This window comes from Harmonia axyridis, chromosome 6, assembly GCF_914767665.1.
Source record: "Harmonia axyridis chromosome 6, icHarAxyr1.1, whole genome shotgun sequence".
Taxonomy (NCBI): domain Eukaryota; kingdom Metazoa; phylum Arthropoda; class Insecta; order Coleoptera; family Coccinellidae; genus Harmonia; species Harmonia axyridis.
Window position 1 is genome coordinate 14,190,139 of NC_059506.1, and position 144,179 is coordinate 14,334,317.

The window sequence follows — 144,179 nt, forward strand, 5'->3', positions numbered from 1 at the left end:
ACTGCATTGGCTTTCGAGGTTATCCGCGAAAGCTTCAGCCTTTTCTTCTGGACTATATACCATTCCTTGTAAACCGTGAATCGGTGGGGTTGGTTTTCTATCTGAGCGCAGTGCTTTGGCCATCCGCCAAACACTGTTGTCTTCTGTGGAAAGAGAGATTAATTTCTCTTCCCAACGATCATTCCGGACCTTTCTGAGAGCCTCCTTGACTCTAGCGTTGAGCTGATTGAACACTCGACGGTCCTCAGGGCTGAGTGTGTTCTGAGCTCTACGCCTCGCTCTATGCTTCTCCCTGATAAGCTCCTTGATGTCTTCTGGGATCGAGTTCTTCTGACTAGGCAAAGAAGAAATTCGTGTTGAACCGTCCAATGACGTTTTGATGATCTTCGTGAGGGACTCGACGGCTGAGTCCAGTTCCTTGGAGTCATATATGAGTCTAAGTGGACCCATATTCGTCGTCATTTGTTCCTTGAAAACCTGCCAGTCTGTCCATGACTTGGTTTTTGGCGGATCCACGTCGAATTCATCTCCAAGATGAACCAAAAAAGGATTATGATCGGAACTCAGCTCAGATATGGCTGTGATCCGATGAACTAATGGGATGTTCTTAAACATCGCGATGTCCAATACATCCGGGCGACCTATCGGTCCGTAATGAGTTGGCTCATTCGGTGCATCTATAACGATTTCTTGGTTATTGTCCGCAAAATCGTTCAGTGTTCTTCCACTAGCATTTGTGATTCTGCTATGCCATGCTGGATGCTTGGCGTTCAGATCGCCTGCCATCAGTGTCGGAGTTCTGGGATCGAAAACACGCCTCAAGTCCTCATTGAGTAGTTTTCGGCCCGGTCTATTATAAGCGGCAATCAATCTTATGTCACCGGAGTTGGTGTACACAGTTATTGCGTTGGCTTCCAGATGCTGAAGATCGGGTAGATCTATTTCTGAATGAGCAATAGACTTCTTGATCAAGATGGCTGTTCCACCTTTTCTCTCGTCATTCCGGTCCCTACGATAGGTCTGGTAGTTGCGGATTTTCAGAGAGAGGCATGGTTTGAGATGGGTTTCACACACCAGTGCTACATCCACTTCATGCCTGTTCAAGAAGTCTTCGAACTCGTCCTTTTTATTGGTGATGCCGTCTGCATTCCAGACGGCTATCTCCAGAGATTTTGGCTTCCTTCTGTACTCCAGTGCTATTCCAGAAGTTTGATCATCTGGTTCATCATGACCTGGAATGTGGCCATGAGTTTTTCAATTTCTGCCTTTTTCGGAGAAATTTTCTTAGGCGATTTTTTCGCCGTCTTTTTCGTTTTGAACGCTGGATTCTTTTCCTTCGGGGTCTTCTTCTCGGGTTTCTGCTCTACTTTGGCAGGAACCGTCCTTTTTGGTGCCGAAATGGGTTTGGCCTGATCTTTCTGTGAGACGGCCGGCTTTGAAAGGGAAACCGTCGGATTTCCCTTTGAGGGATTGAGGGGGCATCCCTTGTAATTGGCCGGATGAGGGCCATTACATAGAGCGCATTTCGCCGGGCTCTTTTTGTCCTTGGGGCACTTCGTCACCCCATTGTGGTCCTCTGCGCAGGCAACGCATTTCCTTGGTGCGTTGCATCTATTTGCCGCATGCCCAAATTTCTGGCACCGATGGCATTGGCCCAGACCGGGTTTTCTGCGTAATGTTTCCACCTTGACGCAGACATCAGCGGCAGTTCTTATGTCGTAAATACGACTTTCATCTCGCGGCAAGTGGACTAGAACCAGGGGGGTTGGCTTTCTTTCTTTGCCGCTTCTCATCCTAAAGGCTCCCGTTGGGTGGAAGCCTTGTTTCTTCAAGTCCTCTTCGACGGTTGACATCTCAACCGTTTCAGGTATTCCCCTCAATACCACTTTTAGAACTTTCTCCTCAGGAAGGGAGAAAGAGTGATACGGGAGATCTTTCTGGTCGAAGATTTTGGTGATTCTCCGATAATCGTCGGCTCCAGCGGGTTGTATTCTGACCCCATCTTTAATATTCTGACTCCTCAGAATATTTATTCCGCACTGTTTCAGGAACCGTATTATCTGCGACCAATTTTCCTTGGTCCGCAAGATAATAGGCGGAACTCTCGTTTTTTTCGCATCCGCAGCAGCCGGTTTGGGTGATACCGGCGCCTCAGTCCTCCTTTTCTTTTTTCTACTGACGAGTTGGAATTCCTCGTCATCCTCGTCGTTTGAGACTATTTCATCCGCTTTATTCTTCCCCTGAATTTGATGGTCGACTTCCATCTCGGTTATCGCCTCCTTATTGGTCGAAGTTGTTCCTGAGGGGGCGTGGCCTATGCTTGAACATTGCGTGAGCAATGTTTCAAGTTCCGTATTTCTACGGCTGAGGGCAGCTACTGTCTCTCTTAACTCCCGTATTTCAGCCATAAAACCCAGAATATCTTCATTTGTGATTGGTCTGGTCACCTTATTCTCCATTTTTTTTATTTATTATTTTTTTTTTTTTTTTTTCACTGATAACTAGTACTGAAAAGTACTTAAAAACTTCTTGAGCCGTAACGGAACACAACATTCACTTAACGACTCAATTACCACGTGTTTCACCACGTGTTCACTCTCTCACTTTTTGCTACCACGTGTTTCACCACGTGTTCACTCACTCACTCTTTGCGCACCTCGCTGCGCAACCTTCACTCTACTCTAATTCACTCGATCAATCTGACGATAAGTGAAAACTAAAAAATTACCTGAGATCTTTCTTAATTATTAAGTCAGTGCATGGCACTTTTACTCGTTGACTCCTTGTGGTTATCGGTGCGGGTTTAGGGGGGCGTTCACGTTCATACGCCTTGGTTGCCGGTTTCAGGGTTGGTCACCGGCCAGTGATAATGCCAATTTTGGTCTTTTAATTTTTGAATATTCGTCTATGTCATAATTGAGGGCTTCTTCTAACGTGGGGTTAGGGTGATCTTCTATTTTCTGTAGAATTTTTGAATTTCGGAGTCGGATTTTAGTACTTATCCTGCTAATCTGGAGATCACTCCTTATGTTTTTATTCCTGATGAACCAGGGGGCATTGGTTATCTGTCTTAGGATCTTGCTCTGCATCACCTCTAGGGTATTGAGGTGGGTCTTTGCGGTTTGTCCCCAAACCGTGGAGCTGTATAACATCACTGGGAGAATTGTTGATTTATATAGCCTAAGTTTGTTGCTTAGGCTGAGTTTACTGGAGCGAGCTAGTAGGGGGTACATTTGACATTTCCTTGTGATCACTTTTTCCTTAACTTGGTTGATGTGGTCTTTCCAAGTTAGCTTCCTGTCAAATGTAACCCCTAAGTATTTAACTTGGTTTTTCCACGGAATGCTCTCGCCATTCACCTCGATTTCTTCGGTGGGAAGTGTTGCTTTCCTGCTGAAGACTATCGCTTGTGTCTTTTCAGCATTAACTTTAATCTTCCACTTGGCCATCCATTCAAGGATGGTGTCAGTGGCTCGTTGTAAATAGCGCACTCCGAGGTTGACATTCCTGGAATGTGCTAGTACTCCGGTGTCGTCCGCGAAGGTGAACACTTTGGTGTCGTTGGCGAGATCCGTGGGAATGTCTGCCGTGTAGATGTTATACAGTTTTGGAGAAACCACTCCTCCTTGGGGTACTCCAGCTGTGATGTGGGTTCGTGATGATAAGCAAGATCCTATCCTAACTTGAAATGTTCTGTGTTTGAGGTAGTTCCCAATTAATTTGACTATTGATTTGTTAATGCCCAACTGGTTCATCTTGAATGTTAGTCCTTCGTGCCACATTTTATCGAATGCCTTTGAGACATCGAAAAATGCGGCCGTGTTGTAGTGCTTCCTGTTGATGTTCAGGATTAAGTTTTCCGTTAACCTAAGAGCCTGAAGTTCAGTTGAGTGACCAGCCCTGAACCCGTATTGTTCTGGGGGGATAATGTTGTTCTCGTCCAGTTCTTCTTGGAGCCTTATGAGGATGACTTTTTCGACTAGTTTGCCTAGTGTGCACAATAGGCTTATTGGTCGATGGCTCTGGGGAAATAGAGGGTTATCACCTTTCTTCGGGATCATAATAACCGTAGCGTTTTTCCATGTTACTGGAAAGTATTTCTCTCTGAGAATGGCGTTTGTTATATTAACCATTTGAGCTAATATGTTGTCCGGTAGATGCTTGATGTGGTTATTATTGATCCCGTCCTCGCCAGGTGATGACTTCTTCTTTAACCATTTGATGATATCTTTGAGCTCCTCGATGGTGGTGGTTCGGATTGCTTCAGAGGTTTCCTCTCCCATTATCCTCCTGGCGCTACTTTCCACCATACCTTCGAAGGCAACGTCATCCTCAGGGGATTGATTCGGAGAAAACTGGAGTTCAAGTTTCTCCGCGAACACATCAGCTTTTTCTTGATCCGTATAGACCAAACCTTGCGGACCGTGGATGGGGGGTGATCGATTGCCTCTGGTCTTCAGGGTCTTATTGAGGCGCCATAGGGGTTTGTAGTGGGCGTCGTGATCACTACATTCTTCGTTTATGTCTTCTAGAAGTGCTTGCCACTTTTGGTTCCTGTATTTCTGGATCTCTTCCTTGACTTTATTTCCGAGTCTGTTAGCTTCCCTCTTATCATTGGGGTCGAGGGTCCGTTGAGCTGTTCGTCGTGCACGGTTCTTCAGTCTTATCAGCGTCCTTATTTCAAGAGGTAGTTTATTGATTGTTGATGCAGATTGGGGTATAGTAGTTGTAGCTTTTTCTATGGCTTTTTTAATTTCAAGAGTGACCGCTTGAACTTCATCATCTATATCAGAACTGGAACTTAACATTGTGGGTGGTCTCGTGGAATTCATTAGTGTTCGGGTGAAGATTTCCCAGCTAAACTTGTTCGCAAGTCGAGGTTGGGGAATATCGTGCCATTCGTTCAGCTGAAGTATGATAGGGTTGTGATCTGAGGTGAGAACAGTTTCAGTGTGTACACTGTAGTTGTATCGGATGTTCTTAAGTATGAACACGTCCAATATGTCTGGAGTTCCGTGGCCGAAGAAGGTTGGCTGGTCGGGTCCAACTACAGTGTAGTTGTTCTTCAATGCGTTTGAAGAAAGCGTTCGTCCTCTCGGGGTGTTAAGCCGGCTGTTCCATGCTGTACTCTTGGCGTTCAGATCACCTCCTAGAATTACTTCGTTCGGAGTAGCAAGAATTTGGTCCAGGTCATCAGGCAGTAGGGCTTTACATGGGGAGTTGTACACTGCAACGACTGTTAAAGTCCTGTTGTCGGCCATGGTGATGTTAACGGCGGCATTCTCTAGGTTAACCGTGTTGAAGTTACTCGTCCGAACGTGCTCGATAGATTTGTTAACAAGCACGGCAACGCCACCGTTTCTGCCTGTTAGACGGTCACTTCTGTAGATGATGAAGTTCGGGATAACTAGGTGGTCCTGAGGTTTGAGGAAAGTTTCGCTGATAAGCACGACGTCGAATTTTTCTTCGGAAATGTAGTCTCCGAGTTCCAGATTTTTATTAAGCAAGGAGTTGGCATTCCAGGCTAGCACTTTTAGGCAATTTGGTCTCCTAATTTTGAAGACGACTCGCAATCTGGGTAAGAAGTAGTGTCACTTGTGACAGCATTTCTGTTAGTTGTGGCTCTTTTTTCTGTTTTGGCGTAGTTGGTTTGGGTGTGTTGACTTCATTCAACACGACAGAGCGATAGGAAACTCCTTCAGTGGTTTTTCTTGAATTGAAAAACCTTCTTTCTTCTGTTTTTTTCGGCTGTTGGTTATTTCCGGGGTAAGCTTTGCAGCCACGGAAATTTGCCGGGTGACTCAATGCGCAGTTGGCACATTTAGCCGGAGTGGTCCTAGGTTTAGGGCATTCTATTGAGAAGTGGTCTTCTCCGCATTTCACGCATCTTTGTTGCAGCCTACAGGTGGACTGAGTGTGCCCGTAATTTTGGCACCTGTGACACTGTCTGTGGCCTTGTTTGGTTCTCTGAGTCTCGACTTTCACTCTGAAGTAACCCAGAAATTCTAGGTTGTAGATCTTTTTGCTGTCATCATTTTTAGGGAGCTTTACCAGCCAGAGAGGATAAGTAATCTTTTTTCCTTGTTCTTTCCGGTACATCTGTGTCACCTCGAGGACGTCAAATCCTTGTTCTGACAACTTTGATTTTATTGACTCTTCATTGTCGTGTGAGGGAACTCCGCGAATTACTACTCTAAGAATCTTGTCTTCATGGAGTGGGAATGTAAAGAACTGCTGATTGTGTTCTTCCAGTCCTTTCGTCAATTTCCTGTGGTCATCAGGGGTCGCGGTGTATATGTGGAGACCTTTGGAGTTCTCCTTGGCTGACGTTATTTTAACGTTCATCTGCTTTGCCATCTTGTCAATGGACGGGAACGATGCCGTGTTGATCACTTTTATTGGTGGAACACGTATTTTTTTGGGAGTTTCCTGAGAGATTGTCTCGGTTTTCTCTTTCAGAGGGGGAAATTCTATCTTGGTCTTGGGTGGGGGAATAGAATGCATGTTTTCGATTGTACCTCTGAATGACGAACCTTTGGGGGCGTGGTTGTTTTGGGTTTTCCTCTGGGTGGGGGTTGCTGATGTGCTGCCATCTTTACCGGATTCGCTGTTGGGGGCGTGGTCAATTTGGGAGTCTTCATCGTCTGAGACCATGGAGACGTCATCAAGTTTTTCGTTGGATTATTGAGGACAGGTTAGACGTTGTAGAGTGAAGGTTGCGCAGCGAAGTGCGCAAAGAGTGAGTGAGTGAACACGTGGTGAAACACGTGGTAGCAAAAAGTGAGAGAGTGAACACGTGGTGAAACACGTGGTAATTGAGTCGTTAAGTGAATGTTGTGTTCCGTTACGGCTCAAGAAGTTTTTAAGTACTTTTCAGTACTAGTTATCAGTGAAAAAAAAAAAAATAAATAAATAAATAAAAAAAATGGAGAATAAGGTGACCAGACCAATCACAAATGAAGATATTCTGGGTTTTATGGCTGAAATACGGGAGTTAAGAGAGACAGTAGCTGCCCTCAGCCGTAGAAATACGGAACTTGAAACATTGCTCACGCAATGTTCAAGCATAGGCCACGCCCCCTCAGGAACAACTTCGACCAATAAGGAGGCGATAACCGAGATGGAAGTCGACCATCAGATTCAGGGGAAAAATAAAGCGGATGAAATAGTCTCAAACGACGAGGATGACGAGGAATTCCAACTCGTCAGTAGAAAAAAGAAAAGGAGGACTGAGGCGCCGGTATCACCCAAACCGGCTGCTGCAGATGAGAAAAAAACGAGAGTTCCGCCTATTATCTTGCGGACCAAGGAAAATTGGTCGCAGATAATACGGTTCCTGAAACAGTGCGGAATAAATATTCTGAGGAGTCAGAATATTAAAGATGGGGTCAGAATACAACCCGCTGGAGCCGACGATTATCGGAGAATCACCAAAATCTTCGACCAGAAAGATCTCCCATATCACTCTTTCTCCCTTCCTGAGGAGAAAGTTCTAAAAGTGGTATTGAGGGGAATACCGGAAACGGTTGAGATGACAACCGTCGAAGAGGACTTGAAGAAACAAGGCTTCCACCCAACGGGAGCCTTTAGGATGAGAAGCGGCAAAGAAAGAAAGCCAACCCCCCTGGTTCTAGTCCACTTGCCGCGAGATGAAAGTCGTATTTACGACATAAGAACTGCCGCTGATGTCTGCGTTAAGGTGGAAACATTACGCAGAAAACCCGGTCTGGGCCAATGCCATCGGTGCCAGAAATTTGGGCATGCGGCAAATAGATGCAACGCACCAAGGAAATGCGTTGCCTGCGCAGAGGACCACAATGGGGTGACGAAGTGCCCCAAGGACAAAAAGAGCCCGGCGAAATGCGCTCTATGTAATGGCCCTCATCCGGCCAATTACAAGGGATGCCCCCTCAATCCCTCAAAGGGAAATCCGACGGTTTCCCTTTCAAAGCCGGCCGTCTCACAGAAAGATCAGGCCAAACCCATTTCGGCACCAAAAAGGACGGTTCCTGCCAAAGTAGAGCAGAAACCCGAGAAGAAGACCACGAAGGAAAAGAATCCAGCGTTCAAAACGAAAAAGACGGCGAAGAAATCGCCTAAGAAAATTTCTCCGAAAAAGGCAGAAATTGAAAAAACTCATGGCCACATTCCAGGTCATGATGAACCAGATGATCAAACTTCTGGAATAGCACTGGAGTACAGAAGGAAGCCAAAATCTCTGGAGATAGCCGTCTGGAATGCAGACGGCATCACCAATAAAAAGGACGAGTTCGAAGACTTCTTGAACAGGCATGAAGTGGATGTAGCACTGGTGTGTGAAACCCACCTCAAACCATGCCTCTCTCTGAAAATCCGCAACTACCAGACCTATCGTAGGGACCGGAATGACGAGAGAAAAGGTGGAACAGCCATCTTGATCAAGAAGTCTATTGCTCATTCAGAAATAGATCTACCCGATCTTCAGCATCTGGAAGCCAACGCAATAACTGTGTACACCAACTTCGGTGACATAAGATTGATTGCCGCTTATAATAGACCGGGCCGAAAACTACTCAATGAGGACTTGAGGCGTGTTTTCGATCCCAGAACTCCGACACTGATGGCAGGCGATCTGAACGCCAAGCATCCAGCATGGCATAGCAGAATCACAAATGCTAGTGGAAGAACACTGAACGATTTTGCGGACAATAACCAAGAAATCGTTATAGATGCACCGAATGAGCCAACTCATTACGGACCGATAGGTCGCCCGGATGTATTGGACATCGCGATGTTTAAGAACATCCCATTAGTTCATCGGATCACAGCCATATCTGAGCTGAGTTCCGATCATAATCCTTTTTTGGTTCATCTTGGAGATGAATTCGACGTGGATCCGCCAAAAACCAAGTCATGGACAGACTGGCAGGTTTTCAAGGAACAAATGACGACGAATATGGGTCCACTTAGACTCATATATGACTCCAAGGAACTGGACTCAGCCGTCGAGTCCCTCACGAAGATCATCAAAACGTCATTGGACGGTTCAACACGAATTTCTTCTTTGCCTAGTCAGAAGAACTCGATCCCAGAAGACATCAAGGAGCTTATCAGGGAGAAGCATAGAGCGAGGCGTAGAGCTCAGAACACACTCAGCCCTGAGGACCGTCGAGTGTTCAATCAGCTCAACGCTAGAGTCAAGGAGGCTCTCAGAAAGGTCCGGAATGATCGTTGGGAAGAGAAATTAATCTCTCTTTCCACAGAAGACAACAGTGTTTGGCGGATGGCCAAAGCACTGCGCTCAGATAGAAAACCAACCCCACCGATTCACGGTTTACAAGGAATGGTATATAGTCCAGAAGAAAAGGCTGAAGCTTTCGCGGATAACCTCGAAAGCCAATGCAGTTGTACCTACAACTATGCGGATTTGGACCACATCGAGGACGTCAACCGCAAAGTGAGAAGAGACCTGAAAAAGGAATCAACGGAAGCTATTGGTTTCGCAACCGTTCAGGAAATCCAGAACACTATTATGTCGAGCAAAGTGAAAACGGCACCAGGACCAGACGGCATCACTAGTATGACGTTGCGAAACCTCCCTCGAAAAGCCTTAGTTGCATTGACGAATATAGTCAATGCTACGCTACGACTAAGGTACTTTCCGAAGGAATGGAAGAAAGCCAACGTGGTTTCAATCCACAAGGCCGGCAAAGATGCTAAATTCCCGCAGAACTACCGTCCTATCAGTCTTCTCTCGTGCATAGGGAAGATTACGGAAGCGGTCATTCTGAAAAGACTGAAGACAATAACAGAAGAAAAGAAGATTATACAGTTGGAACAGTTCGGTTTTCAAAGCCAACACTCCACTGTGCAACAGGTGCTCCGAGTAGTGGAACAAATCACGGATGGATATAACCGCAAACAAGTCACAGGGGCTGTGTTCTTGGATGTGGCCAAAGCGTTTGATAAAGTATGGCACAAAGGACTGCTATACAAACTGCTTGCGGCCGGATTTCCACTCTCCATGGTCCAACTTCTAGCTTCTTACCTGCATTCTCGCAAGTTTAGAGCCAGAGTTGACGGAGTATTGTCTTCAGAGAGGTCTCTTTCAGCCGGAGTTCCGCAAGGATCTCTGCTGTCTCCAATATTATTCACAATATATGTATCCGACATGCCAAAAACGGTGAAAACCTCCATGGCACTGTACGCTGACGACACCGCCATTCTTGCCAGTTCATGGTGTCCCAAAATGGCAACGAAGTATCTACAGGAAGCCATCTATAGACTTCAATCCTGGTTTGCTCGATGGAGAATCGAAGTAAACCCTGAGAAGAGCGAAGCCGTTCTTTTCAGTCGAAAGAAAAAAGATCCCATAGGACATGTCGTAATGTTCGGCAGGAGGATCGAATGGAAAGACGAGGCCAAGTATCTGGGAGTGATACTTGACAAGAAGCTTACTTGGAAACAACACGTCACATCAGCTGTGACGAAGGGAAAGACAGCAGCGGCAGCGTTGCAACCGCTACTTTGCAAAAGCAGCAAAATGTCTCTTTCCAACAAGCTTCTTCTCTATAAGTCCACCATTCGGCCGGTCATGTCTTACGCATGCCCGGCTTGGGGATACGCCGCAAAGACGCATCTGCAGGGACTTCAAGTCGTGCAGAGTACGATCCTGAGACGGGCCGTAAATGCACCATGGTTTGTCAGCAACGTACGGATACATGAAGACCTGCATATACCATTCTTAGACGACCATTTAACAGATCTGAGCGTGAAGACCTTCAACAAAATGAAAAATCACGCAAACCATCTTATAAGGAAGGCTTGCGACTATGATGAAAAAGCCCCTAGGAAACACAAAAGACCGAAGATGGCACTTCCCTAGGAAGTGTGTATTAGAGCCAAACCCTTACTGGCACAGAGATTGTGTAATAATTAGTTACACAAACCTTCTGAAGTGGCATATTGCCACCTGCTAGAGCAGACCAAATTAGCTCACCAGAGGTAAATCATATTGAGACTGAGCAGTAAGAGGCTAATAGCCTGACTGCAAAAGAGAAAGAAGTTCCAAGTTCCAAGTTCCAAGTTTTTCGTTGACTTCAAGGTCTGAAAGGATTTCAAACCTGTTTTTTGTCTGAATTGGGGAATTCTCATTAGATTTTGGGAGTATTTTCTGCCTTTTCGATTTCCTTGACCTCCTTTCGGGAGTTTCACCCGTTGGGATACCTAATTTTTCGCCTAATCTGATAAATAATGTTCTCAAAATTTTTTCGTCGGAAGCAAAGTAGTCCAAAATGGTCTCTACTTGATCTGCTGTCGGCTTGACCGGGGAACTACTCGTCGTCGCATCCATGACTGTCTCACTCGCGTTAGAGACGGTGTAATAGATCAGGGTTCTGATCGAACCCGCTCCTAAGAGCGTTTTTCAATGGGCCTATTTGCTTTACAACAATCACACTTGAACAACACAGTACACTGAAATTACAACATACACAATCACAAAAAATAACTCACCAGTGGGCTGGGAAATCACTACTCACTGCTGACACGTCTTACTCTGTCGACTAATCTCACTCCCTCTACTAAAAAATTACCTTCTCAGTGTAAACTTTTTATTTGAGATCGTACCACCTAAATTGACTCCACCTATTTAAGTTCGGGTATATACCCGAACCTACAAACTTCAAAAGAAAATAGAAGTTGGTCCCGGGTCATCTCCGACAAAACCATTTAGGAACCATAGCACTGCCTTTCACAACACTGCTGACGCATCACCTGAATAATCAACTGATGGACATTTCATCAAACCCCAAGAATTAAAGCACAGAGTTCGATGGACTCTAGCAATGGCGAGTGTCTGCAAAAACTACCGCCATCTCATCGTCTATGGTATTCCAAACATGTCGCAAGCTAGATTGTTGTACATTAACCCTTACTGGTGATGGGATGTTATTTACAACTTGTATGCTCATTATCCTCTTCAAAATGTTATGAAACAGTCGGTGGAATGCTGATTAGAGAAGAGCGATATTTCACGAACTGTGATTTAATCACTGAGATCAGAATGTCACAGGTAGTCACGGTTCCGAAAAACGAATACAGAGCGTGACGGGATAACAGTTTGAACATTTCACAGATCTTTTCAGGGCATATCATCGTCCGTTGCAATCGTAAATTATGAAGGCAGCCTGATGTTTTTATTGCTTCGGAACCTTTTTCGACTAACATAATTGCATATTTTTATGACAATCCCAGCATCGTATGCAACTTCGCATGCTGTAGGAAGTATTTTTGTAGAACTAGTTAAACAATAAATACTTGCTGCAAACTAATAACTACTGCATTACTGCATAATTGGTGGTGGCAATAAAATTCTAATTTTATGCTTATCTTTGATAAACAACCCCAAAGAAATTCTTTCTATATTGAAGTTGTCGACCGAAGCAATAAATGGTACTCTGTATTATAAAAAATAAACGAAAACACGTCAGCGACATAATAATAATAGGCGAAAGAATAATAACAGGCGAAAGACCAGCAATCTTTGGGCTTTCTTCACAAAAGTTGATGTAAATTATGCTACTTGTAATTTATGCAAGTTGAAATTATCTTTCAAAATCACCTCTTCAAATTTGAGGAAACATTTGAAAAATCGATATCCTTCTGTTACGTTCCTAACTAAATCTGAAATAAGGAAAAGAGTTGAATATGTAAGAAAAATGGATGTTTTCATAACAATTTTGCTTTGAATGAGTGACCAATTCGAGTTGCAAAGATAAACGAACTAAGGTTTGGGTGATTCATATAAATATTATTAACAAGCAATCTAAACAGTGATCACGTCACGCTTTAATTTCACTGATATCATAAAGTAACGTTCACGTTTCACAACGTGATCTAGAAATCACGGTATCGCTTCTCTCTAATGCTGGTCATCAGAATCTTTTGCAGTTGAATGATCGAATTGGAAATAAGACGGCATAATTTGCTTCCAGCTTAAAATAAGCTATTGCGCCAAGATATAGAGGATATCAAAAGACTGATGGAAAATCCATAATCAAAATTGAAATTCGTAACGCATTTTGTTGGAAGAAATTAAGTAAGGTTATATTGCACTATTGATATCGGATCTTTAATTTGGGATACCTTATAAGAAATCAATCAATTGTATAAATGTAAAAAAAAAAGTTGTGGTTCAGAAAAGAACCGATTTTAAACTTTGTGAAAAAGATGCTTAAGCACGTTCGCCACGGATACGTCGAGCAAGTTGAATGTCCTTCGGCATAATGGTTACTCTCTTGGCGTGAATGGCACATAAATTTGTATCTTCGAATAGACCGACCAGATAAGCTTCGCTAGCTTCTTGAAGGGCCATCACGGCGGAGCTCTGGAAACGGAGATCGGTCTTGAAGTCTTGGGCAATTTCGCGCACTAACCTTTGGAAAGGAAGTTTGCGAATCAACAGCTCGGTACTTTTCTGATAACGACGGATCTCACGAAGAGCTACGGTACCTGGACGGTAACGATGAGGTTTTTTTACGCCACCAGTAGCGGGTGCACTTTTACGTGCCGCTTTTGTGGCAAGTTGCTTACGCGGTGCCTTTCCGCCAGTGGATTTTCTTGCGGTTTGCTTCGTACGGGCCATCTCGAGTATGGGTATAAACTAGTTGAGGGAAATCTTAGATTCATCTATTTATAGCGGAATAGGTAGGCGGTTCCACTGCACATTCTCGCAATATCATTGGTTGGTCGTGTAGATCTAGTGGTGGGGAAAACTGTGATGGTATAAAAGCCGTATTTTCCGCTAAAACCTTTAGTTAATTCTTGTTATTGTAGTCGTTAACTGAAAAATGACTGGCAGAGGCAAAGGTGGTAAGGGTCTGGGAAAAGGTGGCGCTAAGCGTCACAGGAAAGTTCTACGAGACAATATCCAAGGAATCACGAAGCCCGCTATCAGAAGATTGGCCCGCCGCGGTGGGGTGAAACGTATCTCTGGTTTGATTTACGAAGAAACTAGAGGTGTACTTAAGGTATTCCTAGAAAACGTTATTAGAGACGCTGTAACTTACACCGAACACGCAAAAAGGAAGACTGTAACAGCAATGGACGTCGTATATGCTTTGAAACGCCAAGGTCGTACGTTGTACGGTTTCGGAGGTTAAATTTCACCATCGAAATATTGCTATCGGTCCTTTTCAGGACCACAAAGTTAACGTTTTCTCGTTTTTTCCATTACACAAATATCATACAATCCGAAAGCAAACAAAATTCCCACAAAGCCTAAGCCTGTCCGTGAGATGGGCAACCAAATTACTATGACGAGATAATTCTTTTGGAATTCAGCGTTAAGGGTAAACAGCTAACATTTTCATTCACCTAACTATAAATATTATTTATTAATTTTTTTTTTACTTTGAATTGCTGTGACCATACGATCGCAAAATGTAAAAATATTCCGAGGACAAACAAAAGTGTTATCTATTCAAGTTTATAAGCATTTGGTTAGTAGTGCACTAGGAGTAACATTTCTCATCCAAATTTTATTGCCACCTTATTTTATCAATTTGAACAAATTAAGAAATGGGCTTATATAAATTATTCCATAAAATATTTTCACAGAATCGATGACGGTAGGCGGCGATAAGATATATAATTATTTCTTCTGCGCGTTCCGTTCATCAACTTTACATCGACAACAGAATGGTAGAGAGTCGAAACAATTTCGTACCTCGGCATGGGATCATTCGAGGGAAATCCGCTGTAGGATTGAAAAGGCAAGAGCAGCTTCCATTAAAATGAAAAAACTTTTCACGATTCACGACCTGAACAAGAAGACCAAAATACGACTTCTGAAGTGCTATGTCTTTCCTGTGCTTCTGTATGGGTGGAGTCATGGACGCTTACTGAAGCTTCGTGTAAGAGGCTTGCAGTATTCGAGATGTGGCTCTACAGAAGAATACTCCGAATCAATTGGACAGAGCACATGACCAATGAGAGGGTTCTAATATTAGTCAACAAGAAAACTGAAATTGTTGACACCGTGAAGAGGAGGAAACTGGAGTACTTGGGCCACATCATGCGGAATGAACAAAGATACAGCCTTCTCCAGCTTATACAGCAGGGCATGGTTGGGGGAAGGAGAGGTCCCGGCAGGAGGAGAATTTCGTGGCTCAGAAATTTGAGGGTCTGGTTCTGGGAAACAACAATTGGACTGTTTCGTGCAACAGTGAATAAGGTCACAATAGCCAGAATAATAATAATAATAATAATAATATATATTCATCGTCAAAGTTTACATATACATAAACATACATATGAGGAACTAATGAATATTCAAAAAATGGAGAAAACCAAGTAAAATGGTTTTCTGTGAGAATGGTCTCCAATATCCGATAACGGATTGGCACTATCAAGAAGAAGAAGTTCCGTTCATCCCACCCGTTTGAGTTGATAATTCTCGCTAAGTTAATCCCCTCCGCGTATAACGAGATCACACATTTTCTAATCGAGAAGCCAATTTTCTCATTCCTATCCCGTATTGCACAATATTTCACACACGGTACAATCCATATTATATTTACAAAGAAAAAACATATATATCAACCGTTGAACTTATCTCTCATAAGGGTGTCAAATATGAACCGATGGGTTCATATATATATATATATATATATATATATATATATATATATATATAGAATGTTTATTTTTTCTCTTTATTGTAACTGATAATTTTTGTTGATATCTTGTAGAAGCCCTGAGGATGGATTGAATAAAATCCGAAAGCTCGGCAAAGAAAACAGAGTATTTTTTTGGTGTTCACACCGATTCCCTGAGAAATCATTCTGTATAAATCACGACCATTATTGCGTCTAAGTTATATATATATATATATATATATATATATATATATCAACAATTTTTAATTCCCAATATACAACAATAGTTATAAGTATGATAAGGGGTGTGGGAAAATTGATAAGTGTTATAATTTCATTCTTCTTTATTTCATTTAGTCGACGTTTCGATCCCGATGGGGACCATCTTCAGGACTACAATAGCAATAGAAAACAGTCAAAAACGTGGCAACCACAAAACATGTAAAAATAGTATATGTCCCACCTATGTGGGACAGACATCTCAATGGTTAAAGAGTCGATTAACGTTACATAAGAGTGATATCCGGACAATGAACCCACGATGTGCTTTAGCTGTACACTCAATGAAAAAGGATCATAAAATTGATTTTGAAAATACAGAAGTATTATGTACGCAAGGTAAATATAATAAAAGACTGATACAAGAAATGATCAACATAAGAAATCAAGAAAATCCAATAAATAAAAAAACTGACGTACAAAGATTAAGCAATGTTTACACGTTCCTGTTAACATATCCAAACCGGGAACGATTCTATGATGGACCACTAGACGAATAAAAATAAGAAGAAAAAGTAAACCAAAGTTGACGCGATGCGATTCTGTGATATGTACCAAAGAAAATAATTAAGTTAGGTTAGACACACTGTTTATACTTCACATCCAATTGACAAAGAAAGATTAATCCAACTGATAGAGTATTTGAGACTAATTTACTTAAAAATTTGCGTTAATTGATGAATTTTAACTTATTAAGGAGACAACCTCAAATTCTGTGACTGTTTTTAAAGATTTGGGATAGTTCTTTTTGTATATGTAATTTTAATTTTAATTGTTAAAATTGTAGTAACCCTGAGGAAGGAACCAACCAGTTCCGAAAGCTTGGTATGAATAAAGAGTAAAACTGAAATCCTTCTTATCAGTCGAATTCCCTTAATAGATTCACGATTTATATATATATAGATATATATATATATATATATATATATATATATATATATATATATAATTACATAATACGACCCCATTCTGATCATACGACATATTTTCGAATCTTCATTTATTACTTTATATTTCATGATAGAATATTGTTAACTCATCAATCTCAAACACGGGATAATGTGGGTGGAATGAATGCCTATTGTAACTATAATACATCCTTTGTTCTCACAATGTAATTTTGCTATTTTAGCTATTCTTTGTGTGACGCTTAGGATCACGCCACATTTTGCATTAGAGATAAGTAATGTTATAAATTCTCAGATGCATTGTTTTTTAGTCAGTCAATAGCCAGTCAATAATAAGTCGTTTTGATTGTACCTTTCGTCTTTTTCTTGTAAATAAAGTTTTTTAAAAACAAGGTTTTCCATCTCAAAAATATAATTGGCGACGAGGATGGGATCTCTTTAAATATTTCGGAAATAATAGCGCGACGAGAAAAACGCGACGTATTATCTGAAATATTGTGCCGGTCGTAGAAGTGACAAAACAAAAACTTCTTTTCGACTATCAGTTTCAACTGTTAAGGTGAGAAGCAACCCTGAGAAGGAAGCCAAGAAGCCCTGATCTTTGGAGTAGCGCCCAAGACGACTTCACTACAAGGAATACGAAACAAAAAAGGTTAGCAATCCTTTCTAATTGACTCCCAGTTTACCTATTCTGGCCCAAAAATAGTCAACCTTTTCCCAAAGTTTTGAGTGTAAAACTTGTAGAACAGTTTTTCCTAGGTTTCTTTAAAAAACCGACATAAGAGTTTTTTCTAGGTTACTCATTTAAAAAACCGATTACCAATTTTAATTCAAGATTACTTCAATAAAACATTTTAAAGGCCGTAAAGCGCAAACAGTAAAAATGGCATTAGAAAATATAAACTTAACATTACCGGAAAAGTTCGGGATGCTTTTGCCAAGATTTTCAGGAGTGGAGAATGAATTACATTCTTTTATAAAAAGTACAGAAGAATATTTAAGGATGTTCACAAATGAACAAAATATAGTAAAAAGTTATTGTTTATCAGTTGTTAAAAGTAAATTAGTAGGAAGAGCGTTAGCTGAGGTAGCAACTTCCGATATTCCTGATGATTGGAATTCTCTAAAGAAATTCTTACAGATTAAATTTGGCGATCAAATCAATTTAGATGTATTGATACACAAATTACAATTTTTGAATAAATCACATAATGAAGATATAATAGATTTTATTGATAAGATAATTTCCTTAAAGATAAGAATAAATTATAGAATTGACGCGGATCCCATGCCAGATCCAGAAAAACAATTATATAAAACTAATATTTTAAAGATTTGTAAAACAGTTCTTATATCAAATGCCCCAATAGAATTGAGGACTTATTTAATAACAAATAATGCTTTGAATTTTGACGGAACAGTAAATGCAGTTAAAGATTATATATCGAATTTAGCTCAATATGATTTACTCGATAAAAGCAGAAGACAAAAATTTCAAACACGCCCTGAAAAAAATAATTTCAGAAATAATCCCAATACGAGAACAAATAATTATAGATCAAATTATATTCCTAATAATTATCATTTTAGATCGAATAATAATTATAATTCGAATTCAAATTCAAATTTCCCCTCACAACCTATTCAGTTTAATCAAAGACCTGTGAATAGATACTATCCCTCAAACAAACAAGTTTTTGGATATACTAATACTAATACTAATGTTTTCAAACCAAATCCCAACCAAAGAATTAATACACCACCAGAAAAAATGTCAGTACAAACAAGAGTTTACCCCCAAAAACGTCCAAATTATTCAACGCAATTCCCAACGAATCCCCAGAAGAAATTTTTTAATGAACCCGTTTCTAATGAACCACATTTTACTTTTGAAGAATTAACTCAAATAGGATCAAATCCCAATAATGAATCCTTTGATAGATTTAATTATAATAATCATGATAGAGATTTTTATTCAAAACCTTCGACTTCCAAACAAAATTTTCGGGACCCTACTTTAGAAAACGAATTGACATGAAGCATACCCTAGATAATACAAATCAAAATCCTATTAAATTACCAGTAGACCTGAATCATCTAGAAACTAAAAAGAAAGATTTATCACAAAAACAGAAACTGCATATTGCAAGTGATTTTAGAAAATTAAATGAAAAAACTATTGACAGTAATAATCCCAAACCGGAAATAAATAGTCAATTGTCGAAATCTATAGAAATGAATAACATTGAATACGTATTTTCCAAATGCGATATAACTAATGATTCCAATAAAAGCGAAACCAATGAAATTGAAAATAATAAAGTCACGGAAGAAAAATCAGATAAACCCTCTGAATTATTAAATACTATTGAACAAAAAGATGATAATGTTTTGATTCATAAATCGATAGAAGATGTAAATGATCATAATTATACGGATATTTCCAGTGATCCAAAACGAAAATACTTAAGGACAAAAATAAATAAAGAATATTCGAATGATATGAATTCCCATAAAATTCCCCATGATATTTGTCGAAAAAGCAAATTTAAACGACCTCCCATACAATTTCAATCAAGTTACGTAGGTCACGAACCGTTCAATTACTCCTATTGTAATACAAACCCAACTGTTATCAAAGCACCGATTATTCGCAACCTTGATCCTATATTCAGAAGAAAGCAAGTATGCAATTCACAATTTTTCTCAACTAATGAAGAATGTGCTTACCCATTAAGTAGAATAGTTATGGAAGATGACCTAACTTACGAAAATTTTATAAAGGCGCAAGAAAATAACGATATCAAAGATTCACCAAACATTAAAGAAAAAGAAGGAAATTTATTCAATTCTCAAAAGAATTTTGCATTAGCACATTGTGTTTCACGAGATTTCCATATGAATAAAGGAATAGCTTTAAGTTTCAAAAATAAATATGGCGAAATTGAAAATTTAAAATCTCAAAATAAATCTATAGGCGAAGTTGCCACGATCCGAAAAAATAATCGGAATATTTACTATTTAATCACAAAAGGATTTTATTATGATAAACCTAAGTATGAAGATGTATTTCAAGCGATTTTGAATCTCGAAAGATTATGTAAACAAAATAATGAAAGATGTTTAGCATTACCGCGCATTGCCAGCGGCTTGGACCGATTAAAATGGTCAACGATATTCAATATGATAAAGTATATTTTTTTCAATTCAAATATGAAAGTGATTGTATATTATTTACCCAGAGAAGATAATAATGATATAAATCAAATTGAAACATTGAATTCCCAAATGAATGATTTTAATGGTATTGAAGATTTAAATGGTATTGAAGATGATTTAGTTTCAGTGATTAATCAAGTTACTGACGAAGAACTTGATGAATGCTTAGAATTATTAAATGCGAGTGAATACGAAAATAATGATAATGATGAATTTACTAATGAAATTGAAGATGATATAATTGACTTCGAAACTCAAAATGTTATTATTCATGACAATATAACTATACATAGCAATATTGAAAATCCAATTTTCGAAATACCTTATACAGAAAGAAGTATTAACTCATCTAATTTACAAATAATATTCAAGACTGCATCTAATTATAATGTTACAAAAATTAAATTATTCGGAGAAAAACTCAGATTTATTGGTATATTGGTTAAGATGGCGTCGGGCGATGATGATCGTAGTGAAGACGAGAGCATAAAAAGTGATAAAAGTAGCAGTGTAATAGACAATTATTATAAATGTTGTTCCAAGAAGGCATGTACTATACAAGTGTGTATAAATTGCGAAGGAATTTTTCACGGTTCCTGCGTGAAAAAGAAAAATATCAAAGTTTTAAGCAAACGTCATATTGAATGCTGTGATAAGATTCCCGATGAAAACAAAAAGTTGAATAAAGAAGAAATACTAGAACTGAAAATTGAATATCTGAGTAAGTTGCTAGCTGAATGTCAAGATAAAAATGATGTTTTAAAAGAAAATAATTCCCTATTGAAAGAAAATAATAGGTTATTAACATTACAATTAAACTCCATTCATAAAAAAAGTGAGACAAAAAGTGAATCTCAATATGCAAACGTTGTCAAGCGCGTAAATAATAATGATGTCAACATTGTCAACAAAATAGTTCCAAACGTTCCACAGATTGTAGTTCAAACATCTGAGAGAAGTGACATGAGACCTAACCCTAAAAAACATAACCTTAGTATTAGCAACTCCAATGTAAACTCTGTCAATAAAAATATAAATAATTCTGGAGACATGGACAACTACAATCAGTTGGAAACAGCACAGAGAAAAAAAATGGAAGAAGTAATAAATCTGGGTCAACACACAGACTCAATTAATAACAGAACACATTTAACGCATGAAAATCAAGAAGAATGGAAAACAATGCATAGCAGAAAGAAGAGAAAATTCAGACCAACTAGATTTGGGACCTGTAAGATGACAGAAGGTATTGCAGAAAACAGCTTCGTTGGGCAAGAAAAAAGAGCATGGTTCTTCATTAGCCGAGTAAAAGCTCATGTCACTGAAGCTATAATTGAGGAATATATAAGAAAGAAACCAGGATTCGCTAAAGAGGTTGTGGAAATTAATCAATTAAATTTTGAAAATAAAAAAAGTGCTCAAAAGAGTTTCCTAGTGAAAGTTCCTTTTACTAAAAAGGATGAATTATACAAACCCGAATTTTGGCCTGAGAATGTAGTTATAAAAAGATTCAACATGCATGTGTATAGAAAAAATAATACTGCGGTTGATTTTTTATAAGAAACAAGTCGCAGAAAGTCAAAACCAGAAATGAAACAGCCAATAGAGAATGTAGTATTATACATCAAAATCTGCAATCTATGGGCAATAGTATCAACGCTTTTCAACATTTTCTCTTGACACAGCCTACCTGCAAGGTTGTTTGTGTAACAGAGCACTGGAAAAGTGAAGATGAATTAGTGCACAAGTTGAATAACTTCAACTTGATATCATATGTGTGCAGAGACAGAGGCAAACACGGTGGATCGGCAATATACATCCATGAAGAAGTCAAATGCAAGCGGAGAAAGAAATTAGAAGAGTTTTCCATAATTGGTCAGTTTGAGTGCGCATCTGCTGAGTTATCACTGGGCAGTCAAAGTTTTATTGTGCTATCAGTGTACAGACCATGCAGTGCGGCAAGTGACATAGAGGTGTTTCTATCACAACTAGAAAAAGTTCTTGCTGTGATTATTGAGGAAAACAAGTTCATCATTGTGGCTGGAGATTTCAATATTGACATTTTGGAGAATACTAGTAAAAGGTCGGATTTCCTTACATTATTGGGTTTATACCAACTTTTTCCCACAATAAATGTTCCTACTAGGGTTACAAGTTGTACAAGTACTTGCTTAGATAATATTTTTGTTAATTTTGATGCTGATTCAGAAGTGCTCATTACTACTGTTTCAGATCATTTCGGACAAAAAATAAATTTTACTGTCATGAGTAAAGAAAATAATAACAATAGGTTAGTCTATCGTAGATTTTATAATGAAGAGGATAAAATGAATTTCCGTGATGGTCTGAAACAGGAGGGCTGGCAAGCAGTATTTTCGATTGAAGAATCTAATATTGATTTACAGTGGGAGTCTTTTATGAAATCCTTTTTTTTAATATTTGAGGAGCATTTTCCATTGAAATTGGTTAAATTGGGTAAAAAGAATTTGAAAAATTATTATGACACAAAGGAGGTGAGGGAGAGTAAGTGTAAATTAGACATTTTGCTCACTTTAAAATCACATGATAGTTCTTATAAAGCTTTATACAATAGTGAAAAACAAAATTATGATAAACTCCTCACAGCAGCTAGGACCAATTTCTATAATGTGAAAATTCAGTCATCAGACAATAAAAATAAAACAATGTGGTCGATTTGTAATGATATTAGAGGTACAGAAAGTAAAAATAAAAATAATTTTTTCAATGAAGGTCCTGATAGTATAGCTGAAAAATATAATAAGTTCTTAGTTGATAAAATTCCCATTATGCTAAGTGATTTGGGTGATGAAGTATTTTCTTGTAATTTACCAGATAACCCCAGATCAATTGATTTACATCCAACTAATCCTAATGAAATAGTCGAAATAATTAAGAAAATAAAGAATAAATACTGTAGTGGCGATGATGGAATACCTGTCAATATTATGAAATATTGTGCAGATGAGATAAAGGGTGTCATTTCATATATAGTCAACAATTCTCTTAAGTTTGGAATTTTTCCCAAGAACTTGAAATTAGCGTTGATAAAACCCATTTATAAAAAAGGAGATGATACTTGTTTTGAAAGTTACAGACCTATCAGTATACTGTCCAGTTTTTCCAAAATATTTGAACATGTAATGTGTGAAAGACTGTTGATATTTATGAAGGAGTGCAATCTGTTTAATGACTCTCAGCATGGCTACTTGGAGGGCCGATCTGTTCAGACTGCATTATATCAGTTTACAGAAAGGGTTATAAGACTTCTGGAGGAGGATAAACTTGGGTTGGGTTTGTTTGTTGATCTGGCGAGTGCTTATGACTGTTTGTTCAGACCTTTTCTTTTAATAAAACTTGAAAAACTGGGTATTAGAGGTAGTGCAAAAGACTGGATAGCTTCATATCTTTCCGAGCGTTCGCAGAGAGTGTCTATTGTTAAAAATGGCAAAGATGTAAAATCAGATATAATTGAATCAAATTATGGGGTACCTCAAGGCAGTGTTATAGGACCCATCCTATTCATAATTTTTATAATAGATATATGTGATGTTATTGAAGACATCCTAAAACTGTTAACTTCTTTTGTTGATGACACAAATTTGATGATTGGTGGAAATGATTTTGATGATATCAAGGCAAAAACACTCTCAATATATAATAAATTAAAATCGTGGTTTACAAAGAATAAATTATTTATGAATGAAAGTAAAACATCAGCTGTGCTATTTAGCACAAGCAGATCGCAGAAAATGAGGGAAAATGTTTTGGATTTAAATGGTTGTAATGTCAAGATTGAAGAGTCAATTAAATTTTTGGGGGTATATTTGGATGGTTTTCTTAAATGGTCATATCACATAGATTACCTGTCAGGGAAGCTATGTAGTGTAGGATTTGGAATCAGAACCTTATCAAAGTATTTGAGTCTAAATAATTTAAAAACAGTTTATTTTGCAAATTTTGAATGCCTCTTAAGATATGGAATTATTTTTTGGGGATCAAGCTCAGAGGTCAATAAATTGTTTGTGTTGCAAAAAAGGGTGATGAGGTATATTTTTAAAATGACTTCAATTCAATCATGTAGGGGATTATTTAAGAGAAATAAACTTTTAACAATTTTTGGTATTTATGTATTAGAATGTTTGCTTTTCTTTTTCAAGAACAAAGATATTTTTTCAGTTCACACAATTAAAAGTAATTACCCTTTAAGATCGCAGAACTTACATTATCCTATACATAGGTTATCTCTATCAGAAAAGCACCCATCTTACATGTGTATTAGATTGTACAATAAACTACCTGATAGGATTAAACTGTTGAATGATTTTAAGAATTTTAAGAAAAATGTCAGAGATTATTTGATTTGTTTGGAACCATATTCTCTTTATGATTATTTAAGTTAATTTTAGTATTTTTGTGGATTTTGGCAATTTGACACTATTTCTTTTATGTATAGTACACTGTACAGACATACTATGAAATAAAGAGTATTATTATTATTTCGACTTTTGCCTATACGCGTAGGATTTTTCCTCGCCGTCGGCTTCTCACTCCTCGCTAAGAGGAACATTCACTCAATCCCAGATATTTAAAATATCAGAAGGGCTGAGCTCGGTCGTGTCCGGTCCTTGTGGTCCCCCTGGTTCTCGTCGAACTTCTGGTCCTCTTACACGCGATCCTTGGACCTGTCCTTCGCTTCCTAGGAATTTTCTCACCGTCCTTGCAGTACCTAAAAGAACAGCTTTTTGCATTATATTACATATATACTCACTAAGTCCTAGTTGCTTGATATTTCTCTTGAGATTTTTGGGTACTATTCCTGTTGTTGAGATGATAATTGGAATAGTTCTCGTTGATATCATTCCCCACTGGCGCTTTATCTGAAATTCGAGGTCCCTATATTTTGAAATTTTTTCGACCTCTTTTTGACGCATGTTGTTGTTATTAGGTATTGCTACGTCGATGAGTATTGCTGCCTTTTGTTGTTTATCAACTAGCAATATATCTGGCCTGTTGTGAGGGACTGTTTTATCAGTCAAAACTGTACGATCCCAGTACAGTTTATAGCGTTCGTTTTCCAGGATGGTTTCCGGTCGGTACTTGTAGTATGGCACTTTTTCAGAATTAATTAGTGTTAATTTAGTTGCCATTTCTTGGTGTAGTATCTTTCCTACTGCATCGTGTCTCTCTTTATATTCATTTCCTGCAAACATTTGACATCCTCCCGTGATATGTTGGATTGTCTCGTTCGTTGGACAACCATAACGGCATCGATCGTCAGTAATAGTTCGATCCTTTATGATATGTTTGCAGTAATTTTTTGTTGAGATCACTTGATCTTGGATGGCTAAAAGAAATCCTTCCGTTTCTGGATACATCGCACCTGATGTGAGCCAATAGTTCGACGCTTCAATGTCGACATGATCCTGGTTCACCTCGTTGAAATGTCGTCCATGTAGGGGCTTTTCTCTCCATCTTTGCAGTTTTTCTTGGATTGTCTGGTGGTTGTATGACAATTGCTCCTTGTGCAGTTGCAAAGGTGTTGATTCGTCTGCTTCACACAGTACTTTGTAGATCTCTGACGTGCCTGATTTGTCTTTGAAGTATGTTCGTAGGCATTCAATTTGACCATGGGCAAGTTCCATGATGTCTAGCAGACCTCTGCCTCCTTTATTCCTCGGCAGTGTCGTCCTCTCAATGCTACTTTTCGGATGGTGCTTGTGTGCTTTCGTCATCAAGGTTCTCATTTTGCGTTGCAGGTTTTCCATATCTGTTTTGGTCCATGGAATGATACCGAAAGAGTATGTAAGAATTGAACATGCATATGTATTGATAGCTCTCGTCATGTTCTTGCTGTTGAGGTTTGTTTTCAAAATTTTGTTGATTCTCCTAATGAACTCAGTTGTTAAGTCTTCCTTCATTCTTTGATGGTTTATTCGTCGGTTTTGTTTCATTCCTAGGTATTTATAAAGATCGTCCGATTTCATTGCTTCTATCTCCTGTCCATTGGAGAGAGCTATCGGTTCATCTTGGATTTTTCCACGCACTACGCTAATAGTACGACACTTGTCTAATCCGAATTTCATCCCCACGTCTTCCGAAAAATTTTCCACCAGTTTGACCATAATTTGCAAGTGGTTTTTGTTGCCTGTTATAAGTTTGAGGTCATCCATGTATAGCAAATGATTGAGTGCAATATTATTTCTGTTTCCTTTCACATTGAAACCTTTTTCAGTAGCATTCAGTTGTTTAGAAAGGGGGTTCAGCGCCAAGCAGAACCATAAGGGACTCAACGAATCTCCTTGGAAAATTCCCCTTTTTATTGGAATATCTTTAGTAGTTATGTTCGCTGTAGAGAGTTCGATATTCGTTCTCCAGTTGCACATTGCATACTTCAGAAAGTTTATTGTAATTGGATCGATCTTGTATATTTCCAAAATTTTTGTCAGCCACCCATGTGGAATAGAGTCGAAGGCCTTCTTATAGTCAAAATATGTCATAAAAAGATTTCTGTGTTTTTTGAAGGCTTGGTTGCATATGATGGAATCTATTATCAGCAGTTCCTTCGATCCTAGTGCATTCTTGGAACATCCTTTCTGCTGTGCTGTCATTATATTATTTGTCTCGCAATGTTTGTAGATACGAGATGCTATACATGATGTGACGATTTTATATATTGTTGGTAGACATGTAATTGGTCTGTATTTTGATGGATCCGCTGTGTGTTGCACATCCTTCGGTAAGAGGTAAGTGGTCCCTGTTGTTAAAAATTTGGGCATTTCCGTTGGATTACTTATAACATCATTTATGGTTTCAACTAGCCTGCCGTGTATACACCAAAATTTTTTCAACCAAAAGTTGTGGATTCCATCTGGGCCGGGTGATTTCCAATTGTGTGTGTTTTTCAATATTTCATGGAATTCTTCTATAGAAACTGCGTTATGCAGCATTTGTTCCATTGTCTCACAGGATTTCTCTTCATTTCTTATCCAATCAGCCTGGGAGTTGTAGGGGGTTGGTGTAGCTAGTTGATCTGTCCAAAAATTCTCAATATCCTCGACAGTTGGATAACTTCCTGGTGTTGCTGACATATTATTGTTTAACATTCTATAGAATTTTCTTTCGGAATTTTCAAAAATCATATTATCCTGTTTTCTTCTATAGCTCTCATTGTATCTTCTGAGTCTTTCGGAGTACACACTAAGTTTTTGTTTCAGTGTGTCTAAAATTTGTTGAGCATTTTCATTGTTTGGATCATACGTTGTATGTTGCCGGTGACGATCCATTATTATATTCACCATTTTTTGTAATCTTCTAGATGGCGAACCTTTTGCAAATTGGGTGAGCCTCCCAATTTCTTGGCGGATGCTATGAACTTTGTCTTCTAGCCTTTTTTGCCAATGTGGTTTATTTTGTTGTTTTTCTCTGGCTGGTTGCTGACTTTTATTATTATTATTATTATTGTTTCCATAAATTCAATCGAAAGCGATTTATACAAATTTATTAAAGAATATATTAAACCAAAAAGTTCCTATACATTATTTTTCAAATCACCAGAATTAAAAAAACCGCTTATACGAATCTTGCAAGAGAAATTTGATTACAAGAGTTTTGATTTAAAAATTTCAAGAATTCTGTTAGAAGATGTGGAAGATATAGATGAAAGACAGCTTAGAATCCGTCAGTATCATGAAACCAAAACGATACATCGAGGATTAAGAGAAAATCTTATTAGTTTGAAACGGAAATTTTATTGGCCGAATATGAATAAAGATGTTCAAAATTATATAAATTCCTGTGAATATTGCCAGAAAAGCAAATATGAAAGAACTCCAATTCAATTACAATATAAACCTAATCCTGTTGGTTCTAAACCCTTTTCTCATCTTTATTGTGATACAATACGATTTGGTCAAACATACTGTTTAAGTATAATAGATTCATTTTCTAGATTGGGACAATGTTATCCCTTACTTCAAAAGAACGGATTAGAAATTGTAGATAAATTAATAATTTATTTCAGCCATTATGGTATACCTAATAGAATAACATGTGACAACGCAATTGAATTTAAAAATAATGTTGTACAAGATCTATGTAAAGTGCATAAAATCGAAATTCATTACATTACAAATTACAACCCAAATTCGAATGCTTTAGTGGAACGATTTCATTCAACACTTATAGAACAATTACGAACTATTGAAGGTAAAAACAGTACTTTTCAAAATAAATTAGCTCAAGCTTTATTAAGCTATAATAATTCAAATCACTCAAGTTTAGAAATGACCCCCATGCAAATTATTAAGGCAGACTTAAATTACTCATTACCTATTGAACGTACGCATAACGAACAAGTTCAAAATTATGTAGAAAATTATATTGAAAATTTGAATGACATCACGAAACAAATAGAAAAACAACGAGATAAACAATTAAATCGCTTAGAAAAAACGAATTATAAGAGACGTGCGAAAGAAGATCACCCTCTCAACAAAAACCCGACCTATATCAAAGCTCCAATTACAAGAAAACATGATCCTGCATTCAAAAAGATAGATGCGAAAGAAATTGATTAACATCGTATACAAGATAATAAGAATAAACATATTTATCATAAAAAAATTCTGAAACAACGGAAAAAGTAAATTTTAATTTTTATTTCAGATTGAAAATGAATTATTTCATCGTGACACTCACACTACTTGAGATTATCATAGAATCATTTGCCTTAGAAATTATTCCTATTGAAAACAATATTTTACCTATACAACTTGGAAGAGCATTTATTACAAATAGAAATTTGCAATTAATATATCATATTGATTTAAGTAAGATTGAAAAAGTAATTAGCGAATATCAGAAAGAAATTGAGAATATTAGAAAAGAACCACTAGGTTTTGCACAAACAGCGAATTTTAAATATTTAAGACATTCCAATGAATTGAATATCAAGGCCCTTGAAGAATTATTAAATGAAAATATAAAAACAAAAAGAGGACTTATTAATCTCGGTGGAAAAATATCAAAGATTTTATTCGGAACTTTAGATTCAGATGATGAGGAATTATTTAAGAATTATTTTGATGGCATAAAGAAAAATGAGAAAATACTGATGAGGAATCAAAAGAATATTGCTACTGTAGTTAATGACTTAAAGAATAAATATTACGATAAATTTCAAAAAATACCTGAAAATTTGAAATTAATACAAATTGTACCTGCACTCCAAGAAGTCGAACAAATGCATCTTATGACATTTCAAATTAAAGATATTAAAAATACTATTGATGAAATTCAAACGGCAGTCAGTTTTGCTAGATTACATCTTTTACACGAATCTATTCTGCCTTACAATCAATTTTCTGAATTAATCAAAAATGTTACGATAATCCCTGTTCATCATTTGAAGGATTATTATCAACTTTGTTATACGAAAGTTATTTTCAAAAACAAGATGTTATTGTTCTTAATATCGATTCCAACTATTTATGAAAAGGAATACGAGTTGTATAAGTTTTACTTCCTATCACAAAATAATGAAACCCTTCCTTACACCGATTCCTATTTGCTATCTCAAGAAGAAATATTACAATGGTCGACAAGTGAATGTCATCCAGTTGAAAAGGACTTCCTATGTAATCAAGAATCCATGAAGAAACCGCCAAGATGCCTCATCAACGTTTTGAAAACCCATAAAGAAAATTGTACCAGAATAACATCAGTTCCCTATTCAGATTTGAAATTATTAGAAGATGGAAATATTTTATCTCTAGACAATAGAAAAGTCATAGAGAAATGCCCTCACCAAATTAAACATTATTTTATTCCGCCAATGGCCCTGTTGCATTCTAAATGTACTATAAGTAATTCACAAAAAGAAATTTTTCCTCTAACCATCATAAATGAAGAAAAATATATTATTCTACCCAAGCAGACCCATTTTATCAAGAATGATTCTCAAGAAGAACTTATCAAGAATGAAGATATTCCAGACATCGTTTTAGAAGAATTAGAGCAGTGGAATCTTCAACCTATTGGAATAACATTTGCATTTATTTTGACAATACTTATAATTATTATTGTTATTGCTTTTGCTTGTAGATATTTCAGAAAAAATGTATCTTTAAAAGCTACACCTCAGCAAGGTGATACCTTTTTCCAAGAAGGGGAGGAATTACATAATACGACCCCATTCTGATCATACGACATATTTTCGAATCTTCATTTATTACTTTATATTTCATGATAGAATATTGTTAACTCATCAATCTCAAACACGGGATAATGTGGGTGGAATGAATGCCTATTGTAACTATAATACATCCTTTGTTCTTACAATGTAATTTTGCTATTTTAGCTATTCTTTGTGTGACGCTTAGGATCACGCCACATTTTGCATTAGAGATAAGTAATGTTATAAATTCTCAGATGCATTGTTTTTTAGTCAGTCAATAGCCAGTCAATAATAAGTCGTTTTGATTGTACCTTTCGTCTTTTTCTTGTAAATAAAGTTTTTTAAAAACAAGGTTTTCCATCTCAAAAACATAATTATATATATATATATATATATATATATATATATATATATATATATATATATATATATATATATATATATATATATATATATATATATATATGTATTTATCTCAAGGAGCTGAATCTGCCTAAGAACACGATCACATGGATGCAGAAGGCTGTGATTTTGGGAACCGTGAATATCTTACGGAAGGTCGTATACCCCCATTGATCAAAAAGAGGGTTATCCTTGATGCCTTGGCGTCCGGATAACTCTACCAAACCCACTAATGAGTGTTCAGATGTTCATTTCTGTTCTATATTGTTAACAAGTGTCGGGGACGTGGCACATCTTTGTATTAATGCTTTTTGAACAATATTCCTTATTCTTCATATAGGGATCTTGTTTTCGCTGTATATTTCATTACTCCGATCAACAATAACATTGCATAAACCTGCAAATATTCTTCATTGCTCACCTCTTTCTTTCATCTTTTCTTCAATAACAGATTTATGGAAAATTACATTACGGCACTATTATGACCGTTAATAACAATAAAAATTAAATCTGCCAGTATGTACTCATCATCATAAACATTTCAGGCTCTCTTCATCGTTCAGCTTAATGACGAGTTGATGGAAATTTATACTTTCGATTCTATGACCATTCAATCTGCCAGTGAGTTATCAGACTCATCATCAAGACATTCCATATCCATTATAATATAATTATAATACAATATTATTATAATATAATAATAATAATGAGTGGCGTGTGAAGCAACTTTACCTAGACATTCTTCCAGTGCCCATTGGACTGTCAATATTATACTTGAGATTTATACTCTCCCGTGTTACTTAAGTTTCACATGTTTGAAGTGCAGAATTAACAATTTACTATTTCACTTGAATTATTAAAAGTAGTTTACTTACTGAATTATTTGATATCTTAATTAAATGAGGTAATATAGTTTTGTTTGCACGATATCGCTGGTTCCCATTTATATCATTCGCTGATTCCTGCTTCCAGTATGGGATTACAAATTGTTTTTTTTTATGGAGATTTTATATTATCCTTTTTTTTTTCAAACTATTAATTTGTATGATTACCTCCTGGTTCGTTCTTCAGGTAATTCATCCGTTAGTGCGTGTCTAACATTAATCGAGTTTTCATATTAGATTGACTACTTTTTCCGAACGCGCTTTTGTATTACGGCATTATTTAGCGGAAAAGCTTTTCTATGAATTTATGAACAATCAGCTACATTTCCAGCCTGCTCCAAAATACGATTATTATCCTTTCCTGTCTGTTATTTCTCACGAGTTGATTTAAAATTGTCTTCATTGAACAGTTAGAAGATTCATCCACACTAGATCACCCTACCGACTCGCCACTTTCAGAACTATAATAACCCTAATTGTAGGAAAGTTATCGATTATATCAAGTATGCTTTGAATTAACGAAAATTCGAACAATTTACGTTCCCTGAATTACAATTGATTATATTTCCTATTAATCAAATTACATGGAGAAAACTGAGGCCAATACTCCGGCTCGAAGGACCACCTTTGTTAACGATAGCGTTTTATACCGGAATTCACATTCCTTCTTTCGAATGTCGTGTATTATCGATTATGGGAAATTTTCCGGGAATATTTCTAGACGAGATGGTGCAGAAATTTTCTATTTTTGATTTTTCCATTCGGAAATTTCAAGGATTGATCAATTGAGCATTTTGCTCGAAATAATCCTCATATTCATACATTTCTAGCCAAAGTTCCGTCGACTTCAGTTTTAATGCATTAATTTTCAGTATTTTTCCCTCAGAAAGTGTATCTAGCGTTTTTGAAATATATACAGTGCAACGATTTCATCAATTATCACGATAATGTCTTCTGCCGATACAGAGGTGCAACAAAGCGGTGCGTCCGTTCCAATCGGTGCGAAAACTGCGAAGAAATCCGAGAAAAAGACTGCGACCGCGAAACAGGCCAAACCCAACCATCCTCCGACTTCAGAGATGGTTAATAACGCCATCAAAGATTTGAAAGAAAGAAGTGGATCGTCATTGCAGGCCATCAAGAAATTTATAGCTTCCAACTATAAAGTAGATTCGGAAAAATTGGCTCCTTTCATTAAGAAATACCTCAAATCAGCTGTGCAATCTGGATCTTTAGTTCAGACAAAAGGAAAAGGCGTATCTGGTTCGTTCAAATTGGCAGCTGGTGGTTCGACATCGGGATCCCAGAAGAAAGTGATTAAAAAAGCCACCTCCAAGTCCAAAGATGATCTTAAAAAATCCACTTCGGCATCAGCTGTGGTGACCGACAAGAAGAAAAAGAAGTCTACTGTTGCCAAAAAACAAGCCGCTGTAACGAAAACGAAGAAAGCAGTTGCAACAACCGAGAAGAAGAGCCCCAAAGCCGCCAAGTCCCCTTCTAAAGCTAAGAAGATTGCGAAATCGCCAACTAAGAAACCGAAAGCTCCAAAACCCAAATCAGTCAAGTCTGTGGCAACTCCGAAAAAAGCAGCACCTTTGAAGAAGAAGAAGTGAATAAATATATAAAAATTACTGTTGTGATGAGAATGGTTCGTCTAACTAATCGGTCCTTCTCAGGACCTTCAAAAATTATCGATCAAATTTGAAATATTCATCTTGTTCTCCAATTTTTCTGATTCCCCATTTCTCTGTCCACCTTGAAACCGAAAGTCCTTACCGTATTGATTGTTGTCCTTCAATTTATTTTAGAATGAGACTACAGAAATTTTTTTTACAAATTTTGCCTTGAAAATGTTCTTCATTTCATTTCAGGGATCTTAGGGCTTGATGTGCTCTGAGGTAGATGAAAGACTCTGGCATTCTTGTATCGTCAGGTTCTGCGTGCCGACCAGATCTGTCCCCTATTAATTGTACTTGACTTCTCTCTTCGCCTGAACCACGGCACATTCATCTTTCCCCGGCTTCATTCCGATAGCCTCAAAGAACGCTACCACATTTCCCAATTGCTCGTCGTTAGCGGAGTAGAGCTTGAGGTCGTCGATGTATCTAACTGGCTTCTCAGTAGGTTTAGCGCCAAACAAAACCAGAAGAGACTCTGCGTGTCCCCCTGAAAAATATCTATCCTGATTTTGATTTCGACAGTTTTAACATAGATCTTGTTCTTATCCAAAAACATGTGGACAAGAGGTGGCGGGTCAGGTTTTTTTACCTTTAAAACAAAGTCAGTACTTGCAATCAATCATTACCGAATACATATAGGTACTTCAAATAAATATATAATTCAAGCGGAATATCGAAAAAATGCCAATATTCACGTAACAATAAATCGGACAAATGCAGGTACCGAATGAATAATATAAGGCTGCTAATTTCACACATACTTTCTGAAGGACTAATTGATACGTAAGTATCTATCACTTTGCAATCACAAATAAACGTTTCAGAAACTATAATTGATCATTTCAAAGAGCGATTAATATTTGTTATTCATATTTAATACCTATATATGTGTGCTCGTTAAATCGCTCTTTGAAATGATCAATTATAGTTTCTGAAAGGTTCTGTGTTTGCAAAATGAAAGGTACCTACGTGTTCATTAGTCCTTTAGGATGTCTGTGTAAAATTAGAAGGTTTTTTCTTATTCCTGCATTTCAAACAGCTGAAAATAGAAAACATGAAATTCGAGCGATTCTTGGGTGTTATTGGTGGTAATAACCTATTGATGGCGGAGCTTATCAGAGAGAAGCACTCTAGCTCAACGATGGGAATCTAAGATTTACCTCAACTAGAGAGAGAGTGGTTAGACGTTGTAGAGTGAAGGTTGCGCAGCGAAGTGCGCAAAGAGTGAGTGAGTGAACACGTGGTGAAACACGTGGTAGCAAAAAGTGAGAGAGTGAACACGTGGTGAAACACGTGGTAATTGAGTCGTTAAGTGAATGTTGTGTTCCGTTACGGCTCAAGAAGTTTTTAAGTACTTTTCAGTACTAGTTATCAGTGAAAAAAAAAAATATAATAAATAAAAAAAAATGGAGAATAAGGTGACCAGACCAATCACAAATGAAGATATTCTGGGTTTTATGGCTGAAATACGGGAGTTAAGAGAGACAGTAGCTGCCCTCAGCCGTAGAAATACGGAACTTGAAACATTGCTCACGCAATGTTCAAGCATAGGCCACGCCCCCTCAGGAACAACTTCGACCAATAAGGAGGCGATAACCGAGATGGAAGTCGACCATCAGATTCAGGGGAAAAATAAAGCGGATGAAATAGTCTCAAACGACGAGGATGACGAGGAATTCCAACTCGTCAGTAGAAAAAAGAAAAGGAGGACTGAGGCGCCGGTATCACCCAAACCGGCTGCTGCAGATGAGAAAAAAACGAGAGTTCCGCCTATTATCTTGCGGACCAAGGAAAATTGGTCGCAGATAATACGGTTCCTGAAACAGTGCGGAATAAATATTCTGAGGAGTCAGAATATTAAAGATGGGGTCAGAATACAACCCGCTGAAGCCGACGATTATCGGAGAATCACCAAAATCTTCGACCAGAAAGATCTCCCGTATCACTCTTTCTCCCTTCCTGGGGAGAAAGTTCTAAAAGTGGTATTGAGGGGAATACCGGAAACGGTTGAGATGACAACCGTCGAAGAGGACTTGAAGAAACAAGGCTTCCACCCAACGGGAGCCTTTAGGATGAGAAGCGGCAAAGAAAGAAAGCCAACCCCCCTGGTTCTAGTCCACTTGCCGCGAGATGAAAGTCGTATTTACGACATAAGAACTGCCGCTGATGTCTGCGTTAAGGTGGAAACATTACGCAGAAAACCCGGTCTGGGCCAATGCCATCGGTGCCAGAAATTTGGGCATGCGGCAAATAGATGCAACGCACCAAGGAAATGCGTTGCCTGCGCAGAGGACCACAATGGGGTGACGAAGTGCCCCAAGGACAAAAAGAGCCCGGCGAAATGCGCTCTATGTAATGGCCCTCATCCGGCCAATTACAAGGGATGCCCCCTCAATCCCTCAAAGGGAAATCCGACGGTTTCCCTTTCAAAGCCGGCCGTCTCACAGAAAGATCAGGCCAAACCCATTTCGGCACCAAAAAGGACGGTTCCTGCCAAAGTAGAGCAGAAACCCGAGAAGAAGACCCCGAAGGAAAAGAATCCAGCGTTCAAAACGAAAAAGACGGCGAAAAAATCGCCTAAGAAAATTTCTCCGAAAAAGGCAGAAATTGAAAAACTCATGGCCACATTTCAGGTCATGATGAACCAGATGATCAAACTTCTGGAATAGCACTGGAGTACAGAAGGAAGCCAAAATCTCTGGAGATAGCCGTCTGGAATGCAGACGGCATCACCAATAAAAAGGACGAGTTCGAAGACTTCTTGAACAGGCATGAAGTGGATGTAGCACTGGTGTGTGAAACCCACCTCAAACCATGCCTCTCTCTGAAAATCCGCAACTACCAGACCTATCGTAGGGACCGGAATGACGAGAGAAAAGGTGGAACAGCCATCTTGATCAAGAAGTCTATTGCTCATTCAGAAATAGATCTACCCAAACTTCAGCATCTGGAAGCCAACGCAATAACTGTGTACACCAACTCCGGTGACATAAGATTGATTGCCGCTTATAATAGACCGGGCCGAAAACTACTCAATGAGGACTTGAGGCGTGTTTTCGATCCCAGAACTCCGACACTGATGGCAGGCGATCTGAACGCCAAGCATCCAGCATGGCATAGCAGAATCACAAATGCTAGTGGAAGAACACTGAACGATTTTGCGGACAATAACCAAGAAATCGTTATAGATGCACCGAATGAGCCAACTCATTACGGACCGATAGGTCGCCCGGATGTATTGGACATCGCGATGTTTAAGAACATCCCATTAGTTCATCGGATCACAGCCATATCTGAGCTGAGTTCCGATCATAATCCTTTTTTGGTTCATCTTGGAGATGAATTCGACGTGGATCCGCCAAAAACCAAGTCATGGACAGACTGGCAGGTTTTCAAGGAACAAATGACGACGAATATGGGTCCACTTAGACTCATATATGACTCCAAGGAACTGGACTCAGCCGTCGAGTCCCTCACGAAGATCATCAAAACGTCATTGGACGGTTCAACACGAATTTCTTCTTTGCCTAGTCAGAAGAACTCGATCCCAGAAGACATCAAGGAGCTTATCAGGGAGAAGCATAGAGCGAGGCGTAGAGCTCAGAACACACTCAGCCCTGAGGACCGTCGAGTGTTCAATCAGCTCAACGCTAGAGTCAAGGAGGCTCTCAGAAAGGTCCGGAATGATCGTTGGGAAGAGAAATTAATCTCTCTTTCCACAGAAGACAACAGTGTTTGGCGGATGGCCAAAGCACTGCGCTCAGATAGAAAACCAACCCCACCGATTCACGGTTTACAAGGAATGGTATATAGTCCAGAAGAAAAGGCTGAAGCTTTCGCGGATAACCTCGAAAGCCAATGCAGTTGTACCTACAACTATGCGGATTTGGACCACATCGAGGACGTCAACCGCAAAGTGAGAAGAGACCTGAAAAAGGAATCAACGGAAGCTATTGGTTTCGCAACCGTTCAGGAAATCCAGAACACTATTATGTCGAGTAAAGTGAAAACGGCACCAGGACCAGACGGCATCACTAACTTGACGTTGCGAAACCTCCCTCGAAAAGCCTTAGTAGCATTGACGAATATAGTCAATGCTACGCTACGACTAAGGTACTTTCCGAAGGAATGGAAGAAAGCCACCGTGGTTTCAATCCACAAGGCCGGCAAAGATGCTAAATTCCCGCAGAACTACCGTCCTATCAGTCTTCTCTCGTGCATAGGGAAGATTACGGAAGCGGTCATTCTGAAAAGACTGAAGACAATAACAGAAGAAAAGAAGATTATACAGTTGGAACAGTTCGGTTTTCAAAGCCAACACTCCACTGTGCAACAGGTGCTCCGAGTAGTGGAACAAATCACGGATGGATATAACCGCAAACAAGTCACAGGGGCTGTGTTCTTGGATGTGGCCAAAGCGTTTGATAAAGTATGGCACAAAGGATTGCTATACAAACTGCTCGCGGCCGGATTTCCACTCTCCATGGTCCAACTTCTAGCTTCTTACTTGCATTCTCGCAAGTTTAGAGCCAGAGTTGACGGAGTATTGTCTTCAGAGAGGTCTCTTTCAGCCGGAGTTCCGCAAGGATCTCTGCTGTCTCCAATATTATTTACAATATATGTATCCGACATGCCAAAAACGGTGAAAACCTCCATGGCACTGTACGCTGACGACACCGCCATTCTTGCCAGTTCATGGTGTCCCAAAATGGCAACGAAGTATCTACAGGAAGCCACCTATAGACTTCAATCCTGGTTTGCTCGATGGAGAATCGAAGTAAACCCTGAGAAGAGCGAAGCCGTTCTTTTCAGTCGAAAGAAAAAAGATCCCATAGGACATGTCGTAATGTTCGGTAGGAGGATCGAATGGAAAGACGAGGCCAAGTATCTGGGAGTGATACTTGACAAGAAGCTTACTTGGAAGCAACACGTCACATCAGCTGTGACGAAGGGAAAGACAGCAGCGGCAGCGTTGCAACCGCTACTTTGCAAAAGCAGCAAAATGTCTCTTTCCAACAAGCTTCTTCTCTATAAGTCCACCATTCGGCCGGTCATGTCTTACGCATGCCCGGCTTGGGGATACGCCGCAAAGACGCATCTGCAGGGACTTCAAGTCGTGCAGAGTACGATCCTGAGACGGGCCGTAAATGCACCATGGTTTGTCAGCAACGTACGGATACATGAAGACCAGCATATACCATTCTTAGACGACCATTTAATAGATCTGAGCGTGAAGACCTTCAACAAAATGAAAAATCACGCAAACCCTCTTATAAGGAAGGCTTGCGACTATGATGAAAAAGCCCCTAGGAAACACAAAAGACCGAAGATGGCACTTCCCTAGGAAGTGTGTATTAGAGCCAAACCCTTATTGGCACAGAGATTGTGTAATAATTAGTTACACAAGCCTTCTGAAGTGGCATATTGCCACCTGCTAGAGCAGACCAAATTAGCTCACCAGAGGGTAATCATATTGAGACTGAGCAGTAAAAGGCTAATAGCCTGACTGCAAAAGAGAACGAAGTTCCAAGCTCAACGATAGAGTCAAGGAGGCTCTCAGAAAGGTCCGGAATGATAGTTGGGAAGAGAAACTACTTTCTCTTTCCACAGAAGACAACAGTGTTTGGCGGATGGCCAAAGCATTGCACTCAGATAGGAAACCAACCCCGCCGATTCACGGTTTACGAGGAATGGTGTACAGTCCAGAAGAAAAGTCTGAAGCTTTCGCAGATAACCTCCAACGCCAATGCAGCTGTAGTTACAACTATGCGGAATTGGACCACATTGAGGACGTCAACCGCAAAGTGAAAAATGAATCAACGGAAGCTATTGGTTTCGAACCGTTCAGGAAATCCAGAACACTATTATGTCGAGTAAAGTGAGAACGGCACCAGGACCGGACGGCATTACTAACTTGACGTTGCGGAACCTCCCTCGAAAAGCTTTAGTAGCACTGACGAATATAGTCAATGCTAAAGATTCAACACAATAACGAAAGAAAAGAATATCATACAGTAGGAACAGTTCGGTTTTTAAAGCCAACATTCCACTGTGCAACAAGTGCTCCGAGTAGTGGAACCAATCACGGATGGATATAACCGGAAACAAGTCACAGGAGCTGTGTTTTTGGATGTAGCCAAATCGTTTGATAAAGTACGGCCCAAAGGACTGCTATACAAACTGCTTACGGCAGGTTTCCCACTCTCCATGGTCCAACTTTTAGCTTCTTACCTGTATTCTCGCAAGTTTAGAGCCAGATTTGACGGAGTATTGTCTTCAGAGAGGTCTCTTTCAGCCGGAGTTCCGCAAGGATCTCTGCTGTCTCCAATATTTTTCACAATATATGTATCCGAAATGCCAAAAACGGTGAAAAACTCCATGGCACTTTACGCTGACGATACCGCCTTTCTTGCCAGTTCTTGGTGTCCCAAAATGGCAACGAAGTACCTACAAGAAACCCTGAGAAGATCGAAGCAGTTTTTTTTAGCCGAAAGAAAATAGATCCCATCGGACTCGTCGTAATGTTCGGTAGGAGGATTGTAATGGAAAAACGAGGCCAAGTATCTGGGAGTGATACTTGACAAAAAGCTCACTTGGAACCAACACGAAGGGGAAAGACAACAGCGGCAGCGTTGCAACCGCTACTTTGCAAAAGCACAAAAATGTTTCTTTCCAACAAGCTTCTTCTTTATAAGTCCACCATCCGGCCGGTCATGTGTTACGCATGTTCGGCTTGGGGATACGCCGCAAAGACGCACCTGCAGAGACTTCAAGTCGTGCAGAATACGATCCTAAGACCAGCCGTAAATGCAGCTTGGTGTGTCAGCAAGGTACGGATAGGTACATGAAGACCTGAAAATACCATTCCTGGGCGACCATCTAAAAGATCTGAGCGTGAAGACCTTCATTGAAATGGAAAATCATGCAAACCCTTTTATAAGGAAGGCTTGCGACTACGATGAAAAAGCTCCTAGGAAACACAAACGACCGAAGATGGCACTTCTCTAGGAAGTGTGTATTAGAGCCAAACCCTTACTGGCACAGAGATTGTGTAATGATTACACAAACTTTGCCACCTGCTAGAGCAGATCAAAATAGCTCACCAGAGGTGAATTATATTGAGATGGAGCAGTAAAAGGCTAATTTACAGCCTGACTGCAAAAGAGAAAGAAGTTGTTAGCTCTTCACTGTATTTAATAAGTAGAGCGAGTATGGACTGTATTTTTATTATAGATGTTGCGATGGCAAAAACAATTCACAGATTTTCCGCTAATGAGAAACTGAATATAAAAGCTCCTTTTCTTTCGTAGGCCTGGAGGGATCCCTCAATGATGGCACACCAGTGGTCATGCACTTGATATTCTTGAACCTTATAACTAATTACTGTCTCTATCAGTTACTAACACTTGAATTAATTTGCCACACACAGCGAAGTTAATAAACTTATCGAAATTAGCGATAATGCGAATACTATTGTTTATAGCGACGAAATATGCGGAGAACAAGAAAGTATATCACTCTCATTAACAGTTCCAATTAATAATAATGTTTTTGCTGTTATAAAAAACCGCTCGTTCCATATTGGCTCATATTGCCAATATTTTCAAATCATTTTATGAGTCAGCAACCCACAATACCGAAAAGTGCAATTGTGTGCTGCCGACACAACAGAAGTTGTAAGTTAAAAAAATTCATACTACCTTTTTTTCTCAAAAATAAAGGGGGAATTCATTTGTTTCAAATTTGATTCACAATGCATTGGGGAGAAGACACAGTAATAACACTAAGAAGTTTTAACACATGATTTATTACAATTTCGATAAGTATGACAGCTTCATGATACTTCTTTTTGGGTTGAAGGAATCAATAAGGTCAATTGGCTTGAAAAACATTTATGTATGATAATCAAAAAAACAGTTCCTCTGTCCGAAATGATCAATGAGCCTCTCCTCCAACGGAATCGTTCTTCTAATTCTTTCTTTCTACTGATTACTGGTTTTGGAGTTATCTACTAAAAATCTACCATCATCGTTCAGAAATCTATCAAAAATCTACTGACATACTTTTTAGAAAAAATTCCACAGTTGGCACTGCATTACAATTTCACATTATTCAGATTACACTTCATTCTAGTGTCTCTTATGGTTAAATTTTACTTCATGAATAGGATAGATATTAGAGATGCGTATAGATTCGAAGATAAAACAAGAAAATTTTTAGGAAATCGTTAAAAAATGGATCGAATTTTTTAGACGAGATATATTCTACGCTTATGGACTCAAAACGCGAACTTACCTATGATAGGTTAGGTTTTCATTTCCGGATGTTTTACACACTATACATGTTTTTCGAGGTTTTACCATGATTAAAATTAACAATATGTAACTTTAAATTCACAAACTTGTATAAAATAACGACGATTACAAACGTGAAATTAAAATGAACAGTTAACCCTTAACGTCCCTCTAGTTGTCACGTGCAATAACAACAACAGAACCGTGTTGCCAAATCCCCACAATATTCGCAAAACATCTATGCCACAGAACGGAGAAAAGTTTACTTCTTCCTCAGAATGGCAACGCAGTACATTATAAGTGTTTGTAAACAAAAATGTTATAGCGATGTCAACAAATGCTATAAGGCACCTCTATATTTTCTTTCCTCTGACGTATTCACCATAAAATCGTACTCAACTTATTATATTTTTCTGTTTATCAATAAGAATTTTCCTTTTATTTACTGTTTTGAACTTGTGACCAATAAATTTTATGTAATGTTGTCTTTGATTTATTGAAATTCAGATGCTTTTTGGTCAAATTTTATCCAGACTGATATATTGGTTGCTTTTGGTAACGATCAAATCATTCAATGATTCTTTGAAGGTGAAATCGTATTGCACAGATTTTCTTCCTCTAATAATCCAGGCTGTAATGACTTGCCTTCTTTTTTCAAACAGTACTGTGAGAAATACTCAAATAAACTAATCAATGTGTGTTTGAAATTGATACAACTTTTTAGTTTCAAAATTTCTTGGATCAAAACCAATAATACAAACAAACTGAATAATCTAACCTCCTGTCAATGACATTTCCAATGCCAACCCGAAATCTGCAATTCAAATTGTTACTGATCGAATGAGCCATTACCAACTTAATTTCGATTTTCCACCAGCCACCCGGGATGTCAATAATTCCTGAACGGACTATATTCTAAAACAAGTTGCAGAATGGGCTTCTATTCTAACACGAATGCGAAATTCGAACGCATGAGTGTTGGAATTGCCTTCTGCAACGAGTATTAGACGATATTTTCTCTATTTCAGTCAAGTTTTGTGAATTATTGTCGAAATTAAATGAAAATTTTAGATTGAATATCCTAGTGACATTTGTATTGTATCATTGCAGTTGGTGTGACTGTTACGAACATTGACAGATTACGGAATTTGAATATGAATCGTACATTTAGAATTTTGAAATAATTTACAATTACTCATTAAATTCGTTAGTTATGTCTGACGAAATCGATTTAACACCACCAGAATTAAGAGAAATTGCGATTAATGTTGCAAATCATTTCACTATATCCGAATTACTGTCTCCAATGAGTAACGTCATAAAATTCGTACACTCGCTCATAGATGTCCCTAGCAGTATTAAAAATACGATATATCAAATATGATAATTAATGCAGTTAAGAGTTAACTCGTATAACTCGAAACACCACGGGAGCAAGATTTTTCGTCGAGTTACGTATAGTTCGACATAGGCGTAGTTCGAGTTATACAATTCGTTCTTGATTAAATTCGACTTACGGGAGAGTTGGATAATACCGAGCCCCTAAGGACTTGGACCTATAATTAGGAAACTATTTGATATTGAAAGAAACAATATTGAGTTATTAGTAGGACATTTATTCAGGTACAATAACCGCATAACAAAAACTTCTGAAATTTAATCAAAAAGTATTTATTGTCAATTTATAAAAAAAAATGGAGGCGCGGTATTATCGAACTGATTCGATATTATCGTGCCCAGGTTTGACAAAATCGTGCCCACATTATTTGCTCGCGAATGGGTAAGTAACAAAAGTATCTAATAATAAAAAAATTGATATCTTTCTTAGTAATTTTCCTGCGTGAAGATAGGGAGAGCCGAATCTTCTTCTCAAAATTAAATCAGTATATAAAATATCACGCAATAAGTATTGATGGAAACTTAAAGTCTATATGACAACAAAACGTAAATATTTTTTTATAACATGAAGTCTAAGTAAATTTTCGTCTGAAGTTTCTAGCAGATGTCTTTATTTTATTTCCGTTTCGAATAGCCTCAAGTACAGACTTCATATTTTACGGATTGATAATATCGCGCCCCGGCGCGGAATAATCAAACTTGATAATTTTATTTTTTAAGCTCAAAATTTTATGGGAAATATTATAGTACGTAAAAAAGTATTCGGTCAATAATTCTACAGTGTACAAGCATTAGAAATTTATAGTATCAAAGTATTACAATATAAATACAGTATTACTTACTCTTACTGAAAGTACGCGAAAAATTATAAGGAGTGACGAAAAAAACTTCTACAGGGCGTGCTATTTTCGTCGTTTCAGGGACCGTGATGGCATTGCGCGGAGAAGGATGTAGGCATGTCCAGCTTTGATGTATACACACTACATCAAAGAAAAAGTGGATAGTTTTTGAATAATACTGAAGCGCGGAATTATCAACCGCGCGGTATTATCCAACTCTCCCCTACAAGATAATATAGACCTAAACCGCTTTATAGAGGTAAAGAATAGTGATATTTATTCCCTATAATAGGAGTAGATCGTACATATTTGATGAATTTACTGAAAAATGAATTGACAGTGAAAAATTTTATAATGAGATAGACCAATATGTCTCTCTGTGTTGACAAATTCTGAACATTTTAAGAGTTTGTCTAATGGAGGAGTCTGATTTAGACTCTAAAACAAAGGTTAATTAATTCAAAGTGTAAGTATTCCATTTTTTCGTCAACATTTTTTTCAATCCAAGAGCGTAGAAATGGGGAGGTACTGGGTGTGATTACCCCACCCCAAGATTTTCAAAATATAAAATTCTAGAAATATCGCGAATACGAATAACGAAAATTTCTCCATCAAATGAACCAATAATAATAATCATTTTTCTTTCCTTTGAAATCGACACGTCAGTAAAAAATCGGACCCCTTTACCGTTTATGAGTTTATTATCGCTTTCAAAATGAGTACATTAATTGCATTTCAGCTCGTCTTTGTCCGAGGTTTATTATTTTCCTTCATCTATCCGTTTTCTCGGCATCGCCCCTTTTTTGTTACCTGTGATTTTTGCATTCGTCATCGGTATACACTTACCTACCCGTTGTTTTCGGTTTTTTGTATAATTTTCGTCACAATACTGTAGTTGTCGAAGAACTGAACTGAGTAATTCCCATCTGAAAATTGTCTGGGCTGTGTTATATAATTTATTGTGGATCATTCAAATTGCAATTTTTTTTGTGAATATATCAGTTTTGAATTGATTATATCTGAACGGTGTTCCTAAATTGGAGGTACAAATGAAAATGACAGATTTCTCGGATCCTATTAGGAAAAAAAGTCCTAACACGATTACGCAAACGCTTTGTTTTTGAGATGCCGGTGTTAAAGTTCAAGTTTTTTTCTCATATCACCTATCCTTCACAAGATATTCAATTTGAATTGGCATAGATCTTCCGATTTAAAGTTTTCAGCTTGTGATATGCTTGCAAATCTGCAGTGTGATATTTTTTGTGGAAGGGTACCTGCTTCTTTCCACCAGAACTATTTTTTGGTGAAGCACTGGTTCTATAGAAAAATGTGGAAAGAAACTCTTGTCTAGTACAACACTTTTTGGTTTGTTATAGTTTTGTCGTATCTGCTATCGATTTCGAAAAAAAAATTCAAACAGCTCTCTGGTAATCCTCAGGAAAATCCAAATTATTATAAAAATCCAGTTAGTAAGCTGTGATGAATAAATTGATTATAACTTCTGGTACTTATCAACAAATTCTGTAGCGAAGATTAATAAAGATTCGATAAACTAATAAATATAAGCATCACTAAAAAGTATGACTATACAAGAAACACCCTGTATCTCGAAAACAAAGCGTTTGCGGTCTCATGTTTATAGGACTTTTTTTTCTTAAAATTATCCAAGGAATATTTTCCTTCGTAACTCCTTTTTAGGAAAACCCAGTATAAGGTGAGAACAATCGAATTGGTAATAAAAAAAAATATTGAGTAATTAAGATTCAACTTCGTTATCAAACTTTTTTCCCACATTACAGATATGAGTAAACGTTGTTGTAAAAAAAAATTTTGTTCGAGAATCCCCCCCCCCCCAAGAAAAAAGAAAGATCTCCGTCCTTGGTTTCCAGATTCCTCGTCATTGCTCGTTGCGAGGCGTATACTTGAAAACCGAGTTGTGATCTTTCGAATTATTATGTGTGGTGCTCCAATTATTTTTTCTCTTGATATTTTTGGGCGCCCCTGCAGACCTTGCGCCCGTGACAAGTGCACCTTTGCCACGCCCTAGATACGGCACTGGTATTGCCTATTACCCTAACTGAATCAGGGATGTAATGTATTTCACAAAGACGAAAAACAACACTTCGAATTACGTGGAAGTTGTTTACACATTTAACATATGGAAATTTCCTACGATTCTGCGTTCGAAACTAGTTACTGACAAAGGCTAAGTGTTTTCAGCGGAACATATGTTTTTAATCTCATTTAGTTTTCGAAGCTTTGCATGCCTTACCGCCCTTTGTATCAAGGCACTTAAACATGAGCCCGCAAACGCTTTGGTTTCGAGATACAGGGTGTTTCTTGTAGTCCTACTTTTTGTGATGCTTAACCAGTTTATCGAATCTTTATTAATCTTCGCTACACAGTTGGTAAATAAGTATCAAAACTTATAATTAATTTATTCATCACAGCTACCTAACTGGATCTTTATAATCATTTGGATTTTCCTGAGAATTGCTATAGAGAGCTGTTTGAATTTTTTTCTCGAAATCGAATGCAAATACGACAAAACTATAACAAACCAAAGTGTAGTACTGAACAAGAGTTTCTTTCTTATTTTTTTTAAACTACCAGTGGTTCACAAAAAAGCCTAATTTACATTTTCTTGATATCTCTTTTTGTTAAAAAGTTATTACCATCGGAACACCTTACCCCGGGAACTTCCAGCCCCACTCTCCCCTAATCTCATACCGCCAGTACGTGAAAAATGCAAATCGAATATGAATTCTAACATATGAGTTTAGCAATAAAGAGTTCTAATAATAATAACATAAGATTCTACGGATAGAAAATACATTCGGAAAGATGAGTATGATATGGGTTCTTTGGTTTTTTCAATGAAATAAATTCTACGAAAGTAAGAAAGATAATGGAAAATAAAAAAAATATACCTGTATAGCTATAATGGGTTCATATACCTGTATACCTGTAATGGGTCTATGTAGATTGTAGTGTCCCAGCGCAGGTTTTACTGCGTCTACTTAAAGATCTATTGTATTTTGTACGTTGTCATGGAATAGAACTAATTGCTGGATTTTCCAAACGACAATTTGATTATAAAAATATAAGTAACCATTTTTTCGGTAAAACCAGGGTACTCTCGACTTTCCAAGAATAACGAACATTTTTACATTTATCCATCGGATAACAGTAAACTGTGTTCAGTATTACCTGTTCATTCAATAAATCTGTTGAATAATTATGCATATTTTTCTGCTATGGAAATTGATGGCATGGTGGCTATGTTGGAATATCGTGATATTCTGTGGAGATTCTGTGCCAGTTTTAAAGGCATTCAAACATGGATTGGAGGAAGAAAGTCTAGATGACTTTAATAGCAAAATATTATTTATGACAATTCCATCTTTTTTCAATTGTGAAATGCTCATTATTTTTTAAACCACCGGAAATATACCTATTTATTTATTTAAAGATATCAACAGAGTTCCAGTCATAGGTGGCTAGGTTTTTTGAGTGGAATACTGGAATATTCGAATAAGTATTAACAAAATAATCATTGAATATTCACTTAATATTCATTGAATGATCAGTTATTATGTCATAAGAGCATATATAATATTCGATTAAACACTGAGACACGAGAGTGCAACTCGTGTGGTGTTTCCCGATATACGACGAGATGAAAAGGTCCGCATAATCGAAATATATAGTCTACACTCTGGTATTCGTTATGATTATATCACGAAAAATAATTTCAATTTCTTATTTATTAATGGACCTATAACCAAAGCGCTGCCTTTTAAAAAATTCAATGACATTTCAGTGAGCTTGACTTTTTTTTTTTTCCAAGTACGTTACTATGGAAATAATCACAATCTGACAGGAGGCGAAACACCAAAACGATTATACCAAGTCGTCAAAGGTGTATTTACTTATCAAAACGCCGGAATAGGGTGATAAATTAGTTTGAATAGAGCCTAAAATTATTATGTTATTTAAATTATTCTGAGGAGTATAGTTACGATTGGGTTCCGCTAGCTCAACCGTAAAGCTCGCAGAACCCGCGATTTCTCCGACAATTCAAGAAAAAAAAATTTTTGAATAAGGTAATAATAAATAAGCCTACAAAATCAAAATAAAAATCAAAAATTCGAAAGTCTTTCTGCTAGCTTAACGAGGGTGCACCTTCTCCCCACAAGATATTTAACTGAATTTGGCATAGATATTCCAATTTAAAGTTTTTGTGATATTTTTTCTGGAAGAGTGCCCGCTTCTTTTCACCAGACCTTTTTGATGAACCACTGGTTGTTTAGAAAAATGTGAAAAGAATCTCTGGTCCAGTACTACACTTTACGGTTTCTTGTCAAACAAATTTTCAGAAATCCCAAGGAAAATTCAAATTATTATAGGATCCAGTGATAAATAATTAATTATAATTTTTGGTATTTATTTATTCAATCTGTAGAGAGGATCAATAAGAGATTCGATAAAATGTTATATGCATCACAAAAAAGTAGGACTACAAGAAACGTAGGTACCCTCTATCCAGAAAACATAGCATTTGCGGGCCCATGTATAGGACATTTGCTCCTTAAAATTATTCAGGGAATTTATCATTTTTCTTCGCACCTCCAATTTAGGAACAATCGAATGGTATGAACAATCGAATTAGAAAAATTCTATTTTAATTTTTGCTTCAAACTTCATTATCGAACTTTTTCTCACATTACAGATATGAGTAAACGTCGTCAACAATTTTTTTTTGATACGCACATTTATCTGGTTATCTAGAACTTCAAATATATCCTTTTCAGAATTTCTAGATGCTTCAACTGTTCCAAAACTTAGAAAGTTTGCGACATACTTCCAAAATATCTTCTCCCTCATCGGAGTTGAATGTGGATATTTTTAATTGAATGTTCGACAAGATCCAAAATTTAATTAATTGAATAGCGGAGATTCAGTTCGTGAAATTATATTGCACTACTTTTAATAATGAATACACCTGTCACTTGTGAAAAAATTACATAGTTTAATTTCTATGCTATAGAATATTTATTTGAAACGCACCCTAAAAACACATTAGATGGAATTAACCCTACGTATAAATAAATAGATAACATTGATTGATAAAATCTCGAATGACTTTTAAATTATTGAATTTGGGAGCATAATAATGCTGGAACAGTACCCGCTTCATTCAATATATACTTGCGCAGAATTACCCCATCCCATGCGCGGTATTATCCCAGCACATGGGGAATTTCGCGCAATGACATTATTATTTCAGATTTTTAATATATTCTCAAAGCGATTCGTCGAATAAATGCAAAATTTCGAAGTTAAATTGTGAAAGTTTGCATTTACATAGGAAACTTTTTTGAAACCTTTTCCGTTAGGTGCGCGAAATTCCCCCGTTCTCCCCTACTCAATAGAGAAATAATAATGATACTTCCGTACACCGTTCTCTGAAACGATTCGTATCAAAGTTGGTATAAATTAAAAACCGATTGTCAAACAGTATTGATATTAGGGAGAAAAGTCTTACAATTAGACATTAGTAGGAAATCGGAGAAATTAAAGTAGAGGCGTAGGGAATAAAATTCCAGTCCTTATACCTAAAATGAACATCTGAGTCATTATTAATATTCCTACCCCTGATTTTCGATTATGTGAAAAAGGACCTTTTCTCGGAAATTCTATGGGAACTATTTGTAATATTGTTAATGTCAACTTTCAAAGAAAAAGATGGTTATTTAGCTATTGTATAGGTAGCGTTTATTATTGCATTCAAAGGATTTCAGACATGTTTTATTATATACATAGGAAAGGTTGATTTCACTTTTATATGGGTATCTTCGATTCTGAGAAGCTACCAACTTTATCTATTCAAAATATCTGCTCATTAATAACGAATTTGCCTTCTGAAAGACAGGACCTACAAATCCTTTTGTTCGAGTAATAACCAGAGGGCCAAGGGCGTAGAAATGAGAGGATACTCGGGGTAATTACTTCCCCCCCCCCAAGATTTACAAAATATAGAATTTCAGTTTATTATCGCTTTCAAGATGATTACTTTTATTGCACTGCGAGCACGTCTATGTCCGAAATTTATTATTTTCCTTTATCTACCCGCTTTCGTCGGCGTCCCCTCAGAGGAATATAAATGACTTATCATATTTCAAAATGAAAACAATCTTAACGCGTGACACCACATTTTGCTAAATTCACTATTTGAAGGAAACCTATAAATGTAAGCATTGAATTGAGTTTTACGATATCGCGCAAATACTACACCATATACGAGATATATTCTATATGTAGAACTACAAGGAACACCCTGTATCTTGAAAACAAAGCGATTGCGGTACCTCCAATTTAGGAACACCCTGTATAAGGGTTGATGATCGAATCGGTAATCAAAAAATTGCTATTATTTTGAGTGATGTTTGCTTCGAACTTCGTTATCGAACCTTTCTTTCTCACATTACAGGTATGAGTAAACGTTGTCGTCAAAAAATGTTTTCGATTTTTTTTCGGTCTATCATATCAGTTCATTTACATATTATATGTATTATTTCGCGTTATGAACTATTTCTTGTTATCGTTCGAGAAAAACAGACAAATCTGCAACATAAAAATTCCTTTTTTTTCATTTCGCAAGCTTATAATTATGATGATAATTTTGAGCAAATTTTTGTGAAATAAATATTAGGTCGGTAGGTAGGGATTTGAAGGAATAATTTTTCTGAAATATATAATTCATCCAATCAGCTGTTACATAACCATGAATTAGGAATACCTAATACATTCGAAATTTTTTTTTTATCAAACACGAAAAGCACGGAAGTTCGTTAGGAAAGATATACCTACAGGAGGTATATTTACCCCTAATATCCAGAGGGAAAGGTCATAAAAAAAGGTTATTTTTGAAAACATTTCTTCCCAGAAAAGGCGAGCGGCATTTTCAAAGAAGTGAATAACAACAATCGTAAAACCCACTAGAGTATTAGACCAGATGTAACCATTCACCAAATATTTTGCAGCAGAAAACGGTTCATTTCAATTATGTGCGTTGAGCTGATAAGTGAGTTTTAGGTGCGTCGTTATGTGAATATAATAATTCTTCATTCTACGCAGTGTTCGGAAAATAATACATAGGTTATTTTAATAAAACTGTATGAATCATTCGATGACGCTATTGAAGGTGAATAGGTAAGTCATGTAATCTGTATGTACCTATTTATCAATTAAATATTAATTTCATCAGATTTGTGGTCGATTCTAGATTTATAAAACTAGCAAACTAGAATTCTGTTCGAATCTGAAGGAATCGTTATAAGGATATAACGATCCCCCAAGATGACTCATCATTCGAAGCACTCATTGAAAAGTACATTGTTAGTGGATATCAGACGATTCATTAATAATGAAATTCCATAACATGAAGCAATATCTATATGACATATTTAATTATCAATTGCTCCACTGATCATATTTTTGTACAGTATCGTCACAGTTATTACATCAACCCATAGAAGTACAGTGACTGTCTCTGCAGTGTGCAAACAAATATGCTCCGATAACGTTTCTGATTATTCTTCATTCAAATTAATTCAATCGTCATATTTCAAGCGCCATAAATTTTTTCAATTTTGAATCCGTTTTCTCTTCTTCATATCGCCAAATTGTACATATAACAAACTTTTGATGATGACCTTTATTGTTATCTTCATTTACTTCTGAAGATGTATAATTATTTTCTCTACAAATCTATTTTAGGACCTCAAAGTATCAACTTAGGTACATGTGTGCTCTAGCTTTATATTCTAACAGTTATCAATCCATTTGATATCTGAAATTCATAAAAATTAACTTTCATATTGAATATTTGATATGATGCACCTCCAGCCCATAAACGTGTTGATGAACATCTAGAAGACAATACAAATTTATTTTCTTTCCATAACATACTATTCTCGTCATTTCAGGTAAAATGACGAGAAATTGAAGGCTCAATTTTAATTAATATTTCATATTGTAAACTATCAGATGAGTCATTTTTACTGAAGAAGTAGAATGTCTCCGAAACGTATAATTATATATTTTTTTATATGAACTAAACAACTTCATTAAAAACCTGACACTTCCAAATAAAGAAAATACTATTGACTATTATAAAAAGCAGGTAAATAACATGATCAAAATATATATATATATTTTTTTTTTTTTTTTTTTTTATTCACCGACAAGCGGGATGGATCCAAGACAACCGGGTCACCACAGCGACCAAGGTTGTACTCAGGAGCTAGTAAGAAATCTTCTGACTGTCCGCGTGGTACCTAGGATGACCTCTTTCTGTGCTTGGCTAATCAGGTAAGTATCTAATTGTAGACGTTTCGTGTTTTCAATCATGTGTGTCTCCACCAGGCCATTTACCGATATTATGAGTGGGAGAATTGATGTTTTCCTCAGACCGTACATTTCTTTCAGCTCAAACGCGAGGTCATGATATTTGGTGAGTTTCTCAGTGTACGCTCGGGCGATATTATCATCGGCGGGTACCGTTATGTCTATTATCTGCACCAATTTTTCGGTCTTATTAAACAGAACTATGTCCGGCCGGTTATGCGATATTGCCCTGTCCGTGACCATAGTTGTGTCCCAGTACAGTTTGTAGACATCGTTTTCCAGGACGCTGCATGGCTGGTAAATATATATATATATATATATATATATATATATATATATATATATATATATATATATATATATATATATATATATATATATATATATATATGTCGGAAGGATAACGAGGGCAATTGTTCATAAAACAAATCATAAGGATAAGGACAGTCCCTCTCAGAGAAATACCAACCGTAGACACGTGTTTCGGGCTTTCGGCCCTCATCAGTACGGTGAACAAGTGTTAGGATGTGCAACACTTGAAAGAAACAACAAACAAACAGAGTCAACAACACAACAACAGAACAACTGTTTGTTTGTTGTTTCTTTCAAGTGTTGCACATCCTAACACTTGTTCACCGTACTGATGAGGGCCGAAAGCCCGAAACACGTGTCTACGGTTGGTATTTCTCTGAGAGGGACTGTCCTTATCCTTATGATTTGTTTTATGAACAATTGTCGAATTGATTCGAATTTTGTAGAAATGAGTAAGAAGCATAGAAATAATCAGATTGCCGGAAGGACACTGCTCTTGTTATAGAAAGCTCAATTTTTATGAGCTCATCAACAGTTGAAACCATAGAAATATTGAGACTCTTAGGTAAAAAAAGGTTTTTGACCATTTTCTATTGTTTATTTTAATACAAATCATTCAATGTTATAAATTTTTGAAATCAGGAAAAATTAAGCTTTCAAAACATGGCATAGAAATTTAGTGTTCCCTTTGAAAAAACATAACTTTGGGTCATAGCTTCGTAATTAAAAACCTTTTCGAAAACACGAGCACGCCACTGGATTCTACGTAAAAAAGTGTCTGTATAATGTTTAAATTTCGGAGCTCTAGCATCAGTATAAGCGGAGATGTAAAAGCTTTCGATATCGCCATTTTTCCAATTTTCGCTTATAACTCGAAAACAAAAGGTGGCCAAAAATGAATTCTAACCTTGTTAGTTTCTCAAAACAAGAGACCGAGAATATGGGATATCAGATTTTGTCTATCACCTCAGGTTTAGAAGTTGTAGTGCAAAAACATAGAAATTTGCCCACTCTGTTTGTGAGGAGAAAATCAAATTTTGTCCCAGATATACAACATAAATTAACTATTGAACTGCTCAAAATAGTCATCATTCATTTTTCATTGCAATTAAGTTTTGAAATCATTATACAAACGTGTTTTTTCAGATGTAAATCAGAAATATTTCTATGCAAAATAACGATTTTCTTCCTTCTGAAACATAAAAAACTAAATATTAATTATTCATCAAACTTCAAAAATCATCGAAAGTTTTACTTTCACATGGCATGTTAAAATCATTAATATTTTCCATACAAGAAACATTTGGGGAAGTTCTGGAATCATAGGGATGATGATAATTAATTTGATATTTCAGTAAAGGCCGAGGAACAGAATTTAACTTAAATCCAGTTGATTTTGAAGGAATATTATAATCGCAAGTAAGAGGGCTTTCAGATATATTAGTACATTGAAATACGATATGAGGAAAAACCCAGTCTAATTATGTTCTAAATTTAGTTTCTCATGGATTACCTGAAACCTAAAACAGAACTTGTAATAAGCGACAATAAAAACTACTTGATCTGTTCATTGCTACCATACATGCATTACAAACACAATTAATTGTTGGCTGTTCAATCAAATACCTATTTATTGGAAACCTCGAACGCTGATTGGCTTGTTATGAGAATAAAATTTTTACATCGTGATACGTATACCGTGTAATGCTGAGTGACTGTGACGTCACATCCGTTGCCAGTGTTAGCACTAGCGGTTTCACCCCCCTGCTCTAAAGGCTGTCGTGTAACTTTGCCAAACCCCTCATTTGTAAGAATAACCCTTTTTACAGTCGCAGTTTTTGTTGCGCGTGTCACAGTATTGTTTCGCTATTTTGATCCACTCTGCTTATGTAATTGAAAGATTTGCGCGAGAATAAGTTATTATGATCCGATTTTCTAACGTTTCCATATCACATTCATTCTCAATTTCAGAAGTTCATCGCACCTGCGCCAACTCAGGAGATGGCAATAATCAAAGCAACCTGTTTTAATATGCACTGAAGGAATTCAGAAGTTACCTCACTAGGGAGACATTCTACAGGAGCATCGTTCAGAAATTTTTATTGCTCCGGAAGGAACACTTGACTTATTCGCTTTGTATCCAACATTCTGCCTTTTCAAGTATCTATGCTCGCTATTTAGCATAATGCACTGGACTTATTTCATCTTCACTCGCACACCAGTTTATAAAAGCTTCGTACGCTTTTCGGATAGCTACTCGAAGTTCTGGTGGCGTGGAATCGGCGATAATTTAATTAATGACTCAACTGTCGTCAGTATTATCAAAACTTGATTATTGGTGTGATAGATCGTTAAAACTGTTCAAGTATTCTAATGAAGAGTGTTTTTGGCCACAATGGAACGTATGTTCAAAGGGAAAATTAACAATCCGCTGAAGTTTACGGTTCTTAGTGACAAATTGTAGTTTAGTTATAAGTAGATTATAACGATATACTGTGATTGGTAGGTGTTACGATTAACCTATAATGTGGTAGGTAGTGGAGGTAGTTTGAGCCCCCCTCCCCAGGGACATGTTTTGCTATATATAGTTAGTAGCCTAACGTTTCTGAAGATCACATCGTTGGCGAAACGATTCGAGTGTGGTTCTACATAATTCATTAATCGTGAAACATTTTCATCATTCTCTACCTCGTTGAATTTTTCATATCGGGATGATATAAAATCATCCCGCGTGCTTTCAATTCCCGGATCCCAATTAACCGTAAAAAAATTTCCTTTTGTAGGTAAGATATCATTCACTTTACGCATTTTCAATTAGATGTTCATGTTGTTAAGTTACGACTTTTATTCCTAGATTGTCGAACTTGTCGGATTGTCGGATTCTTCAGCAAGTAGAATTTTTGTAGCTTTTCGTCGATACATTTTCCTTACTACAACACGAACCCTAGCATTTTTCAAACCATGGGAGCGTTATTGATAGGTGTAGCATTCCTACCTGTTTGTGTGAGTTCGAGGTATAGCGAAAGATGGTAAGTTCGCGAGTGTACAAGTGAACAATTGGTGGCTTCATTCGGAAACTCCCGCATTATTCGTCGATTTTATATTCGCTCGAACGCATTATGTTAGAGCTTTTCTACACCGCCCTTGAAAACCGAAAGTTGGAGCTGAAATACAGGGTGTTTCCTAAACATGCGGCAAAAATTCAGGGGTTTGTTCCTTGGACTATTCTAAGAATATTTTGTCCTTTGATGATTTTTGAAAAACCTATTTGTTTCGAAGATATAGGGGAAACAAAATTTCAGATAATAACATTTTATTATGAAAAATTACATGAAAATTCAACTCAACCTACAAAAACTGTTGAAAATGACCACCTCTAGCCAGCATACAAGCATCCAATCTTCTCTTCATTGACTGCCGAACCCTTTCAAAAACACCAGGATCATTTCTTATTAAGTTACACCCAGCAATGATCCGATTTCGCAAGTCTTCCACATTTTCTACTGGAGTGGTATAAACTAATGATTTTAGATGGCCCCATAGGAAATAATCTAAGGGGTTTAAGTCCGGGGAACGAGCAGGCCATAAATGAGGTCCACCTCTTCCAATCCAAATTATTATTAATTATTGAACTATTATTAATTTTAAAAATATGAAAAATGTTGTTCGCCCTGTATCTTCGAAACAAAGAGGTTTTTCAAAAATCATCCAAGGACAAAACATGCTTAAAATAGTCCAAGGAACAACCCCCTGAATTTTTGCCGTATGTTTAGGAAACACCCTGTATATCCCGCACCAAGGGCCCTGTGGAGAGGCTATGTTTTCTAACCTGACGCCCATCAGGTAAGTTATAATGTTAACCACAATTTTAGACTTTAGTATCATTTTCATATGTTTCGCTGTTGCTTATACAGTCCACCATTTCTCCACTAATTTAATGAACAATCGGACTCGACTTACCTGTTGCAACCTCGTAGTATAGTTATTTTTTATTGAGTTTGATTTCATTATCTTTTACTTTTGTTTTATTTCATTTTCAAAAGATAAAAGCACCAATTAACATAGCCCCATTAGTTGACATAACTATTGAATAATACAAAATAAATAAATTGTAGCTCGAAAGTAACTCCGAAATCCATCGTTGCCACCGGTACGATAATTATCGAATTATACGATAATTTATTCGATTCGATAAATCGAAGTTTGAAGGTCTAGTTAACTAGAATAAGTCCTTTTCTACTGTTCATAGTGGGGGACTGTTTTACAAATTTGTTCATTTTTATTCGAAAATAGACCATTATTCAGAACAACCCATTTCGTAAATTTCTTACCTGATCTCCCACTGTATTATATTATGTCTTTCGACCCGATTATCTCGTCGGTGGGTTGCGATCGACCCGGGTCTAATAGCTACCTAAGCCACTGTATATAGGGTAAATGCACTGGTTAGCCGACCGTCAGTGTCTCTCGACTCGACCATTCCGTGATTTGAGATAAAATAATAATAAAATATATCTTGTAGTGTAAAATATTTCCGCCGTACGTGTTTTCTCGACCATTGCTACCCTTTCAAGATAGTTTGCATAGTAGGGGTATAGGTCAAAGTTTTCGCGCTGAAATAGTATATTGTGCAACAAGTGGGGAAAGTCCAACTTTTCTCGCGAGTTCACACGAGCGAGAAAAGGACTTTCTCCACATGTTGCACACTGTACTTTTCCTACAACTGCACAAATTTCAATAATTCAAGTAATGGACTTGATTCAAATCAAAATGGCCTTCGTTGACAGTATGTGCGAATTTATTGCGTTTCCATAGAAACGACTCAAAAGCCCAATTACATTGGTCTACCAAGCGAGGTGTGGGCAAAGTGCTGTGAGAAATAATATTTCCCACAGTATGAGCAATACATAGTTTTGAAATTGAGTAAGCTATGAAGAATACGCTACTTTTCATAGCAGTTGTGGGAAAATGTATATTATTCGGCAGTCGCGAACTGGTATTGGAAAATTTTTACCTTTTATTTCTCGACCAAAGTGGTCGACAACCAATATGTAATTTCAATAATTGTTTATTTCAACCGATATATTTCTGTTGGATCATGTTCGTTTTTTTTTTTTGAATATTAGTTTGCGACCACTGAATTAACGTTGAAACATACTTATTCTACCTTTCATTTATTCTCGGTCGAGAACCAATTTGATTGTATAGTATATACAAAGCCACTTGAACTAGTCCATAAAAACGCTCGGCCAGATGTCTCTTTGAAATGGAAACCGCGATCCGCTAAATACCGGGGGTTTATTCGAAAGTATTGTTAGGCAATAAATTCACTGGCCCCAAAGGAATTTCTGGAAACTTGGACAACCCTTGAACATATAATTGAAATATTCTGGCTTCCTCCAAGTGACTTTGGATATACTATACTTAATTCTCGACCACTTGTGGTCGGTGTTTTATATACTCATTAGTTTCTGAAAAGATATTAAGAACAAAATAACCAAATAATATTATTTAATATGAGTTCCTATTTTGAAATACTTATAGAAAATGAAAACTTTTGCAGAATAATTTTTTTACGTTCCCAGTGTTTCTTACTCAATTACCTCATCTGAAATCCATCTGATTGATATAAATATAAAATTTTTAAGTGAAGACGAGAAGCGAGCGGCCACTATTATTAGTGGTCGAAAACAAACAAAAAAATGGTCGAGAACTCTGCGGCATGGTCGTGACCCGAATGTTATTCAGATTTTCTGTTTTCACATTTCGAAGGTTGAATGCGAAGAGAACGTTTAAAATTATATGACAAATTATTTAAAACTAGCCAAAGAATCGATGAACATCAACACCTTTAAAATTTGATTAGTTTATGTGTGAAAAAGTCGTACCCGAAATCGATGTTTTTGTTAATTTGGTCGAAAATCAGAGCATTTACCCTACTTACGAATGTCAGTAGGACCGTGAAATTGTCGCAATTTTATTATACCCAAAGTGATCAGATGATAAAAAAATCTTTTCAATGAGGAAATATTGTGGCCCTGAAAAGGGCCGTTTCACATACAGATTGTATTTATGATTTCTTTTCTGTCTTCTTTGGCAAGAGGACGGCTTGGATATTCGGTAAAACACCACCTTGAGCGATAGTTACTCCCGATAGCAATTTGTTCAACTCTTCGTCGTTTCTGATTGCCAGCTGAAGATGTCTGGGAATAATTCTGGTTTTCTTGTTGTCACGTGCTGCGTTACCGGCCAATTCCAAAACTTCGGCGGCTAGATATTCCATAACAGCGGCTAGATAGACGGGTGCTCCAGCTCCAACTCGTTCAGCATAATTTCCTTTGCGTAATAAACGATGAATACGACCAACTGGAAATTGTAATCCAGCTCGGTTGGAACGAGACTTTGCCTTACCCTTAACTTTTCCACCTTTACCGCGACCAGACATTATAATATAATACGCGAATATGGGAGAGTAAAATGATTGTTGGGCTTTGATAATTCCTCGAAAATGTCCTCGTATACATATATATATACTCGCGGTTTCGACCAATCAGCGTAGTACGTTCCATACTCTGAATGAGGTAGGGCTTAGTATACTAATTTCATACATTGAATGCCATTGATTGCCATCCATAGAGTTTGAATTATTATTTGTTTTTTGTTTGTTTTTTTATTTGCATACAGTCCCAATATATTTGATAATTGGTTCCGCAAACAGCTAGAAATTAACAGGAAGAAAAATACAATCGCACAGTTGACTATGCAGGTTTAGTCATTTCATTTGAATCTTTCACCTTAATGAAACATTCGTCTGTAATATATAAATCATCTAGTGCTGCGATCACTATTCTGTAAATGACATCTATCATCTGCGTATAGAGCTAGCATATTCCTTGACCTTTTTGGGGCGTTGCATATGCAGATGTTGTTGATTTTGGGCTTAGAACTGAACCTTGAGGCACTCCTGCTTCCATTTGTCTGGTGGGGATATTACGTCGTCTATTTTGACATAAAAACTCTTCAGAATCCGAAAAGCTCGAGCGTTCTATCAGATACGGATCAAAATAATGATTTTGACTTATTTATTCGGTGTGATGTCATTTTGATGATGACATCAGCATATTGGATTCCCTTCACTTCTAGGTACTGTTGTTGCCTAGTGATACCGGCAGCTAGATAGGTCAGGAGAGGAGTTTATTTTCATCTTTCGTAGAAGTAGATTGTGTGATATTAACTACGTCCTTTGGGGAGACCTCTGATTGCTTACGGGCTCTAGAGTTTCCGTTAATTGAAGAACACGTAATGATTGTAACAGCATGATATATGTAATCTTTTAGCGTTAGTTACTCTGAGAAATACAGAGTTGAAAATTACTACACAGCAGAAAGGATGCCCCAAGAATAGGATCGAAAGAACAGCTAATAGACATCCTAATTAGGAAAAAATCTGGGTAAATCTTTTGACGACATACATATTTAAATTTTGAGAATATACAAGATCCGACCCCAATTAAAATAAACTTTCTGGAGTATGCGACTGGAGAACTATGATATCATCTAACATTCTAAGGCAAACATAACCACTAAGCAGATCCCCAATTAATGGGGGCCATTTCTATCGAGACTCCTCCACCCCTACTCAACTCTATCTATAAACAACTGAACGGCTACTGAAACGAAAAAAAAAGGTTTCAATATCAGAGGCAACAATTTACACAACAGTTGTAGAATCTATTTTAACTTATGGCTGTGTATGCTGGCAACTTCCAGAAAAAAAAAGACCATAGACAAATTAGAGATGGACATTTCGATAAGATCTTGTAGAGTTTCCAGATTGCAACATATCAGGAACGAAGAGATAAGAAGGGAAACTCGGCGGGATTTTACAACGGTAGAACGCATGGAAACTAAACAGTTACTGATATTATTTATATATATATATATATATATATATATATATATATATATAAATCGAGGTGTATGTTTGGTTGTCTCGTCTTGAATCATGATTTTCTTTGTTGGTTGAAATATACTATATATATATATATATAATGCAGTACTGAAAATATATATATATATATATATATATATATATATATATATATATATATATATATATATATATATATATATATATATATATATGGTGAGTCTTTGACTTGTACATATATTTTAACCCAAGATTCCTGAGGTCAAAAGAAACACTTTTTTCCTTTACCATTTTTTCCGATTCGGCCCGGTTAAAAAGATACAGGCTGTTGAAAATCGTTAAAAAAATGTGATTATCGGCTATATCTCGGAAATGGTTGTATCGAAGGAAATGATTTTTGAAATATAGCTTTTTTTTGATGTGATACATCTTCTCCGAACACCAGATTCCATACACATTCTTCTGTTTCTATGTTATGAACATAACATACCATCAAAATACCAGAAATTCGAAGAAACCAACTCTTAATAGTAATTTGAACGTTCATTGAAGAATATTTGGCTAATTTGAAAAATAAAAGTATTCTTCATATTTTCTCGTAAAAAGCGCCGTTTTCGAATAACTTGATCTTAAAAAAAAAAAATTATCTGTGAAATTCAAAAAATTGGGTACTTTGGCTGAATGCAACTCTGTTCTATTGTGAAAAAAAAACCACAGAAATGAATATTTACTATGAAGTCATGTCTCAGATTTAAGAATTGAACTACTAGCCAACTTAGTTTGAAAATGAAGTTATTTGAATAAGCTCACCTCAACTCCTCGATTTGATTAAAAATCACTGAGCTTTGGCACAGCTCTGATAATAAGAAGATACTTCACTAAAATCAACATTCTTTTTGAAAAGTCCAGATTATTCATAAAACCCATGTTTAAAAAAGTTTTCACAAAATAGTCCCATTATAATGACAACAATCAATATCCCACTAAAGACTGCTGCTATCGAACAATACTGTATTCTTCTTCGGCTCATTCTAACTCACATCGAAACATACCACACACATCGAAACATACCACTAGGTACATACTAGACAAATTTTCATGTGATTGAGATTGAATACTTTTATTCTTTTGCTATTCCATAAATTCATCCTAAGAGCTTATGATTGACATACTTCCAAGAGGGCCATAATTGTTTTAATGTGAAAACAAATCAGGTGAGTTGAAAGAAACCAAATATTCTATTGTGGATAATTATATTGAATACTTCTCATTTATTTTCAATGCCAAAATCAAGATGAATTAAGTAGTAAAGTTGGCTATAATGTAGGTACACATTAACAACAAATTTGATTACAAGTGGAGTCTAACATTTTCCATTGATTACAGAGCCAGAATATTTTACATATTTCCATATTTTCATATTGATGGTTTCAAAAATATTGATGCATTTCAATATTTTTATGAGATAGTTGGAACAAATCAAATGCTTCATTTCATAACAAATATCTTATAACAATAACAGTGTAAACTGTAAATGAAAATTTTAGGTTAGAACATAGATTATTCGAACCGAACTGCTGTGTTTATATTTGGCATCACTCGAAATTTGAAATTCAAACTTAAAACCACAGATTACTATAGTCTGTGTTAGATCTTTCATAGATGAATATTATTTATTTGAGATTTTAAGGTTAATTCTTGCACGAAAAATAAACAACGATATCATATAAATGAAATATAATGAATGAATGGATATGAGTATCAGAGCTAATATGGCTGGTAGCGAGCTCAATTCGTTATAATTATCGAAAATGAAATAGAAATCAAGAGAAGAATATTTAATCTTTAGCGTCAACGAAATTGGAATAACTCATTTATTTGATTATAAACACTACTTTGTTCAACAAATGGAATGTTAAACGTGAGTTTATGATGGTTTTTCTAATTTAGTAGCTTATTTCCAAGGTTCAAGAGGTATATCTTATGCTTGAGAAAACTTCAGTGTTCCGGTTTTCAGGGGTGAATTAGCTCATTTTGAAAATTTAAAATGGCTATATCTTTTTAACAGGGCCGAATCGGAAAAAATGGTAAATGAAAAAAGTGTTTCTTTTGACCTCAAGAACCTTCGGTTAAAATATATGTACAAGTCAAAGACTCACCCTGTATATATATATATATATATATATATATATATATATATATATATATATATATATATATATATATATATATATATATATATATATATATATATATATATATATATATATATATATATATATATATATATATATATATATATATATATATATATATATATATATATATATATATATATATATATATATATATATAGATATATGTCGGAAGGATAACGAGGGTAATTGTTCATAAAACAAATCATAAGGATAAGGACAGTCCCTCTCAGAGAACTGTCCTTATCCTTATGATTTGTTTTATGAACAATTACCCTCGTTATCCTTCCGACATGTTATTATTCCTGGATTCGGATGTCACGCAGTTAGTTATAGCTTTTCGCGTGGTGATGTCGGTTGTTGCCCGAAAACACATTGGGTCTTCCTGCTGAAACCACAAATGGATTGCTGGCTTCTGTTGTTGACTCTGTTTGTTTGTTGTTTCTTTCAAGTGTTGCACATCCTAACACTTGTTCACCGTACTGATGAGGGCCGAAAGCCCGAAACACGTGTCTACGGTTAGTATTTCTCTGAGAGGGACTGTACTATATATATATATATATTTTTTTTTAACAATCACTGTTTGCAACAGGTTTATATATATATATATATATATATATATATATATATATGTATATATATATATATATATATATATCTACTCACACCACGAATGGGCTGGTTGAGATGCATCTAACTGGGAACACAGCCAAACTTGGACTTCACGAAGATCTAATAGAGAAGGCGCAAAAGGAGATGATCTTGTGGACCACGAGAATTGTGAGAAGTTTCCTCAGAAGCAATTGAGTGTTGCCTTGTTCTGAGAGGAACCGGCAACCTCTAAGCCTTACCCTGCAACGGTATAAATATATATTTATATATATATATATAGTAACAATTGAAAAGCAGGTAAATAACATTGAACCGAATATATATACATATATATATATATATGATATTGGTGTGCAAAATTATCAGACAAGGTATAGGAAGTTGACGAACACATTCGAATTATATTAGTATGGATTATTTCAAATTGATAAATCTACATGTCGTTAACGGTGAAATTAGAGATCAGACTATAATTATAAGTTTTAAAAATTTGTGGTTCTGAAAAGAACCGTTTGATATGCAACAACAATTCCTGCTTTATTTGGAACTGGTGTATTTTGTTACTGCTTTAGTTCCTTCGCTGACGGCGTGTTTTGCCAACTCACCGGGCAAGAGAAGGCGCACTGCTGTTTGAATTTCCCTGCTGGTTATTGTCGAACGTTTGTTGTAGTGAGCAAGTCTACTCGCCTCGGCGGCGATGCGTTCGAAAATATCATTAACGAAACTGTTCATGATGCTCATAGCCTTGCTTGAAATACCCGTATCCGGATGGACTTGTTTCAATACTTTATAAATGTAGATAGCGTAACTTTCCTTCCTCTTGCGTTTCTTCTTCTTGTCGCTTTTAGAAATGTTTTTTTGGGCCTTGCCAGCTTTCTTGGCAGCTTTTCCGCTAGTTTTAGGAGGCATCTTCAATCGATCAATCTGACGATAAGTGAAAACTAAAAAATTACCTTCTCAGTGTAAACTTTTTATTTGAGATCGTACCACCTAAATTGACTCCACCTATTTAAGTTCGGGTATATACCCGAACCTACAAACTTCAAAAGAAAATAGAAGTTGGTCCCGGGTCATCTCCGACAAAACCATTTAGGAACCATAGCACTGCCTTTCACAACACTGCTGACGCATCACCTGAATAATCAACTGATGGACATTTCATCAAACCCGAAGAATTAAAGCTTAGCACAGAGTTCGATGGACTCTAGCAATGGCGAGTGTCTGCAAAAACTACCGCCATCTCATCGTCTATGGTATTCCAAACATGTCGCAAGCTAGATTGTTGTACATTAACCCTTACTGGTGATGGGATGTTATTTACAACTTGTATGCTCATTATCCTCTTCAAAATGTTATGAAACAGTCGGTGGAATGCTGATTAGAGAAGAGCGATATTTCACGAACTGTGATTTAATCACTGAGATCAGAATGTCACAGGTAGTCACGGTTCCGAAAAACGAATACAGAGCGTGACGGGATAACAGTTTGAACATTTCACAGATCTTTTCAGGGCATATCATCGTCCGTTGCAATCGTAAATTATGAAGGCAGCCTGATGTTTTTATTGCTTCGGAACCTTTTTCGACTAACATAATTGCATATTTTTATGACAATCCCAGCATCGTATGCAACTTCGCATGCTGTAGGAAGTATTTTTGTAGAACTAGTTAAACAATAAATACTTGCTGCAAACTAATAACTACTGCATTACTGCATAATTGGTGGTGGCAATAAAATTCTAATTTTATGCTTATCTTTGATAAACAACCCCAAAGAAATTCTTTCTATATTGAAGTTGTCGACCGAAGCAATAAATGGTACTCTGTATTATAAAAAATAAACGAAAACACGTCAGCGACATAATAATAATAGGCGAAAGAATAATAACAGGCGAAAGACCAGCAATCTTTGGGCTTTCTTCACAAAAGTTGATGTAAATTATGCTACTTGTAATTTATGCAAGTTGAAATTATCTTTCAAAATCACCTCTTCAAATTTGAGGAAACATTTGAAAAATCGATATCCTTCTGTTACGTTCCTAACTAAATCTGAAATAAGGAAAAGAGTTGAATATGTAAGAAAAATGGATGTTTTCATAACAATTTTGCTTTGAATGAGTGACCAATTCGAGTTGCAAAGATAAACGAACTAAGGTTTGGGTGATTCATATAAATATTATTAACAAGCAACCTAAACAGTGATCACGTCACGCTTTAATTTCACTGATATCATAAAGTAACGTTCACGTTTCACAACGTGATCTAGAAATCACGGTATCGCTTCTCTCTAATGCTGGTCATCAGAATCTTTTGCAGTTGAATGATCGAATTGGAAATAAGACGGCATAATTTGCTTCCAGCTTAAAATAAGCTATTGCGCCAAGATATAGAGGATATCAAAAGACTGATGGAAAATCCATAATCAAAATTGAAATTCGTAACGCATTTTGTTGGAAGAAATTAAGTAAGGTTATATTGCACTATTGATATCGGATCTTTAATTTGGGATACCTTATAAGAAATCAATCAATTGTATAAATGTAAAAAAAAAAGTTGTGGTTCTGAAAAGAACCGATTTTAAACTTTGTGAAAAAGATGCTTAAGCACGTTCGCCACGGATACGTCGAGCAAGTTGAATGTCCTTCGGCATAATGGTTACTCTCTTGGCGTGAATGGCACATAAATTTGTATCTTCGAATAGACCGACCAGATAAGCTTCGCTAGCTTCTTGAAGGGCCATCACGGCGGAGCTCTGGAAACGGAGATCGGTCTTGAAGTCTTGGGCAATTTCGCGCACTAACCTTTGGAAAGGAAGTTTGCGAATCAACAGCTCGGTACTTTTCTGATAACGACGGATCTCACGAAGAGCTACGGTACCTGGACGGTAACGATGAGGTTTTTTTACGCCACCAGTAGCGGGTGCACTTTTACGTGCCGCTTTTGTGGCAAGTTGCTTACGCGGTGCCTTTCCGCCAGTGGATTTTCTTGCGGTTTGCTTCGTACGGGCCATCTCGAGTATGGGTATAAACTAGTTGAGGGAAATCTTAGATTCATCTATTTATAGCGGAATAGGTAGGCGGTTCCACTGCACATTCTCGCAATATCATTGGTTGGTCGTGTAGATCTAGTGGTGGGGAAAACTGTGATGGTATAAAAGCCGTATTTTCCGCTGAAACCTTTAGTTAATTCTTGTTATTGTAGTCGTTAACTGAAAAATGACTGGCAGAGGCAAAGGTGGTAAGGGTTTGGGAAAAGGTGGCGCTAAGCGTCACAGGAAAGTTCTACGAGACAATATCCAAGGAATCACGAAGCCCGCTATCAGAAGATTGGCCCGCCGCGGTGGGGTGAAACGTATCTCTGGTTTGATTTACGAAGAAACTAGAGGTGTACTTAAGGTATTCCTAGAAAACGTTATTAGAGACGCTGTAACTTACACCGAACACGCAAAAAGGAAGACTGTAACAGCAATGGACGTCGTATATGCTTTGAAACGCCAAGGTCGTACGTTGTACGGTTTCGGAGGTTAAATTTCACCATCGAAATATTGCTATCGGTCCTTTTCAGGACCACAAAGTTAACGTTTTCTCGTTTTTTCCATTACACAAATATCATACAATCCGAAAGCAAACAAAATTCCCACAAAGCCTAAGCCTGTCCGTGAGATGGGCAACCAAATTACTATGACGAGATAATTCTTTTGGAATTCAGCGTTAAGGGTAAACAGCTAACATTTTCATTCACCTAACTATAAATATTATTTATTAATTTTTTTTTTTTTTTTTTTTTTTTTTACTTGGAATTGCTGTGACCATACGATCGCAAAATGTAAAAATATTCCGAGGACAAACAAGTGTTATCTATTCAAGTTTATAAGCATTTGGTTAGTAGTGCACTAGGAGTAACATTTCTCATCCAAATTTTATTGCCACCTTATTTTATCAATTTGAACAAATTAAGAAATGGGCTTATATAAATTATTCCATAAAATATTTTCACAGAATCGATGACGGTAGGCGGCGATAAGATATATAATTATTTCTTCTGCGCGTTACGTTCATCAACTTTACATCGACAACAGAATGGTAGAGAGTCGAAACAATTTCGTACCTCGGCATGGGATCATTCGAGGGAAATCCGCTGTAGGATTGAAAAGGCAAGAGCAGCTTCCATTAAAATGAAAAAACTTTTCACGATTCACGACCTGAACAAGAAGACCAAAATACGACTTCTGAAGTGCTATGTCTTTCCTGTGCTTCTGTATGGGTGGAGTCATGGACGCTTACTGAAGCTTCGTGTAAGAGGCTTGAAGTATTCGAGATGTGGCTCTACAGAAGAATACTCCGAATCAATTGGACAGAGCACATGACCAATGAGAGGGTTCTAATATTAGTCAACAAGAAAACTGAAATTGTTGACACCGTGAAGAGGAGGAAACTGGAGTACTTGGGCCACATCATGCGGAATGAACAAAGATACAGCCTTCTCCAGCTTATACAGCAGGGCATGGTTGGGGGAAGGAGAGGTCCCGGCAGGAGGAGAATTTCGTGGCTCAGAAATTTGAGGGTCTGGTTCTGGGAAACAACAATTGGACTGTTTCGTGCAACAGTGAATAAGGTCACAATAGCCAGAATGGTCTCCAATATCCGATAACGGATTGGCACTATCAAGAAGAAGAAGTTCCGTTCATCCCACCCGTTTGAGTTGATAATTCTCGCTAAGTTAATCCCCTCCGCGTATAACGAGATCACACATTTTCTAATCGAGAAGCCAATTTTCTCATTCCTATCCCGTATTGCACAATATTTCACACACGGTACAATCCATATTATATTTACAAAGAAAAAACATATATATCAACCGTTGAACTTATCTCTCATAAGGGTGTCAAATATGAACCGATGGGTTCATATATATATATATATATATAGAATGTTTATTTTTTCTCTTTATTGTAACTGATAATTTTTGTTGATATCTTGTAGAAGCCCTGAGGATGGATTGAATAAAATCCGAAAGCTCGGCAAAGAAAACAGAGTATTTTTTTGGTGTTCACACCGATTCCCTGAGAAATCATTCTGTATAAATCACGACCATTATTGCGTCTATATATATATATATAGTCAATAGTATTTCCTTTATTTGGAAGTGTCAGGTTTTTAATGGACTTGTTTATTTCATATAAAAAAATATATAATCATACGTTTCGGAGAGACTCTCCTTCTTCAGTAAAAATGATATTCATCTAATAGTTTACAATATAAAAATAATTAAAATTGAGCCTTCAATTTCTCGTCAATTCACAATATTGGAACGTGAATGTGGACATTCATTTCAGGCTCTCTTCATCGTTCAGCTTAATGACGAGTTGATGGAAATTTATACTTTCGATTCTATGACCATTCAATCTGCCAGTGAGTTATCAGACTCATCATCAAGACATTCCATATCCATTATAATATAATTATAATACAATATTATTATAATATAATAATAATAATGAGTGGCGTGTGAAGCAACTTTACCTAGACATTCTTCCAGTGCCCATTGGACTGTCAATATTATACTTGAGATTTATACTCTCCCGTGTTACTTAAGTTTCACTTGTTTGAAGTGCAGAATTAACAATTTACTATTTCACTTGAATTATTAAAAGTAGTTTACTTACTGAATTATTTGATATCTTAATTAAATGAGGTAATATAGTTTTGTTTGCACGATATCGCTGGTTCCCATTTATATCATTCGCTGATTCCTGCTTCCAGTATGGGATTACAAATTGTTTTTTTTTATGGAGATTTTATATTATCCTTTTTTTTTTTCAAACTATTAATTTGTATGATTACCTCCTGGTTCGTTCTTCAGGTAATTCATCCGTTAGTGCGTGTCTAACATTAATCGAGTTTTCATATTAGATTGACTACTTTTTCCGAACGCGCTTTTGTATTACGGCATTATTTAGCGGAAAAGCTTTTCTATGAATTTATGAACAATCAGCTACATTTCCAGCCTGCTCCAACATACGATTATTATCCTTTCCTGTCTGTTATTTCTCACGAGTTGATTTAAAATTGTCTTCATTGAACAGTTAGAAGATTCATCCACACTAGATCACCCTACCGACTCGCCACTTTCAGAACTATAATAACCCTAATTGTAGGAAAGTTATCGATTATATCAAGTATGCTTTGAATTAACGAAAATTCGAACAATTTACGTTCCCTGAAATACAATTGATTATATTTCCTATTAATCAAATTACATGGAGAAAACTGAGGCCAATACTCCGGCTCGAAGGACCACCTTTGTTAACGATAGCGTTTTATACCGGAATTCACATTCCTTCTTTCGAATGTCGTGTATTATCGATTATGGGAAATTTTCCGGGAATATTTCTAGACGAGATGGTGCAGAAATTTTCTATTTTTGATTTTTCCATTCGGAAATTTCAAGGATTGATCAATTGAGCATTTTGCTCGAAATAATCCTCATATTCATACATTTCTAGCCAAAGTTCCGTCGACTTCAGTTTTAATGCATTAATTTTCAGTATTTTTCCTGCAGAAAGTGTATCTAACGTTTTTGAAATATATACAGTGTAACGATTTCATCAATTATCACGATAATGTCTTCTGCCGATACAGAGGTGCAACAAAGCGGTGCGTCCGTTCCAATCGGTGCGAAAACTGCGAAGAAATCCGAGAAAAAGACTGCGACCGCGAAACAGGCCAAACCCAACCATCCTCCGACTTCAGAGATGGTTAATAACGCCATCAAAGATTTGAAAGAAAGAAGTGGATCGTCATTGCAGGCCATCAAGAAATTTATAGCTTCCAACTATAAAGTAGATTCGGAAAAATTGGCTCCTTTCATTAAGAAATACCTCAAATCAGCTGTGCAATCTGGATCTTTAGTTCAGACAAAAGGAAAAGGCGCATCTGGTTCGTTCAAATTGGCAGCTGGTGGTTCGACATCGGGATCCCAGAAGAAAGTGATTAAAAAAGCCACCTCCAAGTCCAAAGATGATCTTAAAAAATCCACTTCGGCATCAGCTGTGGTGACCGACAAGAAGAAAAAGAAGTCTACTGTTGCCAAAAAACAAGCCGCTGTAACGAAAACGAAGAAAGCAGTTGCAACAACCGAGAAGAAGAGCCCCAAAGCCGCCAAGTCCCCTTCTAAAGCTAAGAAGATTGCGAAATCGCCAACTAAGAAACCGAAAGCTCCAAAACCCAAATCAGTCAAGTCTGTGGCAACTCCGAAAAAAGCAGCACCTTTGAAGAAGAAGAAGTGAATAAATATATAAAAATTACTGTTGTGATGAGAATGGTTCGTCTAACTAATCGGTCCTTCTCAGGACCTTCAAAAATTATCGATCAAATTTGAAATATTCATCTTGTTCTCCAATTTTTCTGATTCCCCATTTCTCTGTCCACCTTGAAACCGAAAGTCCTTACCGTATTGATTATTGTCCTTCAATTTATTTTAGAATGAGACTACAAAAATTTTTTTTACAAATTTTGCCTTGAAAATGTTCTTCATTTCATTTCAGATATCTTAGGGCTTGATGTGCTCTGAGGTAGATGAAAGACTCTGGCATTCTTGTATCGTCAGGTTCTGCGTGCCGACCAGATCTGTCCCCTATTGATTGTACTTGACTTCTCTCTTCGCCTGAACCACGGCACATTCATCTTTCCCCGGCTTCATTCCGATAGCCTCAAAGAACGCTACCACATTTCCCAATTGCTCGTCGTTAGCGGAGTAGAGCTTGAGGTCGTCGATGTATGTAATATGTATGTAATAATTTGCCAGATAATATTAAAACTTGTCAATCACTAAATGAGTTCAAAATCAAGTTAAAATCTTTTTTTATTGAGAATTGTTTTTATCGTGTGGACGAATATTTAAAAATTTTAATATGATATGTTATCTTGTTTTTATTTTTTTTGTATAATTTAGTATTGATGATATAAGTTTGGATTTGACTGTTCCTATACAATTGTAAAATTGTCTTTGGAAATAAATGAATTGAATTGTATCTAACTGGCTTCTCAGTAGGTTTAGCGCCAAACAAAACCAGAAGAGACTCTGCGTGTCCCCCTGAAAAATATCTATCCTGATTTTGATTTCGACAGTTTTAACATAGATCTTGTTCTTATCCAAAAACATGTGGACAAGAGGTGGCGGGTCAGGTTTTTTTACCTTTAAAACAAAGTCAGTACTTGCAATCAATCATTACCGAATAGGTACATATAGGTACTTCAAATAAATATATAATTCAAGCGGAATATCGAAAAAATGCCAATATTCACGTAACAATAAATCGGACAAATGCAGGTACGGAATGAATAATATAAGGCTGCTAATTTCACACATACTTTCTGAAGGACTAATTGATACGTAAGTATCTATCACTTTGCAATCACAAATAAACGTTTCAGAAACTATAATTGATCATTTCAAAGAGCGATTAATATTTGTTATTCATATTTAATACCTATATATGTGTGCTCGTTAAATCGCTCTTTGAAATGATCAATTATAGTTTCTGAAAGGTTCTGTGTTTGCAAAATGAAAGGTACCTACGTGTTCATTAGTCCTTTAGGATGTCTGTGTAAAATTAGAAGGTTTTTTCTTATTCCTGCATTTCAAACAGCTGAAAATAGAAAACATGAAATTCGAGCGATTCTTGGGTGTTATTGGTGGTAATAACCTATTGATGGCGGAGCTTATCAGAGAGAAGCACTCTAGCTCAACGATAGAGTCAAGGAGGCTCTCAGAAAGGTCCGGAATGATAGTTGGGAAGAGAAACTACTTTCTCTTTCAACAGAAGACAACAGTGTTTGGCGGATGGCCAAAGCATTGCACTCAGATAGGAAACCAACCCCGCCGATTCACGGTTTACGAGGAATGGTGTACAGTCCAGAAGAAAAGTCTGAAGCTTTCGCAGATAACCTCCAACGCCAATGCAGCTGTAGTTACAACTATGCGGAATTGGACCACATTGAGGACGTCAACCGCAAAGTGAAAAATGAATCAACGGAAGCTATTGGTTTCGAACCGTTCAGGAAATCCAGAACACTATTATGTCGAGTAAAGTGAGAACGGCACCAGGACCGGACGGCATTACTAACTTGACGTTGCGGAACCTCCCTCGAAAAGCTTTAGTAGCACTGACGAATATAGTCAATGCTAAAGATTCAACACAATAACGAAAGAAAAGAATATCATACAGTAGGAACAGTTCGGTTTTTAAAGCCAACATTCCACTGTGCAACAAGTGCTCCGAGTAGTGGAACCAATCACGGATGGATATAACCGGAAACAAGTCACAGGAGCTGTGTTTTTGGATGTAGCCAAATCGTTTGATAAAGTACGGCCCAAAGGACTGCTATACAAACTGCTTACGGCAGGTTTCCCACTCTCCATGGTCCAACTTTTAGCTTCTTACCTGTATTCTCGCAAGTTTAGAGCCAGATTTGACGGAGTATTGTCTTCAGAGAGGTCTCTTTCAGCCGGAGTTCCGCAAGGATCTCTGCTGTCTCCAATATTTTTCACAATATTGCCAAAAACGGTGAAAAACTCCATGGCACTTTACGCTGACGATACCGCCTTTCTTGCCAGTTCTTGGTGTCCCAAAATGGCAACGAAGTACCTACAAGAAACCCTGAGAAGATCGAAGCAGTTTTTTTTAGCCGAAAGAAAATAGATCCCACCGGACTCGTCGTAATGTTCGGTAGGAGGATTGTAATGGAAAAACGAGGCCAAGTATCTGGGAGTGATACTTGACAAAAAGCTCACTTGGAACCAACACGTCACATCAGCTGTGACGAAGGGGAAAGACAACAGCGGCAGCGTTGCAACCGCTACTTTGCAAAAGCACAAAAATGTTTCTTTCCAACAAGCTTCTTCTTTATAAGTCCACCATCCGGCCGGTCATGTGTTACGCATGTTCGGCTTGGGGATACGCCGCAAAGACGCACCTGCAGAGACTTCAAGTCGTGCAGAATACGATCCTAAGACCAGCCGTAAATGCAGCTTGGTTTGTCAGCAAGGTACGGATAGGTACATGAAGACCTGAAAATACCATTCCTGGGCGACCATCTAAAAGATCTGAGCGTGAAGACCTTCATTGAAATGGAAAATCATGCAAACCCTTTTATAAGGAAGGCTTGCGACTACGATGAAAAAGCTCCTAGGAAACACAAACGACCGAAGATGGCACTTCTCTAGGAAGTGTGTATTAGAGCCAAACCCTTACTGGCACAGAGATTGTGTAATGATTACACAAACTTTGCCACCTGCTAGAGCAGATCAAAATAGCTCACCAGAGGTGAATTATATTGAGATGGAGCAGTAAAAGGCTAATTTATAGCCTGACTGCAAAAGAGAAAGAAGTTGTTAGCTCTTCACTGTATTTAATAAGTAGAGCGAGTATGGACTGTATTTTTATTGTAGATGTTGCGATGGCAAAAACAATTCACAGATTTTCCGCTAATGAGAAACTGAATATAAAAGCTCCTTTTCTTTCGTAGGCCTGGAGGGATCCCTCAATGATGGCACACCAGTGGTCATGCACTTGATATTCTTGAACCTTATAACTAATTACTGTCTCTATCAGTTACTAACACTTGAATTAATTTGCCACACACAGCGAAGTTAATAAACTTATCGAAATTAGCGATAATGCGAATACTATTGTTTATAGCGACGAAATATGCGGAGAACAAGAAAGTATATCACTCTCATTAACAGTTCCAATTAATAATAATGTTTTTGCTGTTATAAAAAACCGCTCGTTCCATATTGGCTCATATTGCCAATATTTTCAAATCATTTTATGAGTCAGCAACCCACAATACAGAAAAGTGCAATTGTGTGCTGCCGACACAACATTCATACTACATTCATACTACCTTTTTTTCTCAAAAATAAAGGGGGAATTCATTTGTTTCAAATATGATTCACAATGCATTGGGGAGAAGACACAGTAATAACACTAAGAAGTTTTAACACATGATTTATTACAATTTCGATAAGTATGACAGCTTCATGATTTTTCTTTTTGGGTTGAAGGAATCAATAAGGTCAATTGGCTTGAAAAACATTTATGTATGATAATCAAAAAAACAGTTCCTCTGTCCGAAATGATCAATGAGCCTCTCCTCCAACGGAATCGTTCTTCTAATTCTTTCTTTCTACTGATTACTGGTTTTGGAGTTATCTACTAAAAATCTACCATCATCGTTCAGAAATCTATCAAAAATCTACTGACATACTTTTTAGAAAAAATTCCACAGTTGGCACTGCATTACAATTTCACATTATTCAGATTACACTTCATTCTAGTGTCTCTTATGGTTAAATTTTACTTCATGAATAGGATAGATATTAGAGATGCGTATAGATTCGAACATAAAACAAGAAAATTTTTAGGAAATCGTTAAAGAATGGATCGAATTTTTTAGACGAGATATATTCTACGCCTATGGACTCAAAACGCGAACTTACCTATGATAGGTTAGGTTTTCATTTCCGGATGTTTTACACACTATACATGTTTTTCGAGGTTTTACCATGATTAAAATTAACAATATGTAACTTTAAATTCACAAACTTGTATAAAATAACGACGATTACAAACGTGAAATTAAAATGAACAGTTAACCCTTAACGTCCCTCTAGTTGTCACGTGCAATAACAACAACAGAACCGTGTTGCCAAATCCCCACAATATTCGCAAAACATCTATGCCACAGAACGGAGAAAAGTTTACTTCTTCCTCAGAATGGCAACGCAGTACATTATAAGTGTTTGTAAACAAAAATGTTATAGCGATGTCAACAAATGCTATAAGGCACCTCTATATTTTCTTTCCTCTGACGTATTCACCATAAAATCGTACTCAACTTATTATATTTTTCTGTTTATCAATAAGAATTTTCCTTTTATTTACTGTTTTGAACTTGTGACCAATAAATTTTATGTAATGTTGTCTTTGATTTATTGAAATTCAGATGCTTTTTGGTCAAATTTTATCCAGACTGATATATTGGTTGCTTTTGGTAACGATCAAATCATTCAATGATTCTTTGAAGGTGAAATCGTATTGCACAGATTTTCTTCCTCTAATAATCCAGGCTGTAATGACTTGCCTTCTTTTTTCAAACAGTACTGTGAGAAATACTCAAATAAACTAATCAATGTGTGTTTGAAATTGATACAACTTTTTAGTTTCAAAATTTCTTGGATCAAAACCAATAATACAAACAAACTGAATAATCTAACCTCCTGTCAATGACATTTCCAATGCCAACCCGAAATCTGCAATTCAAATTGTTACTGATCGAATGAGCCATTACCAACTTAATTTCGATTTTCCACCAGCCACCCGGGATGTCAATAATTCCTGAACGGACTATATTCTAAAACAAGTTGCAGAATGGGCTTCTATTCTAACACGAATGCGAAATTCGAACGCATGAGTGTTGGAATTGCCTTCTGCAACGAGTATTAGACGATATTTTCTCTATTTCAGTCAAGTTTTGTGAATTATTGTCGAAATTAAATGAAAATTTTAGATTGAATATCCTAGTGACATTTGTATTGTATCATTGCAGTTGGTGTGACTGTTACGAACATTGACAGATTACGGAATTTGAATATGAATCGTACATTTAGAATTTTGAAATAATTTACAATTACTCATTAAATTCGTTAGTTATGTCTGACGAAATCGATTTAACACCACCAGAATTAAGAGAAATTGCGATTAATGTTGCAAATCATTTCACTATATCCGAATTACTGTCTCCAATGAGTAACGTCATAAAATTCGTACACTCGCTCATAGATGTCCCTAGCAGTATTAAAAATACGATATATCAAATATGATAATTAATGCAGTTAAGAGTTAACTCGTATAACTCGAAACACCACGGGAGCAAGATTTTTCGTCGAGTTACGTATAGTTCGACATAGGCGTAGTTCGAGTTATACAATTCGTTCTTGATTAAATTCGACTTACGGGAGAGTTGGATAATACCGAGCCCCTAAGGACTTGGACCTATAATTAGGAAACTATTTGATATTGAAAGAAACAATATTGAGTTATTAGTAGGACATTTATTCAGGTACAATAACCGCATAACAAAAACTTCTGAAATTTAATCAAAAAGTATTTATTGTCAATTTATAAAAAAAAATGGAGGCGCGGTATTATCGAACTGATTCGATATTATCGTGCCCAGGTTTGACAAAATCGTGCCCACATTATTTGCTCGCGAATGGGTAAGTAACAAAAGTATCTAATAATAAAAAAATTGATATCTTTCTGAGTAATTTTCCTGCGTGAAGATAGGGAGAGCCGAATCTTCTTCTCAAAATTAAATCAGTATATAAAATATCACGCAATAAGTATTGATGGAAACTTAAAGTCTATATGACAACAAAACGTAAATATTTTTTTATAACATGAAGTCTAAGTAAATTTTCGTCTGAAGTTTCTAGCAGATGTCTTTATTTTATTTCCGTTTCGAATAGCCTCAAGTACAGACTTCATATTTTACGGATTGATAATATCGCGCCCCGGCGCGGAATAATCAAACTTGATAATTTTATTTTTTAAGCTCAAAATTTTATGGGAAATATTATAGTACGTAAAAAAGTATTCGGTCAATAATTCTACAGTGTACAAGCATTAGAAATTTATAGTATCAAAGTATTACAATATAAATACAGTATTACTTACCTCTTACTGAAAGTACGCGAAAAATTATAAGGAGTGACGAAAAAAACTTCTACAGGGCGTGCTATTTTCGTCATTTCAGGGACCGTGATGGCATTGCGCGGAGAAGGATGTAGGCATGTCCAGCTTTGATGTATACACACTACATCAAAGAAAAAGTGGATAGTTTTTGAATAATACTGAAGCGCGGAATTATCAACCGCGCGGTATTATCCAACTCTCCCCTAGAGGATAATATAGACCTAAACCGCTTTATAGAGGTAAAGAATAGTGATATTTATTCCCTATAATAGGAGTAGATCGTACATATTTGATGAATTTACTGAAAAATGAATTCACAGTGAAAAATTTTATAATGAGATAGACCAATATGTCTCTCTGTGTTGACAAATTCTGAACATTTTAAGAGTTTGTCTAATGGAGGAGTCTGATTTAGACTCTAAAACAAAGGTTAATTAATTCAAAGTGTAAGTATTCCATTTTTTCGTCAACATTTTTTTCAATCCAAGAGCGTAGAAATGGGGAGGTACTGGGTGTGATTACCCCACCCCAAGATTTTCAAAATATAAAATTCTAGAAATATCGCGAATACGAATAACGAAAATTTCTCCATCAAATGAACCAATAATAATAATCATTTTTCTTTCCTTTGAAATCGACACGTCAGTAAAAAATCGGACCCCTTTACCGTTTATGAGTTTATTATCGCTTTCAAAATGAGTACATTAATTGCATTTCAGCTCGTCTTTGTCCGAGGTTTATTATTTTCCTTCATCTATCCGTTTTCTCGGCATCGCCCCTTTTTTGTTACCTGTGATTTTTGCATTCGTCATCGGTATACACTTACCTACCCGTTGTTTTCGGTTTTTTGTATAATTTTCGTCACAATACTGTAGTTGTCGAAGAACTGAACTGAGTAATTCCCATCTGAAAATTGTCTGGGCTGTGTTATATAATTTATTGTGGATCATTCAAATTGCAATTTTTTTTGTGAATATATCAGTTTTGAATTGATTATATCTGAACGGTGTTCCTAAATTGGAGGTACAAATGAAAATGACAGATTTCTCGGATCCTATTAGGAAAAAAAGTCCTAACACGATTACGCAAACGCTTTGTTTTTGAGATGCCGGTGTTAAAGTTCAAGTTTTTTTCTCATATCACCTATCCTTCACAAGATATTCAATTTGAATTGGCATAGATCTTCCGATTTAAAGTTTTCAGCTTGTGATATGCTTGCAAATCTGCAGTGTGATATTTTTTGTGGAAGGGTACCTGCTTCTTTCCACCAGAACTATTTTTTGGTGAAGCACTGGTTCTATAGAAAAATGTGGAAAGAAACTCTTGTCTAGTACAACACTTTTTGGTTTGTTATAGTTTTGTCGTATCTGCTATCGATTTCGAAAAAAAAATTCAAACAGCTCTCTGGTAATCCTCAGGAAAATCCAAATTATTATAAAAATCCAGTTAGTGAGCTGTGATGAATAAATTGATTATAACTTCTGGTACTTATCAACAAATTCTGTAGCGAAGATTAATAAAGATTCGATAAACTAATAAATATAAGCATCACTAAAAAGTATGACTATACAAGAAACACCCTGTATCTCGAAAACAAAGCGTTTGCGGTCTCATGTTTATAGGACTTTTTTTTCTTAAAATTATCCAAGGAATATTTTCCTTCGTAACTCCTTTTTAGGAAAACCCAGTATAAGGTGAGAACAATCGAATTGGTAATAAAAAAAAATATTGAGTAATTAAGATTCAACTTCGTTATCAAACTTTTTTCCCACATTACAGATATGAGTAAACGTTGTTGTAAAAAAAAATTTTGTTCGAGAATCCCCCCCCCCCAAGAAAAAAGAAAGATCTCCGTCCTTGGTTTCCAGATTCCTCGTCATTGCTCGTTGCGAGGCGTATACTTGAAAACCGAGTTGTGATCTTTCGAATTATTATGTGTGGTGCTCCAATTATTTTTTCTCTTGATATTTTTGGGCGCCCCTGCAGACCTTGCGCCCGTGACAAGTGCACCTTTGCCACGCCCTAGATACGGCACTGGTATTGCCTATTACCCTAACTGAATCAGGGATGTAATGTATTTCACAAAGACGAAAAACAACACTTCGAATTACGTGGAAGTTGTTTACACATTTAACATATGGAAATTTCCTACGATTCTGCGTTCGAAACTAGTTACTGACAAAGGCTAAGTGTTTTCAGCGGAACATATGTTTTTAATCTCATTTAGTTTTCGAAGCTTTGCATGCCTTACCGCCCTTTGTATCAAGGCACTTAAACATGAGCCCGCAAACGCTTTGGTTTCGAGATACAGGGTGTTTCTTGTAGTCCTACTTTTTGTGATGCTTAACCAGTTTATCGAATCTTTATTAATCTTCGCTACACAGTTGGTAAATAAGTATCAAAACTTATAATTAATTTATTCATCACAGCTACCTAACTGGATCTTTATAATCATTTGGATTTTCCTGAGAATTGCTATAGAGAGCTGTTTGAATTTTTTTCTCGAAATCGAATGCAAATACGACAAAACTATAACAAACCAAAGTGTAGTACTGAACAAGAGTTTCTTTCTTATTTTTTTTAAACTACCAGTGGTTCACAAAAAAGCCTAATTTACATTTTCTTGATATCTCTTTTTGTTAAAAAGTTATTACCATCGGAACACCTTACCCCGGGAACTTCCAGCCCCACTCTCCCCGCCAGTACGTGAAAAATGCAAATCGAATATGAATTCTAACATATGAGTTTAGCAATAAAGAGTTCTAATAATAATAACATAAGATTCTACGGATAGAAAATACATTCGGAAAGATGAGTATGATATGGGTTCTTTGGTTTTTTCAATGAAATAAATTCTACGAAAGTAAGAAAGATAATGGAAAATAAAAAAAATATACCTGTATAGCTATAATGGGTTCATATACCTGTATACCTGTAATGGGTCTATGTAGATTGTAGGGTCCCAGCGCAGGTTTTACTGCGTCTACTTAAAGATCTATTGTATTTTGTACGTTGTCATGGAATAGAACTAATTGCTGGATTTTCCAAACGACAATTTGATTATAAAAATATAAGTAACCATTTTTTCGGTAAAACCAGGGTACTCTCGACTTTCCAAGAATAACGAACATTTTTACATTTATCCATCAGATAACAGTAAACTGTGTTCAGTATTACCTGTTCATTCAATAAATCTGTTGAATAATTATGCATATTTTTCTGCTATGGAAATTGATGGCATGGTGGCTATGTTGGAATATCGTGATATTGATGGAGATTCTGTGCCAGTTTTAAAGGCATTCAAACATGGATTGGAGGAAGAAAGTCTAGATGACTTTAATAGCAAAATATTATTTATGACAATTCCATCTTTTTTCAATTGTGAAATGCTCATTATTTTTTAAACCACCGGAAATATATTTATTTATTTAAAGATATCAACAGAGTTCCAGTCATAGGTGGCTAGGTTTTTTGAGTGGAATACTGGAATATTCGAATAAGTATTAACAAAATAATCATTGAATATTCACTTAATATTCATTGAATGATCAGTTATTATGTCATAAGAGCATATATAATATTCGATTAAACACTGAGACACGAGAGTGCAACTCGTGTGGTGTTTCCCGATATACGACGAGATGAAAAGGTCCGCATAATCGAAATATATAGTCTACACTCTGGTATTCGTTATGATTATATCACGAAAAATAATTTCAATTTCTTATTTATTAATGGACCTATAACCAAAGCGCTGCCTTTTAAAAAATTCAATGACATTTCAGTGAGCTTGACTTTTTTTTTTTTCCAAGTACGTTACTATGGAAATAATCACAATCTGACAGGAGGCGAAACACCAAAACGATTATACCAAGTCGTCAAAGGTGTATTTACTTATCAAAACGCCGGAATAGGGTGATAAATTAGTTTGAATAGAGCCTAAAATTATTATGTTATTTAAATTATTCTGAGGAGTATAGTTACGATTGGGTTCCGCTAGCTCAACCGTAAAGCTCGCGGAACCCGCGATTTCTCCGACAATTCAAGAAAAAAAAATTTTTGAATAAGGTAATAATAAATAAGCCTACAAAATCAAAATAAAAATCAAAAATTCGAAAGTCTTTCTGCTAGCTTAACGAGGGTGCACCTTCTCCCCACAAGATATTTAACTGAATTTGGCATAGATATTCCAATTTAAAGTTTTTGTGATATTTTTTCTGGAAGAGTGCCCGCTTCTTTTCACCAGACCTTTTTGATGAACCACTGGTTGTTTAGAAAAATGTGAAAAGAATCTCTGGTCCAGTACTACACTTTACGGTTTCTTGTCAAACAAATTTTCAGAAATCCCAAGGAAAATTCAAATTATTATAGGATCCAGTGATAAATAATTAATTATAATTTTTGGTATTTATTTATTCAATCTGTAGAGAGGATCAATAAGAGATTCGATAAAATGTTATATGCATCACAAAAAAGTAGGACTACAAGAAACGTAGGTACCCTCTATCCAGAAAACATAGCATTTGCGGGCCCATGTATAGGACATTTGCTCCTTAAAATTATTCAGGGAATTTATCATTTTTCTTCGCACCTCCAATTTAGGAACAATCGAATGGTATGAACAATCGAATTAGAAAAATTCTATTTTAATTTTTGCTTCAAACTTCATTATCGAACTTTTTCTCACATTACAGATATGAGTAAACGTCGTCAACAATTTTTTTTTGATACGCACATTTATCTGGTTATCTAGAACTTCAAATATATCCTTTTCAGAATTTCTAGATGCTTCAACTGTTCCAAAACTTAGAAAGTTTGCGACATACTTCCAAAATATCTTCTCCCTCATCGGAGTTGAATGTGGATATTTTTAATTGAATGTTCGACAAGATCCAAAATTTAATTAATTGAATAGCGGAGATTCAGTTCGTGAAATTATATTGCACTACTTTTAATAATGAATACACCTGTCACTTGTGAAAAAATTACATAGTTTAATTTCTATGCTATAGAATATTTATTTGAAACGCACCCTAAAAACACATTAGATGGAATTAACCCTACGTATAAATAAATAGATAACATTGATTGATAAAATCTCGAATGACTTTTAAATTATTGAATTTGGGAGCATAATAATGCTGGAACAGTACCCGCTTCATTCAATATATACTTGCGCAGAATTACCCCATCCCATGCGCGGTATTATCCCAGCACATGGGGAATTTCGCGCAATGACATTATTATTTCAGATTTTTAATATATTCTCAAAGCGATTCGTCGAATAAATGCAAAATTTCGAAGTTAAATTGTGAAAGTTTGCATTTACATAGGAAACTTTTTTGAAACCTTTTCCGTTAGGTGCGCGAAATTCCCCCGTTCTCCCCTACTCAATAGAGAAATAATAATGATACTTCCGTACACCGTTCTCTGAAACGATTCGTATCAAAGTTGGTATAAATTAAAAACCGATTGTCAAACAGTATTAATATTAGGGAGAAAAGTCTTACAATTAGACATTAGTAGGAAATCGGAGAAATTATAGTAGAGGCGTAGGGAATAAAATTCCAGTCCTTATACCTAAAATGAACATCTGAGTCATTATTAATATTCCTACCCCTGATTTTCGATTATGTGAAAAAGGACCTTTTCTCGGAAATTCTATGGGAACTATTTGTAATATTGTTAATGTCAACTTTCAAAGAAAAAGATGGTTATTTAGCTATTGTATAGGTAGCGTTTATTATTGCATTCAAAGGATTTCAGACATGTTTTATTATATACATAGGAAAGGTTGATTTCACTTTTATATGGGTATCTTCGATTCTGAGAAGCTACCAACTTTATCTATTCAAAATATCTGCTCATTAATAACGAATTTGCCTTCTGAAAGACAGGACCTACAAATCCTTTTGTTCGAGTAATAACCAGAGGGCCAAGGGCGTAGAAATGAGAGGATACTCGGGGTAATTACTTCCCCCCCCCCAAGATTTACAAAATATAGAATTTCAGTTTATTATCGCTTTCAAGATGATTACTTTTATTGCACTGCGAGCACGTCTATGTCCGAAATTTATTATTTTCCTTTATCTACCCGCTTTCGTCGGCGTCCCCTCAGAGGAATATAAATGACTTATCATATTTCAAAATGAAAACAATCTTAACGCGTGACACCACATTTTGCTAAATTCACTATTTGAAGGAAACCTATAAATGTAAGCATTGAATTGAGTTTTACGATATCGCGCAAATACTACACCATATACGAGATATATTCTATATGTAGAACTACAAGGAACACCCTGTATCTTGAAAACAAAGCGATTGCGGTACCTCCAATTTAGGAACACCCTGTATAAGGGTTGATGATCGAATCGGTAATCAAAAAATTGCTATTATTTTGAGTGATGTTTGCTTCGAACTTCGTTATCGAACCTTTCTTTCTCACATTACAGGTATGAGTAAACGTTGTCGTCAAAAAATGTTTTCGATTTTTTTTCGGTCTATCATATCAGTTCATTTACATATTATATGTATTATTTCGCGTTATGAACTATTTCTTGTTATCGTTCGAGAAAAACAGACAAATCTGCAACATAAAAATTCCTTTTTTTTCATTTCGCAAGCTTATAATTATGATGATAATTTTGAGCAAATTTTTGTGAAATAAATATTAGGTCGGTAGGTAGGGATTTGAAGGAATAATTTTTCTGAAATATATAATTCATCCAATCAGCTGTTACATAACCATGAATTAGGAATACCTAATACATTCGAAATTTTTTTTTTATCAAACACGAAAAGCACGGAAGTTCGTTAGGAAAGATATACCTACAGGAGGTATATTTACCCCTAATATCCAGAGGGAAAGGTCATAAGAAAAGGTTATTTTTGAAAACATTTCTTCCCAGAAAAGGCGAGCGGCATTTTCAAAGAAGTGAATAACAACAATCGTAAAACCCACTAGAGTATTAGACCAGATGTAACCATTCACCAAATATTTTGCAGCAGAAAACGGTTCATTTCAATTATGTGCGTTGAGCTGATAAGTGAGTTTTAGGTGCGTCGTTATGTGAATATAATAATTCTTCATTCTACGCAGTGTTCGGAAAATAATACATAGGTTATTTTAATAAAACTGTATGAATCATTCGATGACGCTATTGAAGATGAATAGGTAAGTCATGTAATCTGTATGTACCTATTTATCGATTAAATATTAATTTCATCAGATTTGTGGTCGATTCTAGATTTATAAAACTAGCAAACTAGAATTCTGTTCGAATCTGAAGGAATCGTTATAAGGATATAACGATCCCCCAAGATGACTCATCATTCGAAGCACTCATTGAAAAGTACATTGTTAGTGGATATCAGACGATTCATTAATAATGAAATTCCATAACATGAAGCAATATCTATATGACATATTTAATTATCAATTGCTCCACTGATCATATTTTTGTACAGTATCGTCACAGTTATTACATCAACCCATAGAAGTACAGTGACTGTCTCTGCAGTGTGCAAACAAATATGCTCCGATAACGTTTCTGATTATTCTTCATTCAAATTAATTCAATCGTCATATTTCAAGCGCCATAAATTTTTTCAATTTTGAATCCGTTTTCTCTTCTTCATATCGCCAAATTGTACATATAACAAACTTTTGATGATGACCTTTATTGTTATCTTCATTTACTTCTGAAGATGTATAATTATTTTCTCTACAAATCTATTTTAGGACCTCAAAGTATCGACTTAGGTACATGTGTGCTCTAGCTTAATATTCTAACAGTTATCAATCCATTTGATATCTGAAATTCATAAAAATTAACTTTCATATTGAATATTTGATATGATGCACCTCCAGCCCATAAACGTGTTGATGAACATCTAGAAGACAATACAAATTTATTTTCTTTCCATAACATACTATTCTCGTCATTTCAGGTAAAATGACGAGAAATTGAAGGCTCAATTTTAATTAATATTTCATATTGTAAACTATCAGATGAGTCATTTTTACTGAAGAAGGAGAATGTCTCCGAAACGTATAATTATATATTTTTTTATATGAACTAAACAACTTCATTAAAAACCTGACACTTCCAAATAAAGAAAATACTATTGACCTGAACTATACAAGGTGGGCAAATTTCGATGTTCTAGCACTTCAACTTTTGAACCAGAGGATAAAGACAAAATCTGATACCCCATTCTAGTTCTCTTTTTCTGGGAAACTGACAAGAGTAGTAGGTATTCATTTTTGGCTAACTTTTTTTGTTTTCGAGTTATAGGTGAAAATTTGAAAAATGGCGATATCGGAAACCATTGATATCTCCGCGAATACTGATGATAGAGCTCTGAAATAAAAACAACATAGAGGCACTTCTTTACGTAAAATCCAGTGGCCTGCTCGTCTTTTCAAAAGGGTTTTTAATTATGAAGCTATGACCCAAAGTTATGTTTTTTCAAATGGGAACACTAGATTTCTATGCTATTTTTTGAAAGCTCAATCTTTCCTGATTTCAAAAATATATAACATCGTATGGTATCGTATCAATATAAATAATGGAAAATGGTCAAATACTTTTTTCCATAAAATAATAAGGTTTTGTACCATCTAAGAGTCTCAATATTTCTATGGTTTCAACTGTTGATGAACACAGAAAAATTGAGCTTCTTATAACAAGAGTAGTATCAAGAATTTTTTTTTTGTAACAACTACTGCCCCCATCGGCAATCTTTTTGCTGTATCAATTTCAAATTTGTACATAGGTAAACTGGAACAAAATCCTTCAGCTTCTATGGCTGTCGAAGATGAATTTCAATTTTCATAGCGTGTATGCACTGTTGTTGTTACATACTTCATTGTGTACTCTTCTATTTTGAAATCATTGTAAAAAATTGTCTTTCTTTCTTTATACAGTGAAAATGAAAAACAAGGGACATTCATACCATTTCGAAATTCTACACATAATGCGTACGAAAACTAATTTCGACTGAAAACCTATTTTTATTTCCTTCACCAAACGCATATTAGATCAATTTTATTCAAAAATAACGGAGTGACTTGAATGTTCTTTTAGAGAAATTGCTGAATACAAACAATTCGGAATGTATCCAAAGATATTTCCCTGCATAAAAGGTTCAATTCAATACACATAAACAAAATTATAAGGAGAACTGCACAGGACAAATAGATATGAAAACTTCTAGTAATACCTCAACCCGAAATTGAGAATACCATTCTAGGAATTTCAGTTTGAAAATGGTTATTTCAATGTCGGGTATATTCTTCATTTCTACATAAAATCAATGAGTAAGTAGAAATATACGAATAGGTACAAAAATAGACCATTTTAAATTTTTACTCCTAAATGCCTTCTTTCAGGTACCTATGCAATGCTGAACCTACCTAGAAACTGTCAAATTGTCCAGCAATGAAATAATACGGTACACAAAAGAGTACCGAATAACCTTTATTTACAACTGATGTTTATCTGATGTGACAATGAAATCTTGAAATAACTCTAATAAATTTACACGAAATCACTTCTTGTTAACTTTTAAAGTATTATTCTCAAGCAGTAGCACAATACCGAATCTTAGATAGGTTCTGAACTACCCAAATTTTGTATTATATGAAATATGTTAAAAACAAGGTAATTTGCCAGCCATCATTACATCCGAATCGATTTTTTCAATAACAGATATCTACTTTTTCTCAAACTTACGAACCTTCGGTCCGAAATAATTAATTGACTATTGCATCCAATCCGAAACCTTCCATGAGGAATACATTTTTTCATTCGAGAAAGTAACATGAAAATCAGACATATGGCTTTAAAGATAATCAATGCTGGAATAGGAACTTGCAGGTTTAAGCGACAAAATATTTTTTTTTGTTCGTAACAAATAATTCAGGTTTTCAAGAATATATTTCCTAAGAGACGGTCCTGATAGCTACAAGCCACGCCCCTCAGGGAGGAGCAACGATTTTTAGTTCACAATTCTGGCACTCGAAACAGATTTACAACGTCTCAGAGAATTTTGAGTAACTATGATGTAATATATTTCTAATTGGTATCATTGCAAAGAAGAAGAAATAGGCTATGACCAATTTGTATTAGATTTTCGAATTTAGGTCAACTGAAGCGACAATAAATCATTCAAAATTGGTATTGAAAATCGTACTTTCTACTTCAATAAAACAATTAATTTGCAACTTAAAGTGAAATTATTACCTAACGAACATACAAGGGATTAAGACCTTCCAATATTGTTTTGAATCATCTCGATAGCGTTTACCGTTCCTGAGAAAATCACGACCGAATTAGTTAAGAAAACGCCTGAATTTGCGCCGCGTGAACGGACTCTTAAAAAGCAGGTAAATAACATGATCAAAATATATATATATACAGGGTGTAACCAAATAAGTGTAAAACATTTAAGGAGGTAATTCCTCATCGAAAAAAAGATAGGGTCTTTCATATAAAGAAATTTCATTGGAGCATCCCTTGTTAAGATACAGCCCTTTAAACGGGGTACATAAAATTTGTATAACAAATTTTTTCACAAGCACTAAAAGGGTTACAGAGTGTCTTTTTGGTAGTAGCAAACGTCAGGTCAATTTCAATAAATTGACCTGACGTTTGCTACTACCAAAAAGACACTTAGCCAGTTATTTATTTGGTTTACCCCATGATTGTGAGGGGTGGAAAACGCAACCCCTAAAATTTATTACCAATGTAAGTTTTTGTCTCATTATTCGTTTACCATTTAAAAATTTATTTCCGATAGCCTGTTTCATTCTAAACAAAAAATGTCTCTTGTGTGTTTTGCCCAAAATGAACCAGTTCGCAGCAAGAAATTATTTCACGAACAACTACAGAGATACATCGTCATCATAACTGCGAAAATACGAAACTAATCTATCTATTAGGTCGCTATTAGCGTTTTCAACCCTTTACAACCATGGGGTAAACCAAATAAATTACTGGCTAAGTGTCTTTTTGGTAGTAGAAAACGTCAGGTTAGTTTCAATATTGTAACTTTTTTTGTGGAAAAAGTTTTTATACAAATTTTATGTACCCCCTTTAAGGGGCTGTATCTTAACAAGGGATGCTCCAATGAAGTTTCTTTATATAAAAGATCCTGTCTTTTTTTCGATGAGGAATTACCTCCCTAAATGTTTTACACATATTTAGTTACACCCTGTATATTTTTTTTTTTTTTTTTTTTTTTTTTTTTATTCACCGACAAGCGGGATGGATCCAAGACAACCGGGTCACCACAGCGACCAAGGTTGTACTCAGGAGCTAGTAAGAAATCTTCTGACTGTCCGCGTGGTACCTAGGATGACCTCTTTCTGTGCTTGGCTAATCAGGTAAGTATCTAATTGTAGACGTTTCGTGTTTTCAATCATGTGTGTCTCCACCAGGCCATTTACCGATATTATGAGTGGGAGAATTGATGTTTTCCTCAGACCGTACATTTCTTTCAGCTCAAACGCGAGGTCATGATATTTGGTGAGTTTCTCAGTGTACGCTCGGGCGATATTATCATCGGCGGGTACCGTTATGTCTATTATCTGCACCAATTTTTCGGTCTTATTAAACAGAACTATGTCCGGCCGGTTATGCGATATTGCCCTGTCCGTGACCATAGTTGTGTCCCAGTACAGTTTGTAGACATCGTTTTCCAGGACGCTGCATGGCTGGTAAATATATATATATATATGTCTGGTGTAGGAATACGAGATCCGTATACAACCAAGTTATCAACGCTACGAGATCATGAGATCCGATGGCCGGATCTCGTAACGTATTTCGTTCATTTTCGGTATCCTGAGGTAGTATATATCATTCTGGCGAAGTTTGAGATGGAGCTCATAGCGGTCACTAATTACATGCAAATTGTACAAATGAAGTTTGAGAGAATTGGCGCTGGCATCGAAAATGTATATCGTGGTAGAGGTGCCATACGAACTTTGAGAGATCCGTAAAATGCAACACTGTGTGGATCTCGGAAAGTCGAAACTCTTTATCACTTTGAAAAATTAAATACATACCTATTATGCATGTCGGGTTGATTCACCTACGTGAATGTTTCCGAGAAGGGTTTGAGAAGACATAGGTATATTTCGCTCCTTGGGATTCGAATTCTCGACGACGCTTGTTACTAGCGCAGTTTGAGTTGTTTTTCCGATAAGTGTATTTGAAGTGAGTTTCTACCAGAACGTTTTTATTGGGAATTTCTAACTTCTGAATGTACATGTTCAAATACATCATAAAAGTGAAATTGAACGAAATTAATAAAGAGAAGTACATATCTAATAACCGAAAACTAACACTTTCTTAAATATATGTATTGAAATCCTCTTTATCTTTATAAGAAGAAATATCACTATTTTTCAGAATTAATAATATAAATGAAATCCTTCAAGACGTACCATTCTTTTGCATATTTGATGAACTCGACACAGAAAAATATTGAGTATTCTTACATCTGCATGAAGTTGTGGTAGGCTTTGCGCAAAAAAAAAATTATTGGTAGTGCTCAAATTGGGGAGATTAAATGTTGAATTGATTTTATGAAATAAAACACACTCGATTCGACCAAAGTTCTCGACTATCTGAAAACCTTTAGGTGTGAGTCAATAGATGTTTGTTTTGGATTTTGTTATTGTTAATTTATAATTCTAAGAATGGATATCATCATTACGGATGGCATGCCAATTTGTTTGAGACCGAAAGTGATATCGGTGAATTTTATTTTAAAGAAATTTTATTGGAGGAAAAGTTGTGTTACATTCTCTCAAGAAATATTTTCCATGAAAATTGAAATGTTACATAAGCCTTATGAACCTGATTATGTTTCCAACAACAAACGGAAGTAGCTACTGAAAATAAATGTAGGGGGAACGCAAAATATCATAACTTGGACAGGAACTAAATGATTTCGAATAACACAAGGCAGATTGTAGGTATCATTAAAAAGCTTCAATATAATGTCTCATATATACGCAATATTCGTGTATGTTTTTTTGGGAGAAATAAGGTATTGTTGAATTAAATTTCCGTTGCTTTGTTGTAATTTTCAATCAGTAAATTGTAAGGGAAGAAGATTTCTTCACACCTGGTGTTCCCCGAGAACCTCCTCTTCTTTTTTGAAAAATTAATTTTTCTCTAGAAGACGAATGACAATTAAAATGAAGTCAATGCAAATATAGGTGCTAAATCTTTTCACTTCTGATATACAGGGTGTTGAAAAAAATATTTCTAACAAGTTACTACAAATTTGAGCCCAATAATTGTATCAAAAACATCAGTTTTTATTAGAACATCTTCATCGAATTGCTTGAATTCCAATTTCAAAAGAATCAAATCTTATAATTTCGTTGAATTTTTTTCTTGAAAATGGATAAGTTTATCATCAAGTTTATGTATCAAGATTAATTTTCAAAAACAACTAAATAATGTTGTGACCACATTTGTCTTTAACAATTTTTCAAACAACGAATAAAAAATTTGTACTAGGACTACTAATTCGAACTTTTATTTAGCGGCGGGCATGTTTGGAACAAATACAGAATAGTAATTTACGTAATAAGTTCGGAAAATAGGGTTTTTTTGGACGAATAGACAAAATTCCAGGACTTGCTTACGCTCGTCCTGGAAGTCTGTGAGTCAAAAAAAACCATTTTCGGGCGTGTTGCGTACAATATTTTTTCGGCAACCATGTAAAATAACACTATCGCTGCTGCTTTCCATATTTTATTTCGATTGCGATAAAAAAACTTGCAAATTTTTGACAACTAATTTCATATGAACTGTCAGCCGTTATCTCGGTTGCTATGGATTCTATGATTCTTTTCCGGACTAGTCCGGGAAGTACGTACTTTCCGGACTAGGCCGGGAAATGCTACTTTCTCAGAGAAAAAGCGTCCGGGAAGTGAGCACTTTCCGGACGGTTGCCGAAAAAAATGTTTTTTTTATGTGGGTCAACTACAACTCAATTTTGAACATTTTGATTTCAACCTTTTCAAATCGAATCAGTTGTATTACCATACTGTAATGAGGAATATGAATCTTTTTACTTTGTTGCTGAAGAGAGGCCAAGCGTAGTGTACTTCTGATTATTTCGGATCTACCTGCAGTCCGATTCGGTCAAATAATTAAATAATTCTTAACAATTACCAACATTGTCACATAAGAAATCATTTCAAATAACGTTTCAAATCAAGTTGGAGAATTGTGGAATAATTTCATGAAATAGCATCTTCTACTTCACGTGTGTTTCTCAAAACATTCCAGTTTAAATCACGTAGCTTTCGGCTGACTTAACAGAGTACCCACCCTATACAAAGGTATAGTTTTTCTATGATTTCGTTTTTTTCCATCTCATATGTTATTTCTAGAATATTTCCTTTATATCACGTAGTGGTTGGAGGACATAAAATTCATTCGTCATCAAGGAAATTTGATGGTGGAAGATGAAAGTGGGCTTAATACATATATGACAAGAATGTCTTGGAACCCTATGCTGTGTATCAAAATGTCTTGGAACTCTATGCACTTCGGAAATTCACGGTGAATGAAGAGAATGTCTTGTAATTATATAATTCACAACGGGATTGTCCTTTACGTATAAATATAGTTATATGAAAAAATTATTAAGGAACTAATAACTTTAAGTTATATCATATATCTTCGAGGTGTCTTAAATTTGATCCTCACTGAAAGCATCTCGAAAACTATAAGACAGAGAAAAATATTCAAGGATCATAGATATCTCGATTCTCGAGTTACAGGGCGTTTCTGAAAAATAATTGTTTCAAATATTTCGGTATATCTTGGTTTCTGTTCGAGATGTTTAAAAAATTCTGATACTTTTTTTCAGTAGGTTTTATGATTTATTATATAATACTCATAACAAATCATAGAAATTAATTATCGTTTTGAAGTACCTACATAGAAAAAGTTGATGTTTCCTAAATGTACATTCTAAATATAGTGTCCCCTTTAGAAACGCAGTTCTCTAGCCCCAGATTTGTAGAAAAATTATTCTGTTATCGTTTTACCAAAAATGTCAACTTTTTGGAAGAAATTGAGATTTTCGTCAAATTTTTTTCATGGGACACCCTATATATTTGTCATTCATTTGGAGATTTTATTCATTTCGTGTTCATTGTAGAATTGTAATCCAGTCATATAGGGTGTCCAATTTTAAAAAGACAACACTCCTATATTTATTTAACAATATTTCGTTTCTAATCAAATGGGAACACCCTATATATTACATAATAACAATAATACGATGGACACAAAGTAAATCGAATCTCGAAATAAATGAAAAATATTTACAGGGTGAGTCAAAAGTGCTGGATCGGTCGATAATTCCGGTAAATTCTGGAACGAATCAGAGAAATCATCGAAATATTTAAAACATATTCAGGTAAAATGAAATGGAGATCATGTGAGCAAACAGAAATATAGTTCATGAAATTTTAGCTTGTCGGATAGCCTAGTGAGTAGTATTCAAATTTTATCTGGACAATTTGTGCCTAAAATGAAATATTTTCAAAATGCTTCGCATTTCATGTTTTTTTGGCAGTATGCTTTTCACGCATACAATTTCAAGGTATAACATTACTCAACTCTATTTCACACCAAATAATAATATCAATTGAAGATGAGCCAAATCAAAGAAATCAGCAAAATAGACCAATTGAACTAACAGAAACAAACACAATTAATTTAGGGAGTTCACAATGAATTCATATTTTCAGCTGAAAAAGAGTCATCGAAATTATTTATCGCTTATGTGAACTGCTCAGATGTCTGCAAACTTTCTTCAATTCGAACTTCAATTATTAAAAAAGTTTGCAGACATCTGAGCAGATCATATGAGCGATACATATTAATGACACTTTTTCAGCTGAAAATATGCAGTCATTTCAAACTCCCTAGAAGAATTCTGACTGACTATATTTCTGTTGGTTCAAGTGGTCTCCATTTCATTTTGTCCGAATGACAGTATAGAACATGAAATGCGAAGCATTTTGAAATTAATTCATTTTAGGCACAAATTGTCCAGATAAAATTTGAATACTACTCACTGGGCTATTCGACAGGCAAAAAATTCATAAACTATATTTCTGTTTGTTCGCATAGTCTCCATTTCATTTTTCCTGAATGAATGTTTTAAATATTTCGTTGATTTCTTTGATTTGATCCAAAATTTACTGGAGTTATCGACCGACCGAGCAATTTTGACTCACCCTTTAAAAATTTTTCATTTATTTTGAGTTTTAATTTATTTTGTATCCATCATATAATTGTTATTATGTAATATATACAGTGTTCCTATTCAATTAGAAATGAAATATTGTTAAATAAATAAGCGAGTGGTGGTATTTTTAAGATGAGACACCCTATATGACTGGATTACAATTCTACAATGAACACGAAATGAATTAAATCTCCAAATGAATGACAAATATATGGGAATATCCGACAAAAAATTCAGGATATGCGATTTCAAAAAATAGACTTATGAACAACAATTTAAAAAAATTGCAGTCCTCCGGATAACCTGCAGAGTAATCCGTAAATTTGCAGAAGACTGAAATATTTTTTGGGAATTCAATAAAAAATGAATCCTTCAATTATGTCGAACGGTTTCCAAGATGATATTCAATTGAAACCATCAAAACCATGAAAATCTTCGAAGAAAATGACCTTTGTCAAAAAGTACTATAGATGAATGAAGGCAAATGGGGTATTTCTCAATCAGAACTTCATGTAGGTTATTAGTATTATATAAAAATTGGCATTCCCATTTGAAAAATGAGTTGGTATCGTGTTTCACTACTTTCAGAATAATTTAAGCTTATGCGTTGAGTGCTGTCGATTCCGTAAAAATTTGAATAATTTTCCCAGCCCAAAATTAACAGAATTTATCGACCGATCGAGCACTATAAACTCATCCTGAATAAGGTGTCTCATCAGAACGGTGTCCCATGTTTGAAACGGATAACAGACTCAATTTTTTCGATTGAATATATTTCAATATGTTCAATTCATTTCGTTCATTGTATAGTTTTAGTCAAGTCTTATGTTGGGTATCCATTTGAAAAAGAACTACTCTCCTCTATATCTCTGAAACGGTTATTAATTTCTATGATGTTTCATGCATAAATTATGAACCATAATATCACTGGAGAAACACAAAATGAATTAAATATCAAAATAAGTGAAAGTTATTCATATAAAAGGTGTCCTATCGAAACAGTGACGTCAAAAAACTCAATATCTTTGAAACGGATGACATTTTTTGAAAAATAACTGGATTCTTCAAGACAAATCTGCGGACAAAAAACTGCGTTGAAAAATATAAGGTGTTCCATTGAGAAACATCAACTTTGCTCTGTGTCTCTAAAACGGTAATTAATTTCTATGATATGTTACCAGCATCAAATGATCTGTTACCAGTATCATTTAAACCATAAAAATTACTGAAAAAAATATTTTAGAATATTTCGAATATGTCCAACAGAAACCAAAATATAGCGAAATATTTGTAACATTAACTCAGAAAGAAGCAAGATATCTGTGATCAGCCTTCTGATATCATCTGATTATTTCGAAAAAAGACCTCAGGGACGGAGGTCTGGAAACTTAGTGCCAAATTCAGAAAGAAAAATATCCCTCGAAAAATAAATGAGAATCCTAAATTTTTTTCCAAAAATCGATCATTGCAGTGAATATAAAAAATTCAAAGTAACTTTACACAATACTTTCACAATTCTCAAAATTTTTCAATTAAATTTGAAAGGTCAAAAGTTCAAAAGGTGCTTCATTTTGAACAAATAATCACATTTGCAGATGCCACCAGTGGCTTACATGGTTCCTTTTCTTCTCTATTTTTCATGCCACTGGTAAAATCAGAAAAATGTCGCTTTCTTCATTTAATTTCCAGTGAAAAATGTATATTTTTTCGGATCCGGAAAAACTAACCTTTTCGAAGATGTTTGAAAAAGTCTGGAAATTTCACTATTAACCAATAAAAATTACTTATAATTTATTATATTCTCTGCAACGAACAATTTTTGAGAAAAAACATTGAAAAAGTCTTATTCATTTTTCAATGGAAATATTCTATTTCAATTTGGAACCAAATACACTCTGTGTATTTAAACCATCGAAGTTTCATGGGTAAGTGAATTTGTTCTACTCGAAATGAAACATTTTCCTTATTTTTTTATTATTATCTTAGAAATATGTTAGTTCAGTATATACCAAAAAGGTTTATTAACACTACGTTTGAATTATGTTATGAATATTTATCAGGACTTGAAGGTTACGTAACAGAATATCAAACCATAATAATTATTCTGTGGCTCGAAAGTTATGGCGCTTGAATATTTTCATATTTTCCGGAAAATATCATGCAGAGAATCAACAAAACGTTTGACGGCCTATTCTGAAGTTACATGAATAGTATTAGTTCCTAAGAGCTATTCTGACGTTCTAAGCTATTCTGAAAAATTGATGGACACTCTGTATATGAACGTTTTAGGAAAAGAAGCAATAGTGTTATGAATAATATTGACGTGTCTCCATTCTAACACATCGACCTCAATTAGGTGACATCTCGAAGAAAGGCCGATATGCAGGGCGACACTTCAAGCGTTGGCAGGTATAACCCAATTCGCCCAGACGAAGATAACTTTTAACGCATTCATATCAGTTTTTCAACTCAACACTTGGTCGTCTGGCCGACCCTTCAGTCATGATTGTATACAGGACCTACGGCTCACGGCGATAGCGACTTGATACATACTCGGTCGGCCGAAGAAATTTGGGACTTCCCTAAGCATTTTGTTTGCGCGGGAATGTTACCACAGTTTTTTAATGTTGTGACATAATTTAATTATTGAATAATATGAATAATATTATCAAATCTCTGATGTTTCAGTGGAATCCACTGGGACCAATGTACAATAATGTATAAAATTAATGGTTAATTATAACATATCAGGTTCACTGAATAATGTATTCGTACCGTTTAAAGATATCGAGTGATTATCGGACCATAATTTTTAATAGTAGGTAACACTTATTTTCATACAACATTTTCATTCATCACATGAATAAGAAAGCAATTAGAAATTACTGACATGAGATCTATCTCGTAAGAAATATTTCTGTGTTATCGAGAAAATATGTTAATATGAAAACTCGGCTCTGAAAATCTCATTCTTGAAGGAATTTGCATAAGTAAGTTCGAGCTTGAGTTATCAAGCTCGAACTTACTCATGCAAATATAAAGACAATTTCAATTGTACACTGGGTCGAGTGGAGTCGATGCGGGTTATTTGGAATTTTGGGATACATCGGCCAGCCGATCAAGAGGGTGGGGACAATCTAGAATCGAATCGCTTATTTGAATTACGCGATAAAATGCGAGAAAGTCAGGGGTGCACAAATTTTTTTATTTCTTTGCTTCATTTCGTTAATCTAAGTTAATTCTGAATTTTTTCGGTGATCGAATTATGGTGGGAAGTGTCAAGTAACGGTGACTTTGTAAGGTTTTCATAATGGAGATTACAGTTCCATAATTTTCATACACCGCCAAAAATGTTGTGACAGAGTTACCATTTTCTAGGACCCTCAATGTCGAAACTGGTTCAGCGAATGAGTCAGAATCGTACTTTTTCAAAAACTATTCACAAAAAATTCAGTTGGTTAACCGGTAGCAAAATTCTAATCAAACTTTTCTGATGATACTGTCTGCTACATTCCTATCAAAACGGGCCTTTTGTTTCGACTGGATAAGATAACTTGAAGTTTCTCGCGCTACGGGTAAACCAGAAATTACCAAAGAATATATTCATCCGGCTATGAAATCTGAATTGTTCAGAATAATGTAAATACATTGTACACTGCTCAACGCGAATTCATCAACAGTGTTGATAATGAGTAAAGGGAAAAGCGTAGAATGATATGAATGATATGAAGTATTTAGTGAACATGTTCATTCTCCTATCGACACAAGAACTTTTAGGGGAAACAATGAAAGTGTTGATTCGGACAATCAGGAACATTTTTAGGAGCTTGCTAAATTCGCCGTGACGTTATGCGAAGATTCTGAGAAATATATATTTTCGTTCCATCTGTATGGTGTGAATTATCGGTGTTATTCGGTGACTAAAATTTTGAGGAAATTTTATAACGAAATTGACAGTATTTTTCTTTGGAATTTCAAATATATTCATTCAAGTACTAACTGATACTGTTTTAGATTCTAATCTGTTTTATTTCTATATAATAAATGTTTTTGTTACTAAAAGATATGTTTTTGATTATGTTTCAATATGGCCTAGTGAAGAGCCACTTCTCCTTTTTGCAAACATTTTTAGTTCTAATTAATAAATAAGTGAAACTGTTCGATCTTTAATATATTTAGGCGAAACCGATACAGTATTCGATTATATCATTTTGACAGAAACTTGGTTGATTCAAGATATTAATTTCTTCAGTAAAAATGGTTACGTAACTATTTACAATGAAGGAGATATCAATAAAAACGATGGTGTTGTTGTATATATAAGGGAAAATTCTAATTACGTAACGAACATTATCCACATTGATAAATGCAAAGCAATAGAAACTCAAATCAATACTCGTAAAAGAAAGAAACTAATAATCACAGCTCTTTATAGACCTCCTTCCACGAACGTAATACTATTTCTGGATCAACTCAAACTTTACCTGGAACAATCAAGACAAAAAACATCAGATTACCATATTATTGTCGGTGATATGAACATAAATATCGGACTTGAGGATGACGAAATTGTGTCGGAGTATCTGAACATATTGAGTGAAAACAATTTTGAATCGATGATAAACAAAGATACTAGAGTACAAGGTAAGTCTGCATCATATATTGATCATATTTTTTTGAAATGTAAAACACCTGAGTTCAAGGAAAAGTGTAGGCCAATAATTGTACACTCACATATCACTGATCATTATACTCAAATCTTGAAAATGCCAATTGAGTCGGAACCTACACAGGCTTCAATAGAATCCTATGTTCATGGGCGCCCGCAGAAATTTTTCTCAGGGGGGGCAAAATGAAAATTATTGAGAAACGATAAGGCGTTTTTCTCCTTGCTCGTTGGATTGATAAAGTTATATTGAGGGTGTTGTGCTGAAAAATGAGGAAATCAAAATCTCAGGGGGGGCCATGGCCCCCCCTGGCCCCCCCCTGCGGGCGCCCATGCCTATGTTGAATACATTGATTACAAGAACTTAAGGAGCGAATTATGCGAGTATGATTGGTGTACATTTTACGAAATGAGAGATATAGAAATGGCTACTCCATTCTTTATTGAGCGTATATGTAAACTGACAGAAAAATATACAAAAAGAATCAAAAGGAAAAAAGACGATAAAAAAAGGAAAGAATGGGTTACAAAAGCACTTATGAAATCAATAACTACAAAAAATCAACTATATAAAAAATATCGTGAGAACCCAGAAGCTTACGGAGAGGAATTTAGGAATTACCGCAATCGTCTAAATCGTGTTATGGAAATTACGAAATTGAAATCAAAGATTGAAAAAAACAAAAAAAGCTCGAAACAACTGTGGAACACAATAAATAGTATAGATTGTAAGAAGAAAAAGTCAACCATCAAAGAAATTATCATAAACAATGATGTATTGACCGATAACCTGAAAATTGCAAATGTCTTCAATAAACACTATGCAGAAGTAGGAAAAAAATTGGCTTCATCAATTCAAAAACCGATTACTATCCCACCATCTAGAAAATATCTACCAAAGTCGATGTTTCTTTCACCTGTGGATGAGAAAGAAATATGTCAGATTATAAATTCATTGAAATCAAAGAAATCACCAGGAATTGATAAGATTAAATCTGAAACTCTCAAAGAAATTCAAAAAGAAATCGCTAAACCCATGACATATCTTATCAACGAAATGATGAAATCTGGTGTATAACCCTCTATACTCAAAGTTGCCGTTATAAAGCCACTCTATAAAAAAGGAAAAAAATGTGTAATTGAAAACTATAGACCTATTTCACTGATATCCAATGTCGCGAAAATTTTTGAAAAAGCTCTCAAGAATAAACTGAATGGTTATATAAATAAAAACAACTTGCTATCGAAAAAACAGTTTGGGTTCAGAGAAGGCAAATCTACGCAAGATGCCATTATAAACTTAACATCCCAAATTTATAAAGCGATAGACAACGGGAGACCCAGTCTGTGTGTATTTCTAGACCTCTCCAAGGCTTTTGATACTGTGAGTCATAAGCAGCTACTCGAGACCTTGGAAGATATTGGAGTTCGAGGAACAACTTACAATCTTTTAGAAAGCTATCTATATCAGAGGAAGCAATTTGTACAAGTTGAAAATGAAATGAGTTCAGAAGACCCTTGATCTTTTTTCCAAATAATCACATTTCAGAAGGCAGATGATAAAAATCTTGATTCGTTATCGAGTGACAGGGCGTTTCTGAAAAATGACTGTATCAAATATTTCGCTTCTTGATTTCTGTTCGAGATATTCGAAAAATTCTACAACTTTTTTTTTGTAATTTTTATGGTTCATATGAAACTCATAACTGATCATAGATATAGCAAAATATTTCAAATAAACTTCTCAAAAAACGCCTGGAACTTCGAAAACGAATGAAAATATCTATTATATTGTTTCTGATATGTGATTATTTCAAAAAAAGAGACCGAGTGTCTTTGAAGATTTTTTATTCTGTGTGTTATAGTTCTTGAGATGCTTTCAGTGAGCTTCGAATTTGGGATACCCTGTATTTCATTGTTCAATGACAGAATAACAATAAGTGAAGGCCAACGTGTCTTTTATAATTAGGGGAAATGCGGACAAAATGACATATTGTTTAGTTTTTCAATCATATATTTTCAGTTATTTCAATAATACTCCCATTTTGGTGCTGAATACTATCTTTGGTTAATTGTTTTCAAGTATAATAAGCTGAAAATTGAATTGACCAATAAAAATAAAAGATATGAGGAGTTATTTTGACTTCTAACAAAATCCGTTTTGTCCGTATACTACAGACAATATGACACACTAGTAATGGACATACAAAATATTTAAATGCAAGATTCGCAAATAAACGTTTTGGTTCTTATCGAGACGGTAGCAAACGATGTATGAGTCCAGTGAAAACACTGAATACAACGAAGCCACTATTCACCAGGTTTGGAATTAATGCAGTCTTCGTCATCCTAATTTTCTTCTTAATTTTAAACAGTTTAGTGTCGGATTCTTTGTGGTTATAGACTTTGTTATATTTCAACGGTCTTGTTTTCTTTACCACCGAGTTTTTTTTATCATTGAATAATATTTAAGTTACTTCTTATTTATTTTTCTTGGGTGGATTGTCCGCAGCAGATTTAGCCTTGATTTTTGTCAAATTAGGACTTGTCCCCGAGGAAATGATGAAAGAATTTCACGACGAAAGGAAAATAATCCTTTAGAAGTTCCTGGTATATTGTAATCATCATAAATCGATAGGTTATTCACCTATTTTTCACAAGATACATACCCAACCAAAACACATTTGTGGTTAATGCACCAGTATAACAGACAGAAGGATGTCAATTTCTTCACAGGAATGTCATCATCACAAGCGGGACCTGAATCACTGTAAAAACACGAGCTATACGGCGCCAATTTTGAAAAAACCTTAAAGTATATTTTGTCCGCATATGTCGTTTTTCCGCATTTCCCCTACTCTGTACCTGACATTTTCATTGTTGTTTTTTAATTGTTGTTTTTTAATTTCAAAGAAAATTAGGAACAAAACAAATTTCAGTTTGAAAAATGTTTTGCTTACCCCATATCTAACAATTATTTTCATTGAAAACCAGAATAAAATTGTTGCCTTATGGGTAAGCAAAATTTGTCGCGCAAAAGTGTTTTACTCAACATGTTTCAGACATCCTGTTTCTGGAAAACTACTAATATGATTGAGTTGGTCCCATTGATTTTCTTATTCAGAATGTCAAATTCTACAAAATACCAAAAATTCAGAAAAATTAAGTGGTGAAAATTTTTCCATTAGGCTGCTGCCTGGTCCTTTGGGACACTCGATAAACCTCGAAAAAGTCCAACCTTTTATTTGCAACTTGGCGTAAATGGAAAAGCTCCTGATAGTTCTCGAATTTGGGCTTTTGGAATTTTTTTTTTATTTATTTTGATAAAGCCACCGATAAAGAATTGAACAGTAAAAGGCACACTCAACATAAGTCGTTTCTTCAATGTTTTTGATTAAGAGCTTAATTTTACAATTTTTACGTTCTTTTTCATCTTTTTTTTTGTTTTTTTGAAAATTGTTATTGAAATCGATGTTTTTCCATTTGGCAAGTTAACTTAGAAAAATGCATTAATGAGACAATGAAAAACATTAGTGGCGAAGATTTTTCCCTGACAAATCAAATGCTAGAACTCTGCAAAATGTGCTTGTATGAAAAATATTGAATTGATTGTTTTTCAGTATCTCCACTCAAGTGTTCCGGTTTCGAAACGAAAAGAAAGAATTTGGGACAAAACAGATTTGTGTATGTTCTGCTTCGAAAATGTTACTAATTTCAGCCGCCATTTATTGCGCAAACATCTGAGTGAACCAGCTGTTAAATTTTTGAATGACATGAAAGTTGGTAGCATCGAAAGGAAGAAATTCATAGATATGTTGAGGAAGAAAGGAAACTTTTTATCGCCTGGTCTGAATCAAATAAAACCGGTGAGGCGTCCCACAAAGCAAGTTTCTGCGGAACAAATCTTACCATGCATTCATTGTAATGGCTTTTTTATGAAAAATTATCTGAACCGTCATATGAATTCATGTTCATCACCACCAGTAAATATTGGTGCAGATTCGAAAAGCCACAAGGCATCGGATGCTCAGACATTTTTGGCCTTCAAATGCTCACAAACGGAATTCGTGAATAAAATGAAAATGAAAGAAGGTGTGCTTGACATGAGATGCGATAAGGTATCATTAGTTGTGAAGAGCGAACCTCTTATATTATCGTTTGGTTCTTTTTATGCGAAACGACATATGCATAGTCATTTGAATAAAGTAACCAAAAATAAGTTGAGGGAATTAGGCAGACTATGGATAGATATGGCTCCCCATATTAAGGAAGCAAAATTCTATGACGCTCTTAGACCAGAAAATTTTAAATATTTTGTTGATAGTACAAGAAATATATGCGGATATAACTCTTCGACACAAAAATTTGATAAAGCGCCTTCGTTAGCTTTACACATGGGCACGACTTTAAAACAGTTGTGTGACCATGCTTACTCAGAAACAATGCAAGCTGTAATGATATTATTCAGTAGAGATGTAACCAGGGAGATGGTTTGTTGAGAAAAGTCAGATTGACATAGTATATTTTGGTACTGAATTGGAAATACATCTTTGTAGTATTAACGTTTATTTAATTGATATAAACTCACAACATGGCGCAGTCGTGAAACGAAGCTACGTTATTATAATCAAAGGAAGAAGAAATGGAATTTTTGAAGCAACCAGCGTCAATGAGTATGAGTGGGGACTTGGGATCAAACTGGCGGAAGTTCAAGAACAGTTTCACCCTTTACTTAGTTGCAACAGGGTGTAAAGAAAAACCAAAACGAGTTCTATATATAATTTCTTTACCATCAAATAAAGCCTTTTTAAACATTTTCTTTACTGTTTGTACATGTCTTTCAATTAAACCATTAGATTGCGAATATGTTGGCGAATTAGTTTTATGAATAACTTCCCACTCTTTGAGAAACTGCTGAAATTCAAAATTTGCGAATTGTGGACCATTATCACTATAGAAAATATCTGGTTTACCATGAATGGCAAAAACAGATTTTACGGCATCAATTACTCTTTTACTGGTTGTATCATTATCTAAACATCTAATTTCAGGAAATTTTGAGTAAGTATCTACCAGCAACAAAAATTGCTTTCCATCGAGATAAAAAAAAATCAGCTGCCACAGTATGCCATGGACGAGTGGGAATATCTCTACTTAACAAAGGTTCCCTCTGATTACTATTTTGAAATCTACGACATGAAGAACAATTTCCCACAGTGTCAGATATTTCTTTATTCATAAATGGCCAATAGACCATATCGCGAGCTCGTAATAACGTTTTCTCAGTGCCCATATGATTGTAATGTAACCTAGCTTTGATATCATCCCTCATGTTTTTTGGAATAACCATCTGATTACCCTTGAAAATTACACCTCTCTGTTCAACTAGTTCATCCCTCACACTCCAGAAAGGCATTGCCAATTGAGTCACCTGATTTTTATCTCGAGGCCACCCATTTTTTATGTAATTCATAACTTCCATTAGTTCAATGTCTCTTTCAGTTTCTATTCTCAATATATCAAATTTTTGAGGACTAATACTATTGAATTCAATAATACCAACCTGAGCTTCTAAATCATTTTCAATGATGTCAAAATTTTTGTCATCATAATAAGCACGCGACAAAGTATCGGCAAAATACATTAATGCTCCTGGTTTATATCTAACATTCAAATCATAATTTTGTAAGGTAATTCTGAGTCTTTGTAAACGCATAGGACATTTATTCAGTGGTTTTTTGAATATAGCTTCGAGTGGCTTGTGATCTGTTTCTACTAAAAATGACTTACCATAAAGAAATTGGTGGAATCTTTGACAACCAAAAACAATTCCCAACATTTCTTTTTCAATCTGTGCATAATTTTGCTGTGTATCTGTTAAACTTTTCGAAGCATATGCAACAGGCATTCCATTTTGAAGTATTACTGCCCCTAGCCCATCTTTTGAACTGTCAACTGATAAAACTATCGGTTTATTTTCATCATAATATTGTAGAATAGGTCTTGTCATCAATAGGTTTTTTAAATTCTCAAAATTTTTTTTATGAATATCATTCCACTCCCATACAACATCTTTTTTTAGCAATGCCCTCAAGTTTGATGTGAGTTTGGATAAATTTGGAATGAATTTCGCAACATATGTAACCATTCCTAAAAACCTGCTCAATTCTTTAGTATTTTTTGGAATATCTATTCGTTTAATTGCTTCAATTTTATCATTATCAATTTTTATACCTTCATCTGTCAGAATATGTCCCACATACTTAACTTCTTTTACTCTAAACCTACATTTATTTTTATTGAATTTAACGCCCATTCTTGTTGCTCTAAAAAAAACTTTTTCCAGAATTTCATCATGTTCTTTTAAGGTTTTTGCGTAAATTATAATATCGTCAATATATACTTTAACTCCCTTAATGTCTCCAAAAATTTCTGTGAATGTTCTGTGAAAAATTTCCGGAGCATTACATACACCATATGGTAAACGTAAAAACATATACCTACCAAAAGGTGTTGCAAATGTTGTTAGCTCAGAAGCTTCCTCTGTTAACACAATTTGCCAAAACCCTTTGCTGGCATCAAGAGTTGAAAATATTTTTGCAGAGAATGAAGAAGTTAATGTGAATAATGATATTTTGGAAAATGAAAATGAACCAGGTGGAACACCAATAAGTGAAACACCAATAGGTGAAACACCATTAGGTGAAACACCAAATGCTGAAGAAGGGGGTAGTATATATAGAACTCGTTTTGGTCGTATTACAAGAAAACCTTGCCACCTTCAGGATTATATTTAGTTTCAGTTCCGATGTTGTAAATGTAAATGTTCAAATGTGTTTTAATTTTGTTTATTTGAAAAGGGGAAGATGTAATGATATTATTCAGTAGAGATGTAACCAGGGAGATGGTTTGTTGAGAAAAGTCAGATTGACATAGTATATTTTGGTACTGAATTGGAAATACATCTTTGTAGTATTAACGTTTATTTAATTGATATAAACTCACAACACAAGCGAACAAATTCTTTACTACGAACATTGATACATATACTAAGGCCAAAGAGATAAAAACATTGAAACAATTAATTAATAGTAATTGGAATGCGGAAATTAGCAGTGTTGCTAACCAAAATTTAATGGAAAATCAGTGGCAAAAGCCTTCTATTGTACCACTCACTTCTGATATAAAAAAGCTGAATAATTACGTGAAAAAGAAGGCAGAAGATTCTTCCAATATTTTGAAGGAGGATGAAAATAATAAAAAAGCTTTCAGTAATTTGCAAAAATGTTGTTATTCGCTTTTAATAACCTTGAACAGAAGAAGAATTGGGGAGCTAGAACGAATTGAGCTGAAAAGTTATTCAAGAGAACAGAATAATATAATTTCAGAAGAATTCCAGAGAAATCTGACAGAGTCTGAAAAAATTCTTCTGGAAAGGTATAAGAGAATAATGATAAGAGGAAAACGTCACAAGCCTGTTCCTGTATTATTTTCTTCAACCGTGCAGAAATATATTGAACAGTTGCTGAAACACCGTGACAATTTCGTTTCCAAAGAAAATATCTACTTATTCGCGACACCAGGAAAACTAACCTGTTTAGATGGTTATACTGCACTAAAAATTTTTGCCAAAGAATGTGGAGCAGAACATCCTCAAGCTCTGACATCCGGCAAACTTAGGAAACATATTGCAACGATCTCACAAGTGTCAGATTTGTCACAGACAGAAATGGAACAACTTTGTACTTTTTTAGGACATACACTATCCACACATAATAATTATTATAGGTATGTAATATTGATAATTAATTTATTATCAGATGATTCTAAACTGAGCATTATATGTTTCTCTCTCTCTGAATTCAGATTACCACAGGAGATTTACCAAACTGCTAAGTTAACAAAACTTTTGCTAAAGTCCCAGGACGAAAATATAGAGAATTCGAGTGACAATGACGAAAATTTGAATGAAGAATTACATTCTGAAGAAGAGGAAGAGGTTGAAGAGGATATTCCGGCATTATCTTCCGATAATAACCTAGCAATCGCAGAGAAAGATGGTAAAAGTTTCACAACCTCTTAATTGTATGCCTACTTCCACCTGATTCATATTTTAGCTTCAGAACAGAAATCCTTGTGCCGGAAGAACCAAAAAAGAAAAACCAAAATACCGGAGAAAACTTCAAACGATTTTGATGAAGAAGGTATGAAGGAAATATTTTTTCAATTTAATGATTATAACCTCATTGATTTAATTTTAGAGGAAGAGCGGCTCCTAAAAATGCAAAAAGTCAAGAGAAAAAGAGTGTCGAATAATTCAAGCGATTCTGAGGAGAAGGGTAATTAATCAACAAATAATTGTAGTTTTCATTCGTTTAATTGAAAGCCATTTTATAAATTGCATTTTATTGGGAAATTATATCAAAACTTCTTATTTTATCTCAGAAACACCAAAAGTGAAACATCCAAAAATAAGATGGACAGAACAACAAAAAAATGCAACTGTGAGATATTTTCAGACAAATATTCATAGGAAAAAAACGCACACAGAAGGGGAAATCAAGGAGTTCAAATCTGTTCATCCATTCATGAACAATAAAACTTGGAAACAAATAAAAGCGTTTGTTTTCAACGCATATCGAAACAAATGATGTATGTTTGCCTGTATTTGTGTATGGTTATAACTTTTTCGAAAATCAAGTTATTATTCCTGTTTTTTGAATTTCTTTCAATCTGAAATGATTTGTAAATTATATTCTTCATACATTTGTTGTTGAGAATATTTCCCTCATTTATCTCCTGAACATTTCCTAAACTGAATTTGTAATGAAGAAACTGAGCAACATATTATGAAAACATGTTATAACTCAAATATGAAAAATCATAAAGAAGAGATTGTTTAGTTCAAGAAACCAAAACGGAGAAGGCATCTGAATTTTTGAAAAAATAATTAAAGCAAGAATGACATTTCAGAGGAGGTTTAATTGAAATACTGCATTTTAAATGAAAAAATGAAACCGAAATTGATGGAATTTAGAATGAGAATTGAGTTAAAAATACATAGCATGTGATGTCCATGAACCAAATTCGAGAAAAAATTGGGATAAGCACTGACGGTCATTTTTATCCATGAACCAATTGCATCTCTGGTTGTTTGTCAGCTCAAAATTTTGGACGAAGCTTAGAATTGCTATTATTATGTACACGAAAATACTTGGTCCGATATTTCGTCACTAACATATGACGATTTTTTATATTTAACTTCATTTTTTATCATTCCGATGGTGATTGTATGCACACCAAATTTGGCACGAAGCTTGAAATGATTTGCTTTGTACCTATACATACAAAATTACAATTTGGTGGATCTTTTGCCACTGAAGCATCGAGATTTTGTTTTTCTATAGTTTCCTATTTTTTTCAAATTTTCTATGGTTCTGGATATGATATCCATGAGAAATTCTGAAGGAAGCTTGAAAAGGTTAATTTTCATCCTCGCGCAAGTTTTCTACACGATTCACTCCTAATCAACGAAATATGAGTCGTTTATTTTTCAATATTCTTAAAAATTTTATATTTCTGGTTATGTTATCAGATCTTGATTTTGCACGGAGTTTGGAACTGCTTTTTTTTCACATACGTGCCAAAATCCACGAATAGCCAATAGCATCATCTTACCTCATTGACATATGTCAGGATTTTATTTCTCGATATTCCTTTCGCATTTTCTGTGGTTCTAGATGAGGAACCTGAACTAAACTTCGCGAGAAGCTTAAGATGGCTATTCTTCATTCACACGCAAATATTCAAGTCGATCGAATCTGTAATCTATATTTTTTCGATATTCTTCCTTATATTTTTCTGGCTCTGGTTGAACAAAGAACAAAAAATTGTGCAAGGCGTTAGGAATTATCAGTGTTCATCTGAACCAAATGCAAAATTTCATCGAAATGAAACCTGCAGTTTTGAATTATTGATAACATAACATTTCGAAAAGCAATATTTCCGGAACCTCTGATCAGATTTAGCCCGTTAACGGACTTGACTGAGATTTTTGCCATCTGAATCTACCCTGAAAATTTCGAGTATCTAGTTCGAAAAAATCGTAAACACGGCAGCAGGAACACCATTCAATTCGAAGACGAATTTGTCATCAGGAAAAACTGAATTTTGAGATCCTTTTGAAAAAAATTCTGAAAAAGAAGAATTTTAAAAATACAGAAATCAATACGAAATGATAGAGCGATCATTCGTAGAAACAACCACTCAAAAACTAATCATTTCAGGAAAAACATTAATGGAATTAATAACGTTGGCATAAATACATATTCCAAGTACACGACATGTTCTGCATCTTGCGAGATCCGACGAATATGCTATTTTGACCCTTATTGATATACAAAGATTTTGATACTCATCTCGCATCTTACGAGATCCGTCAGGGTGGCAACGTCGAACGGATCTCGTTGACTCGCGGTATACCATGTATATAGGGTATATAGGAGAGGATCTCGGATTGTTGGTTTATGAGACATGGACCTCGTAGCGTTGAAATTTTACAGGGATCTCGTAATCACATTTTCGAAGTATATATATATATATATATATATATATATATATATATATATATATATATATATATATATGTCGGAAGGATAACGAGGGCAATTGTTCATAAAACAAATCATAAGGATAAGGACAGTCCCTCTCAGAGAAATACCAACCGTAGACACGTGTTTCGGGCTTTCGGCCCTCATCAGTACGGTGAACAAGTGTTAGGATGTGCAACACTTGAAAGAAACAACAAACAAACAGAGTCAACAACACAACAACAGAACAACTGTTTGTTTGTTGTTTCTTTCAAGTGTTGCACATCCTAACACTTGTTCACCGTACTGATGAGGGCCGAAAGCCCGAAACACGTGTCTACGGTTGGTATTTCTCTGAGAGGGACTGTCCTTATCCTTATGATTTGTTTTATGAACAATTGCCGAATTGATTCGAATTTTGTAGAAATGAGTAAGAAGCATAGAAATAATCAGATTGCCGGAAGGACACTGCTCTTGTTATAGAAAGCTCAATTTTTATGAGCTCATCAACAGTTGAAACCATAGAAATATTGAGACTCTTAGGTAAAAAAAGGTTTTTGACCATTTTCTGTTGTTTATTTTAATACAAATCATTCAATGTTATAAATTTTTGAAATCAGGAAAAATTAAGCTTTCAAAACATGGCATAGAAATTTAGTGTTCCCTTTGAAAAAACATAACTTTGGGTCATAGCTTCGTAATTAAAAACCTTTTCGAAAACACGAGCACGCCACTGGATTCTACGTAAAAAAGTGTCTGTATAATGTTTAAATTTCGGAGCTCTAGCATCAGTATAAGCGGAGATGTAAAAGCTTTCGATATCGCCATTTTTCCAATTTTCGCTTATAACTCGAAAACAAAAGGTGGCCAAAAATGAATTCTAACCTTGTTAGTTTCTCAAAACAAGAGACCGAGAATATGGGATATCAGATTTTGTCTATCACCTCAGGTTTAGAAGTTGTAGTGCAAAAACATCGAAATTTGCCCACTCTGTTTGTGAGGAGAAAATCAAATTTTGTCCCAGATATACAACATAAATTAACTATTGAACTGCTCAAAATAGTCATCATTCATTTTTCATTGCAATTAAGTTTTGAAATCATTATACAAACGTGTTTTTTCAGATGTAAATCAGAAATATTTCTATGCAAAATAACGATTTTCTTCCTTCTGAAACATAAAAAACTAAATATTAATTATTCATCAAACTTCAAAAATCATCGAAAGTTTTACTTTCACATGGCATGTTAAAATCATTAATATTTTCCATACAAGAAACATTTGGGGAAGTTCTGGAATCATAGGGATGATGATAATTAATTTGATATTTCAGTAAAGGCCGAGGAACAGAATTTAACTTAAATCCAGTTGATTTTGAAGGAATATTATAATCGCAAGTAAGAGGGCTTTCAGATATATTAGTACATTGAAATACGATATGAGGAAAAACCCAGTCTAATTATGTTCTAAATTTAGTTTCTCATGGATTACCTGAAACCTAAAACAGAACTTGTAATAAGCGACAATAAAAACTACTTGATCTGTTCATTGCTACCATACATGCATTACAAACACAATTAATTGTTGGCTGTTCAATCAAATACCTATTTATTGGAAACCTCGAACGCTGATTGGCTTGTTATGAGAATAAAATTTTTACATCGTGATACGTATACCGTGTAATGCTGAGTGACTGTGACGTCACATCCGTTGCCAGTGTTAGCACTAGCGGTTTCACCCCCCTGCTCTAAAGGCTGTCGTGTAACTTTGCCAAACCCCTCATTTGTAAGAATAACCCTTTTTACAGTCGCAGTTTTTGTTGCGCGTGTCACAGTATTGTTTCGCTATTTTGATCCACTCTGCTTATGTAATTGAAAGATTTGCGCGAGAATAAGTTATTATGATCCGATTTTCTAACGTTTCCATATCACATTCATTCTCAATTTCAGAAGTTCATCGCACCTGCGCCAACTCAGGAGATGGCAATAATCAAAGCAACCTGTTTTAATATGCACTGAAGGAATTCAGAAGTTACCTCACTAGGGAGACATTCTACAGGAGCATCGTTCAGAAATTTTTATTGCTCCGGAAGGAACACTTGACTTATTCGCTTTGTATCCAACATTCTGCCTTTTCAAGTATCTATGCTCGCTATTTAGCATAATGCACTGGACTTATTTCATCTTCACTCGCACACCAGTTTATAAAAGCTTCGTACGCTTTTCGGATAGCTACTCGAAGTTCTGGTGGCGTGGATTCAAATTCACAGTCGAACATTATCCGTTGAAATCGGCGATAATTTAATTAATGACTCAACTGTCGTCAGTATTATCAAAACTTGATTATTGGTGTGATAGATCGTTAAAACTGTTCAAGTATTCTAATGAAGAGTGTTTTTGGCCACAATGGAACGTATGTTCAAAGGGAAAATTAACAATCCGCTGAAGTTTACGGTTCTTAGTAACAAATTGTAGTTTAGTTATAAGTAGATTATAACGATATACTGTGATTGGTAGGTGTTACGATTAACCTATAATGTGGTAGGTAGTGGAGGTAGTTTGAGCCCCCCTCCCCAGGGACATGTTTTGCTATATATAGTTAGTAGCCTAACGTTTCTGAAGATCACATCGTTGGCGAAACGATTCGAGTGTGGTTCTACATAATTCATTAATCGTGAAACATTTTCATCATTCTCTACCTCGTTGAATTTTTCATATCGGGATGATATAAAATCATCCCGCGTGCTTTCAATTCCCGGATCCCAATTAACCGTAAAAAAATTTCCTTTTGTAGGTAAGATATCATTCACTTTACGCATTTTCAATTAGGTGTTCATGTTGTTAAGTTACGACTTTTATTCCTAGATTGTCGAACTTGTCGGATTGTCGGATTCTTCAGCAAGTAGAATTTTTGTAGCTTTTCGTCGATACATTTTCCTTACTACAACACGAACCCTAGCATTTTTCAAACCATGGGAGCGTTATTGATAGGTGTAGCATTCCTACCTGTTTGTGTGAGTTCGAGGTATAGCGAAAGATGGTAAGTTCGCGAGTGTACAAGTGAACAATTGGTGGCTTCATTCGGAAACTCCCGCATTATTCGTCGATTTTATATTCGCTCGAACGCATTATGTTAGAGCTTTTCTACACCGCCCTTGAAAACCGAAAGTTGGAGCTGAAATACAGGGTGTTTCCTAAACATGCGGCAAAAATTCAGGGGGTTGTTCCTTGGACTATTCTAAGAATATTTTGTCCTTTGATGATTTTTGAAAAACCTATTTGTTTCGAAGATATAGGGGAAACAAAATTTCAGATAATAACATTTTATTATGAAAAATTACATGAAAATTCAACTCAACCTACAAAAACTGTTGAAAATGACCACCTCTAGCCAGCATACAAGCATCCAATCTTCTCTTCATTGACTGCCGAACCCTTTCAAAAACACCAGGATCATTTCTTATTAAGTTACACCCAGCAATGATCCGATTTCGCAAGTCTTCCACATTTTCTACTGGAGTGGTATAAACTAATGATTTTAGATGGCCCCATAGGAAATAATCTAAGGGGTTTAAGTCCGGGGAACGAGCAGGCCATAAATGAGGTCCACCTCTTCCAATCCAAATTATTATTAATTATTGAACTATTATTAATTTTAAAAGTATGAAAAATGTTGTTCGCCCTGTATCTTCGAAACAAAGAGGTTTTTCAAAAATCATCCAAGGACAAAACATGCTTAAAATAGTCCAAGGAACAACCCCCTGAATTTTTGCCGTATGTTTAGGAAACACCCTGTATATCCCGCACCAAGGGCCCTGTGGAGAGGCTATGTTTTCTAACCTGACGCCCATCAGGTAAGTTATAATGTTAACCACAATTTTAGACTTTAGTATCATTTTCATATGTTTCGCTGTCGCTTATACAGTCCACCATTTCTCCACTAATTTAATGAACAATCGGACTCGACTTACCTGTTGCAACCTCGTAGTATAGTTATTTTTTATTGAGTTTGATTTCATTATCTTTTACTTTTGTTTTATTTCATTTTCAAAAGATAAAAGCACCAATTAACATAGCCCCATTAGTTGACATAACTATTGAATAATACAAAATAAATAAATTGTAGCTCGAAAGTAACTCCGAAATCCATCGTTGCCACCGGTACGATAATTATCGAATTATACGATAATTTATTCGATTCGATAAATCGAAGTTTGAAGGTCTAGTTAACTAGAATAAGTCCTTTTCTACTGTTCATAGTGGGGGACTGTTTAACAAATTTGTTCATTTTTATTCGAAAATAGACCATTATTCAGAACAACCCATTTCGTAAATTTCTTACCTGATCTCCCACTGTATTATATTATGTCTTTCGACCCGATTATCTCGTCGGTGGGTTGCGATCGACCCGGGTCTAATAGCTACCTAAGCCACTGTATATAATTATGTTTTTGAGATGGAAAACCTTGTTTTTAAAAAAAACTTTATTTACAAGAAAAAGACGAAAGGTACAATCAAAACTATCTGTCATGAACTGATCTATTATTGACTGGTTATTGACTGGTTATTGACTGACTAAAAAACAATGCGTCTGAGAATTTATAACATTACTTATCTCTAATGCAAAATGTGGCGTGATCCTAAGCGTCACACAAAGAATAGCTAAAATAGCAAAATTACATTGTAAGAACAAAGGATGTATTATAGTTACAATAGGCATTCATTCCACCCACATTATCCCGTGTTTGAGATTGATGAGTTAACAATATTCTATCATGAAATATAAAGTAATAAATAAAGATTCGAAAATAGGTCGTATGATCAGAATGGGGTCGTATTATGTAATTCCTCCCCTTCTTGGAAAAAGGTATCACCTTGCTGAGGTGTAGCTTTTAAAGATACATTTTTCTGAAATATCTACAAGCAAAAGCAATAACAATAATAATTATAAGTATTGTCAAAATAAATGCAAATGTTATTCCAATAGGTTGAAGATTCCACTGCTCTAATTTTTCTAAAACGATGTCTGGAATATCTTCATTCTTGATAAGTTCTTCTTGAGAATCATTCTTGATAAAATGGGTCTGCTTGGGTAGAATAATATATTTTTCTTCATTTATGATGGTTAGAGGAAAAATTTCTTTTTGTGAATTACTTATAGTACATTTAGAATGCAACAGGGCCATTGGCGGAATAAAATAATGTTTAATTTGGTGAGGGCATTTCTCTATGACTTTTCTATTGTCTAGAGATAAAATATTTCCATCTTCTAATAATTTCAAATCTGAATAGGGAACTGATGTTGTTCTGGTACAATTTTCTTTATGGGTTTTCAAAACGTTGATGAGGCATCTTGGAGGTTTCTTCATGGATTCTTGATTACATAGGAAGTCCTTTTCAACTGGATGACATTCACTTGTCGACCATTGTAATATTTCTTCTTGAGATAGCAAATAGGAATCGGTGTAAGGAAGGGTTTCATTATTTTGTGATAGGAAGTAAAACTTATACAACTCGTATTCCTTTTCATAAATAGTTGGAATCGATATTAAGAACAATAACATCTTGTTTTTGAAAATAACTTTCGTATAACAAAGTTGATAATAATCCTTCAAATGAAAAACAGGGATTATCGTAACATTTTTGATTAATTCAGAAAATTGATTGTAAGGCAGAATAGATTCGTGTAAAAGATGTAATCTAGCAAAACTGACTGCCGTTTGAATTTCATCAATAGTATTTTTAATATCTTTAATTTGAAATGTCATAAGATGCATTTGTTCGACTTCTTGGAGTGCAGGTACAATTTGTAATAATTTCAAATTTTCAGTTATTTTTTGAAATTTATCGTTATATTTGTTCTTTAAGTCATTAACTACAGTAGCAATATTCTTTTGATTCCTCATGAGTATTTTCTCATTTTTCTTTATGCCATCAAAATAATTCTTAAATAATTCCTCATCATCTGAATCTAAAGTTCCGAATAATATCTTTGATATTTTTCCACCGAGATTAATAAGTCCTCTTTTTGTTTTTATATTTTCATTTAATAATTCTTCAAGGGCCTTGATATTCAATTCATTGGAATGTCTTAAATATTTAAAATTCGCTGTTTGTGCAAAACCTAGTGGTTCTTTTCTAATATTCTCAATTTCTTTCTGATATTCGCTAATTACTTTTTCAATTTTACTTAAATCAATATGATATATTAATTGCAAATTTCTATTTGTAATAAATGCTCTTCCAAGTTGTATAGGTAAAATATTATTTTCAATAGGAATAATTTCTAAGGTAAATGATTCTATGATAATCTCAAGTAGTGTGAGTGTCACGATGAAATAATTCATTTTCAATCTGAAATAAAAATTAAAATTTACTTTTTCCGTTGTTTCAGAATTTTTTTATGATAAATATGTTTATTCTTATAATCTTGTATACGATGTGAATCAATTTCTTTCGCATCTATCTTTTTGAATGCGGGATCAAGTTTTCTTGTAATTGGAGCTTTGATATAGGTCGGGTTTTTATTGAGAGGGTGATCTTCTTTCGCACGTCTCTTATAATTCGTTTTTTCTAATCGATTTAATTGTTTATCTCGTTGTCTTTCTATTTGTTTCGTGATGTCATTCAAATTTTCAATATAATTTTCTATATAATTTTGAACTTGTTCGTTATGCGTACGTTCAATAGGTAATGAGTAATTTAAGTCTGCCTTAATAATTTGCATGGGGGTCATTTCTAAACTTGAGTGATTTGAATTATTATAGCTTAATAAAGCTTGAGCTAATTTATTTTGAAAAGTACTGTTTTTACCTTCAATAGTTCGTAATTGTTCTATAAGCGTTGAATGAAATCGTTCCACTAAAGCATTCGAATTTGGGTTGTAATTTGTAATGTAATGAATTTCGATTTTATGCACTTTACATAGATCTTGTACAACATTATTTTTAAATTCAATTCCGTTGTCACATGTTATTCTATTAGGTATGCCATAATGGCTGAAATAAATTATTAATTTATCTACAATTTCTAATCCGTTCTTTTGAAGTAAGGGATAACATTGTCCCAATCTAGAAAATGAATCTATTATACTTAAACAGTATGTTTGACCAAATCGTATTGTATCACAATAAAGATGAGAAAAGGGTTTAGAACCAACAGGATTAGGTTTATATTGTAATTGAATTGGAGTTCTTTCATATTTGCTTTTCTGGCAATATTCACAGGAATTTATATAATTTTGAACATCTTTATTCATATTCGGCCAATAAAATTTCCGTTTCAAACTAATAAGATTTTCTCTTAATCCTCGATGTATCGTTTTGGTTTCATGATACTGAGTGATTCTAAGTTGTCTTTCATCTATGTCTTCAACGTCTTCTAACAAGATTCTTGAAATTTTTAAATCAAAACTCTTATAATCAAATTTCTCTTGCAAAATTCGTATAAGTGGTTTTTCCAATTCTGGTGACTTGAAAAATAATGTATAGGAACTTTTTGGTCTAATATATTCTTTAATAAATTTATATAAATCGCTTCCGATTGAATTTATGGAAACAATAAATCTGAGTTTTTCTCCGAATAGTTTAATTTTTGTAACATTATAATTAGATGCAGTCTTGAATATTATTTGTAAATTAGATGAGTTAATACTTCTTTCTGTATAAGGTATTTCGAAAATTGGATTCTCAATATTGCTATGAATAGTTATATTGTCATGAATAATAACATTTTGAGTTTCGAAGTCAATTATATCATCTTCAATTTCATTAGTAAATTCATCATTATCATTATTTTCGTATTCACTCGCATTTAATAATTCTAAGCATTTATCAAGTTCTTCGTCAGTAACTTGATTAATCACTGAAACTAAATCATCTTCAATACCATTTAAATCTTCAATACCATTAAAATCTTCAATACAATTTAAATCTTTAATTTCATTCAAATCATCTATTTGGGAATTCAATGTTTCAATTTGATTCATTTCATTATCAGATTCTAAAATAATTCTACTCAATGGGTAAGCACATTCTTTATTAGTTGAGAAAAATCGGGAATTGCATACTTGCTTTCTTCTGAATATAGGATCAAGGTTGCGAATAATCGGTGCTTTGATAACAGTTGGGTTTGTATTACAATAGGAGTAATTGAAAGGTTCGTGACCTACGTAACTTGATTGAAATTGTATGGGAGGTCGTTTAAATTTGCTTTTTCGACAAATATCATGGGGAATTTTATGGGAATTCATATCATTCGAATATTCTTTATTTATTTTTGTCCTTAAGTATTTTCGTTTTGGATCACTGGAAATATCCGTATAATTATGATCATTTACATCTTCTATCGATTTATGAATCAAAACATTATCATCTTTTTGTTCAATAGTATTTAATAATTCAGAGGGTTTATCTGATTTTTCTTCCGTGACTTTATTATTTTCAATTTCATTGGTTTCGCTTTTATTGGAATCATTAGTTATATCGCATTTGGAAAATACGTATTCAATGTTATTCATTTCTATAGATTTCGACAATTGACTATTTATTTCCGGTTTGGGATTATTACTGTCAATAGTTTTTTCATTTAATTTTCTAAAATCACTTGCAATATGCAGTTTTTGTTTTTGTGATAAATCTTTCTTTTTAGTTTCTAGATGATTCAGGTCTACTGGTAATTTAATAGGATTTTGATTTGTATTATCTAGCGTATGCTTTATGTCAATTCGTTTTCTAAAGTAGGGTCTCGAAAATTTTGTTTGGAAGTCGAAGGTTTCGAATGAAAATCTCTATTATGATTTTTATTATAAAATCTATCAAAGGATTCATTATTAGGATTTGATCCTATTTGAGTTAATTCTTCAAAAGTAAAATGTGGTTCATTAGAAACGCGTTCATTAAAAAATTTCTTTTGGGGATTCGTTGGGAATTGCGTCGAATAATTTGGACGTTTTTGGGGGTAAACTCTTGTTTGTACTGACATTTTTTCTGGTGGTGTATTAATTCTTTGATTAGGATTTGGTTTGAAAACATTAGTATTAGTATTAGTATGTCCAAAAACTTGTTTGTTTGAGGGATAGTATCTATTCACAGGTCTTTGATTAAACTGAATAGGTTGTGAGGGGAAATTTGAATTTGAATTCGAATTATAATTATTATTCGATCTAAAATGATAATTATTAGGAATATGATTTGATCTATAATTATTTGTTCTCGTGTTGGGATTATTTCTGAAATTATTTTTTTCAGGGCGTGTTTGAAATTTTTGTCTTCTGCTTTTATCAAGTAAATCATATTGAGCTAAATTCGATATATAATCTTTAACTGCATTTACTGTTCCGTCAAAATTCAAAGCATTATTTGTTATTAAATAAGTCCTCAATTCTATTGGGGCATTTGATATAAGAACTGTTTTACAAATCTTTAAAATATTAGTTTTATATAATTGTTTTTCTGGATCTGGCATGGGATCCGCGTCAATTCTATAATTTATTCTCATCTTTAAGGAAATTATCTTATCAATAAAATCTATTATATCTTCATTATGTGATTTATTCAAAAATTGTAATTTGTGTATCAATACATCTAAATTGATTTGATCGCCAAATTTAATCTGTAAGAATCTCTTTAGAGAATTCCAATCATCAGGAATATCGGAAGTTGCTACCTCAGCTAACGCTCTTCCTACTAATTTACTTTTAACAACTGATAAACAATAACTTTTTACTATATTTTGTTCATTTGTGAACATCCTTAAATATTCTTCTGTACTTTTTATAAAAGAATGTAATTCATTCTCCACTCCTGAAAATCTTGGCAAAAGCATCCCGAACTTTTCCGGTAATGTTAAGTTTATATTTTCTAATGCCATTTTTACTGTTTGCGCTTTACGGCCTTTAAAATGTTTTATTGAAGTAATCTTGAATTAAAATTGGTAATCGGTTTTTTAATTGAGTAACCTAGAAAAACTCTTATGTCGGTTTTTTAAAGAAACCTAGGAAAAACTGTTCTACAAGTTTTACACTCAAAACTTTGGGAAAAGGTTGACTATTTTTGGGCCAGAATAGGTAAACTGGGAGTCAATTAGAAAGGATTGCTAACCTTTTTTTTGTTTCGTATTCCTTGTAGTGAAGTCGTCTTGGGCGCTACTCCAAAGATCAGGGCTTCTTGGCTTCCTTCTCAGGGTTGCTTCTCACCTTAACAGTTGAAACTGATAGTCGAAAGAAAGTTTTTGTTTTGTCACTTCTACGACCGGCACAATATTTCAGATAATACGTCGCGTTTTTCTCGTCGCGCTATTATTTCCGAAATATTTAAAGAGATCCCATCCTCGTCGCCAATTATGTTTTTGAGATGGAAAACCTTGTTTTTAAAAAAAACTTTATTTACAAGAAAAAGACGAAAGGTACAATCAAAACTATCTGTCATGAACTGATCTATTATTGACTGGTTATTGACTGGTTATTGACTGACTAAAAAACAATGCGTCTGAGAATTTATAACATTACTTATCTCTAATGCAAAATGTGGCGTGATCCTAAGCGTCACACAAAGAATAGCTAAAATAGCAAAATTACATTGTAAGAACAAAGGATGTATTATAGTTACAATAGGCATTCATTCCACCCACATTATCCCGTGTTTGAGATTGATGAGTTAACAATATTCTATCATGAAATATAAAGTAATAAATGAAGATTCGAAAATAGGTCGTATGATCAGAATGGGGTCGTATTATGTAATTATATAGGGTAAATGCACTGGTTAGCCGACCGTCAGTGTCTCTCGACTCGACCATTCCGTGATTTGAGATAAAATAATAATAAAATATATCTTGTAGTGTAAAATATTTCCGCCGTACGTGTTTTCTCGACCATTGCTACCCTTTCAAGATAGTTTGCATAGTAGGGGTATAGGTCAAAGTTTTCGCGCTGAAATAAGTATATTGTGCAACAAGTGGGGAAAGTCCAACTTTTCTCGCGAGTTCACACGAGCGAGAAAAGGACTTTCTCCACATGTTGCACACTGTACTTTTCCTACAACTGCACAAATTTCAATAATTCAAGTAATGGACTTGATTCAAATCAAAATGGCCTTCGTTGACAGTATGTGCGAATTTATTGCGTTTCCATAGAAACGACTCAAAAGCCCAATTACATTGGTCTACCAAGCGAGGTGTGGGCAAAGTGCTGTGAGAAATAATATTTCCCACAGTATGAGCAATACATAGTTTTGAAATTGAGTAAGCTATGAAGAATACGCTACTTTTCATAGCAGTTGTGGGAAAATGTATATTATTCGGCAGTCGCGAACTGGTATTGGAAAATTTTTACCTTTTATTTCTCGACCAAAGTGGTCGACAACCAATATGTAATTTCAATAATTGTTTATTTCAACCGATATATTTCTGTTGGATCATGTTCGTTTTTTTTTTTGAATATTAGTTTGCGACCACTGAATTAACGTTGAAACATACTTATTCTACCTTTCATTTATTCTCGGTCGAGAACCAATTTGAATGTATAGTATATACAAAGCCACTTGAACTAGTCCATAAAAACGCTCGGCCAGATGTCTCTTTGAAATGGAAACCGCGATCCGCTAAATACCGGGGGTTTATTCGAAAGTATTGTTAGGCAATAAATTCACTGGCCCCAAAGGAATTTCTGGAAACTTGGACAACCCTTGAACATATAATTGAAATATTCTGGCTTCCTCCAAGTGACTTTGGATATACTATACTTAATTCTCGACCACTTGTGGTCGGTGTTTTATATACTCATTAGTTTCTGAAAAGATATTAAGAACAAAATAACCAAATAATATTATTTAATATGAGTTCCTATTTTGAAATACTTATAGAAAATGAAAACTTTTGCAGAATAATTTTTTTACGTTCCCAGTGTTTCTTACTCAATTACCTCATCTGAAATCCATCTGATTGATATAAATATAAAATTTTTAAGTGAAGACGAGAAGCGAGCGGCCACTATTATTAGTGGTCGAAAACAAACAAAAAAATGGTCGAGAACTCTGCGGCATGGTCGTGACCCGAATGTTATTCAGATTTTCTGTTTTCACATTTCGAAGGTTGAATGCGAAGAGAACGTTTAAAATTATATGACAAATTATTTAAAACTAGCCAAAGAATCGATGAACATCAACACCTTTAAAATTTGATTAGTTTATGTGTGAAAAAGTCGTACCCGAAATCGATGTTTTTGTTAATTTGGTCGAAAATCAGAGCATTTACCCTACTTACGAATGTCAGTAGGACCGTGAAATTGTCGCAATTTTATTATACCCAAAGTGATCAGATGATAAAAAAATCTTTTCAATGAGGAAATATTGTGGCCCTGAAAAGGGCCGTTTCACATACAGATTGTATTTATGATTTCTTTTCTGTCTTCTTTGGCAAGAGGACGGCTTGGATATTCGGTAAAACACCACCTTGAGCGATAGTTACTCCCGATAGCAATTTGTTCAACTCTTCGTCGTTTCTGATTGCCAGCTGAAGATGTCTGGGAATAATTCTGGTTTTCTTGTTGTCACGTGCTGCGTTACCGGCCAATTCCAAAACTTCGGCGGCTAGATATTCCATAACAGCGGCTAGATAGACGGGTGCTCCAGCTCCAACTCGTTCAGCATAATTTCCTTTGCGTAATAAACGATGAATACGACCAACTGGAAATTGTAATCCAGCTCGGTTGGAACGAGACTTTGCCTTACCCTTAACTTTTCCACCTTTACCGCGACCAGACATTATAATATAATACGCGAATATGGGAGAGTAAAATGATTGTTGGGCTTTGATAATTCCTCGAAAATGTCCTCGTATACATATATATATACTCGCGGTTTCGACCAATCAGCGTAGTACGTTCCATACTCTGAATGAGGTAGGGCTTAGTATACTAATTTCATACATTGAATGCCATTGATTGCCATCCATAGAGTTTGAATTATTATTTGTTTTTTGTTTGTTTTTTTATTTGCATACAGTCCCAATATATTTGATAATTGGTTCCGCAAACAGCTAGAAATTAACAGGAAGAAAAATACAATCGCACAGTTGACTATGCAGGTTTAGTCATTTCATTTGAATCTTTCACCTTAATGAAACATTCGTCTGTAATATATAAATCATCTAGTGCTGCGATCACTATTCTGTAAATGACATCTATCATCTGCGTATAGAGCTAGCATATTCCTTGACCTTTTTGGGGCGTTGCATATGCAGATGTTGTTGATTTTGGGCTTAGAACTGAACCTTGAGGCACTCCTGCTTCCATTTGTCTGGTGGGGATATTACGTCGTCTATTTTGACATAAAAACTCTTCAGAATCCGAAAAGCTCGAGCGTTCTATCAGATACGGATCAAAATAATGATTTTGACTTATTTATTCGGTGTGATGTCATTTTGATGATGACATCAGCATATTGGATTCCCTTCACTTCTAGGTACTGTTGTTGCCTAGTGATACCGGCAGCTAGATAGGTCAGGAGAGGAGTTTTTTTTCATCTTTCGTAGAAGTAGATTGTGTGATATTAACTACGTCCTTTGGGGAGACCTCTGATTGCTTACGGGCTCTAGAGTTTCCGTTAATTGAAGAACACGTAATGATTGTAACAGCATGATATATGTAATCTTTTAGCGTTAGTTACTCTGAGAAATACAGAGTTGAAAATTACTACACAGCAGAAAGGATGCCCCAAGAATAGGATCGAAAGAACAGCTAATAGACATCCTAATTAGGAAAAAATCTGGGTAAATCTTTTTACGACATACATATTTAAATTTTGAGAATATACAAGATCCGACCCCAATTAAAATAAACTTTCTGGAGTATGCGACTGGAGAACTATGATATCATCTAACATTCTAAGGCAAACATAACCACTAAGCAGATCCCCAATTAATGGGGGCCATTTCTATCGAGACTCCTCCACCCCTACTCAACTCTATCTATAAACAACTGAACGGCTACTGAAACGAAAAAAAAAGGTTTCAATATCAGAGGCAACAATCTACACAACAGTTGTAGAATCTATTTTAACTTATGGCTGTGAATGCTGGCAACTTCCAGAAAAAAAAAGACCATAGACAAATTAGAGATGGACATTTCGATAAGATCTTGTAGAGTTTCCAGATTGCAACATATCAGGAACGAAGAGATAAGAAGGGAAACTCGGCGAGATTTTACAACGGTAGAACGCATGGAAACTAAACAGTTACTGATATTATTTATATATATATATATATATATATATATATATATATATATATATATATAAATCGAGGTGTATGTTTGGTTGTCTCGTCTTGAATCATGATTTTCTTTGTTGGTTGAAATATACTATATATATATATATATATATATATATATATATATATATATATATATATATATATATATATATATATATATATATATATATATATATATATATATATATATATATATATATATATATATATATATATATATATATATATATATATATATATATATATATATATATATATATATATATATATATATATATATATATATATATAATTCGTAAGAAAATTATTGATCGCAATATATCTAATGGATGATATAAAAGTGTATCACTGAATTTCCTAGATCGAAACATCCCAACATTCTTATCCATTATATATATATATATATATATACAGGGTGAGTCTTTGACTTGTACATATATTTTAACCCAAGATTCCTGGGGTCAAAAGAAACACTTTTTTCCTTTACCATTTTTTCCGATTCGGCCCGGTTAAAAAGATACAGGCTGTTGAAAATCGTTAAAAAAATGTGATTATCGGCTATATCTCGGAAATGGTTGTATCGAAGGAAATGATTTTTGAAATATAGCTTTTTTTTGATGTGATACATCTTCTCCGAACACCAGATTCCATACACATTCTTCTGTTTCTATGTTATGAACATAACATACCATCAAAATACCAGAAATTCGAAGAAACCAACTCTTAATAGTAATTTGAACGTTCATTGAAGAATATTTGGCTAATTTGAAAAATAAAAGTATTCTTCATATTTTCTCGTACAAAGCGCCGTTTTCGAATAACTTGATCTTAAAAAAAAAAAATTATCTGTGAAATTCAAAAAATTGGGTACTTTGGCTGAATGCAACTCTGTTCTATTGTGGAAAAAAAACCACAGAAATGAATATTTACTATGAAGTCATGTCTCAGATTTAAGAATTGAAGTACTAGCCAACTTAGTTTGAAAATGAAGTTATTTGAATAAGCTCACCTCAACTCCTCGATTTGATTAAAAATCACTGAGCTTTGGCACAGCTCTGATAATAAGATACTTCACTAAAATCAACATTCTTTTTGAAAAGTCCAGATTATTCATAAAACCCATGTTTAAAAAAGTTTTCACAAAATAGTCCCATTATAATGACAACAATCAATATCCCACTAAAGACTGCTGCTATCGAACAATACTGTATTCTTCTTCGGCTCATTCTAACTCACATCGAAACATACCACACACATCGAAACATACCACTAGGTACATACTAGACAAATTTTCATGTGATTGAGATTGAATACTTTTATTCTTTTGCTATTCCATAAATTCATCCTAAGAGCTTATGATTGACATACTTCCAAGAGGGCCATAATTGTTTTAATGTGAAAACAAATCAGGTGAGTTGAAAGAAACCAAATATTCTATTGTGGATAATTATATTGAATACTTCTCATTTATTTTCAATGCCAAAATCAAGATGAATTAAGTAGTAAAGTTGGCTATAATGTAGGTACACATTAACAACAAATTTGATTACAAGTGGAGTCTAACATTTTCCATTGATTACAGAGCCAGAATATTTTACATATTTCCATATTTTCATACTGATGGTTTCAAAAATATTGATGCATTTCAATATTTTTATGAGATAGTTGGAACAAATCAAATGCTTCATTTCATAACAAATATCTTATAACAATAACAGTGTAAACTGTAAATGAAAATTTTAGGTTAGAACATAGATTATTCGAACCGAACTGCTGTGTTTATATTTGGCATCACTCGAAATTTGAAATTCAAACTTAAAACCACAGATTACTATAGTCTGTGTTAGATCTTTCATAGATGAATATTATTTATTTGAGATTTTAAGGTTAATTCTTGCACGAAAAATAAACAACGATATCATATAAATGAAATATAATGAATGAATGGATATGAGTATCAGAGCTAATATGGCTGGTAGCGAGCTCAATTCGTTATAATTATCGAAAATGAAATAGAAATCAAGAGAAGAATATTTAATCTTTAGCGTCAACGAAATTGGAATAACTCATTTATTTGATTAAAAACACTACTTTGTTCAACAAATGGAATGTTAAACGTGAGTTTATGATGGTTTTTCTAATTTAGTAGCTTATTTCCAAGGTTCAAGAGGTATATCTTATGCTTGAGAAAACTTCAGTGTTCCGGTTTTCAGGGGTGAATTAGCTCATTTTGAAAATTTAAAATGGCTATATCTTTTTAACAGGGCCGAATCGGAAAAAATGGTAAATGAAAAAAGTGTTTCTTTTGACCTCAAGAACCTTCGGTTAAAATATATGTACAAGTCAAAGACTCACCCTGTATATATATATATATATATATATATATATATATATATATATATATATATATATATATATATATATATATATATATATATATATATATATATATATATATATATATATATATATATATATATAGATATATGTCGGAAGGATAACGAGGGTAATTGTTCATAAAACAAATCATAAGGATAAGGACAGTCCCTCTCAGAGAACTGTCCTTATCCTTATGATTTGTTTTATGAACAATTACCCTCGTTATCCTTCCGACATGTTATTATTCCTGGATTCGGATGTCACGCAGTTAGTTATAGCTTTTCGCGTGGTGATGTCGGTTGTTGCCCGAAAACACATTGGGTCTTCCTGCTGAAACCACAAATGGATTGCTGGCTTCTGTTGTTGACTCTGTTTGTTTGTTGTTTCTTTCAAGTGTTGCACATCCTAACACTTGTTCACCGTACTGATGAGGGCCGAAAGCCCGAAACACGTGTCTACGGTTAGTATTTCTCTGAGAGGGACTGTCCTTATCCTTATATAGATATATATATATATATTGATATATATATAGATATATATATATATATATATATATTTTTTTTTAACAATCACTGTTTGCAACAGGTTTATATATATATATATATACTTCGAAAATGTGATTACGAGATCCCTGTAAAATTTCAACGCTACGAGGTCCATGTCTTATAAACCAACAATCCGAGATCCTTTCCTATATACCCTATATACATTGTATACCGCGTGGCAATGAGATCCGTTCAACGTTGCCACTAAGACGGATCTCGTTAGATGCGAGATAAGTATCAAAATCTTTGTATATCGATAAGGGTCAAAATCGCATATTCGTCGGATCTCGCAAGATGCAGAACATGTCGTGTACTTGGAATATGTATTTATGCCAACGCCAGAGTCAATCATTGTAGCAGGTGTTCCTATTTCATCATTTTTAGGGCTGAACTCTGTCATAATCTCACCGATTTTTGAGTGGTCGAAATTTAAGTTTCGACTCCCTGTTGATGAATTCGTCTTCAAATATAAATCTGTTTGCGTGTTTGTATACACGAAACATTCGAGATGAAGGACAGTGTACTTGGGTGGTTTCGTATCGCGAAGTTCGTTAACTGGTAAAATCTGACCAAGATTTTAGTGAATATGTCTTTTAGAAATGTTGAGTTTCTATTTATTTCAAAACTATGAGTTTGACTTGAATGAAATTACGCACTCCCTTGAAATACGACAATTTGAAGCCTTCCGTGAAATTTCATGTTGCTCAGTGAACCAGAACCATAGAGCAATTGAAAAGGATATCGAAAGGCGACTATCAAATATCTCTGATACCACAGAACCGATAGGATCGAGTTTTCAGAGGCTTTAACTAAAACACAGCCCGGACCTGTGCGAAATATAAAGCTGATCATATCATCAGTATAATCAAATATAGACCAAGGATAATTCAAGAAAAATATGGAAGATGCCATAATGAGAATTTCGGTAATTGATCTTTCGAACGGGTTGCATTTTTACGCATATATATGAAATAAGCATTTCAAGCTTGTTGCAAAATTTCGAGTGCCTTGCTAGAATAAGGTTTGAAGTAGTCATACTCATTTCAATTAATTTGAAGAATAATTGATAAAAGTAGTTTTTCCTCCACGATTTCTTGCCAACACTTATATGTAGGGTTTAGCCAATAACTGAATTGTAGTTTGATTAATTCAATAATTTTGGTTTGAATCGAATTTCAGTATTGAATTTAGGTAAAAATTCAACATTTTGAGTTTCAAGGAACATTATAGATCGAATAGTTCCTCTCACTTATCAATCAGATTTAAAAATGTTATTATCAGAAGTGGAAGTGACGCTTTTTATTAGGCCGTATATTGAACATAACTAAAAACATATATTTCAGTAACAAAACATTCATTTTATGGAAATTAAACAGATAATAATCTACAACAGTATCAGTTATTAATGAATAATGAATACATTATTCCTAGTAAAAACACTGTCCATTTCGTTATAAATGTTATTTGCCTCAAAATTTTGGTCACCGAATCAATTTAATCATTCTGAAAGGTTTTCGATATAATTTGCAAAATACAGACGGAACGGAAATATATTCTAATAACGTCTGACGTCATGGCGACTTCAACAAGCTTCTCCAAATTTCCTCGAATGTCAGTATTAACACTTTCATTGATTCCCCTAAATGCTCTTGTGTCGATAGGAAAATGATCATGTTCACTAGATACTTTATCATTTTACGATTTTCCCTAACCTCATTATTAACACTGTTATGAATTTGCTTGAGCACTGTACATAGTAGGTATTTACAATATTTTGTTTCACGAACAATTCAGATTTTATAGCCGGATGAATATGTTTTTTGGAAATTTCATGTTTACTCGTAAAACAAGGAATTTCAAGTTATCGTATCCAGTCGAAACGAAAGGGCTTTTTGATTGAAATGTAGCAGGCAGTATCAACAGAAAAGTTTGTTTTGAATTTCGTTACCGGTTAACCAAATGAGTTTTTCGTGAATGGTTTTTGAAAGGGCACAATAATAATGAAAAGCTAACACAGTCACCGTTACTTGCACGGTTACTTGACACAACCCCCTTATGTTAGAAATCACTCGATTACTCAAATTGACCGATCAAGAAATTCAGAATTCACTCAGATTTAACGAAATGAAACAAAGAAAACAAAAAATTTGTGCATCCCAAGCTTTCTCTCATTTTAACACGTTATTCTAACTAGCGATTCGCATCTTGGTCGGCTGGTCAATGTTACCAAGTATTCCAATTATCCGCATGGGATTCACTCAACCCAGGATACAATTCAAATTGTCCTTATATTTCTACTTGAGTAATACTCATGCATATTCTCTCAAAAATATTATATTCAGAGAGGAGTTTTTAATCAACATATTTTTTCGATAATTCAGAAATATTCCTCAGAAGATAAATTTCATTTTAATAACATAACATAACATACTTTATTGATCCTGTAAAACAATAACAATAATTTCTGTTTGTTTTCTTATTTATGTGATAATTGAAAACGTTTTGTGGAAATACGTGTTACATGCTATTGACTATTCAGGCAATGCACAAAAAAAAATGGAATATAGAGTCCGAGAAAGAAATGAAATACAAGAAAAATTAACGAGAATGAGAAACACTTTATGTTTTTTATGTCTGATTCTCATACATTATATAGGTAAATTTTTTTTCTGATAAAATTAAGGATTTATCAGTATTATTTTCTTAACATGTATAAAAATTGACGAGGGAAATTGTTTCGCTGTCAAAAGCAGGTTCAATTGGTTTTGATATATTTTCTACCCCAACTGTATCATGAAGAACCAATCAAAATATACCTCTACTTCTAGGACATTGTTGTTATAAAATATAAAGTTCCAAGACAATGAACACCAAGTTGAACGTTTTATGTCCTATTGTCTTCATATTAAAATTGATATTGTTTTCGAACTATAATATATATTGATATTGTGTGCTAATGTCCTGAAAGTGGAGGTTATATGAGCAAATATTTCGATTCATTTGAATCATACTATAATATAATACATCATTTTAATATGACTCGTTTCTGCTTATATTTGGATCTCTGCCTACAACTTCGACTAAATATTATAGATGATTAGAGATTATAAAAATTTAACTCCAAAGTTTTATATATGTATAAGCAGGTGATATTGCTTTCATCGATATAGAAAATAGAATGCAGGTATCAAATCTCAAGAAAGATGTGCACCACTTGCGCATCAGGTAACACATTTCATCGAAATAACATGAGTTACTTATTAAAAGATAAAACACTTCGAACAAATAATTGTATTTTCCTATATATATAAACATGGGATCAATGCATCGTTAATATCTATATACTTTATTGTGTAAGTACACACGAATATTTTAATATTCACACAGATACATATATAGTACTTACATCGTTTTATCTAAGACTGTGCATTGCTGTACATTGTTTTGATTGAATATTGTGAAATTACACTTTTCCCCTTCTTGATTTCCACCAATCTGAAACGCTCGATTTTGAATTACAAATAATTACCTTGATGGAAAACTGTATGATATCATCTTTCATCAGTTTTTTCGAGTTTACCCGTTGTAAAACTCGACAGCTCTTGTCATCAAAATCAAAATACCTTTGATAAAAAGAATTTATGGTTTCATGAAATAGTCCTGTCGATTACTATTTCGGAATCTCATTTTTCCTGTGAAAAATTATAAAAAACACAAACCAAAATAATGTGTTTCTAACGAGAAGCATTCGTGAAAGATCCTTGTCTTGAACTCAGATTTTTTTTGCCACCAGCACTCATGTTTTTTGTTGAAATATTATTCAGCAATGCGTTTTTTCGAAAAAATAAAATGCCGTTAAATTATCACTTACCACAATATATTGATTAAAATAAATTGCCTTGGTATTTGATGAATTTTTCAAAAATAAATCATTTATTTTTAATATGTACAATACCACTTCGGATATTTTAAATTTGATATTTTGATTTTTTTTTGGATGACGCACGGATTTCGTCTGAAATAATAAAATCTACTTATGTCTCTGTATGATGATATTGTCAAATCAACGATATTGTTATGATCATGCAGAGAAACAGTTTTTAGTTTTTTAACGAAAACCGTGCATCGAATTGAAAAAAGTTAGATTATCAACTTTGGTGAAAAATGATTGGGAATTTCGAGAATAATTTTTATTTGAGGAAAAATATGTGGTATACTATCAATGTCTACCGAAATAGGCAAGTCATTTGACCTGCCTATTTCCGGCCTATTTACCCACTGGTGGAAATAAAAAAAAAAGGTGATAGATTAAAGAATGCCTCTTGATTCATAGTACATGAATGACAACTTTCATTGAAATATCGGAAGTGTTATTGGAGATATTAAAAATGAATTAATTATTTTCGAAAACTTTACCACCCTGAAAAGGTTAGGACATATGTTCATATGAAGTTTTTTTCTTAAAATGGGCACCAAAATCACCTCCATGGATATTGACATTCAATTACACTCTGTATATAAGAAGCAGTGCTGGTTATTCATGAGTCTGTTTCTGAATTCGTTCATTTCGTGATGAATTGCCTGATTAGTATTCTTACGCAACGCAAATGAACCACAATTATTGGCATTAGAGCTTCAAAATCAAGCAGTCGTGGATGATAGTTATTTTCTATACAAGTGGGATAAAATTATTATTATTATATGAGTGTGTATGTTGAAAACGAGTGCGTAGCACGAGTTATGTAAGCACACGAATATATCAATAATGATGCATTATCAAACATTTATATAGTACGACGATTAATCTACGACTGCCTATAATGAACAAAATATAGCACAACATTGTACTGTTGTTGATATCATTTCCCTCGAAATCATAAGAATATGTTTATTACATTGATGACTACTTGACGTCAAACAAGTTGGTTTGCAAACAACGCCTTTTTAGAAAAATATTCAGCTGGTATTCAATGTGTTTGGTCCAAATGAGTTATTCAGAAAGACTTCCACATTATACAGGGTGTTTCATTCGAAAACGGAAATACTTCCGGGTGCATAGGTGGCACCAAGGCGGTTCTGGGGATACCCCATTTATTGGGTCTTACTGTCTTCATAGTCGAGATACAGGGTGTTTTATGAATTTCACCCGTTTCTTTCTGAAGCCATATCGAACGAACCACCCGGTATATTTTCTTCATATTTGGCAAATATATTCCTGATTGAGAGCCCAAACGTATCATGCAATAACCGCCTCGAAAATCCATGTCTGGGTTAACAAAAAATTATGAATCGTTTGAATCCTCGTAACAACACCCTGTAGATCGGAATTTTGAAAATCTGAACTAAAAACTGAACTGGGAGGTGTACTTCAAATTTTAGCGCAGACAGTTTTACTGCACAAATTTTCAACGTAAAAGTGAAGTTTTTAAACTTCGATACCTGAAAGTGGTTTGAAATGACTTCTAACAATAAATCATGAAAAATATTGAATTCTTAATTATTTCAAGATTACTTTGTAATTCATTTCTACATTGGTTGTTTGTCACCTATGCACCTGTGAAATATTTCTGTTGCCCAATGAAACACCCTTTATAAAAAAACAGTTACGGCTATTGGTAGAGTTTAAGTTCTTTAGAGTGAATTCTTTTCCGAAAAATATGTAACTTAATGAAGTTTGAGTTGTGTAGTGAATTCTACTACGTAACGCGAATGAATCAAATTATGTGGTCCAATAGCTCAAAAATGAGGAGGTCGTAAAACATAAAGTACATTTACGGCAATTCGATTAAACATCGCTATTTTCTCTTTAGTTCAAATTATGTGTCAAGACAGCGTTGAACACAAAAATTTTACAGACTTATATCGATACAGTGTTGGTTTAGAAAACTGATATGAATGCGTTAAAAATTATCTTCGTCTGGGCAAATTATACCTGTCAACGCTTGAAGTGCCCCCTGCATATCGGTCTCCTCTTCCAGATGACACCAGATGACGGGCCGTCGTGGTAGAATGAAGGAACGTCGATATTATGCATAACTCTAACGTTTGTTTCTTTTTCTAAAACGGTCATATACAGAGCGTTCATCAATTTTTCAGTATCGCTTGAAATAACAGAATAGCTCTTAGGAACCAATACAATTAATATTACTTCCGAACGAACCATCAAACGTTTTGTTTATTTTTTGTTCCGAAGATGCAGGATATTCTCCGGCAAATACGAAAATATTGAAAAGCAATAACTTTCAAGCCACAGGATGATTATTATGGTTTGATATTCTATTACTAATACATAACCTTCGAATTCTAATAAATGTTCAAGACGTAATTCAAACTTATTGTTACTAACCCTTTCTGGTATATGTGAAACTAACATATTTCTAAGATAATGTGAAAAAATATTTTTATCAATTAGTCGTGAACACAAGGAAAATTTTTCATTTCGAGTGGAACAAATTTAATCACCCAAACCAACGATGGTTTTAATATACAATGTATCCCGAAACTTTGATGCCAAAACAGAACATTTCTCTTGAAAAATCAATAAGACTTCATTTTTTTCCCAAAAATCATTCGTTGCAGAGATTATAAAAAATTGAATGTAATTTTTATTCGTTAATTCCACATTTTCCGAAATTGTTCAAAGAAGTTTGTTCTTTTTCAATTCGGCGTAATAATTTCCGGACACTCTGTATGTACAGGATGAGCTAAATTCAATATCTCGAGACTCATAAGACAAGATGAAAAAATCTTCAAGGACTCCTGAGCTCTTCTTTCGAAATAATCCAAGATCAGAAAGCTGATCACATATATCTTGCTCAGTTCTCAAGTTACAAGACATTCATGAAAAATTACTGTTTCAAATATTTCAATATATGAATCTTCTATTCAAGATATTCAATACATTCTAAAATACTGTCTTCAGTAATTTTTGTTTCATATGATACTGATAACACATCATAGAAATCATTACCTACCGTTAAAAAAATAAAGAGTAAAATTGATGTTTCTCAAATGGTACACCATATATTTTTCGACGCAGGTTTTTGTCCGCAGATTTGTCGAAAAGCATCCCGTTATCGCTTTTTAAAAAATGTTATCTGTTTCAAAGATTTTGTATTTTTGACTTCGTTGTTTCGATCGGACACCTCGTATATAAATATTTTTCATTTATCTTGAGATTCAATTTATTTCCCGTTATTCCAGTAATTTTAATGGTCAATATTTTAAGAATAACACAGCATAGGAATTTATAATCGTTTTAGAAATATAGACGGGAATTGGTCTCATTTAAATGGGACACCCTACATAATATTCGATTGAAATTATACAATGGACACAACATTTTGTGTAAAAATGTTTCACTTATTTCGAGATCTAATTCATCAGTTAGATCCCGAAAGAAATGAAACATATTTAAATCTATCCAATCAAAAAAAAATTTCTGTTATCCGTTTCAAACATAGGACACCGTTTTGATGGCACACCTCATATATACATATTTTTCATCAATTTCGAGATCAATTCATTTTGTATTCTTCGTATTATTGTAATTGAGTTATATATAGGGTGTTCCCACTTAATTAGAAATCAAATATCGATTCAGAGATATAGAGGAGTGTTGGTATTTTGAAAATTGGACACTTTAATGACTGGATTACAATTCTACGATGAACACAAAATGAATTAAATGTGCAGATAAATGAGAAATATTTAGTGTTTGATTGTTTCAGTCTTTACTTGTCGGAAATTCCGCTTTATATTATATAAAGCGGAAATAAGTTATTTTACTTTTTAATCATCGAGAAATATTTATATATGAGGCGTCCCATCAAATAATAAAGACAAATTACTCAATCTTTGAAACAGATGACATTTTTGAAAAATCGATAACGGTACACTTTTCGACAATTCTGAGGTTGAAAAACTTTTCAACGCAGTTTCTTGTTTTTTAAATGGAACTCTACATATTTAGAGTGTCCCATTTATGAAACACCAACTTTGCTTTATGTCTCTGACACGTTAATTAATTTCTATGATCTGTTAAGAGTATTCTTTGAACCATAAAAACTACTGAAAAAAATCGTTTAAGAATTTTTCGAATTCCGAAGGAATTCCTATTATATATTATGTCAACTTTCCACATCAAATTTCCTTGATATTGAATGAAATTTTGTGGTTTATTTCTCGTGTAAAATCTTTTTTGTAAAGGTTCTATTCTAGAAAACACAAATGTGCGGTGCAATTTGATGGCAAATAACCTGGAATCATAAAAAACCTTTTTGTTAAACTCGCATATTAACTAGTGGAATCTGAGGTGGAATTTAATGTCAGCTTAGAGCTACGGGATTTAGAGTGGAATGGTGTGAGAAACACACAAGCAAAAGCATATTTCTTATTACATCATTCTTAGTAGATTCCAATATAAATCTCTTCAATCAGCAGATTCAATTTGAGACGTTTGGTGCAAAAATCGGTTTTAATTTAAAATTTTCGAAATTGAGTTGTAGGTGTAGTCTTTTTTGATATACAATAATTTTATTCGACTTATTATTCATATGTACTAACCAATTTTCATAGTTTATCCTGCTATTTCATGTTAAAGAATAATATTCGCATTCAAACTCAAATTGTTCATTTAATAAATAATTTGTTATGAATAATTGGATACCTTCCTCATGTTTGTTCCCACTGAAAAAATAACAAGCAGGTGCTACCTTTTAAATAACCAACAGTTATTAAATCGCAAAATTATGTGAGCGCTCTTGTATTATGGTAAAAAAATAGCTTCGCCTCTTTTATATCACAATTTGAAAAACGGTTCTCATCGTCGAAGGCTCTGAACGTATCCATTTTCGAGAGAATAATCAACAAAAATTTTAAGATTTGATTCTTTCTGAAATTGGAATTCAAGCAATTCGAATAAGATGTTCTAATTAAAAATGATGTTTTAGATAGGAGTATTGACCTCAAATTCATAGTTACTTGTTATAAATGTTTTCATTTAGTAAAAAGAGTTAGCACCTATGTTTGCAATGAATTAAGTTATATTATCATTAGTCTTCTAGCAAAAAATTCATTTTTCAAAAGAAAACGAGAGTTTTCGGGGAATACCCTATAAGAAGAAATCTTATTCCCTTACATATTACTGATTGACAAATACAACAGAGCAAAGGAAATTACATTCAACAATACCTAAGTTTTTCCAAAAAAAGCCATAGACGAATATTCGGTATATACGAGAAATTGTAGAAAATATTGAAGCTTGTCAATGATACCTACAATCCGCCTAGTATAATTCGAAATCATTTGGTACGTGTCCCAGATATGATATTTTGCATTCCACCCTACATTAATCTTCAGTAGGTACTTCTGTTTATTGTTGGATACAAAATCCGATTCAGTAGGCTGGTGTAACTTATCAATTTTCATAGAAAATTTTTCTTGGGAAAATGTAACGAAACTTTTCTTCCAACAATTTTTTTTTTAATTATTCAGCGACGTCACTTTCAGCCTAAAACTAATTGATCTGCGATCCGACATAATGATATCCGTTCTTAGAATTATAAATTGACAATAACAAAATTCCAAAGAAATATCTATTGACCGATTTTCAAGAAGATACTCCAAAAATTTCCATGAATTGATTTATGGTTTATAAAATCAATTCAACATATTGGCTCTTGAATTTGAGCTCTATCAATAAATATTTTATGATCAAAGCCTAGAACAACATTATGCAAAGGTACGAGTACTCAATATTTTTCTGTCTCGAGTACATTAAATTAGGAAAGGAAACGTACGTCTCGAATGATTTCATTTATAGTATTGAAGAAGAGATAAATTTTTCCTCATAAATATGAAATACTTCGATGAATATCATTTATTCATTAGATAAAACTCGCTCTTATTCATTTCGTTCAATTTTACTTATGTATATTCGAACACCTACATTAAAAAGTTGAAAATTTCCAACAAAGACCATCCTATACACTTATCGAAATAACAGTTCAAACTGCCCTAGCTAGACTTTCAAGCGTTGTCAGGAATTCGAGTATCAGAAAGCGAAATAAATGCATTCCCAAACCCTTCTCGTCATTCCACTTAGATAAATCACCACGAGTCATGACATGAATAATAGGTATGTATTTAATTCATCAAATTGATAAAGAGTTTCGACTTTCCGAGATCCACACAGTGTTGCAATTCAAGGATCTCCCAAAGTACGCACGACACCTCTAGGACGATATACATTTTCGATGCCAGCGCCAATTTTCCCGAACTTCATTTGTACAATTTGCATGTAATTAGTGACCGCTATGAGCTCCATCTCAAACTTCGCCAGAATGATATATACTACCTCAGGATACCGAAAATGAACGAAATACGTTACGAGATCCGGCCATCGGATCTCATGATCTCGTAGCGTTGATAACTTGGCTGTATACGGATCTCGTATTCCTACACCATACATATATATATATATATATATATGTATATATATATATATATATCTACTCACACCACGAATGGGCTGGTTGAGATGCATCTAACTGGGAACACAGCCAAACTTGGACTTCACGAAGATCTAATAGAGAAGGCGCAAAAGGAGATGATCTTGTGGACCACGAGAATTGTGAGAAGTTTCCTCAGAAGCAATTGAGTGTTGCCTTGTTCTGAGAGGAACCGGCAACCTCTAAGCCTTACCCTGCAACGGTATAAATATATATTTATATATATATATATAGTAACAATTGAAAAGCAGGTAAATAACATTGAACCGAATATATATACATATATATATATATATGATATTGGTGTGCAAAATTATCAGACAAGGTATAGGAAGTTGACGAACACATTCGAATTATATTAGTATGGATTATTTCAAATTGATAAATCTACATGTCGTTAACGGTGAAATTAGAGATCAGACTATAATTATAAGTTTTAAAAATTTGTGGTTCTGAAAAGAACCGTTTGATATGCAACAATTCCTGCTTTATTTGGAACTGGTGTATTTTGTTACTGCTTTAGTTCCTTCGCTGACGGCGTGTTTTGCCAACTCACCGGGCAAGAGAAGGCGCACTGCTGTTTGAATTTCCCTGCTGGTTATTGTCGAACGTTTGTTGTAGTGAGCAAGTCTACTCGCCTCGGCGGCGATGCGTTCGAAAATATCATTAACGAAACTGTTCATGATGCTCATAGCCTTGCTTGAAATACCCGTATCCGGATGGACTTGTTTCAATACTTTATAAATGTAGATAGCGTAACTTTCCTTCCTCTTGCGTTTCTTCTTCTTGTCGCTTTTAGAAATGTTTTTTTGGGCCTTGCCAGCTTTCTTGGCAGCTTTTCCGCTAGTTTTAGGAGGCATCTTCAATCGATCAATCTGACGATAAGTGAAAACTAAAAAATTACCTTCTCAGTGTAAACTGTTTATTTGAGATCGTACCACCTAAATTGACTCCACCTATTTAAGTTCGGGTATATACCCGAACCTACAAACTTCAAAAGAAAATAGAAGTTGGTCCCGGGTCATCTCCGACAAAACCATTTAGGAACCATAGCACTGCCTTTCACAACACTGCTGACGCATCACCTGAATAATCAACTGATGGACATTTCATCAAACCCGAAGAATTAAAGCTTAGCACAGAGTTCGATGGACTCTAGCAATGGCGAGTGTCTGCAAAAACTACCGCCATCTCATCGTCTATGGTATTCCAAACATGTCGCAAGCTAGATTGTTGTACATTAACCCTTACTGGTGATGGGATGTTATTTACAACTTGTATGCTCATTATCCTCTTCAAAATGTTATGAAACAGTCGGTGGAATGCTGATTAGAGAAGAGCGATATTTCACGAACTGTGATTTAATCACTGAGATCAGAATGTCACAGGTAGTCACGGTTCCGAAAAACGAATACAGAGCGTGACGGGATAACAGTTTGAACATTTCACAGATCTTTTCAGGGCATATCATCGTCCGTTGCAATCGTAAATTATGAAGGCAGCCTGATGTTTTTATTGCTTCGGAACCTTTTTCGACTAACATAATTGCATATTTTTATGACAATCCCAGCATCGTATGCAACTTCGCATGCTGTAGGAAGTATTTTTGTAGAACTAGTTAAACAATAAATACTTGCTGCAAACTAATAACTACTGCATTACTGCATAATTGGTGGTGGCAATAAAATTCTAATTTTATGCTTATCTTTGATAAACAACCCCAAAGAAATTCTTTCTATATTGAAGTTGTCGACCGAAGCAATAAATGGTACTCTGTATTATAAAAAATAAACGAAAACACGTCAGCGACATAATAATAATAGGCGAAAGAATAATAACAGGCGAAAGACCAGCAATCTTTGGGCTTTCTTCACAAAAGTTGATGTAAATTATGCTACTTGTAATTTATGCAAGTTGAAATTATCTTTCAAAATCACCTCTTCAAATTTGAGGAAACATTTGAAAAATCGATATCCTTCTGTTACGTTCCTAACTAAATCTGAAATAAGGAAAAGAGTTGAATATGTAAGAAAAATGGATGTTTTCATAACAATTTTGCTTTGAATGAGTGACCAATTCGAGTTGCAAAGATAAACGAACTAAGGTTTGGGTGATTCATATAAATATTATTAACAAGCAACCTAAACAGTGATCACGTCACGCTTTAATTTCACTGATATCATAAAGTAACGTTCACGTTTCACAACGTGATCTAGAAATCACGGTATCGCTTCTCTCTAATGCTGGTCATCAGAATCTTTTGCAGTTGAATGATCGAATTGGAAATAAGACGGCATAATTTGCTTCCAGCTTAAAATAAGCTATTGCGCCAAGATATAGAGGATATCAAAAGACTGATGGAAAATCCATAATCAAAATTGAAATTCGTAACGCATTTTGTTGGAAGAAATTAAGTAAGGTTATATTGCACTATTGATATCGGATCTTTAATTTGGGATACCTTATAAGAAATCAATCAATTGTATAAATGTAAAAAAAAAAGTTGTGGTTCTGAAAAGAACCGATTTTAAACTTTGTGAAAAAGATGCTTAAGCACGTTCGCCACGGATACGTCGAGCAAGTTGAATGTCCTTCGGCATAATGGTTACTCTCTTGGCGTGAATGGCACATAAATTTGTATCTTCGAATAGACCGACCAGATAAGCTTCGCTAGCTTCTTGAAGGGCCATCACGGCGGAGCTCTGGAAACGGAGATCGGTCTTGAAGTCTTGGGCAATTTCGCGCACTAACCTTTGGAAAGGAAGTTTGCGAATCAACAGCTCGGTACTTTTCTGATAACGACGGATCTCACGAAGAGCTACGGTACCTGGACGGTAACGATGAGGTTTTTTTACGCCACCAGTAGCGGGTGCACTTTTACGTGCCGCTTTTGTGGCAAGTTGCTTACGCGGTGCCTTTCCGCCAGTGGATTTTCTTGCGGTTTGCTTCGTACGGGCCATCTCGAGTATGGGTATAATCTAGTTGAGGGAAATCTTAGATTCATCTATTTATAGCGGAATAGGTAGGCGGTTCCACTGCACATTCTCGCAATATCATTGGTTGGTCGTGTAGATCTAGTGGTGGGGAAAACTGTGATGGTATAAAAGCCGTATTTTCCGCTAAAACCTTTAGTTAATTCTTGTTATTGTAGTCGTTAACTGAAAAATGACTGGCAGAGGCAAAGGTGGTAAGGGTTTGGGAAAAGGTGGCGCTAAGCGTCACAGGAAAGTTCTACGAGACAATATCCAAGGAATCACGAAGCCCGCTATCAGAAGATTGGCCCGCCGCGGTGGGGTGAAACGTATCTCTGGTTTGATTTACGAAGAAACTAGAGGTGTACTTAAGGTATTCCTAGAAAACGTTATTAGAGACGCTGTAACTTACACCGAACACGCAAAAAGGAAGACTGTAACAGCAATGGACGTCGTATATGCTTTGAAACGCCAAGGTCGTACGTTGTACGGTTTCGGAGGTTAAATTTCACCATCGAAATATTGCTATCGGTCCTTTTCAGGACCACAAAGTTAACGTTTTCTCGTTTTTTCCATTACACAAATATCATACAATCCGAAAGCAAACAAAATTCCCACAAAGCCTAAGCCTGTCCGTGAGATGGGCAACCAAATTACTATGACGAGATAATTCTTTTGGAATTCAGCGTTAAGGGTAAACAGCTAACATTTTCATTCACCTAACTATAAATATTATTTATTAATTTTTTTTTTACTTGGAATTGCTGTGACCATACGATCGCAAAATGTAAAAATATTCCGAGGACAAACAAGTGTTATCTATTCAAGTTTATAAGCATTTGGTTAGTAGTGCACTAGGAGTAACATTTCTCATCCAAATTTTATTGCCACCTTATTTTATCAATTTGAACAAATTAAGAAATGGGCTTATATAAATTATTCCATAAAATATTTTCACAGAATCGATGACGGTAGGCGGCGATAAGATATATAATTATTTCTTCTGCGCGTTACGTTCATCAACTTTACATCGACAACAGAATGGTAGAGAGTCGAAACAATTTCGTACCTCGGCATGGGATCATTCGAGGGAAATCCGCTGTAGGATTGAAAAGGCAAGAGCAGCTTCCATTAAAATGAAAAAACTTTTCACGACCATAGATCTTTCTTAATTCTCAAGTTAGTTTTATTGAAAAACTTTTACTTTTTTGTCTTCAATCTGTTATTCTCTTTGATGTGAGAAATGAAGAGTGCGGGCTACATTTTGTCCCCACTAGAGTAGCGCTAACCTGGGACGCTTTATTTTTGACTTCTCGTGTGGATCATAGTTTAGTACTTCAACTAGCCTCGGGTTCTTGTGGCTTGTCAGCTTCTCCAGCATGTTTATGTTTCTCAGTCGCACCTGTTCGCTTAGTTCCATGAGTTTGAGATCTTTTCTGATGGATTTCATTCTCATGAACCAGGGAGCTTTGGTGATTTGTCTCAATATTTTATTTTGTTCTGTCTCCAGTAACCTCATATGTGACTTGGCAGTTTGACCCCATACTATGGAAGCGTAGAGGAAGATCGGTAATATAATTGCTTTGTAAAGTCTTAGTTTATTTTGAAGATTTAATTTGCTGGTCCTTGCTATAAATGGATATAGTTCAATTTTTCTTCTCTGAATTTTAGTCCTAATTGAATCTATATGCGGTTTCCAGGTCATTTTTTTGTCGAAAATTATACCTAAATATTTGATTTCATTCCTCCAGGGTATCTTGGTTTCTTCTATTACCAACTCTTCAGAAGGTAGGGTGTTCTTTTTAGAAAAAACAATAGCCTGAGTTTTATTAGGATTGATTTTAATCTTCCATTGTTTCATCCAGTCTAGTATGGAGTCAGCTGCTGTTTGAAGATACCTGCTAGCCAAGTTGAGGTTTCTGGAGTGCGTCAGTATTGCCGTGTCGTCGGCGTAAGTGAACACTTTAGTGTCGAGTCCTGAATTTTTGGGGATGTCTGCTGTATATATGTTGTACAGGTTTGGGGAGAGAACACCACCTTGAGCTACTCCCCCAGACATTTTTGTTTTATTTGATTTGGCATCTCCAACTTTCACCTGAAAGCTTCTGTTTTTCAAATAGCTTGCTGTTATTCTTATCAATGGAATACTGATATTGAATTCGTTCATTTTGAACAGGAGTCCTTCATGCCATACTTTGTCGAATGCTTTTGATACATCGAAAAATATGGCTGTGCTGACGTGATTCCAGTTTGAGAAATTTATGATATTTTCTGTAAGCCTTAATGCTTGTTGTTCGGTTGAATGTTCTTCTCTAAACCCGAACTGCTCTGGAGGGATAATTTCTTTGTCTTCAAGTTCTTCTTTAAGTCTTCTTAAAATTATTTTTTCTGCAAGTTTGGCAGTTGAATTAAGAAGACTTATAGGTCGATGATTTTGGGGGAATATCGGGTTTTCGCCTGATTTTGGAATGAGAATCACGACTGCGTTCTTCCACGTTCTAGGGAAGTAGTTAAATTTCAGTATTCCATTGAAAATATTTGTCAGGTAACAAATATAACTCTCCGGGATGTTCTTCAAGTGGGAGTTGGAGATGCCGTCTTCTCCTGGGGCACTTTTTCCTTTGAGGGTCCTGATTTCTTCAATCACTTCCTCATTGGTTGATGGTGTCAAATCAGCAGCGTCTTCATTACTGTTGTTCTCCAGGATGATCTTAATTTTCTGATCAACTCGTTCTTCGAAGACTATGTCGTCATCGGGACCATAATTGGGGCTGAATTGTAACTCCAGTCTTTCGGCAAAGAGGTTAGCTTTTGCTTCATCTGAGTATACTAATCCAGACGGTCCATGTAGGGGAGACGTTCCTTTTTTGCTTTTCTTCTTAAGTGTCCTGTTCCACTTCCACAACGATTTGTAGTTGTGCCCTGCTTCCTCACAGTTTTCATTTATCTCCTCCAGCAGTGATTGCCATTTATCATTTCTATGTTTAGCTATTCCTTTTTTCACTAGATTGGTCAATCTGTTCGCTTCCGACTTGTCTGCTGGGTTCATGGTGGTGTGTGCTTTTCTAAGAGCCCTGTTTTTTCTTTTTATGAGGGCTTTTAGTTCAGCAGGTAGTTGATGGGGGTTCCGGTCATTTCTGACTTTTCTTTTGGATGCGTTTGAGGCTTCCCAGATTTCCTTAGTGATCCTTTCCACTTCCCTGTCTATTTCCTGACTTGTATTCAGAGGAGGAGGCGTTCTTGCGGTTTTTTGAAGAATTTCTCTGAATATATACCAGTTTGTGATGCAATGACTGTTATTTACAATGTTCTCTTGCCAATCATCGAGGTTCAAAATGATGGGATTGTGGTCGGAGCTGAGGGCTGATTCTGATTCGACACTTATCATCTCTCTGATGTTGGCAATGGCAAATATGTCCAGAACGTCCGGTCTACCAGAGCCGTAATGTGTGGGATTTAGGGGGCCGATAACTTGGTAATTATGTTTATCAGTGTTCTTCTCTAGTATCCGTCCTCTCGAATTGTTAAGTCTGGAGTTCCAGGCTGTGTTCTTGGCATTGAGATCTCCACCCAAGATTATTTTCTTTTTGAGGGCGAAAATTTTGTCTAGATCTGTGGCTAGTAATTCTTTACAGGGAGAATTATAGGCCGCTATGACTACAATTACCGAGTTATCGGCCATTTTGATTTCGACTGTTGTGTTTTCTAAATTGTCAGTTTCGAAATTCTCACTCCTCTTGTGCTCAATGGAGGATTTTATTATGATGGCGGTTCCTCCTCCTCTTCCTGTAAGTCTGTCACTTCTGTATGTTTTATAATTCAGAAGGAAAAGTTGGTCAGCTGGTTTCAGAAACGTTTCGTTGAGAAGGATGACGTCAAAATCTTTCTCAATTACGTATTCTTGTAATTCCGTTATTTTATTTATGATGGAATTAGCGTTCCAAGATAGGATCCTCAGGGATGTTGGCTGTCTCCTCTTAACGTCCATTAGCGTTTTTATTTACAGCTGTGGTCAGTTGAGCTAGGATTTTTGTTATGCTATTCAGCTGGTCCACTAGTTGCGAGATGTTGACTAATTCTGTTTTTGTCCCTTTCACCGCTTGGGTATAGGAAACGTTCTCTCTTTTTTTATTTCTGTCCTGAGAGAAATGTTTTTGCTCCTGATTGGGTTTCTTGTTCATGTTGGGGGTTTTGTTGGCTGGGAATTCTCTGCAGCCGCGGTAATTTGATGGATGTGCCTCCTTACAGTTGGCACATACTGCTGGGGTGGATTTTGGTTTCTTACATTCGTAAGACCAGTGATCTTCTCCGCACTTGACGCATTTCGGGGTCATTCTGCAGGTTGCTTGTGTGTGTCCGAAGTTTTGACACCTGAAGCATTGCCTGTATACTTGTTTTGTTTTTTGAGTTTCTACCTTTATTTTGAAGAACCCTAAGAATTCTAAGTTGTAGATACTCTTATTTTTTTCTGTTTTTGGCATTTTCACGAGCATCATCGGAAAATTGTGTTTGATGCCATCAACTTTTCTGTATAACTGACAGACTTGGTTTACTTCAAAACCCAAGCTCGTCAGATTTTCTTTAACTGACTCTGTGGATTCATGTGATGGGATTCCACGGATTACTACTCTCAACTCCTTGTCTTCGGTCCTTGTATATGTGTAGTAATCTTGGTCATATTCGTCTAAACCTTTTGTGAGATTCCTATGGTCATCTTCCGTTGCCGGGTGAATGTGGAGGGCGTCAGTTTTTTCCTGGGCGTATTTGATCTTGATATTCCTCTGGTTGGCTAGTTTGATTATAGCTGGGAAAGAATTCTTATTCATAATCTTAATTGGTGGAATTCTTATAGTTTTTTCTATTGGCTTATTTTGTGGGCTGTTCTCGGCTTTCTTTTTAAGAGGGGGAAATTCTATCTTGGTCTTGGGTGGGGAAATAGAATGCATGTTTTCGATTGTACCTCTGAATGACGAACCTTTGGGGGCGTGGTTGTTT

At 35.1% G+C, this 144,179-nt stretch overlaps 12 protein-coding genes and 1 long non-coding RNA gene across 14 annotated transcripts; 6 read left to right on the forward strand and 7 right to left on the reverse strand.

Annotated features, from left to right (window-relative positions):
- Positions 1-13,191: 13,191 nt before the first annotated feature.
- Positions 13,192-13,629, reverse strand: LOC123681776 (histone H3). Its single transcript, XM_045620066.1, has one exon. It carries the CDS (start codon positions 13,622-13,624, stop codon positions 13,214-13,216), a length of 411 nt encoding a protein of 136 aa, XP_045476022.1. The 5' UTR covers positions 13,625-13,629; the 3' UTR covers positions 13,192-13,213.
- A 185-nt stretch (positions 13,630-13,814) lies between these two features.
- Positions 13,815-14,187, forward strand: LOC123681777 (histone H4). Its single transcript, XM_045620067.1, has one exon. The coding sequence runs from the start codon at positions 13,830-13,832 to the stop codon at positions 14,139-14,141; it is 312 nt and encodes a 103-aa protein (XP_045476023.1). The 5' UTR covers positions 13,815-13,829; the 3' UTR covers positions 14,142-14,187.
- Positions 14,188-58,437: 44,250 nt separating this feature from the next.
- Positions 58,438-58,925, reverse strand: LOC123682821 (histone H2A). The gene has a single exon (XM_045621626.1). The coding sequence runs from the start codon at positions 58,902-58,904 to the stop codon at positions 58,530-58,532; it is 375 nt and encodes a 124-aa protein (XP_045477582.1). The 5' UTR covers positions 58,905-58,925; the 3' UTR covers positions 58,438-58,529.
- A 4,759-nt stretch (positions 58,926-63,684) lies between these two features.
- Positions 63,685-64,146, reverse strand: LOC123682109 (histone H2B-like). The gene has a single exon (XM_045620520.1). The coding sequence runs from the start codon at positions 64,102-64,104 to the stop codon at positions 63,733-63,735; it is 372 nt and encodes a 123-aa protein (XP_045476476.1). The 5' UTR covers positions 64,105-64,146; the 3' UTR covers positions 63,685-63,732.
- Positions 64,147-65,432: 1,286 nt separating this feature from the next.
- Positions 65,433-66,210, reverse strand: LOC123683250 (histone H3). Its single transcript, XM_045622173.1, has one exon. The coding sequence runs from the start codon at positions 66,202-66,204 to the stop codon at positions 65,794-65,796; it is 411 nt and encodes a 136-aa protein (XP_045478129.1). The 5' UTR covers positions 66,205-66,210; the 3' UTR covers positions 65,433-65,793.
- Positions 66,211-66,400: 190 nt separating this feature from the next.
- On the forward strand, positions 66,401-66,767 carry LOC123683254 (histone H4). The gene has a single exon (XM_045622179.1). The coding sequence runs from the start codon at positions 66,410-66,412 to the stop codon at positions 66,719-66,721; it is 312 nt and encodes a 103-aa protein (XP_045478135.1). The 5' UTR covers positions 66,401-66,409; the 3' UTR covers positions 66,722-66,767.
- A 3,169-nt stretch (positions 66,768-69,936) lies between these two features.
- LOC123683256 (histone H1B-like) lies at positions 69,937-70,302 on the forward strand (the record flags this gene model as incomplete). Its single annotated transcript, XM_045622181.1, has 1 exon — positions 69,937-70,302. A coding segment is annotated over one exon (366 nt), but the record flags the coding sequence as incomplete, so codon positions are not given.
- A 15,747-nt stretch (positions 70,303-86,049) lies between these two features.
- LOC123683257 lies at positions 86,050-86,774 on the forward strand. Its single transcript, XR_006747964.1, has 2 exons — positions 86,050-86,281; positions 86,354-86,774. It is a non-coding gene; the product is annotated as an uncharacterized LOC123683257 (long non-coding RNA).
- Positions 86,775-105,092: 18,318 nt separating this feature from the next.
- Positions 105,093-107,791, forward strand: LOC123683248. Of its 2 annotated transcripts, XM_045622172.1 has the most exons (5): positions 105,093-105,709; positions 105,788-105,981; positions 106,039-106,125; positions 106,183-106,260; positions 106,367-107,791. In XM_045622172.1, the coding sequence occupies exons 1-5, from the start codon at positions 105,372-105,374 to the stop codon at positions 106,570-106,572; spliced, it is 903 nt and encodes a 300-aa protein (XP_045478128.1). In that variant the 5' UTR covers positions 105,093-105,371; the 3' UTR covers positions 106,573-107,791. The 2 variants fall into 2 exon arrangements, with proteins under 2 accessions (XP_045478128.1, XP_045478127.1); XM_045622171.1 differs by having other exon boundaries at positions 105,093-105,981.
- A 13,013-nt stretch (positions 107,792-120,804) lies between these two features.
- On the reverse strand, positions 120,805-121,292 carry LOC123683255 (histone H2A). Its single transcript, XM_045622180.1, has one exon. The coding sequence runs from the start codon at positions 121,269-121,271 to the stop codon at positions 120,897-120,899; it is 375 nt and encodes a 124-aa protein (XP_045478136.1). The 5' UTR covers positions 121,272-121,292; the 3' UTR covers positions 120,805-120,896.
- A 15,401-nt stretch (positions 121,293-136,693) lies between these two features.
- LOC123683252 (histone H2B-like) lies at positions 136,694-137,105 on the reverse strand. The gene has a single exon (XM_045622175.1). It carries the CDS (start codon positions 137,070-137,072, stop codon positions 136,701-136,703), a length of 372 nt encoding a protein of 123 aa, XP_045478131.1. The 5' UTR covers positions 137,073-137,105; the 3' UTR covers positions 136,694-136,700.
- Positions 137,106-138,400: 1,295 nt separating this feature from the next.
- Positions 138,401-139,177, reverse strand: LOC123683251 (histone H3). Its single transcript, XM_045622174.1, has one exon. The coding sequence runs from the start codon at positions 139,170-139,172 to the stop codon at positions 138,762-138,764; it is 411 nt and encodes a 136-aa protein (XP_045478130.1). The 5' UTR covers positions 139,173-139,177; the 3' UTR covers positions 138,401-138,761.
- A 163-nt stretch (positions 139,178-139,340) lies between these two features.
- LOC123683253 (histone H4) lies at positions 139,341-139,735 on the forward strand. Its single transcript, XM_045622178.1, has one exon. The coding sequence runs from the start codon at positions 139,378-139,380 to the stop codon at positions 139,687-139,689; it is 312 nt and encodes a 103-aa protein (XP_045478134.1). The 5' UTR covers positions 139,341-139,377; the 3' UTR covers positions 139,690-139,735.
- The last annotated feature ends 4,444 nt before the right edge of the window (positions 139,736-144,179 follow it).

Coding starts and splice junctions, on each gene's coding strand:
- LOC123681776 (XM_045620066.1), bottom strand. CDS start 13,624: ATGGCCCGTACGAAGCAAACCGCAAGAAAATCCACTGGCGGAAAGGCA.
- LOC123681777 (XM_045620067.1), top strand. CDS start 13,830: ATGACTGGCAGAGGCAAAGGTGGTAAGGGTCTGGGAAAAGGTGGCGCT.
- LOC123682821 (XM_045621626.1), bottom strand. CDS start 58,904: ATGTCTGGTCGCGGTAAAGGTGGAAAAGTTAAGGGTAAGGCAAAGTCT.
- LOC123682109 (XM_045620520.1), bottom strand. CDS start 64,104: ATGCCTCCTAAAACTAGCGGAAAAGCTGCCAAGAAAGCTGGCAAGGCC.
- LOC123683250 (XM_045622173.1), bottom strand. CDS start 66,204: ATGGCCCGTACGAAGCAAACCGCAAGAAAATCCACTGGCGGAAAGGCA.
- LOC123683254 (XM_045622179.1), top strand. CDS start 66,410: ATGACTGGCAGAGGCAAAGGTGGTAAGGGTTTGGGAAAAGGTGGCGCT.
- LOC123683248 (XM_045622171.1), top strand. CDS start 105,372: ATGATAAGAGGAAAACGTCACAAGCCTGTTCCTGTATTATTTTCTTCA. Junction 105,982..106,038: donor AGCAATCGCAGAGAAAGATG/GTAAAAGTTTCA, acceptor TTCATATTTTAG/CTTCAGAACAGAAATCCTTG. Junction 106,261..106,366: donor AAGCGATTCTGAGGAGAAGG/GTAATTAATCAA, acceptor ATTTTATCTCAG/AAACACCAAAAGTGAAACAT.
- LOC123683255 (XM_045622180.1), bottom strand. CDS start 121,271: ATGTCTGGTCGCGGTAAAGGTGGAAAAGTTAAGGGTAAGGCAAAGTCT.
- LOC123683252 (XM_045622175.1), bottom strand. CDS start 137,072: ATGCCTCCTAAAACTAGCGGAAAAGCTGCCAAGAAAGCTGGCAAGGCC.
- LOC123683251 (XM_045622174.1), bottom strand. CDS start 139,172: ATGGCCCGTACGAAGCAAACCGCAAGAAAATCCACTGGCGGAAAGGCA.
- LOC123683253 (XM_045622178.1), top strand. CDS start 139,378: ATGACTGGCAGAGGCAAAGGTGGTAAGGGTTTGGGAAAAGGTGGCGCT.